This window comes from Mus caroli, unplaced genomic scaffold (genome assembly GCF_978045245.1).
Source record: "Mus caroli unplaced genomic scaffold, Mus_caroli_1 scaffold_4, whole genome shotgun sequence".
NCBI lineage: Eukaryota > Metazoa > Chordata > Mammalia > Rodentia > Muridae > Mus > Mus caroli.
Genome location: NW_028227259.1, coordinates 95,236,306 through 95,380,484, shown reverse-complemented (window position 1 = coordinate 95,380,484; position 144,179 = coordinate 95,236,306). Strand labels below are relative to the sequence as shown.

The following is a 144,179-nucleotide window of genomic DNA, read 5'->3' as shown; positions in this document are numbered from 1 at the left end:
TGAAATTAAATTATGTATAGGAGCAATTGGTAGTGTCCAGCATGTAGAAAGCATTCAAATTATGCTGGCTTAATCGAAGTCTTCCGACCTTCATTGAACAATCAAATACTATGTAATTTCTTCCTGAATAAAATAGTTCATTTATTACAGCCTAAATTCTTTTATGCACTATGGTGTTCTGTTTATTTGGGTTTGGTTATGTAATAAGGAATGATGGGGGCTGTAAAAATTTATGAACTCCTCTAATACTCTGTACCACATGCTTGGTAGTTATATGCCTGTATTTTTTTTTCATGAATTCAATAAATATTTATGTTAGTGCCTGTAACTTGTTAAATGCTGTGGACAGTATGATGAGCAAGGGACAGGTCAAAAGTAAAGAATGAGACATTCTAATTCAGTCCAAGGACGTGCCCATATTTTCATGTCATCATATCAGTGTATATTTTTATAACATGGCTTTGCTATCTGCCATAAGGCCTAAAGCTAAGACTCAGTCCCGAGTGTGGCCTTGACATTTGGCCAAACAGGAGGCTGAGTGACTGTGAATATTCTAACTAGCTGTGTCTTTTCTTCCCTAAACCAAATATTCCTCCTATAAACAAGTAAGGAGCAGTGCCTACTTTTGTTCCAGCTCATGCTGGCCTGCAGATAGATTTATTCAAAACATCTGGTCGTATCCACCTGTAGGAAACAGCCCACTCTCTCCACTAACCCTGATTCCCACAACCATTAGCCAGCCATTCACTCTGTCCTGAGTACCACCAACTCACCAGGGTCTCTGAGGTGTGCAGCATACTCCTTCCCTACCGGGTGGACATATGTCAGGTAAACTGCTGCAATCCTGCCTATCCAGGTTCAGGTGTTGTGCTGGGTCACCCCATAATCTTGGACAGGAATCCTTTAAATAATGCTATGCAGTAGGAGTTGATCAGACACCATGGGAGAAGTGTCTTAGGGTTTCATTGCTGTGAAGAGACACCATGACCATAAGGGAAATCATTTAATTGGGGCTGGCTTACAGTTTCAGAGGTTTAGTCCATTGCCATCATGGCAGGAAGCATCGTGTCATGTAGGCAGGCAGGGTGCTAGAGAAGCTGAGAGTTCTATATCATGATCAGCAGGCAGGAGGAGACTGTGTGTCACACTGGGCTTGAGTATAGGAGACATCAAAGCCCATCCTTACAGTGACACACTTCCTTCAACAAGGCCACAGTTACTCCAACAAGGTCACCTCTCCTAATAGTGGCATTCCCTACAGACAAGCATTCAAATTCAGGAGTCTGTGGGCCATATCTATTCAGACCACCTCAATATGAAACCAAACAGATGGAGTTCTCTGGATGGCTGCTTCACACACTTTAAAGTAGAAAGCAGTAGCCTGAGAGCTTGTTAAAATATTCAATCAGACTCATAAGTCTGGAAAGGAGGCCTGAGACTGCATTTTTTAAGATCCCCTGCTCCTCATTCCTCCCTCTAGGAACTGGGTCATTGGGTGTGCAGAGGAAGAAACAGATCAGGTGTATAAGATGATTCATTAGTACTGTAAGGAAGAAGATGCTTTGAAGAAAATGCCCAGTGAGATGATTCTGTAAGTAAAAGCACTTGCTATACAAACTTGAAGACCGGAATCTGACTCTCAGAACCCTTGGTGAAAGGAAAGAATTGACTCCTGAAAACTGTGCTGTGAAGTGTGGGTACCTGTACTCATATGTCTCCCTCCCTTTCTCTCCCTCCCCATCTCCCTCTTTCTCTTCTTCTCTCTCTGTCTTTGTCTCTTTCTCTCTCACACATGCATGCACACTAGTAGTAGATAAATAAAATAAAAAATAAACTCAATTTTTAGAGTTGAGGAGATGGCTCAGCCCTTAAAGGTGTATGCCATGCAACCCTGACGAGCCTAGTTCAGTCTCCAAGGAGGGAACCTCTACAGCATTGTCCTTTGGATGCTACACATGTGCTATGGCACATTTGCACTCCCTACCCATCTGTCTGTTTGTCTGTCTGTCTGAACCACATACACGACAAATAAATCCTAGAAAAAAGTACTTATAGATTAGACATAACTGGGGGGAAAAGATACTTAACTTCTACCACGCTCTATCTGCTCTGAGTCCAAAAAGATGTCATCTCCATAGGTGTCATCATGAACCTTCTTGGGATTGAAGAGCCCCACTTCCTTACGGAGTTATTTGTGGCCAGGTTCTTTGGGGAAATGAGTCAGGGTGAGGGGGTGAGAGATTTGTTTCAAAGTGCTATGAGCAGCCAGATACTCATCATTTAGAAGCTGGAAAGAAAAGGACCCTGGAGAAGGGCTGGCTAAAGTGAACCCTGTTTCCTCAGGAAGCCTGAACTCCCCCGAGGGAGACCCACTCCCTGGAGATGGTGCTTGTGGGCCTGGCCTTCTGCTTAGCAGACCAGGCTCCATGCTAATTTTTCTTGACCTTCTCATGTGTTTCTTGTCAGCGGAGCCCTTGGTTGTTAAGCTTGCTTTAATTATGTGCATAATGGCTCATTATTTTTTATAAAGGAAGCAGCAAAGGAAACAATTATGCAAATGAGCGAGTTTTTTTTTTTTCCACTGAGGAGTTGTGGGTAATTGGGCATTGGTACAGAAGCTGGCGTTTCCAAGCACAGTGATGCCAAAAGAAGCGCCCACCCCACCCCATCAGGCACACAGTAGCACAGCTAACATACCTGAGCGAATCAGCCTTGTCAGGCTTCTTCCTCAGCTGGACTGATGGCTTAAGTTGATCAAGGTCAGACTTCTTTTCCACGGACATCAGTGTCTTAGTTTGGCTTTGTTTATTTTTAAGAGGAAAAACTTTGCATATTGGAACTTGGTATTCTTTTCTTCTGAAGTTTCCTTTGGTGTGTATCATTCATTCATTCATTCATTCATTTGTGTGCCCTGCTTTAATTCCAGCTAATTAACATCTTTACCTACCAGCCTTCATGTGAATGGGCACCTTCCTGCCTTAGCCAAGGTCACCTCTACTGAGTTAGCACATGCACAGAGGTAGTCTCCTTTAGTCTTTAAAGAGTCCAATATTTGTGGCCCTTTTGCCTACAGTCCTACCTCACTAATTCTGAGTTACAGGACTAGAGCAGGAACAGATGCCATGCCTCTCCACATCACCCTGAATACTGATGCTCCAGAGGCACTTCCACTTGGCATTGGAATGCTCTTATAGAATAATGTAAACCAGCTTGGTTGTTTGTAGCTATATTTAACCCAGAACTCAAGAGTCAGCGGAGATGTTATACTGAAGGTGAACTTCAAACCTGTGCAACACATAGCATCAAACAAACAGAAACTGTCCCAAAACTTGTTAAGACACTAATTAAAGGGGGCTCAGTGAAGGCTCATACACACACAGGGCAGTTGGATTCAGCTAAATTTCTGAGCAGGATCAAGTTAGGATAGACAGCAAGATGAAATACTAAGGCTAGGGCATTAATCCAAGGGACATGAGGCTATTAGGCTTTCTGATTCCCCCGTTTATTTACACAAGGATGGGCATGACTATCCTTTTGGTTATTCTATGCAAATAGAAGATTATGTATTTGACCAAAGCAAAATCATCTATATCATCCATTACACTCATTAACAAACTTGTTATCCGTCTGATAAGAAGGTGTCGATGGGTGGAGGGTAAGGCCTGTGATTATTTTGATTAGCTTTAAAATGCTGCCTTGTAGAATATATTGTGTTTCTCTGATTATGGTAATTTGGATATTAACCTCATCTCTAGGGTATACATTAAGATGCCCACCCAAACATCATACATTATATACAGTAATTAAGATAAATTGTTGATAATATAGTAGTCATTAAAATGTCAGATTAATGTCTGTCTCACTTCGTGGAATATAAGCTGCATGAGGTTGAGAAAGAGACATTCATCATTTTTCCACAACCTGAATAGAACCAGCATGTGACCAGGAAACGGTTTTGTTTGCATGAAAGTTGTGTGGCATAGTCTCCAACTCTCTTCCTAACTCAGCCTTTGCTTCTTAATTTTGGTATCACTTTCCCTTCCCTCTTCCTATTGGTTCAGTTCTGTGGTTTGGATATTGAAGGTCTTGTAAAGGTTCATGGGCTAAAGATTTGATCCACCGACTTCCGCTACTGGGAGAGGATGGAAGTTCTGGGAGGTGGAGCTTTGTAGATGCTCCTTCGGTGTTTAGACACCAGCTCCAAACTCTTACTGTTTCTTCTTCTGTTTTCTGTCCACGAGGTGGTCAGTTTCATTCTATGTATCATGATGCCATCACAACAGACCTCCAAACGGTGTGCCACTCCATCATAGCTAAGCAGCTCTAAGACTGAACTGAACCTTCCATAACCCCTTCCATACTTGATTGCCTCAGGCCTACCTTATGGCAGCAATAGAAACCATGAGTCATAAGTTTATAGATTCTGATGGCAACGAGCTGGGATGCATCAAAATGGGCTTCGTCTTGATTTATTCACTCAAGGGCTTTGTGCTTTCTTTGCTTTCTAAACTATGACAAGAGGCTAGCACTGTGTTTACCTTGCAGAGAATTTGATTATTTGATTAATCATTATTTGATTTATTTCCTTATCCATTACATCATCTATTTCCTTTCCTTACTGATCTTGTAATTGTACCGAAGCAGCAGGCTCTTTGCTGGGTTTGTATATGTGCACCAAGTTGAGGCAGTTGTCCAAGAGAAACTATTTGGTTGACTTAGTACTCTTAGGCCAGCTGGGTCATTTCCTTTATATTGTTTCCTGTTTGCGAGCAGGGGTTATGATGCTGAACTTACACTGATATTATGAGGATAAAATTAGGATACTATATAGGAAAGACATTTGGTCCAAAATTCGAATAGGATGACCCCTTAATTTTTTCATATTTCAAAGATTTACATTTATTTTGATACACACACACACACACACACACACACACACACACACACACATATATATATATATATATATATATATATATATATATATATATATATATATGGATATGCATGCATGTATGTATGTTTGTGTAGGAGTATGTGCACATGAGTGTGGGAGCTCAAGGATTCCAGAAAAGGGTGTTAATTTTCTGGATGGGGCTGCAGCTAAAAGTGGTCATGTGGATTCTGGGAAGCAAACTTGAGTCCTTTGGAAGAGCAGTCTGTGTCCTTCATGTCTGAGCCAGAATGACCCTTTTCAATAACTTAGAGCTTCACAAGTGAACCAGGAAGCTGATCTCTCTGAGATATGGGTATGGGATTTGATATTAAAAAAATTAAGCTGTGTGCATCTCGAGAGGCTGGAGAAATGAAGGTCTGAAGGGCACATTAAGCACAGTTTATCTGAAAGCCAGGTCCATCCAGCCACCCTTGTGAGAATGACTGAGAGCTGAGAGGGTCAGTAGGAAACTGCTGCTTGCTTGGCTTCCCAGCCACGCATCCATCCACGGAACAGCAGAAGGAGCCATCAGGAAGGAGATCTTGAGCTTGGACAGCAGTGAGTGGCAATGTGCATCCCACTGGCCGGGTCCTTTTCACCCTAGCCAAGCACAGTGACAGTCACAGAATAATGGCTGCCGGGCCATCTCTAGCCTCCATGCACAATCTATTTGTTAAATATTTTATTTTAGTTTTTGAAATAAAATATAATTACATCATTTCTTCTCTCTTTTCACTTCAATCTCCCCCTCCCCTCACACTCATGGCCTAATTTTCTTTAATTTTTAATATATATTATATTGATAAATATATTAATGTAATCTGTTCAGCCCATATAATGTTACTTGAATGTATATGATTTCAGGGCTCACAACTTGGTTGGCTAATAAGTTGGTGGGCTTTCCCCTGGGTAAGACCATTTCTCCTGCCCTCAGCATTCTTTGGTTGCCTCTAGTTCTTTGTCTAGGGTCCCACAGTCCCTTTTTTATTCTCTTGGTTTCTGTGGTTACTCCAGGTTAGATATTCATATCTGAAGATTTGAAGTTAGTAGCCACAGATGAGAAAGAACAAGTGACATTTGTCTTTCTGGGTTTGGTTTATCTCACTCAACATTATCTTTTCTAGACTCATTCATCTATCTGCAAATTTTATGCTTTAATTTTTCTGTACACCCGAAATAGTATCCCATAAAATAAATGTACCACATTTCCATCATTCATTTGTCAGTTGAAGGACATTTAGGTTGTGTCCATTCCCTAACTATTGTGAGTAGAGCAGCCAAACCTAAGAACACATAGCTACAACCACATGATATTTTATAAAGACAAAGACGCCAAGAACATATGGTGGGGAAAGGAAAGCATCCTCAACAAATGATGCTAGAAAAACTGGGTACCCACACGCAGAAGAATAAAATTAGACCTGTATCTCCCCCTTGCATAAAGGTAACTTAAAATGGATCAAAGAACTAAACCTGAAACACTGAACTGGCTAGAAGAGAACACAAGCTGTATCTTACATCACAGATGTGTAGGAAAGAACTTCCTGACAAGGTCCTGAGCTGCTCATGAATTAAGACCAACAATCGATATGTGGGACCTCATTAAAACAGCAGCAACAACAATCAGAGTAAACTAACAGAATGGGAATCTTTGCTAGCAATACACTTGACAGAGGATTAATAGCAAATACACACACATGTACACACACACACACACACACACACACACACACATGAAAAAAAAACTCAAAGAATAAAAAATACCAAAACAAGCCGGGCGTGGTGGCGCACGCCTTTAATCCCAGCACTCGGGAGGCAGAGGCAGGCGGATTTCTGAGTTCGAGGCCAGCCTGGTCTACAAAGTGAGTGCCAGGACAGCCAGGACTACACAGAGAAACCCTGTCTCGAAAAACCAAACAAAAAAAAAAAAAAAAAAAGATCAGAGAAAAAAATACCAAAACAAACACCCCCCCCCCACCCAAGCAAACCCATTCAGAAAACAGGCTATAGAACTAACAGAGTTCTCAAAAGAAGGAATGAGAAGTATCTAGAAATAAAATAAAAGTTAAAAGTTTAGCATCCTCAGCTGTTAGGGAAATGCAAATCACAATGACTTTGAGATTTCATTTTACCTGAGTCAGAGTGGTAAATCAACTAAACTATAGACTACCAATGCTGGCAGGATATGGGGACGAGAACCCTTATTTTCAGTCAGTGGGATTCCACGTTGGCCCAGCACTCTGGAAATCAGTTTGAAGAACCCTTGGAAGCTAAAACTAAATCTGCCATCTAATTTAGCTATATAGCTCCTTAGCATTTAACCCAACTACCCCACATCCTACTCCAAAGACACTTCCTCAGCCATGTTCAATGCTGTGAGTCCATTTTATTAGTTTTTTATATGGAATATTTGGTCATGAGAATTCTAGGAAATATTTAAGTATTACCAGATTGATAGAACAGGCAACCATACCAAAAAAAATTCCATTTTATAGTTGACTCCTTTTGGCTTTAATTTAATCTATTCCCTACCCCTCAAGAAATGCCAAACATTAGTTTTCAATTATGATTTTAAAATGTCCAGAGTTATGTAAAGTATTCTAAAGGTGCCTCAGACTCAAAAGGAAAGGTCTTGTAATAGAGTCAAATGTTCTTTTTCTTTCAAATAGAAAGGGGAGCCTTTCTGTGGCATGATCTGTATTTAAATTCAAGCACACACTGGCGCTTATCATTCTTTATTCATTTGTTGGTTAGTTGCCCCTTCTCCTAGATTCTAAGTTTCTTGAAAATAGAGAGTGGTTTCTTTTGCCATCTCTTCCTGGAGCCCCTTAGGATACTGGTGACAGAATCTTTTCAAGTCTGGTGCCTTTCAAGCCTGAGGCATCCTGGAGTACTGTGGCTAAAGATTCAACTAATAAACACAGCTTCTAAATTATTTAGGAGAAGTTATATGTTAAGGTTTTTGGAGTTCTTAAGGCCAAGTCCTTAACCTTTTCTTTATGAATCTGGCTTACTTCCCTTTTGCAAGGCTTACAGCATGGCTGTGGCCGGGCTTATATCAGGATTGCAGAGGTTATCACATCTGCCATCTTTCTGATCAGTGGGAAAGGAGAGGGGCCTCTGTTCTCAAAGGATTTAAAGCATGATGAGTCTGGGTTGATGGATGACAGCACTGATCAATAATTTTGGATCCCAGGGAACACCATGGCTTATTCTTGGGGAGACGCAAAAAACCCAGGATGGCAAGGTGAAGATATTGTCACTTATGGGCCTGCTAGGATTTCATAAGGCCAGAGAATTGGGCAGGTGTTTGTTTTCAGCAGAGGAGATTCAAGGGACTCTGAACATTTCCTCAGTAGTCTAACAGTCCCAGCTCACAGAACAGAGATGCTTAACTCTCACTTTAAGAAGCTGAAATCTCCAACAAGATGAGGTGTTGGAGAATATAGATAGCAAAGGAAACAAAATGGTCTTTGTGATTACGTAAGGGTGAGATGTTCAGGGAGATGAAGGTTCTTAGCATCTCCATGTACCCCTGATAACCATTGTATTTAGTGACCCAGTGGGATCCATGCCCACTGACTTACATTAATGCCATGCCCCAGGACTCTCTTTTTCTTATTAAACCTTAGCTGGAGTCTTCTTCCACTCAGGCAATAGAGCGAAGGTCAGTAGACTGGTGGCTCATAAATAATTGAAATGTATTTTTCACAGTTCTGGCAACTTGTGAAGTCTAAGCTGTAGGTAAAAGCAAATTTAGCTCCTAGTGAGAGCCTTCCTCAAAGATAGTGGTCCTGTTCGTGCCAGAAACCTCTCTGGAATTCTTCTCTGGGATGCTTTCATAAGAGCACTAATCTAGTTCTTGGGGGTTCCATTCCCCATGACCTAGTCACTTCTCAAATATCTTAAAAATAGTTTGTAAATTATGTTTTTATTCTCTTGATGATTTCATACATGTATATAATACCGGAAAAAGAAACAACCATTTTGTAAATAGATTTCACATGTTTTCATTAGAAGATAAATTCTGTTTTGTTTGTAACAAACCAAATGCACTTGAGGTATTTGTGTGTTAAAGGATCACTTAGGTGAGGTGTTTGGCCCATCTCTACCACTCTGCTCCAATCAGCTTTGGGTCTCAGAAAGCCCAGTCATTGCTGCAGGCGGTAACAGATTTTACTCCTGGGCTACCTAAGGAATGAGATGGAATGACAGAGGCAAGATCCCTTTAAATGTCAGACATCCCCTCCTTCCCATAGTGCTCTGTATATCTTTATGTTGGGTAGGTAATGGGAGGCCCACACTCCAGGCTCAGCTCTTAATTCTTTAAGATAACTTTCCTCTTCTCCTCTATCTATATATGGTATTTTATTTCAACTGAACTTTTGCATTCAATTCTTGCAAAAATTTCGCAGTTACTTTCTGCTTATTTTACATATGTATATATGTATGTATGTATGTATGTATGTATGCATGTATGTTAATGTTATTTTGACCCCCAGTTTGTGGTGAACATTTTACAGTCATGCTTTGTCATAATCCTAAGTAGTTTACAGGTCAGCTTAGCTTAGCCTAGCCTCCATGCAGATGTGTCTTTGGATACTTAATTATTTTTCTTTGCAGTTCTGAGACTTACAGGCTCTCCACCTACATTACATTTCCATCTACTTGTACTGGAGGTGAGGTCATTATAGACAATTGTACATAGGAAGTCTTGGACTTTGAATATTTCTTCATAATTCATTGCTACCATTATATCTCTTTGGTGTCATGATTTATATTTGTGATTTCTTAATGATCCATCTTAGTTTTTGAAATGATGGTATCATCACACCATTCCCCCATCCCTTTTCATGCTTCGCATGCTCCCATATCTTCTACCTTGTTCTCTTTCCAAATTGATGGCCTCCGTTTTCATTACATACCTATATGTATGTTTATTTATTTATATTAATTCTAGTCATCACATGAGTTTCCAATTTCACTAAAATGATCCCAAGACTTAACAGTTTTAAAGTGAAAATGTAATAACAGTGATTAGATAAATTTTATAATTCAGAATGCATGAGCAAACTTCCACAATATAGACTGTCAGTACAATGAATATACACTGGGAAGTTACATGATTTGGGGCAAATAACTCTTTGAGTTTAATGAGACTGCACACATACCCAAAGATAGTATTAGAAAATATAACAATAAATAATAGAACTTTGAGTGTTACTGGACCAGCAACTTAAATTTCTTTACTGGCTTGTTGCCTGTTGTAAAATGCTACCTTAGGATTTTCTTGTTGTAAAACACATGACTATGGCAAATCTCTTAGAAAGAAAAACATTTATTTGGGGATGTCTTATAGTTTCAGAGATTTAGTCCCTTGTTGTGGTGGGAAACAGGGTTCTGTGCAGGCAGACATGGTGCTGGAGAGGAAGCTGCGAGTTCTACATCTGGATTGGCAGACAGCAGGAAGTTAATGTCATATTTGATGTCATAGCTGGAGCATTTTAGAGCTCAAAACCCACCTCCTAATGAAGTGCTTCCTCCAACAAGGCCACACATACTCTAACAAGGCTACATCTCCTAAAAGTGCCACTCCCTATGGGTCTATGGGGCCATCGTTATTCAAACCACCATAAATGGCATTAACTATGAGCACAAGACCATTGTTGCTTTTGCACATTTTCCTAAATATAATCTTTTACAAAGTTCTCAGTAACAAAAACTTCAGGTACACAGAAGAAACTACTCCTCAAATGACTGTAACTTGAGTAAATGATTCACTGTTCTTCTCAAGTCTGGGAGCAGGCAGTTTAGCAAGTGTTGACACAGGGCTACAAGATGCCATTAGGACAACAGATTTCTTTCTCATTGTGAAGCCATCTTCACTTTTGTCTTCACAGTTACTTCATAGCCAAGATGGCAGCTGGTACAGCAGCCATCACAGTCTTAATCCACTGTTGGAAGAGGGAAGGGTGAACGCATTATTCTCCTGACGAGACTTCCTAGTGGTTCTTCACAGACATATGATGAGTCTCATGTGACAGAAGTTAGTCTTTATCTGAGTATCACAATGTCGCTCTAAAACAGGAAGTTTGGAAGTAGAGGAGGAAGAGGGAATTGGAAATAGGCAAGTAGCAATTTGATCCATAAGTAACCTCTGTAGAGAAAAAAAATCCATCTGCCCAAAGTAAGTAAAATATCAGGCTTTCCATATAGTAAGAAACTTACTATATGTGGTGGATCAATTGAAGTATTGCGACCTATGACAAAAGGGTATAGAAACCATATTAATATCATAAATTTAACCATGGTGTTAATGATGACTATCATGTTTGGAGGTAAATGGTTAATTTCTTTTGAAATGGTTCTTTTGTGTATTACCCAATATCAAGGAAATATGATGTGGTGGGCAGTTACCACAAGTTTAGGTTCATAGAAAATACAGTGCTTTGCATGGGGCAGGACCACTGCAATTCAGTTTAAACTTGATTCTGACACTTTTCAGGCTAGATTATCTTAACATTGCTTGAAAACTTAAAAAAAAATAGTCCTGAAACCCCTTGTCCTAGGAAATCTTTGCTCACTTAGTGAATGGCTTTGTAAATCATTACATAGGTAGAAATATATATTAAATATCTCAAATGAATGGTGCTGAAGGCATGCATTTCAGGTAGTGGAAGGGACCAGTTGGTGGGCATATGGTTCACAGATTTTGATTTGAGAAGGCATAGTGAAGGCTGTAAGCACAGCTAGTGAGACTTAGCATTTCATGTTCAAGCGATACTTTAAAAACTCGACATCAATAAAATCTGATGCTCCACGAAACATAGCAAGGTCATGGTACATGGTGATGGCAGAACTGTGAAACATCCTTAAGATGTAAACTGGACAATGAACAGCTGACACTTTGTGACCCGGTGAGATTTTAAACAGAGAATCCAGATTAACCTCTTTGAACTTCTGATGGATAGAGCTGTGAAGTAATATGTGGGTATTGCTTTAAGCTAAATTTGTGGTAACTTTTAATATAACAACAGACTATTAAGATCATGTGCTCTAGAGGGTAGAGAGCAAACCCTCAGGAATTTCAAGGCCTACAGCACAATGACACTTTTAGCCAAATGGCCTGTGGGACACTGGAACATAATCTTCAAAGTATGGAGTTGGTACTGAGTGATACCTAAGATGGTAAATGTCTGTGGGCCTAAGGCAGAAAAGGGTCTGCAGAAAAGTCGGGCTGTGAGATTCCTTTGACACTAGGTTTGACACCTACCTCAAATGTAGAATGTTTTCTACCTTCAGGGTGATGTCAATATCACCAACCAAGAGTTAAGAGAGAATTTGATCGGTGGCATGGGGTTCTACCCAGAACTACAATGGAACAAAAGACTTGTAGCAAATCGGGTGCAGCGGTAGGCACATCATCATGGTGGCCACTGGTTCTTCATGCACTTTGGTATCCAGCAGGTAGTGGAAAAGTCCACCCAAATATATTCAGTTGAAGTTTTTGCTGAGGTGCTGTCTGTAAGTAGGTGTTCTGTGGGGATGGAACACTACACTCTAGAATTACTATTCAGCCCCAGTCAGTGAACATTGTATTGTAATATGTTTTTAAAATGTGCAATAATTTGATCCATGGTAATGAGTCAGAAAATGGTAATGAATTTGCTTGCTACCAACCCAGTAAACTTGTTAGGAAACTGATACTTTCCCGCAACTACAGGTCCCATTAAGTAACACAGTTAGGATTTACTAATGCAGGACTGCTGCTCAGTGGCTTCAAAAGCTGTACCCTGAAAGCAGGGGACAAAGAAAGCTGTCACTCCATGGGCAGGAGTAACAGACACCTATCCGGTGATCCACTCTGGTTGGGTGGTAAGTGTTTGCCCAGGTTCACAGCATATGGAAAGGGGTAGTAACCATGAGCTCAGAAGTCCATGTTTCCAGTGAATGGCACCTCAGTCTAGATACCAAGACAGCAGGTGAAAGGCTTTAGAACTGGTGGCTGAGGACAGGCAAGATGTATGTCTCCAGCAGTCTCAAGGATTGCTATCATGGCTAAGATGAAAGTTTATCTAACCTTCCTCTGATAAGCCTCCTTTAGAGTACTGGGGATTATCTCCCAGCTTTTATGTAAAGCAAGCAGAACCAAATGGTGCAGGGAGCTGAGAACAGTGAATATCATGGACACCAATGGGATTCCTGTCTTTAATTAATTAACCAATTTCTCGCATATATTACATCCTGACCACAGTTTCCCCTCCTTCTTCCCCTGGGCATGGGTATTTTAAAACCTGGATATATATATATATTTAAAAACCTAAACCAATGAGTTTATTACTTCTGGACCAATGGCTTTTTCTCTTCTAGACCAATGGCTACTTCTTTTACCACTTCCCTACTTACTTTGCACAAACCTTTTCAAGAACACTGCTTTAGGTTGCTATCAGTATTTCAGGCTCAGTTTCTGTCTTTCAATATCTCAAATTCCTAGAAGGGGCCAATTGATGAAAATGGGTATTAAGTTGGAAATGATCTAACTATAATTTTTCTTAATTAATGGGCTATCATCATCCCCATGACTCCTCTTTGCTTGCTTAAGAGTTGAAGCATTTCAAGTGTGTGGCGTCAGTCTTTCCAGGCTGCACTCTTTTCTTTGGATACTGGGTTGCATATTTCAGGACTGACTGTCCAAGCACAGGACTCAGCATCCTTGTAGCAAGACACTCTTGAAGTTGACAACATGTTCGGCTTTTAATTTTTTTTTTCTTAGAAAGCACAAAACAGACTTAAGGACATTTGGAAGCCTTTTCAAAAAGCCAGAAACACTTTCATATCACTCCAAATTGCTACTGACATGTTGAAACCTGATTATGCAAAGAACTTCATCTCTGTTACATGGATTTACCTCTGCCAAAAATAGCTCACCTGAGACTTGGGATCTTTTTCTAGCTCAGAGGGGGATTGCTGTCAGTATAATTAGTTAATAGGCAGGAATCCTCATTTCAGGCAAAGATATCATTCATGATTCACGGTGTATTTGGAAGCAGGCACTGCTCGAGCTAAGATGGCGGATGCTGAGACGTTCAGTCTTACAAAGGTTTCTCGAAAGCAGGACTTTATCTACAATGAAGCATCATTGCAGCTACCATTGCCCCACAGCTGAAACTGATGCTTTATTAGAAGTCAGTGTAAATTTTTCATAAGATATATGATGTGCTGGGCTGAGGGGTGTGAAATGTAATGGTAAGGATCCAAGCTTGGCCAAAGAGCATGATCCTAAAGGATGGATTTTGGTAACAGAGCTTTTGACTGTTCCAAATAAACTCTTCCAAATGTCTTACCTGGGAATTCCCATCAAATAAAGGGTCGGGGGTGGGGCGGGGGGGGGCGGGGGGGCGGGGATGGATCTAAGGGTAGGACTTTCACAGAAAAAACTGACAATCTGATTTCAGAGGAGGCTGAGAGGCTGTTGTGAAGTCATAGGACACTCCTTCTGGTAGCTGATGGCTTCCGTGTGAAAGGTGGAGTCTGCAGATGGGTGTTTACTGTTCCTGAACTGGGAGCAGGAGGCCCCCGTGAGGGGAGGCATCTCGGACGCCTTAGAGAGAGTTCTACGCATAAGCTCAGCGGGAGAAAACTTGCACTCCAGTGATGTGGAGTATGTCCAGACCTTCATCACAATGAAAACTGCCCCGTCTGGTTGCCAAGACCCCACGTGAGGTTCCCATTCTGATGCCAGGAAGGGAGCAGAGTCACAGGAAGCCGTGGATAGGGTGTGGTGTCAGTGGCAGTGGTGGTGTTGAAAAGAACGCCAGTCATCCAGGGTAGATAAGCCAGGCTTTATTCACTCTGGGCAAAGGTCACTAGGTGGACAGCTTGCCAACAAGCACCAAGGTCTACTTTGGGCCACATGGGTCACAGCCAGGTAGTCACAGTCACCCATGTAGGCTCACAGTAAGACAGACATGTTGGCAGAAGTGGGGTCAAGATTCAGGTAAAGGCCCTTGACCTCAAGGCTTTATTTATATCGAACCACACAGAAGTGACATTCTGTCAGAAAAACAAAACAATACCCTCTCCCCCAGTTATACAAGAGAATGCATCACTATTTGCTTTGGGGTTCTCTGGATATCCGGGGGCAGCCATGTTCTAGCTTGCTTGTACTGATATCCTTATCAGTGCCATTTTGTCAAAACATAAACTGGCCTTTAGAGCCAGCCTCCTGTTCCCAAGACTCCACCAGAAAAAAAAAAAAAAAAGGAAGCACCTTCAATCCACCAGACACACTTTCCTAACAATTAGCCAAAACCTACACTACCTAGGCCAAATATTTTTAAGTATAGATTTATGTGTTTGATTTTTACATGTGGAGTTTTTATGCTGTGAAAAAGCATGCCAAAGCATGGGGTGGGGTGTTTCTTATTGTCATTATTTGACACTTTAATTCTGTGAGCTGGGGTTTCAGGAGCAAACGCAGATTTTTAACCCTTTTCTTTTTCAGCTGTCACCAGCCCATTATCAGTGTTTGTATGTCTTGTTCAGTTTTCTCATCTCTTCTTACAACAGAAAAAAGAAAGAAGAGACAAAGACAAATGTTTGCCAGGCAGCATGTATAAAGATCTTAGTCTTTCTGTTGTTTGAGCTTTGGGAGAGAATTTCGTGATATTGCCCTGATGAACCCTGAACTCACACACTTACCCTTCTCCTACTTCAGCCTTCCTAGTGTCTGCTGAGATGACAGGCGTGACCACTGTCCCTGGCTTTATCTATGTTTTGTAATGGTAGTGCTAGGTAGCCACGGCCATCTATGTTTCTCTGTGTGTGTCTGTACTGGCTGGTTTTGTGTGTCAACTTGACACAAGCTTGAGTTGTCACAGAGAAAGGAGCCTCCTTGAGAAAATGCCTCCATGAGATTCAGCAGTAAGACATTTTCTCAGTTAGTGATCAGGAGGTGGGGAGGGCCCAGCCTGTTGTGGGTGGTGCCATCCCTGGGTTGGTAGTCCTGGCTGAGCAAGCCAGTAAGCAGCATCCTCCATGACCTCCGCATCAGCTCTTGTCTCCAAGTTCTTGCCCTGTGTGGATTCCTGACCTGACTTCCTTTGGTGATGAACAGCAATGTGGAAGTGTAAGCTGAATAAACCCTTTCCTCCCCAACTTGCTTCTTGGTCATGATGGTTTGTGCAGGAATAGAAACCTTGACTAAGGCACTGTCCTTTCTTCCTTTCTTCTCATGGGACCTTTGGTCTTCCTGAGGAATTCATAGTTTTCCAACAGCCACATATGGAGATGGGAAGCTGCCAGGTGGATATATGGCATGGGTAATGGTTCCTGACTTTGAGTGTAGGAAGTTACATGCTCAGAATGGTTTGAGCACATTCTCCATTTTCACCCTAAACTCTCTCTCTGTCTCTCTCTGTCTCTGTCTCTCTCTCTCTCCCCCTCTGTCCACCCCCCACCCTTTCTTTAGTGAGGAAGACGAGCTGTGCTGGAAGGAAGGGACAGGAGAGAAGGAAACCAGTTAAACTAGGGAAGAAGGTTTGGCACAATGGACACAGTTCTCCTTTTCCCATTCTTTCCTCAATTGTCTCCTTTTCTTTGATCATTTGTCTTTTGAAACTGTTTAAGTGGCAGAAACATTATTCAGGTCAGCAGTTCTCTTTATTTCTTTCAGGCCTCAGGTTTTATTCATGTGTTGACAGAAAGGGTAAGTCATCCTGCCTCAAAAAGTCATGGTCAGGTGAGATGTCGAGGGAAGACCCTGGGACATGTGCTCATGTCACCTTCCAGCCATGGCTATGGGAAGGTGAAAGGGAGAAATGATAACTCAGTCATGTGGTTGGGCAGAGAGGAAGTTTCAGCACGGATTTTCTTCTGGACTTTAATATGTACATGTGTTCATACACACCCTCAGATCTCTAATATGTACATATATATATATATATATATATATATATATATATATTTATTTATTTATATATACACCCTCAGGTCTCTGATATGTACAAGTGTATATATACACTCTCAGGTCTCTAATATGTACATGTATATATATATATATATATATATATATATACACCCTCAGCTCTCTAATATATACATGTGTACATACACACCCTCAGCTCTCTAATATGTACGTGTGTACATACACACTGCAGGTCTCTAATATGTACATGTGTACATACACACTGCAGGTCTCTAATATGTACATGTGTACATACACACTGCAGGTCTCTAATATGTACATGTGTACATACACACTGCAGGTCTCTAATATGTACATGTGTACATATAGAGCTCAGCTCTCTAATATGTGCATATGTACATATACACCCTCAGGTTTTTTTTTTTTTTATTCTTCTTCACCTTCCAGGCACTACGAAGTCAGTTAATTTGCTATACTTTGGGACCAGAGGAAGAATGCATGCTAACTCGGAATGGGATGTGTCTGCCTGTTGACACAGTGACCTCCAGTCCTGCCTTGCTCCTTGGGGAAGAAGCATGCCAGATCATGATTGCTTTGGGCTTAGAATAGTTACCTTTCCTACATACTCCTTCCCAACATATAGAAGCCTGCAAGGACGCCTCTTAGAATTCCTGTTTCCAATGCGGTTCTAGCTCACAGTTGTCAAGACCAGGTTTTCAGGCAAGAAATGAAAGACATGAAGAAGGTGACCCATTCTTCTGTACAACTCATGGCTCTCAGCTGCTGCTCCAGCGAGTTCCTGAGAGCCCTGCTTCCTGTTAGCCGTCTGAAACCTTAGAATCTGAGCAGTGACCCTTTGATGGCCTCCTCAACCATTCCCTTCTTCCTGATCTTTCTAAGTGTGTGTAAGACCCTAAGGTCTGCATGAAATTCTCAACTCTGCATTGGCATTTTAACCTAAACTCCTGGAATATGCAGAGCCGTGCTCTTGGCTTTGCGTTTCCTGACAATGCCTGTAGCAGGGCTGACTGTCCTGGCCCTGGGAACTGGCAGTGAACTTCTGTTTCTCACACTTCCCGGCAACGCCTGCCTTTATGACTGAATGAGCTTTTCAACACTCCACACAGCAGTGTTTGTGGAAATGAATCCTGACCATGTGTGTGCCAAGGGGGAAACTGTAGGGAGAGAAGATGAGTTCTGCATCCTGTGGATCTGAAGCCTGGAGACTCCCGATGTTGGGTTGATGGTGATTAAATGGGTGGCCACTTAGTTCAGCCTTCATATAATACCTATATTAGGTAGCTGTCCATCACTTTAATGAAATATCTGAGAAAATTAATCTATAAGGAATGTATGAAAGTCTCCTCCCACAGTTTGGAGGTACCAGCCAATGGCTCATTATCCTCTTTCCTTTGGGCCTGTGATATGACCATCATAGGGACAAAACTGCTCACCTCATGGCCAGGAACCAAATGAGAGCGAGGAGGTGCTGATGTCCCATACCCCCTTCAAAAGCATGTCCTAATGACCCAACGGCCTCTCTCTAGGCTCTGCTTCCTGAAAGCTCAACCATTTTTCTAAAGTGCAATTTTAGGGGTCAAGCTTTAACAGGCAAGCCTTTGCAGAGCATTTGAGATCCAAAGTATTATACCCCAACGGATTTGTCCTTCAGAACCCATGGTGAGATTTACTCCTCTTTATGACATTGTATAGTGATAGTATACACAGTCTGTCTATGTTTCTAGGTAGGGCCTAGGGGAGGTGATCAGGATTAGAGGAAGTCACTAGTATTGAGCCCTCATAACTGAATGTTGCTGCCTTTTGAAGAAGAGACTAGAACACACACACACACACACACACACACATTCCTTGTCTTTTGCCATATGATACCTTATGAGATGGGAGACCAATGTGGCGCCTTAACCATGTTATCTCAAGAAGTGTGAGTCAAAATGCTCCTCCCAGCATTCCTAGCCTGAGGTGTTGTGTTACTATATGTGTTTCCACTCTATGTAGAAATACATTGTGACCTTGAGCACAAGATTAGGATGTAGGCAGAGATAGCACAGAGACTGCCAAGTGATCAGCCCTGGGAATTGTGCTGCCTTCAAAAGACCCAAAGCATCACCAAGAGCAAGTATTACTGTGAGGGCCTCTGTAGAACCCTTTGCTATAGGGAGGACTTTGCTTTCATGCTGAGTACCCAGCTCTAGCTGCAGGCTATCCCACATAGGTAGACCTGTCTGATGGCTGGCAGAATACAGGTACCCAGATATCTGTCATGGGATGAAGATTCTGCCTAGAAGGACCACAGAGCATTGATTCTGAAGACCACAGGTCAACACTTCCTCTGCCTGACCACCCCGCCACCTATGTCCACAGGCTGTTTTTCTAAAATAACACGTTTGGTCCTTAGCTTCTTCATCCATGGGGGTTATTAATACTATTATACTATGTATAATACTAGTATAATATTATACTATGGGGGATATTAATAATATCTGCCTAACAGGGATGTTAAGCTCAAATCCAGTGCTCAAAAACAATATGTGGCTCATGGTAGGTGCTAAGTAAGGAAACAGTATCATTACTGTTCTAAGGGAGGACAAGCTGACACAATGGTGTACTCTTGGGTAATAGCAGGAGTGACTCTGCTGGGGACTCAGATATGATTCCTATGGGATATCAGGGAAACGAAAAAGTTTATACTGGATTTCAAGAGCCCACGGCCCTGTGCTGGTGTCCTCTCAGTACAGGAGGGCAAGCAGTTTCCCCTTAGAGAGGATAGCTTGGCAGGCAGCAGGAGTTAGCACAAAGGTGACAGTGCCAGACAGGGAACATGTGCTGGGGAGCTGACCAGGCTTGTTGTTGGCTACATGCCAGACCCCTTGAGATTGCTCAAAATAGTGTAGGGGGGCCGGTGCAAGGGGTGGAAAGTCCCGTGTTAGCAGGAGGTGGCAGGGTTAGGCTTAGTCTCTTGTGTGGAAAGAGCTCTGATGGCAGACAGTTGGTTTGAGTCCCAACCCTAACAGTAACTAAACTTAAACTATCGGGAAAGCTAGTTCATGTTATCCATTACTGAGCATGTGGACAGATTTAGTGTATTGATGAATAAGCTTCACATCTTAGAATTTGCATGAGGAATGGAGTATGACCTCTAAAGCTAACATAGACAACCCTCACCAGCATCTCAGCTACCCAATGCATTGTAACCACTCAGTTTATTGGTTCACAAAGAAACAGACTGCATTTGTTGATGCAAACTGATGCTGTTATTATGCAGTGCGATGTTCTGGTGAAGCGAATGTAGCTGGCTCTGCCCTGGCCAAAGATGAGATCCTTTAAGGGTGCAATGTCACCTCTTGCAGCTTTCCTTCCACAAGACCAGTGCCTTGGAACAGTGATTTTTTTTTTTTTGATTCAGTGCTCTCTCACAAAGCTCAAACGTTAACTATCCAATTGCAGATGTGTAAACTGTTTTAGATTGGATACTAAATACTTGAAAAGATCATGATTTAATGTTGACAAATTGTCACATAAGGAAAGATATTGATTTGGACATCAGAACTTAAGAGTGTGTTAATGTGAGTTTGAAGCCAGCCTGGTCTACAAAATGAGTTTCAGGACAGCCAGGGATATACAGGGAAACCTGCCTCGGAAAAAACAAAAAACAAAAACAAAAAAACCAAAAAACCCAAAAAAGAGTGTGTTAATGCTACACATTCTTTGTGTGTTAATGTCTAGTTTACGGGTGTACCTGTGTGTGCTCACGTGTGTTTAAATGCAGGAGGAAGTCAGAGGTTGTTGTCAGGTATCTTTCTCTATCACTCTTCGTCTTACTTTACTTTTGGAGACAAGATCTCTCTCTCTCTCTCTCTCTCTCTCTCTCTCTCTCTCTCTCTCTCTCTCTCTCTCTCCTCTCTTTCCTTTCCTCTTTCCCCCTCCTCCTGTCCCATCCTTCTCTCCCCCTCCTCTTTCCTCCTTCTCCCCCTTCTTTCCCCCTGTCCTCTGACTCTATGAACCATTTTTGCTAGACTGGCTATCCAGCATACCGTCAGGATCCCCCGTCCCTGACCTCCAGCTCCAGAGTTACAGACATCACCGCCATGCACGACTTTTACGTGGGTGCTGGGAACCAGGCTCAGGTTCTTATGCTTACACAGCAAATACTTTGCTGACTGAGTCAGCTCCCTAGCCCTAGCTATATATTCTCATTAAACGTTTGATTACTATTAAATTTAAAGCACTTTCTTACCATCTCCATTCAGGAAAGCCTTTAAAAATTTTAAATAGCTCAACAATTTATTTATTTTATTTATGTATTTGTTTTATCTTATGATCATTAATTTTATGAAATGGTTATCTTTTTTATTTTTCACTGTTTATAAATGGCTATATTTAAAAATTGTGTGTGTGTGTGTGTGTGTGTGTGTGTGTGTGTATGAGTACAGTTGGCCAAAGAAACCAGAAGGGAGTGTCAGGTGCCCTGGAGCCAGAGTTATAGATAGTTGTGTGCTACTTCTCAAGGGTGCTGGGAGCTGAACTTAAGGCCTCTAGAAAAGTATCTTTTCAGCCTGAGAAACATCAAATGGGAGTCTCCTGTTGCTTGTGTGCCCAAGGTAGGTCTTCAAGAGGTCATGACTCATGGGTCCGTTGCTTGTCAGAGTGAAACAGTTGATCAGGAAAAGAGCTTTGCCTTGGTTTATGTTTTCAGAGGTGTCAGCCCATGGTCCTGTCTCTCATGGGACAGTGATGGGAGTGGTAAGCAGAGGAAGATGCTCACCTCTTGCAGCTGGAAACCCCAAGACAGAGGAGGGTCCCCCAAATCAATGACCTAATTTCCTTCTACTGGACCCTCACTTCACAAATATCTCACAGTAACTTCCAGTAGTACCACAGACAGGAGACCAGGCCCTCAATACACAGCCTTCGAGGGATGCACGTTCAGATTACGTCACCCAGAACAATCAATAGAAGGGGCTTGTTCCATGTTTGGAAGCCATTCCTTAAGAACCCCTAGCAAGTCTTTGATGTTGTGTTACTGGTAGCCAGACAACTAAACGAACCAACCCAGTCTTAGTATACATTCATCATCTAGTCAGTAATGCCTAGGTGGTCTTTGTGGTGTTTGGCTATCATGCTAACACTTCTGAAGTGGTGAGAGAGGATCAGGAGCTCAAGGCCAGCTTGGGCTACATAGTAAGTTCAAAACCTACCAGGACGCTATTAGGCTCTGTCTCAAGGTTAAAAAAAGAAAAAGTGGAAATAAAACCCCAACCCCCAGTTTGCAGCTGGTCCCCTCCTCCCCATTGAACAGACTGCATTGGATCTGCCGTGGTTATTTTCTTCAAAATCAAAATAATATTTGGTTAGCTTCTCGGGGTTGAAATTATACTTTGGATGGTTGAAATTGCCTGCTAATTAGCTGTCAGATAAGGATGAATATGCTGAATTTAATTTTTTTGGAATGGAGTGGAGCAAACACCACATGTACTGCTAATGCCAATGTGTTTTAATGTGACTTGATTATGCTTACCGTCTCGCTCATTGAATCAAAATGTTTGCTCGCACCTCTGCTGGATGAGGCACACAGAATATTTGGGAATGAAATCACTGCTCAGAAGGTTCGTTCAACACCGGCAGCATCCCAGCCTGTTTCAAGATCAGAGCGACCTTCCCGCGCTACAGAAATTATTATTTATTGATGGGGTGGGGGAGAGATACAATTTCTTTAAGAACAAGTCAGAGCTACTTAATATGACCAATAAAAACAAACCCAGTGGCCTGGGTAATAGACCATCTCAAAATGTGAATCACCACAGCTAGACACAAGCTTTTAACCACTTTAATTGGCATAGTTATAATTGGTATGCAATATGTCTTACAACAAATGTAGATATGATGTCATCAAATATCAAAGAAGTTGCGCACCCTCCCATCTTTAAAAGATGTCAGCTAACTTTACTCCAAGAGAGCAACATGACAATGAGTCAATACAAACTAACGCTTCTGAGATCAAAGTTGAAATGGTACATCCATTTGCCCTCAAAAGAAGGTTAAAGGCAATGAAGGTGAATCAACGTGCAAATTAGCATCTGGACCAATCACAAAATTCATTTTCAAGATGCATAGGATCGAACCATGCACCCTTGCAAGCAAGACGAAGGGCAGATGACATCAGATCATAATCTACTCCTCCGAGACCTCGGAGTGTGAAAGTCAGAGGCCTTCTTCTGGAAGTGCTGAGGCATCCAGGTGTGTCATGCTAACCTAGATCCTGATGCAGGTCTGTGAGACCTGTGTGCTGGGCCACCTTTTCAGCTGGAGGGGAGACATCCTCTGTGGTCCCAAGAACAGCTAACTCAACATCAGTCAGGTGCGCGGGAGGGAAGTTCAGAGCTCTGATAGCCATCTGAGGTGGCCGTGACATTAACCATAGTTTTACAGAGTAAGTAAAAACAGCACAGCAGTATAACAGTGAGTAAGAAACTGAGATCACTTATATTTCTATATAATACTTGAAATGTCCGTAAATAGTTTTTCTCCAGAAACTGAAAACACTGTATACACAATTTCATTAATCCTCACAACACATCTGTGAGGTAGGAAGGGGTAAAGCCACTATGAAAGCATCACCCCCATTTTATAAATGAAGACACAGCTGTGCAGGGAAGATAGGGGCCCATCAGGGCCATGGGAAAAGAAAGCATAGTTGCCTACCATTCTTTGACCATTTGCAGTCCATGGAGAAGAGGCTCCAGTTCTCTTTTTGCTCCTGACTTTCTCTCCAAAGCATTCCGGCCAGTCCGATCCATGATGGGGCACAATTGTTTGGATCTACTTAGGGGGACCACCAATTTCCCTTGTGTAGACTTGAACTAACTCTCCCTGAGGTAAAGGACATCAATTATTGGCATATATTTCAGAGGTGTGTGTGTGTGTGTGTGTGTGTGTGTGTGTGTGTGTGTGTGTAGCAATGTTTGTAGAATAAATATGCTGAAACCTTTTGGCCAATTCAAAAGCAGAAAAATGTATTTGGCAGAGTCCATTCTCACACTCACACACTTTATAGTAACAAACACGCTAGGGAGCTTTGAGGGAACACTGCCGGTCACCTTGTTGTATATGACTGCTCTGTGTTTTGCTGAAAGCAATTAGAAGGCAATCAGAGCACTGACAACCACATGTTCATAGACAATGGCATCCTTTGGTGAAAAAAAAATTCTTGCTGTGTCTCTGGTTTCTAACAGGTAAGGGGTCTTGGGAGGAAGCTGGTTTTTCTGGCCTAGGATTTATTTTACCTCAGAAGCCATATCTGAAGTATACTTCCCCCAAGGTGTTTATTAGAAAGCTTTGTGTCATGTGTCAAAAATGATTTTTGGTGGACAGAGGACAATGACACGCAGAATCCTGGTGTGTACTGGTTTGTTTTTTGCCTAACCAGAGACCCGTGAAGGGGTCAGGGTAGGAAGGCCAAGTGTGATCAGAGGGCACACCCTTGCAAGGTCTGTCTGCCTGTCTGTCTGTCTGTCTGTCTGTTGCCTGTTGGGTGTTTCATATTCAGGGATATCTTAATGTCTGCAAACCCATTCCTTGTTACCCACTCTGCTTACAGGTTCCCTTTAAGGACTGATCTTTCCTTTTGGCACTTCTGAGGTTTAGGAAGGAGTTACTTCAAAGCCTGCGGTGGTAGGTTGTGGGAAGTACCCCTGCTTGTGGACTTTACACCAGAGGGGTTCAAGATAGCAATATGAGAGTGTTTTTCTTTAGCAGAGTAGTGGGGGAAGAGGTGGGAAGATCTGAGGAATGAAAATGGATAGTTTGTTGTTCCCTGTGTCATCATAGGAAAATTCAACCTAGTTTGAGATACATACTTTCTCCTCCATGAAATCAGGACTCAAGATGGCTAGGTGCCATCATCAGTGGTTACAAAAGAACAGCAGTGCAGCCCTGTAATCAAGCTCTCGAGAAACAGACATAAATGAGGTAACAACAGCACAAGCCAGAAGTCAACCTAGCAGGCAGCAAATTGAACACTTGGGGGAAAGAAATTGATGTCTCACTTTGTTAAAAATGAAAGTGTCTTCCTGATGCCAGAATGGGTTTTTGTTTGTTTGTTTGTTTGTCCCCCCTACCCCCATCACAAGGGCATTACAGTGAATGGTCTCAGTGTCAACCTTTGATATTTCCGACTAGGACGTTCTTTGGGTAGGAAGGTTGTCCTGAGCCAGGCAGGGTGTTTAGCAGGATCCATAGTCTCTACCCCTTACTGGTGCTCCCAACTAACAAAGTAACAATAAAAAAAAATGCTACTAGACATCCCAGGTAGGAGTAGGGGATGGGAGGGGTGAGAGTTACACAATCACCTCCTGGTGGGTCAGAAGTGAAGAAGCAGATATTGGCAAAGAAGAACGATCGCTTCTCAAAATTTGTTGTACAGGATTTGAGACTGCACACCTGGAGGTCAATATTCACTTATTGAAAGAAAGAATGAAGGAGAACACACAGATAGTTCTCGATGTCTCCGTCCTATGGAAGCCAGTGCTGCAGATAGCATCGTGCCTCTCTTAACTTTTTTTTGGAATAGCATACAGCCATCATCCAATACAAACAGCAAGGCAGTGAAGCAGTTGCTGCTTTATGGGTGTGGAGCGAGAGTTCTATGGGTACCTCCAAGCTTTAGATATCTCCCACTCCCATGGAGAGCTGGCTCCTGCTTGCTTCAGGAGGGTGGGTGGTGCATGTAAGCTTTTGTCTTCCCCTTCTCCCCCCATCCCTTAGACTCCACATGTCTCTCCCTGTCTGCTCTTCAAGCTCACCTCCCAGCTTTGCTTGTGGCGAAGAAACTTTCTTGAAAGCTATCGGGTTGGGAATCCCTGCTGCCTTTGAGTGGCCTAGGTGGGGAGAGCAGGTTGAAAGCCTGCTGATTGACAGCCTGCTGTGCCACCTTGCCCTTGCCCGCTGCTCTCCTCCTGGGCACGGCCTCTTTTATCTTTCATCAATTAGGCAGCTCAGAATGGTCTTTCTGCTTATAGGACTAAGTAGGCATCCTGTCAGATACAACCAGGCAAACAAGGATTGAAAAGGAATCCAGAAGCCCCTGCTCCTTCCACACAGAGTGGTAGTCTCCCGGGATGTGTTCCTTTCTCCTCACTGATATTTAATGTCATTTCCTGTAGAGAACGTTAAGAAATAATCCAAACCAAAAGATCCCCTAAAATTAAATCCCCCACCAAGCAACTCCCAGCCCCTTTCTTCAGTCCTTTCCAAAGTGGCTTCCATGATGGGAGACTCTGCAGCCCCCACCTCATGGTATCTGGCTTGGTCAGTGCAAAGATGGTCCGTGTCAGCTGCAAACCGGCCTCCACCACCGGCTTTTCCGAGATGGTTCTTTTGTATCAGAAGGGAGACATTCTGTAGTAGCAGCCAGAGAAGGGGAAGGGGAAAAAACAAAAACAACCATACCAACAAAAGAGGGCTCGCGATTGTCGTTCAGTGTACATCATGTACTTGTTATTATTCTACTGGATAAGCACTTATAAATAAAGGACCGTTACTTCTTGTCCTCGGCCACCTTCCTTTGTTAAGAGTCATCGTAGAGAGGGTTGTTGTAGTTTCCCCAGGACCCGTAGTCATGGTCGTCCAGCAGCCTTCCGTAGGAGGAGTGCCTGAGTGGGAAGAAGAGGGTGGGGTTACTTGAGCATATGCAAATCTGAGGGCACATTAACACCCTGCAGCCCGAACCTAGGAAGCTCACAGGTCCATGGGAGGGAAAGATAACATCATCCCAGCAAGATAACCCTGGACCACATAAGCCCTAGTTACCAACCAGCTTCTGCCTAGGGGCTTGTCTATCCCTTTCTCCTGAGATTCCTGTGTCTCTCTTTCCTCTGGAGTGCGGGAGTGGGGAGAAGGGTCCATTTCCACAGCTGCCCAGTAAGAAAGGGAATGGGAACTTGGGTCCCAGGGTCTTGATGTAGGTCCCGAGGCTAATTTTCTGTGAAGTAATATCCACACAGCCACAGCCACTATTGTGGTTAGCACAGATCGCCGCGGGGCTTTGCTGTCATTTGTAAAGTCTGTCTCTATTAGTTCTTTTAGTAGATCCTCAGAATCAAGGCTGAGAGAAAGAAGTGTTTCTCTGATGAGGGAAATGGTATTTGGGAAGTTTGATTGACGTGACCCAAACTATCCAGCTGAGCTGTGTGTTAGATTCCCCACCTCCATCTAAAACTAGAGTTTTCAGACCTTGGATTCCCCTGGGTCTGGTTAGCCCCTAGTTTAATAGCAAAATGGTCCCAACAGGCTCTAGGACACTTAAGTAACTAAAATCGGATTGCCCTCATCTCTTTCCTTAAGATCTCTGAATGGCTGTTCCTGTAAGCCAAAGTCCTTTCAATGGTTCGTGAAGTCATAAAGGCTCAGGAGCATCTAGTTTTCTGAGAAAAATTAATTGCTACCAAAGACCCTTGCTCCCTCAGCTCCAGGTGTACTGCTCTTTCTGTCTCCCATGAGCACCCTCACCCCAGGGCCTTTGCACGCACTCCTCCCTTGCTCATGCGTCTTCCAAAATATGCTTCATGATTTATATAATTGTTTTGTAATTACTTCAACCAGACTGTATGTCTCATGAGGGTAGAGATGATGTGCCTGTTATGTTTATTCATGGTTCTATTTCTAGCTTCTAGAAGATGCATGCAGTAAGTCATCCAGAATTGTCTGTGGAAGATACAGTAACCGAAAAAGACATGTCTTGAGTTCTCACCGAAGTCGATCTGTTCATAAAGGTGGGAGATTTCCTGGGAATGGCATGGTCATTTAAGGACTAAAGAGAATGACAGGATTGGAAGAATGCCATAAACAAGCATGCAGTGACCCTGAGGTCCATGCTAGTATACGAATTCTTACGTGTGTCATAGCCTCCCACAGCGCCAGTGTCCATCAGAGGCTGTTTAGACTGCACTCTTGCTGGGCTAAGGTGCCAATTAGACTCTGGAAACCTGAGGTATAAGAGCTGAATCTAGATCCAGGGGGCTGAGACCTGACTAGAAATCATGGATGCTAAATGCAGTCCTGGACATGCCCACTCCACGTAGTCTTCTCACAGCCAGGTATTAAGCAAGACAGAAACACAATCCAAGGGTCACAGAAAGCATCCACTCCACTTCGGTTGGTTGCTCAAACACTTGCTCTTGCCTTCCTGCAGCTTACCGACATCAGCCAGGGATTGGCAAAGAGATGAATGGCATTTAGCAAGAACCAGGTCCGTGCTGTACCCGTTTCTGAGTTCTGACGTAGCTCCTGCAAGCTAACTCAGTGGCTCCCGTCTATATCCTGGACGACTTGAAAATGTTCCACAAAATAATTGGTTTACACTACCAGCTCACAATATGTATGTATGTGTGTGTGCATATGTGTGTGTGCATATGTATGTGTGTATAGGTGTATGTATATGTGTGTATATGCATGTGTGTGAGTGTATGTATATGTGTATTGTGTGTATATGTGTGTATGTGTGTGTGTGTGTTTGTGTGTTTGTCTATGTGTTTGTGTGTGTGCATATGTGTGTATGTGTGTCTATGTGTATGTGCATATGTGTGTGTGTGTATGTGTGTGTGCATATGTGTGTGTGTGTTTATGTGTGTATGTATGTGTGTGGGTGGAGGGAAAGAGAGAGAGCATAAGGAGCAACCCAGACACACTATATTGCCTGTTTATATACAGGAAAAGCAGAGGTCATTTCGGTAGGTGAAGATTACGAGCTGCACACAGCCAACTCTCCAATTACTTGAAAGCCTCCAGTTCTAACCAGACCTGAATGGGATGGCTGAGAAGTGGGAGCTGCTGGGTGAGAAGATCACATGCCAGGCATCTCACACGGGGCTGCACCCTCTCTTCCAGCTCGCCTTTACTGCTGTAAGTTGGCAAGCAGTCCACAATAACCCCATGTCTTCATTCATGGGGAGCCTCTGCTTCACCTTTGAAGTTAATTTGATTTCTTGTGGCATTTTAATCTCTTTCTTATAATTTTATTCTCATAAGCTGCCAGTTTGGTCAATAGATGTACAACTTGAGTAGGTTTCTTGACCCCTTTGTTCCTTCATTTACAAAATGGTGAGTTAAAAAAAAATGCATTAAAGTTGTTGGAAGGTCTCAATGAGGTAATGCATTTTAAAGGCTTGGCACACAATAAATATTGGCCAACATTGCTTCGTAATTTTTTATTATAATGAAACTTATACAAGCCCATGCTAAATCTGCAAACAGTAAAATTGAACTACTGAAACTGTGCTTTAGGCATAGTAATAAATACAGTTTCTGATATTACTGTTATTTGAATCTTATAAAAGATCATTACAGGCAGAGTGAGGCCAAAGGGTTAAAACTCCTCTGGTCACCAAGCCTTACAGTCTGTGGTTATTTTAGGCACTTGGGACAAGGCTACACCTGAGTTTGCTGTACTGACAGTAGCATCTGCTGCAGAGACACGAAAAAAAAGCACTGGCCTTGGCTTCCGTTTTTCTTTGTCTTTACATTTGAACAGTGCATGCTGCTAAGTGAGGAAAGAGATGCAAGGGAGGTGGAGCAGCCAAAATGGGGGGAAATAAAGTGAGAAAAACAGGAAATGCTTTGAACCTGCAGGGTTGACTCTGAATAAATTCAGGGGCCGAAACATGAACTGGGTATGTTGGGGTTCGAGGTAGACGGGTAAATCTGATGTTGTTGTGGATGGAGGAAAGGACATAGCTGTGGGTATGGGACACAGGGAGGCTAGTTAGGGAGCATTTGACCCTTTCTGACGGGCTGGGCCAGTGCTTCTTAAACCATGGCATGAGGTGATTGGACACGAGGAAGTTTCCAGATGGGCCTGTGTAAGCAGAGTCTAAGACGGAAAAAGGGAAACTTCCCCCTACTCCAAACATTAGGAAAGCAGGCATAAAGGAACTTAGATGGTTTGTCAATGTATTTAATGGGAGATTCAATAATAAAAGTGCCTCTTGCCTCTGTCAGCACTGCTTTATCTCAACCTGAAGAGCAGTTGGTATGAGTGATGCCATCTTGCTCATGTGATTTATCAATACAGATGGGTACCTGCCTTACATCACAATGTTTTCCATTTGCTTCAAATTGTCTCCCCTTAAATGAACTTCTTAGGGTCAGACTACATCTTACTTTCTCTCTAAATATCTGCATGCTTAATGTGTTGCCTCTGATGCAGTGGTTATAGTGTAAATATTTGAAGGTGACTGTTTATGTCTAGTAGCATATAAATAGCGGATGTTAAGGTTGGTCAATATTAGAAAGGGTTCTTACGGCTTGAGGCAACACTGGCAAAATAATAATAATAATAATAATAATAATAATAATAATAATAATAATAAATCTCAGTAAAGAAAGCCAGAGGTCAAAGGCTCCTCTTGACTTAAAAAGAGGAAGGAGAAGAATGATGGCCGGACCCTGTGCCATGCTGTGGTTTTCCGGCACTTAGTTCAGTGCCCACAGTGTCCCGCTCAATGGCACCTATGCCTCCTGTACTGTACAGTGTCCTTAGCTAAACGCAGAACCTGAGAGGGAACTAAGGAGCAGTCTCTTATTTTATCCTCTCATCTTTTTATCAGTACCTAATTGTCCTTGTAGGTGAGTATAGCATCACGCTTTCTTTGTGTTTAAACAGACTTTAGAGAACACCTGATGTTTGTTCACGGGTACAGCCCAGCTCTTGGCAAACCTCCACCTAGGTTGATGAATTCACCCCCAGTCCTCTCCTCTACCAGAGGAGACCTCACTTTTCAATCATTAGTGCTTATCACAGCTGAGCAGGAAGGAAACACAGATATTAAGACCGGACTTAGTTCAGGGGAGATTGCTGCAGTCATTAGCTGTTAGTAATTAAGCATCAGACTCTTATCTTCCATTAGCAAAGATCTCCATGAGACTGTTCCTTTGTCCTCTTTCTGTTTCTACCAGTGGCTCCCTGTTGCTAATTGTTCCATCTTTGCCTAGCTCCCTTCACTGAAAAATTAGTCTAAGGGACCCTGTTTGGGAAACCAGGGGACACCGTGACCAACTGAATACACTCAGATGCCTGTTCTTAGGGACCTTACATTCTGGGATGTAGGCACAATAGCCACGTTACAAGGTAGGTGGTAGTAAGTGACATGGGGGGAATTAAAGAAAGGCATGAGGAATCCCCAGTGGGAGGTGAGGATTTCAGTTCTGAACAGTGCCCAGAGAAGGTCTCATGAAGGTATCACTTAGCAGACTCCTGAGAGATGAGGGATGAGTCCTGTGGATCGTCTGGAACACATTCTAAAGACAGAGGTGGCAATGAGGGCAAAGGTCTTAGAGCCAGGACATCTGTGTGGCATCTACCATGTCCCTAATAAAAATAAAATCAACTTTTCATGTTGAATGTTTCATCCATGGAAAGGTTGCAGGCAATACTGATGGTGGATTCCATCAGTCCAACACACAGCGTCATTTAAGGTCAGTGCTCGCATAACTGTCTGTCCAAGTTAGGGCATTAACACTGCATCATAATCTTAAAGCTGTGAAAATTGAGGCCACGGGGACCAGGATTACTCAACAGCAGTCATGGTAGCAAGTTGGTGGCTGATGATCACAGCTCAGGTTTTAGCAGTCCTGCCTCTTTCTATCAAAGTCCCAATGATGGGCACATTTCCAAGCAAACATTGCTTTCAGTATCTCTCACAGCCCATTTTTTTCCAAGCTAGTATTTTCAAACCTATCTTTCAACAATCAACCCCCTTCATTCACACTTTCACATTTGCTCTTTCTAGTTTTTAAAGTTAGTTATCTGTGAGAGGCCATCTGTCTGACCATTGCCACAGAAGAGGGCTGGAGGCCTCCATCTCTGTCAACAGATCCAGTGTGAACAGTGATCAGAGAGTGGCTCCCACTTCCTCACTCTTAGTTCTTCCTCATTTGAAATAAATATTGCTGTCACACCCCAACTTTCTCACCCAGATCATTGTTTCATCCAAGAAATGTCCCAATGGAATTATGGCATGTCAGCTTTGGCCAGAGTAGAGGCTTTATATGGCTCTGGTGGAAGAGGCTGGGACACATGGCTACTTTCTGGAAAGCACATGGAACAGAACAGGGAGGTGCATCCAGGAACTCGATATGGGGAGGGAGGGTTGGAGGAGGCTGCTTTGGAGTCATCACTTTGGAATTTAAAAAGGGATGAATCAAACACCTCCTGGTTTGTACAGAGTCACAGAAGCATGAAGAGACAGGGCTGTATGTCTGGGGGAACCTCCACAGCAAAGTATCTCTTACAAAGCAGAACAATTTAAAGTATGTTTCTTGGACCCTCAGCTCCAGTATCCTTGATGGGCTAGCTAAGAATGTAGATGTAAGGGCCCCATACAGACCTTCAGAATCAGACTCAGAATCAGGAGCTCTGGAAATTATCTATAATATGCTCCCCAAATAGCAATTTTATACAGCAAAACCCAGAGAGCCACAGAGGTGGGGATCAAGTAAACTAGCCATCCAAAATTTCCAAAAGCTAATCTGAAAATATTCAGCATATGGATAACAAATTCTAAAAGATCCTGACTGTCACAGCTGGCCAGGGCTAGTCATTAAACCCAACAAGCAGAAGCAATCTGCAGCCACTGTGAGATACAAAGCAAGACAGAGAACTTCTAACAAAGGCATCTGAAGAGCCAGGCCCTGCTGTGTTGAAAAATCAAGTTCACATTTATTTTTGTGAAGGGCTACCTAGTCACAGCTTCATCCACTTCTGCAGATATGGGCTCTTGTGTAGGGAGATTATCTCCTACCTGAGCAGATCTGAGCAATTTAAACAAAACAGAAGTGACTTTTGTACCGCACTTCAATCATCACTAATTAAAGACACCCTTTTGTAAGAGGTAGGGAGGGCTTGCTTCCCATTAAATTTGCAAATGAGCCTTGGAGCAGAGATTGCCTGAGACTGTTTCTGCTTATGAATGTCTAGCACGAATGCAATCTCATTTATAAGCAGCATCACATGAAAGCTGCCACACAACACAGGGTGACACTCCTGCTCCATCCTCTTTGTCCTTTCTCCTATGCATTTGTGTGTGTGTGTGTGTGTGTGTCCACCAAGTGGGGATGCCAAGGACATAGTTATTCTTCCAGCCTCATATTGGAGCTTACCATGTATCATATTACATGACATGCACAGTTCTGAAACCAGCGGATGCCACAGTAAGCAACTTCATTTAGTGGCGCCCCTCAGCCTCCCCACTGAACATGTGTGACTATCCTAATTTAGTCTTCACCACACTCTGGAGTTAAGTGTTTTGCTATAGTCCCATTTTAAAGAAGAAGACAGTGTAGACAGAGACACTTGCCCATTGGTCCTGTGCTTACCGCCATGCTGTGGTCTCCTTGGACATTCTATATTCATCACCTCAACCTTAAATGCATCTTGACAACGACAGCAAAAAGACTAGTGGGGTCTTGAACTTGAAGGAAGAGCTCCTATCTCCCCTTTTCATGAGAAACTGCTGCTGGTCAAGGTGGGCCCACAACTGGAGAGCTCAAAGATGCTCAGGGCAGTTCAGTTGTGTAAGCCACAACCCTTGATGGCTCAGCTTATTAAAAGATACAATTCTCCAGGCAGAAGACTCTGTGACAAAGCTCGAGGTCATAGGCCACTGGAGAGTGGAGTGTTTAAGCAGATGGCTAATGAGTTCATCAATGGCTTGGAGGGAAAGGGAAAGGCGCCGAGCCCTGTCAGCAGAGCTTGCAAGGGGCACCGTGTTTGGGAGGTGAGGGTGCATTTGGCAGTGGCTTTGCACTCATAGGGCTCTGCTAGGGCTCTAGTCTGAGGATCTAGGCCATAAGCTAACAGCTCCCTTATGGCCTGGGACTCAGTTAGTGGCCAACTGATAAGAGTCCATCTGATAAGAGGTCAGTTGTGTGGCGTTGTTCTCAGAAATATGAGATGAGAGAAGCAGAACATGCCCAGTGTTACACACGCAAGTGCAAGTTCACTTTGTGCATCCACACACACATACACATGTACATACACATACATGCACACTCACAAAGTGGGGGGGAGGCAGACATCAATGGAGCTGTCTATGTGTTTGATGGAGGATTAATGAGAAGCATTTCCCAAGAATCTGGCAAAGTGATATTTGAAGGGACTTAGCGTGGCCTAAAACTCATGAAAACAATTAATCTCCTTATATTGCCATTTCTCCCCCCAAAATGTAATGGAGAAGTAGAAAGGGGCTTTTTGTAGGGAGTTTCTAAGGCCTGTGTGTGACTACCTTATCCTTATGTTTATAGTGCCAAGTCTGGGTAGATTAATAGAAAGTAGCATCCTTCTGCTTGCACCACTGTGGACCATCTTTATTTGAAAAGGAGAGACGTGGGAGGGAGAAGCAGAAACTCATTTTACATCGGGTTTTAATTTAACATTTTGTACATTTTTCATAAGTGCACAGAGCAAACAGTGATGGCCTGCTAATTTCTAAGTGTGGTACATTCTGTGATGGCAGGATGCTGTTACCTCACTCACGTGTCTCCATCCATTGTTTAGAGAGATGCCTGCCACATAGGGCTGGTGCTCAGTAAGTGTGTGTGTGTGTGTGTGTGTGCATTGTGTATCTGTGACTGTGCTACCAAGATTCTTTCTAGCCTACCATTTTGCCAATGATGGCAGAGGGCCTGCTCTTGGGGGCTCTTGGGGCATTTTCATTTTTCCTTGAAAACTATCCTTTGTACCTGGTAGATGGAGGCGATGTGACAAGCCACTCATTCTTGATGCCATTATTAGACTGATTTGACTTCACATGCTAGCAAATGAGGTAATATAAGGAAAGGAAGAGGGGGACTGCTTAGATGGGGCTGGGCTGGGGTGGCCACAGGAGTTGAATGGGTTGCTGAGTGGATGTGTTCACTATAGAGAGCAAACTCAGGGGAGGCAGGAGAGGTAGATGCTCTTTGAGGAACACAGCTATGGTAAAAGAAAGTAAAAGAGAAGTGTGTGTGTGTGTGTGTGTGTGTGTGTGTGTGTGTTTGTGTCTGCTCTGTGTGTGACTGGTGTATATGTGTATGGTATTTGCGTATGATGTGTGTGTCTGAATGGTATAAGTGTGTCTGTGTCTGATATGTGTGTTTGTATGTGTATGGTGTGTGTATAGTGTGTGGTTATGATGTGTGTATTTGTTGTGTGTGTATGTATATGTATGATTTGGCGTATGGTGTGTATGTGTGCGTGCATGCACACAGTGCTATGCGACAGTGTAATCTTATCTTTTTCACTTACTATTTGAAGTACCACCTTTGTGTCTATTGAGCTTATACATGAGATCTAGTCCATGAAGCTCGAATATTTGTGAAGGAGGGAATAAACAAGTAAATAACTATATGAAACATATAATAAACATTGACAGCACTGGGGGTGAAGTAATGAAGGAACAGAAAGGATAAATGACAGGACCCCAAACTAAGGAAGGGAAATCTCTTAAGAAAGAGATGTGCGTTCACAGCCAGGGCACAAGAACAGTGGGCGTTGGGGGGGCATGGAAGACCAAGGGTCTGGGAGGGCGAGAGTGGTTTGCTCTGAGAACTGAAGGGGAGCTTAAGTCTGGACCTCAGTAGTGGAGGGTGACCAAGATGCACTGGGTACCATTGGGAGGGCAAAGGCCAGGTCTGAAGGACTTCCAGGCCAGCCGGCGGAGCTAAAATTTCATTCAAACACAGAGAGGAGCTCCAAGGGGGTTTTGAGGGGTGGGGTGATGGGGTTGAAGGAGTTCCCAAAGAGCTGGTACCAGCTGCTATAAGACGATGCACTGGAGGTCTAGGAGGCCATGCTCATCCCCAGAACAGGTCCTCCTGTCCTGTGCTACTGCACTCTGCTGGCTGGTGAGTGAGACTGCCACAGGCCATCTGCCATTTATAGCTGGAAGGCCACTCTGCGTGGGTAAAGTGGCGTTGAGGACTTCTGGATTTTAGAGTGAGAGGAAACAAGGATGGAGTTTGAGGAATACTGTAACTTTCTGTCTGGCTAAGGAGTGCAAACCCTCAGCCACTCTGTATGTTGACCACTTTACAGATGAAACATGTTTTGAAAACTAACAATATAGAAACGTAATTGGGGGCCAGAGCTCAGTTTTCTAGAAAGTGCTCTATTTCCCTTTTCTCTTGAGTATATTTGATTAGACGAATAAACACCCCTTGAATAGATGGATTGCCAATCAAATGATGAGTGTGCAGGACACCGGGACTTAGTAACCGCTGATCCTGCCCTCTACCCCAGCCCACAGGAAGCTCTGGTTCCCAGAGGAGGTGTGTGGCTTTCCCAGAGCAATGGAGTGATTTCAGGGCAGACGTCTGCACAGTCTCCAGACTCTAGGTAAACTTTATCCCATGATGTCATCATGCCATCTACTCAACATTTTCTTCTTCAAACCGTCTGCCCCTGACTGCTGTGCGGTTGGTTTACTGGCCACATTACTTCCCTGCCAGTATTTCTGAGGGATGGGATGCCCACCACAAAAGGAGCCCATGGCAAAACAGCCTTCAGCCTGGAGCCTCACAAATGGAATCCCGTTCTTTTCAAAGAGGAAAGCGTGACTCACCTGATCTTCAGGTATGCTGCACCTCCAAACACCAGCAACACCACGGCGATGACTGTCACAGTGATGGCGGCGATGCTGCCTGTGAAGGAGGAAAGGCCCAGAAAAGACAATGAGGGCTAGCTTAGGGGGTTTAGAGTACACAGTGCCTAACCATGTCTCCCTTGAAGGATGCAATGCACCTCATACTGTTCTAGTCAGAACGAGAACGAAACCTAGGGTTTCAATTCTGTTATTGAACTTCAAACAAAAACACAAAGTGAGGTTCAACAAATGGTCAGTATTTCTTTTAGCATTTATCGTGACTTGTTGGATGCTCTGGAATGCAAAGGGCAGTACACAGTAATACCTCACAGTCATTTGAAGAATGATGGAGGTCAGTTACCAGCACTTTGTCTGTAGGGGAAGATTTTAAATCTCCAAGGGTTTTCTTTTCATGTTTTGTTGAGTCCCAGGTGAAATATTGGGAGAAAGGCATCCTGCTCAAGTGCCACTAGGAGGTAAGGCATCCTAGTTTTCAATAAACTGGAACTACACAGCTGTATCAGTAGTATCCACTCCAAACAGGTCACTTCGGTAGGAGATGTGCAAATTTCAATGATCTCATCAGATTCTCATTGTTCCTCTTTGAGAAGTGTGAGCAGCTTCTACATTCAAATGGTCCATTTGGATGACAGAGAATTAAGTCAAGTTTTGTATGCAAAATAAGGTCAACTGTTCAGGGAGCACTGTTTTTGTTGTCCTTGTTGTAACAACACTGGTACAAAGCAGTGATGTCAACCTGTGGGTTGTGACTCCTTAGGAGTCTCGTATCGGATAATCTGCATATCAGATATTTACATTGTGGTTCATAACTGTTGCAAAATTAGTTATGAAGTAGCAACAAAATAATTTTATAGCTGGTGGGGGCGTGGGGTCACCACAGTGTGAGGAACTATATTAAAGGGTTGCAGCATTAGAAAGGTTGAAAACCACTGCTTCTGAAGTAACACATATGCTTTATGCCATAGCTTAAAATTTGGTCCCTAAAGTGATTATTAATGGAAGGTAAAGAGACAGGCAGAGAGATGAACCTTTTAAGCACATGTCCCTATAAAAATAACCATCCCACTCTAAATATATCTTTGAGGTCCAGCACTCTTTCTATGTGTGTTTTGGACTAATGGAGTATATATACTTTGCTTTTGTTATACCTTAGAAGTGTTAAGGATCAATTGGAATCTTGTCCCCAAATATTGCAAAAGACTTTTGGTGTAATTCACCTGCTTCCTATGTAGGTACACTACTTATTGCTTAAACAAATGAATGGGAGCTGTTCTCAAATGCCTGGAAAAGAGCTGAGTGATCTGGACTGAAATATATAGATCCATGTGTGTGTGTGTGCATGTTCCTGTGTGTGTGTGTGTGTGTGTGTGTGTGTGTGCATGCCTATGATTGGCTGTGCAACTATAAGCTATTCATTTATCTGGGTTCTGCCCATCTCACACGATTTTAATACAGGTAAATGAGATGCCACACGCACCAATCAGAAGAATTGTCCAAACACACGACCCTGCCATTTCCTATCTTCTGTACAGGAATCTTTCTCACATTCTTAAAGATTTCTCATTTATAAGTTATATGGCATCTCTTTTTGTTTCCACCCTGCTTCCATGTGTGGCTTGTGCTGTTTTCTCTCTCATCCCTTCTACCAAAAGAAAGCTCAGAGTCTAAAGACAAAGCTACTCCTTAACTCTTTAGTAATTCCCCTAAAATTCTAGATGAAAGGCAGCCCTAGGCATCCACATGACTACAGGAGAGGGTCAAGGGTCATTGCTAACATGAATACAATGAGAAGAGTTTGCTAATTTCCATGGAGACTGGCCATAGTCAACCATTTCAGAGCTTGCCTACTCCAGGACAGTGTGCGTATCTATTTCTTTACTTCTAGAAGGCTTTCGAGTCAGATGAGTGTATTTAACAGCATAGTTATCTTCCCCTTTTTATGGTATTAGGTAGATCGTGGTGCTGATTGCTGAAATGTCTAGATTTGGTCAAGCAGAGAAAGCCTGAGGTCAGACAGATCCTCTTATGAAAAACCTCCACTCCTATTTTGAAAGGTAGCTCTTAGCTTCTTGGCCTCCAAACTGTGCTAAATTAGAACAATTCAAAGTTCACTGAAGCTCCTTAAGAGCTAGGAGCTTTGAAAGGGAGGGTTATAACCACAAGGTAAGCTGAGGGGGCAATTTGAAGATTCAAAAAAAAAAAACAAAAAAACAAAAAAACCACCACAGTCATTGCAGCTAGGAGCAGTTAAATACTAGCCTCTTCATTTAATTCCCCTCCTCTAACACAAGGAAAGGAAACTAGGTGGCTCCCTTAAAGACTCTCCCCATACCTCCTGACCCTAAGGATGACTTAATATAGGAAGTTGTAGGCCTGACCTTCTTCAGAGTTTCTTGCCTAATTCTAAGGAGCTGGGTGTCCTCCAACTCTGCCATTTCCCCAGTTTATTTATATACCACCTCTTTTAAAAGTAAAGCAGGCAGTTCCTCCAACTCAAGAGCTGTGTTTTTCCATGAGACAGCAAGCAACAGAGTGGCCTGCTCCTTCTTTATGTCACAGTGGCTCATGGTGGCTGTCCAACTCCAGGAGCTGTTCCAGTCTCCTCGTGGGCGTCTTCAAGGCTACCTATTCCAGACCACAAGTGACCTCATCCTTATTACCAGAGATGGAGATTAAATGTGACATTTTACCTGGTAGTCTACTGTAGGAAGCTGGATAAATGGCTCTTTAGAGGGTTGGTTCTACCAGTATGAGGCAAAGGGTATGAGGTAACATAGTTTGTGCTGAAATTTGGGACCTTCTCATGAACTCTTCTGTCACCAGCCGGCTGTTCAAAGGGAGTGCAATACTCTTCCCAGCTCCACTTTTCACCCCAGGAGCTGGAGTCTTCTGGAAGTAGATCTTTATCAGCTGGAGCCCAGAAGATCCTGTTTTCTGAGCCTTCCCTTAGCAGCTGTGGCCTCAGGGTCCAGTCAGGTCTGGCCTGAGAAGCCCCACCTACTGCTGGGATTTGTGTGCTCATGCACGTGTGTGTGTGCCTGTGTATCAGCCTCTAAGCCCCAGAAAGCAAGCACTGTGTTCTGTGGCAACTGAAAGCCTTTGTTTTTCTAGCTTCTGAAAACAGATGCTGTGCCCCCTGACTTTTGTTTAAACTAACCTGGAATTCCCCTTCTCGTCTTGTTCTCACTTTTTTTTTTTTCCAAGATGGGACATGCAGAAGAAAAAGGTAGAAGGTGTGGTTTCAGGGACAGCTTTGCCTACAGGGAAGGCAGAGGACCTCCTGGGCTGTCCTGAGAAGGGCTGTAGGGAAGTTTGCTGGCATTTTAGTTCTTCCGCCTCAGGACCCATTATTCTCAGACCAGGTGTGACTCATGCCATAAAGCTCTGGGATGGGCAGACCTTAAAAGAGAACTGGAAGAAACTTATCTGAATATTGTGTAAGCCAAGATTCAAGATATCCTCCTGTGCCAGCACATTGCACTGTGCCAACATGTTCTGCCTAACCAAGGGTCTCTTGAAGAGCCAAACACCAAAGCTTCCTTAAATTTCTTGCTACCCCCAAAGTCTGGGATTTCTCAGAGTCCCCTGTTTGTGGCTTTCATAATGGCCCAGAATGAGAATAAACGGGCTCACAGCTCCTATCCTTTGCAGGCAGTTACTTTGGGCCAGCTCTTGACCATGAAGGTTATACCTCTCATTTGACTCTCTTTACAAGCTGAATGGACTTACACACACACACACACACACACACACACATTTTATAGATGAGGAAGTCGAGGCCGAGAACAGTTGAGGTCTTGGTTAAAGTTTTACAGTTGGTAAATCATGGAGCTAACATCTGAACCGAGGCTTATTTCACTTGCCCTGTGCGTTTTAATCATTACTGTGCTAGTTATTTCCTATAGCCTGTTCCACGGACTCGTCTTCTTGGCATGTTCCTTTGCCACCCTCTTTTTTATTTTCTTTATAACTACATACCAATGCTTCTTGAGAAGTTTTCCCAGATGATTTGAATACCTGACTTTGTGTCTGGATGTTCTTGCATCTCCGTGTCTCCTTTTTTTTTTTTTTTTTTCTAACACTGGATTGTGTTTTTAAGCTATTCTAGGCAAATTCTAATCACATCCGTCTTGAATCTCCTCCCATCCTTTGTAATCCTTGAGCACCAGGTGCAATCTCTAGCCCACAGTGGGTTCTTAACACTGTCCTTCAGTATAGAACCGCTAATTGCATTATTGACAAGAATCATGATAACCAGAAGTTTTGACCCCAGTCACTGTACTAAGAAAGTTCTTGAACACAAGCTTCACACCTATTCATCCTGGAGTCCTATCTCTAGGACACCGTCTCTGCTCCACCCTAGACTTTCACCCTCCACACTATTTAATGGCAACACTCTATGAATGACCTACTAGGTTGACTGGAAGGAAGGGAGTTAATTTAGTAATAACTGGTTAGACTAGGAATTGAGCTGTGTAGCAAACTCCTAGAAGGACCTGCCCCAGGTCAGAGCTGGCCAGCCATTACTCTGTTTGTCAATGCTCAGAGGCAGTCCTGGAATTGACATTTCAAGGGTGCCCACTCCCCATGATTGCCTTTAAACTACAGATGTGTGAACTGTTGTCTCAAACTTAAGGGCTCTACATATGTCCTTGCTGCCTCCTGTATCAGTTGGCCCAGAATTGCCCACTTTTAGAATCTTCTTAGTAGAGAACTCCCCACCTCAATTAAATACAAAAGGAGCCTTTCATTTGAGCTTTTTGCTGGAAATATTTGCCAAATGCACCCAGAGTGAAAATGCTGGGGCAGATAGGGTGGATCTAAGCATCCTGTGAATAAACTCGACTAGTGATTTCACAAGCATTGTTCGAGAACATGGCAGGTAGAGCAGGCAATGGAGGAGTGTAGGAGGATGAGGAAAAGATAAGTGCTTGGCTACTGTTTGTTTGACACGTGAGCCACACAGAGTGTTTAGTTAATATGTGTGAGCGCTTGACCAAGGTTCTGCGTATATGTACACACTTCTGCCGTATTTAAGAAATGTTGCTAACAACTCTCTCAATGGCTCTTCAGTCTTATCATGATTCCTTTCCTTCTTCCTGGTTCAGAAAGTCAGGAAGAAATAGAAAGGAACAGGTGGCCACTCCAGAGTGTGCAGCAGCTCCTTCAGTCAAGGTCATCAGGAAGAGAGGGACAATTTGCCCTGAGTTCTTTCTCTTTCAGAGTGTCTGTCTGGGAATGTGTTGGGGGGAAGGGTTTAGTGCCAGAACAGCATGTGTCTGAATTTCCATTCATTACGGTAGGCTTCATCATTACAGAAGTGACATCCTTCCTCTTAATAACAATGATAATAACATTAAGAAACAACAATAGTACAAATTAGTACAATTAGTACAACTAATGCTTTTCTGCCTTAAGCCCATAAGCTTCAGCATTTTAGTATATTTACCCCTCGTAAGAACTCTGTAAACTAAATACTTTTGCTATCTCCATTTTACAGATGGAGAAACTGAGGACAGAGGTGTAGGACCCCACAATATGTTGATCACCAGAAGGGCCGGCTACAGGACATGCTGGCTTGGCATCTACACTGCTTGCTACTGTTCCTGCCACCCTGGCTGTAGAGCTGTGCCAAGTCACAGCCTTTGCTCTGGACATCTTGTCTGCTCTCTGTTGGCTCTCAAGGATCACAGTGCAATTCAGGACTGTGCAGTAGTCTGGGTCTGCCTATAGGCACTATGAAGATGAGTCAAAGCTCAGTAATATCTCGATAGTAAATAAGCCTGCATGTATGGTAACTGGCATTTCTTTGGTGGTGATGTGTATGTTTTAGGAAGAGGATTATGGGACGCAGCCACAAGTCACAGGATAGCAAGTTAAAAGTAAGAGGGTTCTTGGCACTGGTTTTTACAAGCTTGGAAGGCTGTATTGAATGAACTCCCTGGTCTCACAGGGCCATTTTGGATTGACTCTTGATTTCCTCTTGATCTAGGAATGTGGAATACAGAGAAATCAAGCCAGTGGCTTGCAGAGACAAGCATAAGTGTCTGGGAGTCACACAGGAGAGTCCAGGTTTGGATTGGCAGATAGGGAGGTAGGCAATGTCAAACTTTGTATTTCTATCTCTAACAGACAAGTGGGTCTAGAAAAATTGGAACAAGTTTTGAGAAGAGAATGAATCATTTCTCTGGATGAGCAGGATTTGGAGAGACAGCAATGAAGGTGTGTGGTAGAAGCTAGCTAGGGAAGAACAGACAGCTAACATTTCTGGGTCAGCAACAGGCTGGAGACAGAAGCATCCTGACCCAATGTCTTATCTAAAAAGGATTAAATCCTTGCCTTCTGCCTCTAGAGCCACTGAGAAGAATACACAGAACTGTTTTGTGAACTAGCACAAAGGGAGAGGGGTTAAACTGATATCTGCATAGCTAGTCTCTTTACTTCATGAACTAGGAGGTGGTGTGACTTTACCAAGGTCACATGATTCACAGAAATGGATCTGTCTTAGTTTTTGTTTCCTTTGCTGCGAGAAGACACCATGACCAAGGCAGTTCTTATAAAAAACAACACTTAATTGGGGCTGGCTTACAGGTTCAGAGGTTCAGTCCACTATCATCATGGCAGGAAGCATGGCAGTGTCCAGGGAGATATGGTGATGGAGAAGGAACTGAGAGTTCTACATCTTGACCCAAAGGTAGCCAGGAGAAGACTGGAGCTTGAGCATTAACAGCCCTCAGAGCTCACCTACACAGTGACTTACCTCTTCCAACAAGACTGCATCTATTCTAACAAGGCCATACCTCCTAATAGTGCCACTCCCCATGGGCCAAGCATATTCATACCACCACAGAACCCATAAGAAGGCACAATGGAAATTAAAAGAGGCTGTGAAAAGTTCTATATGCCCAGGAAAAGGTCTCAGAGATTTCTGAAGCTCAGGGGTGGTATTTGATCTTAATGGTGCTAGACAGGTGTGGGAACCCCAGGAGCATTCTGGGAAGAGGCACACAGTTTTTGTTGTTGTTGTTGTTTGTTTGTTTTGTTTGTTTATCAAGAAACTTTTTAAATACAATCCCCACCAGAATTCATCTCAAAGGATGGAACTACCTTGAACCCTGTTTTCTAGATATTTTCTTTTACTTTGGTGTAGTTGATATGATATCTTTAGCTGTGGGTACTTATACATGTTTGCATATTTATATCTAAGATATCACCATGAGATGTACTGTTATGCTGATGATTCAAGTGCACAGGACTTGCCTGCTCTTGATTGGAAGTCCCTGAAAGCCAGAGATACCAAGCCAGGTTCATTTATTTGTCTAGGCCTAAAGTAAGTAATTCATAAAATAAATTCTGATTTATTCTGAAACATAGCTAATTTATTATTAATTAATTAAAAACTAATTTCAGAGCATGTGTGGGGACATGTGCATGTTCATATGTATATGTATGTGTGCATCTGCTCATGTATGCATGTGGAAGTCAGGGGACAACTTTGGGTATGGCTCCTCAGGAGGTGTCCACCTTGCTTTGTGAGATAGTCTCTTCTCACTTGGATCTGAGGTGCAATAATTAGATGAGGCTAGCTGGCCAGTGAGCCCTAGGGACTGCTTGTCTCTTCCTTTCTAGCACTGAGATTACAAACATGTACTTCAGTGCCCTTTGTTTTAGGTGAGTGCTTGGGTTTGAACTCAGATCCTCATGCTTGTACACCAGTGCTGTACCAACTGATTCTTCTCCCCAGCTTCAGAGCTGGTTTTAATCACACTTTGTTAGTACTTATGGTATAAGGAAGAAAGCTCCTTATCATCATATGATTTGCATGAAAATCAATAGAAGTGTTTTAATGAATACAACCTAAGTTTGTCTCTACACATTCTTCCTTTTCTCCACCAAACTCTTTCCAAACCTTTAAATCATTGGTTTACTATGTCATCTGCTCAAACACAGGGTAAGAAGCCAACTGATCCAAACTAGGCAACTGTTATCTATCTGGAGTGTTTTCCCTCCTTTCCACTCTTTTCCAACAGCTGGCGAACTGGGCAAGAGGGCAGATTGGCTTCAGCCTCGAGGCCGGGGTCACAACTGTACTTTCACACTTCACATCATTTGAGGATCTGGTTCAGAGACTAGTTTTCCTAAAAGTTCTGTTCCGGGCAGGGAGACTGCTCAGTCAGTTAAGGCCTGGCCTCACAAGGAAGACTTGAGTTTGGATTCCCAGCATCCACATTAAACAGCTGGGCACACCTGTAATCTCAGTGCCAGGGAAGCAGAAGATGGGTGTATCCCTGGTTCACTGGTAACCACTGAAGCCAAGTAGGTAGTCGTCAGCTTTAGTGAAAGACCATGTCTTGAAAAGACATGGAGAGTGACTGAGAAAGAGAACTGACTCTGACCTCTAGTTTCCTCATTCACATACACATACAAATACACACATACTCACACATGCACTCACACACACACATATACACATTCACACACACACACACTCACACATGCACTCTCACACACACATCCACATTCATACACACATACACAATACACACACATACTCACACATACATATGCATATACACAAACATACATATACACACACATATACCATCCCGATAAATAATAAATAAACACTGTTCTACATAAAGCATACAGCTAAAAACGAGTAGCAGAAATGTTAATCTTGGATAGGATGACGAAAAGCATGAACTCCAGATTCATGCTCTTTCCTTTCAGCCTCATTCTTTCATGGGAACACAGCCCTGCACTCACTGGAGCTCAGGCTTGCAATTAATGAAACCATTCTGGGCGGCTCTCTGTTACTATGGTTTTAAAGTTTCTTCACTTCACTTACAATTACAGTCTTTTCCAACATAAATGAGACCTCCTTCTTGCTTGGAATTCATTTTAACTACCTGTTTCGATCGCTCAGTCTCAGCTCACTTTTGACATTTGTAACTCGAGCTACCTGGGGCTTCCGAGAATAGCAATGGTCTTGCTTATCCACTGTTCTCATAGCTTAGCGCTGTCTAAGCTGATTGCCACAGAGCAACTCCAGGGCTGTCGGGAGCACAGCTCACGTTGTTCAGTTGACCAGAGGGTAAGCTCCACACCCAGTCTGCAGGGAATGAGGATTATTAGGGACCAGCTTGGGTGTCTCAAACTCCCAAGTCATCTCTTTGAATATTGCCTGCAGGGGTTGGGGGTGGGCAGAGTTCTCCCCTTTTGCTAAGTAATGCACTTGTTTATTGTTTTTAATTATTACTGTTTCAGGTCATTTGTCTCAGGTCACTTGTCCCAACAGCTTTGAGGCCAATGACATCAACATAATTACAGTAATCCCAAGGAATCAGCAATCTCCTAAGAACCATTAGTTAAATTCATTCTTGTTCCCCATGTAATTAATCAGCCGGGTCCCATAGGCCTGCTTTCAGACACTGTATTTACCAAGTTTAAAGTTTCCCAGACTCAGGTCTCTGGAAAGAAAACTAATTTCTCAACTGGGACGCAAGTCAGGGGAGGGTACAGCTCCTTCCTGTTCTGCCTCCTCGGGCCCCAGGACCAGGGTTTTCTCTTGTAGCTCACTGCTTGCTTCCCTTCGGCCCCAGAGACTGCTCTCCTCAGCTGCATTTCAGCCCCATTCCTTTCAGTTTCCCAAGTGAAAGTGTCACTGTTTCCAAGGGGAGCAGTGATTCTCTATCGCACCATTTGGATTATCATTCTCTATATTGTCCGGAAGGCAGGTACTTCCACGGGCTTTTATTACCCGGCACTCACTGTAAGTGTCCCTTTGGGAGTCTTTAAGTGGTTTATAAACAGTCTTCAAGCTAAGAAAACTAGTCTACAAGCATCTGAGCTAGCCCCTTCCCCCCAAATTAAGGGTCCAACCATAATAATATAAGCTGACATAATTTACTGCTAACTTACTAGAAGAACAATGGTTCAGCGATCATATTTCATGCTAATAAGTATCTTACTGAATAGGTACAATTCTGTGTGTGCCTTCATCTTGAAGATGGTGTTCAGGGATGTTCAGACTCTTACCCCAGAGTCCCTCATATAGCAACAGGCACTGGAGAGAGCTGAACCAGACAGTCTGATGGTGGGGTTTGCACCATCATCTGTATCCCTGCAGCCTGCCTTCAGAGTTGTTCCATACTGTCTCTGTATGGAAATGTGCTACACAGTGTATGATAGGTCACTTCTACGGACTTTGTGAGATGTTTTCATTTTAGCATAAAATTCGCCATCGTCTTTAGGCCAATGGTCTACTCTTTGAAGGTCCTCCATCTAACCATGAATGAAAGACACTGTAAAAACGCCATCTGTTATAGACAATACTGTTTTTCCTAGGATTGAGCAAGCAGGCATATCATCAACTCAGCGTCACTTACATATGTTCCCAGCACAATAGTCGAGACTCAACTCCCTGTGATGAGATTTTAGAATCTTTCCTGACAAAGCTGATGGGTTGATTGATGATGGGCTACCCTCCATTTTCCAACTAGTTATTCTACAGCTAGAAAGATGCTCTCCCAGCTAGAAGCTTCTGATGGTTTAGGGTAGAGAGGAGATTGGGTTTATCCTTACCCACATCTCCCAGTGAGCCACCTAATGGCATTGTCTGTGTTTATACACTCACTCTCATTTTCTCAGTGGAACATTTTCAAAACCACTGTTCAGCTATCACCCATGAAAGTCAAATCTAAAAGAGAAAAGAAAAAGTGTTCTACAGAGGCAGAAATTCTCCAAACATAATCAAAGACAGCACTGGGGCAATTAAAATGCACAATGGTTGTCTTGCTACTGGATGGCAGTATAAATGGGAAATAGCTGATTTTATTACCTTGACATATATTTTTCAAAGGGTATCTTAGAAATACATCAAAATTAGATTAAGGTTTAAGCATGGAAGGCAAGTCAATACGAGATTGTGTTTTAGCTGAAACAGAGTCTAATAGAGTTCCCGTGGGAACTAGCAAGATTTGAAGGTTAGCATGAGTTCAAAGAACTTGGCCTGTAAGAAAAAAGTGTGACAACAGTTCCTAAGAACAGTCATAGCAGCCACAATGTTCATGGTAAGGCGTTAAGTGGGCATCAGGATGTGGGCAAAAAACAGGTGTGTTGCAGGTGAGAGTGGATGGAAACTCATCACGACAGCAGAAATCACTTCAAATGGACTGTGGTCTTGAGGGAGCGTCAGAGGTTTCTTTACATACACAGGTGGGGGTGTTCAATAATCGGTTTTGTTTTTTTTTCATTTTCAATTCAAAGCTCAGAACTTACAGTTTCTATATAAAACTACAAAGGTTCATTTGTTGAGTATTCATTGAACACCTACACTGAGCTAGGCACAATTAGGTGCTAGGAATATAGTTCTGAGTCAGAAGAGCTTCCTCCTATTCCCTTGTGTCCTGAGAAACAGTGATGGTCACAAACAAAGAGCCATGCAGCTTAGTTTATCATCCTACTGTGGAGAACGGATTCATGTGAGCTGCGATAAATTGGAACTGAACGCTAGGGACTGGATTGGGAGTCGCATAGGAAACTTCCAGAACAGGCAATGTTTGAGCTAAGATTCCAGACCTGGTTTGGAATAAACCAATGAGGTACTAAAGAAGGTTCCGGCAAGAAACATTCTGTGGAAGATGGCCCTAAGTCAAGAGGAAGACTGAAGAACCCGGGAGTCAGCAGTAGAGGAGGTGCTGAGAATGAGAGGAAGGGGTTTGGATGCCACAGGGGTGACAGGTGGAGGTCACCTAAAGTGAAGGCTTAGGGGCTTCATGCTGAAGGCAGAGACATTGATGGAGGCTGGTGATGTGCATTTGTTTTCACGGCTCTGGCTGCTCTGTCGATAACGAGCAAGATGGAGGAAAGGCACGGTGGAGAGGCTTCTGCTGTGGGATTTTGAGAGCTCTGACTGAAGAGTGAGAGGAGATACATGGATGAGTTTAGGAGCTACCTATAGTGCAATCTCTGTAATACTTGGTGGACCTGGAGAGATGGCTCAGTGGTTAAGAGCTCTGGTTGTTCTTCCAGAGGACCCAGGTTCTGTTCCCAGCACCCACTGTGAATCACACAACTCCAGTCCCAGAAGATCCAGGCCATTGCACACAAATGGTATACAGGCATATGTGAAGGCAAAACACTCATGGACATAAAAATAAATAAATAAATAAATAAATAAATAAATAAATACTTGATAAAGGAGAAGATAGGATATAGGAGTCTGTTGGAATATTGCATTCTGATACATTCTAAGCATTCTGAAAATATGTTAAGGAAGGGCTTAATATTCCTTTTACACTGTCTTATTATATATGTGTTTTTATAGTAAGTCAATGTTAAGTCCTTTCACCAATTTTTAATATGCTTTTGAAAAATGGTCATTAATTTATTACAATACCTATTCTTTTACTCATAAAACTTTCCTAGGTACATCTTAAATGGATCTTTCATCTTTCCTATCAGATAATTCTTTTTTTTCCCAAGTCTACATTTATCTCAAAGGTATGGATATCTTCTACAAAGATAATTCCTGGGGTTCGAAACAGAGAGATCCAGATGTCTCTGTACCAGTGTCCTTTAAGAGTGTTTTAGCACAGTTCCCATGGAAGAAAAGCTAGAGTTCAAACCAATAAAGTTCAAAGGATGGCACCAGTGTTCACAGGCATGTCCTCATTGTAATGGAAACTGCAAAGCAGTGCAGGCCCAGGGAACATGTGGAGTCCACACAGCACCAAGCAGCCTGAATGCAACCCTGGAGAGTATGTGTAAACGTGGAGTGTGTGTGTGCATGTGGCCCAGGGAACATGTGGAGTCTACATAGCACCAAGCAGTCTGAATGCAACTGTGGAGAGAGAGAGAGAGAGAGAGAGAGAGAGAGAGAGAGAGAGAGAGAGAGAGAGAGAGAGAGAGAGAGAGGCCTGGAGATGGTGGGAGTGTAACTCAGTTTCATCTCAGCCCCTCCTTCCCACACTTGCCTCAGCTCAGATGTGCATTGCACTGAGTTTGCTCAGAGCATGAAAAGCATGTCATAGTGTGCACACACGATAAGCTCTGGGCTATTAACACAGAATGGCCCCAGTTTAACACATGTTGCCTTTTCTTCTTTGGCTAGCTACACAAAAGCTGCGAATCAGAACATTTGTCTTTTGTGCAGCTGACTTGCGATGGCTGCCAACGCCACCTGCTCCTTCTCCCGCTGGTGACCCAGGTGGTGGGATCAGACATTACCTCCTGTAACCCATTCAAATGTGCTGGCTAGCTCTCCTGACTCTGTGTCTCCATTCCATCAGACTGGATGGGTTCAGTGGCAGGAAACTTTAGTTTGGTCTCAGGAACGGAGTTTGAACCATGGCCCTGTCACACATGTGAGGACTTGAGGAAGTCAGACTCTGTGTATATAATTTTCACCTTTAGATCCTGCCTCACTGGTGTATTCTGAGGACTGAGGGGAGCCTGTGACTGTGACGGTGATGCCCGATCTCCAACAAGCATCTCACGAACAAGGATCTCATTTCTTAGGCATTGGATCAGTGCAGTAAACAATTGTCACAGTATGACAAGTGTCAAAATGTGCAGATAGCCACTTCTGTGTTCATTTACTAGTGAAGAACCCTAATAGGAGACTAGTTAAATAACATGACCTATCTATCACTGAAGATGAGCAACCAGAAACCAGGTATGAGCTGGTATAGTTTTTTGATCCTCAACTGCTTATAATTTACCATGTACATTTCTCTTGCTGTTGAATAATACTATTTAAATATAACCCTTAGACTATTTGTCCCATCAGTGACTACCAGGAGACTACTAGGTACAGTCAACAACCTTATCTCATGACCTAGGTCTTCAGGCATCCACCCCGAGGTTCCTCCCTCTGTCATTTGGGATGTACCCATGCAGACAGCTTGGGACTCTATTACTTCCTAGGCCATACACATGCTGCACTGTAAATTTCCTGAAATAAATGAATATCATTCACAGCTACATGTATCCCTAGTATAGAGCCAGATACCTAACTTAATAAATGCTTGTTGAAGACTGGGGGCATCCTTCATTATGGCAAATATGATAACAAAGATGATGAGTTACAACATCAAAAAGGTAATAATAGCAATAATGATACTAATAAATAGTAGTAACATACCGATCAAAGCCATTGTTTGGGACACTGTTCAATAGCCAAGTGAATTGTGTTACCTAAAACTTATAATAGTCCCATCCTACAGATGACCCCCTTACTCCAGCCTATTGATAAAACAGGTCTCAGATGAATGCAGCAACATCCCTGGTGCTGGCTGATCATTTTTATTTATTCAACCAATGATGCTGAGAGTCTGTCACATCAGAGGGCTGGAAATGCAACCTCTTCATTCTCTGCAATCAAGTTTCTTCCTTTAGCCTAGCAAAAAAAGCAGGCAGTCTCCCAATAAAGAAGATGTGGTCAGAAAATGGCAGGCAATAACAAGACAAGCGAAGCGTGGGAAAGAGATCCACATTAATGGCCGTTATCATTCCACTTAGCAGAGCAGAGGTCTGCTGATGGAATGACAGAATCCAGACAAGGAACAGGACTGATCTTTAAAAAGAGGGAGGGTGGCTGTTTCAGGCAGGGGGAACAGTGAGTGCAAAGGCCCTGAGGCAGGAGGATTCTCTGAGTTCTCTGAGTTCAACTAATAAGAAAGTTGCCACAGAGCTCGAGGGTATAAAAAAATGAGAGCAGAGAGCCTGTGCAAGTTCAGGACATGCTGAACTTTGTGGACATGACAGGAACCCTGGCTTCTTTGTTCTGATTCAGAGGGGAAGCAATTAGTCCGTTAGAGTCACAACGCCATGCTTGGAGCTGCGGTGGCTTCATTTTTCTGTTAAGTAATCATTTTAAATTAACTGGATAAATCCAAAACATTACCACCCCAGCCTGCAAACAATATAAAATTATTTGGTTTCCTGTTCTCTTTTGCACTGGATGTTTGAATCACAGCAAATGCTTTTCCAGCTACAGGTTCTGCTAGGAGCAGCCACAGTTCTAGGGCTTAGTAGCCCATTTGGATACTGGCTATTGTATTAGAAGTATAAGGACCAGTCTAACAAGATTGTCTTTTCATTTATGATATCATCAGCATTAAAGGTGAAGGCTAACAGAAGCCTCACCTTATATCCCTGCACAGAAAAGGGCAAGTCTAATAAGTGTTTGATTCTGAGGTCCTCATTTGACTAGATAAATGTCAGTCATCAGGAATGAGCCAATGGGGACAACACAACCCAAAAGATCCAACACTCCAATGCTAAAAGAGGCTCTCTGACAGGATATGATGGGTGGTCAGGTCACTTTTTAGGAATACTGTAGCAACCTGAGAGGGAGAGGGAGGGGCAAGAAGGGACCAGTCCTGTTGGATGGATTGCCTGGATGTGGAGCACAGCACGGGAGAAAGAAGCCCCAGAATTCTGGCCTGAGAACTCAGAAGAAGAGAGGGCATGTCTGAGGGAGGAGCAGATTGCAGGCTGAGGAAATTAGCAATCTCTCTCAAACATCTGCAGTGCAAGAAGCTCACGGGTTGCCCTCGGGGAGATCTCCAATTGGCTGACAGCAGGGTTAGATTTATGTTCAGTTCCATAAAACAGAACAGGGGCGGTGTGTCTCAGCATTATCAGGATGTGAGAAGGGGGCAAGGAGAGGGATTGGAACAGCAGGAGAAGAAAGGGCCAGCTGGCTCTGGAGTGCTGGTGGTCCATGAGAGGTGAGGGAGGGAGGGAGGCACTGACAGAACAAGTAAGAGAGAGAGAGAGAGAGAGAGAGCTGAAGCAAAGACAGTGCCTTAGAGATGAGGGCACTGACCACAGCCACCAAGGTGCACAGCTGGGCAGTGGTTAGGTCATCCCAGGCCTGAGAATTAGCCAAGGGAGCTGGTGGCAAGGAAGGCACTGGTGTCCTCACTGAGATCATGTGGATTCTCAACCTCTCCTGTAGTACTTCGGGATCCTCACCCTGGCACACCCCTCCCAGACCCATTTACTCAGACCCCCTTTATTCCCTGCAGCTCCCAGTTCCCTTTACCAGGGAGTATCCAACAGTCTCTGAACTCAAAAAACATTTACTTTAAGAATTAATCCATGGCCTAGGGCTAGGTGTTTGTTGAACAGAAGGATTCATAGACATATGCTGTGTAATAGCATATTTCAGAACAGGACTGACTGTCATACAAAGTGTGGTCCATCCCTGGCACATCTAAAGGCAGCATATAATCTCTCAACAAGAGCAACCCTGTAGCTGGAAGCAGAAATGCAGGAGACCCTAGGGCTGATGGTGTGCTACAGCAATGCTGGGATGGCAAAAAGCCAGATCATTCTGGGCCCAGCTCAGCTCTGCTCCTGAGAGAGATGCATGACCTTCAGCAAGGTGCATCCCTCCTCCAGACTCTTCATGTATGCAGTGAACAGACCGAATCTCACTGCCCCTGTGCTCATCCCAGCCATCTTGGTTTGTTCTTAGGTTAGATGCTGGAAGCAGAATTAAGAGTCACTTGTGTTCTTCCTCTCTGCTTTAGTCTCAGACAGTGTGTCCTGGTGGATGCACAGTATGTTGTATGAGAGAGATCTTAGGGGACAAATCCTCTGAGTTCTATGCACAGAGCTACCTTGGCCTGGACTTGATCATCTCGCTCTCCTGCCACTCCTTCTTCTCCTCCATCTTTCAAGCTTCCCTTCATTCAATAGTTCCTGTGTGTGCACATTCCCTTGAATCACAAAGGACCATGACCCAACTGTGCCACTAATCTTGATCCTTTGGCCCTGCTGGGTTAAAGAGAAGATACGTGATCTAAAGATCAAGCCAAAATACCAGAACATTCCTGAAAGTTCCAGTAAAAATTAGGGAATCTTAGAAAGAAGTGGATATATCAGATCATGTAGGTAGTTTTCCCCGAGTACAGGCTTTGTATTCTGGCGTGTTAACCTGTCACATCTGTGGAACTCTGGAGGGATAAAGGGAAGCAGAACATGCAGGCAACAGTGTTAAGGACCCAAATCAGGAAGGGAAAGGTGGACAGGACCATGCCCACAGGCATGAATGTAGATGATCCCTCTATGAGAGATGGATTTCACGAAACCCACTCTGCTTTAGCTGACCTAGAGTCATGAACAGAGTGCCAGGGAGATACAGATTCCCCACCCCTCTGCAGGCCTGCCCTCCACCCATCTCCACCTGACTCTTCACTGCATGGCAGGCTTCACTTGTCCTGGTTTCTGGCCACAGGTAGGATGGGAGGCTGTTTAGTAGAGGAGAGTGTTGCACTCAAGGGAGAGGCTCTTCTGTCATGGAGGTGGTCTTTTCACAGGGCTTAGTAAGTTCTGGTTTAAACTCTTTTCTGTCTCAGGCCTGACCCCCAGTATGCCTCCTGTACCCCAGTCAGGGCTCTGTAGTAGGCTCCTTCATTCCAACTGGAATGTTTCTTTCATTCTTGCTCCCCTCACTGATATGCCCCAGCCTTTTGAAATAAGATTACATGCATAGATATAACATATTATATATAATATATATACATATATTACACATATAATATATACATATATTAATATATACAATATGTTATTTTATATGCATATTATATACATATACAATGTATTTTATTACATCAATAGTAAATATAATAAATATGTTATATTTATTATATAATATATACATGTTTATATGTTTATATATGTATAAATATATATGTATAAACACATATACATATTTATATAATTTATATGTTATATAATATTAGTCTATAATATCTGTATTATAATATATAATGTTTTATATTATATATAAATATTATAATATACTCATATTTAGAACATAAACAATATAGATTTGATAGACATAATTTATTTATTGCTAGTAGACTGTGTCTACCAATCACAGTTCTCAGGAATTACTTGCCTGACTGGCCTACAGGCTCTTCCATAGAGGTCACTGCTTGGCTAATTTTAGCTTTCTCTTTCCTCCCTCTCTCTGGTACTATTTCTATTCAGAGCACTTGCTTGTTTTCATTAAAAGATGTTTATCTCTCGCCGTAAAAGGAGGAAAAGGGGAATCTTCCCCTATTAAAGGAAAAGTGACCACTCCTCCTCTTCTTCAGACTCTTTTTATTTTAAATCTCTGTATGCATGGCATTCCCACCTGAAACAAGGTAGTTGATTTTTGAGCCTAGACTCCTGCTTTGTTCTCTGCCATGAACAGACATGAACCCTCAATGCTCATTTGGTTTCTGTTTGGCTTTGTGATACCCAAGGGGGGAAGATCCTGCTTTGGGGAGGTCTTCACCATTTTGAGAGGGGGCTGGGAAGTTGTTAGAAGCAAAACCTGGGAAAGCAGACCTCGGCCCAATTTTTTTACTCACTCCATGATCTCTCTTCAGTATCACCCCTGTGACCTTTTGTAAAGACACATCAAGACAGTGGACAACGACTACGAAGAATGTCAACTATGAGTGACTGAGAACTTGTATTCTTGTTACAGCTACTGAGCCTTATCATCACTCTTACCTACTGCACATTCCACCAGCTTCCCACGGACAGGATCTCCATCTCCCCATAACCAAGGTCACTAATTCACCTGGAGAGGGACTCACCTGAACTTAAGGCATTCTCCACTTCTTGCATGATCAGGAAGGGGGTGGTGGTCTCAGACTCACAGATCACTTTGCCAGGTTCAGTGTCTTGGGGTGATTTCTCCTTGGGCACTGGCTCTGCTGTGACATGGGAAGTGGGTGTGTGACTAGAGCTGTGCTCTTCTGTTGGTGACGCAGGTGCCATTGGAGCTTCTGTGGGCTGGATGTTGGCCACCGTAGAGTTGTGGCTAGAGGTAACAGAAGCAGAGAGAGACTCCGATGGGGAAGTTGCGGGGGATGTGGTTGCTGAGGTTGGAGCCTGAGAAGACAGGAGCATGGGTGACTGTGACCCAGTAGCTGGCACAGTTGCTTCAGGACTTCCAAGACTGTGTTCCTCAGGTGTGGGTGCCAAGTGGCCATCACTGCTTGTTGAGGGGAACCCGGCAGGTGAGGAGTCTGTGCTGTTGACATCCCTCTTCAAAGGTGGGCTGGTGACAGCTTCTTCTCTGTGGTCAGTGGGGAGCTGAGATGTCAGGGATGCGGCAGTGGTGTGGAGAACTGAGGCGTTGTGAGTGGCACTGGCTACAGGGGTGGTGACCCTAGCAGTGTGTGGAGCAGAGGTAGTCCAGGTGGCCACAAGTGCTGAACTTTTTGTTGTGAGAGAGACAGGCAATGGGGCTGTTGGTGAACCCTGTACCCTCAGTCCTATGAGAAAAAACAGTCAACAAATGCAGTTAATTGCATGTAAACCACATTATATATACAAGATATATTATATATTGTATACAGTTATGTTATATATACATATATAAGTCATATACATAAATATATAAGCATACACATATATTACATATATACTTATGTTATATATACACATATATTATATACACAAATGTTCTATATATACATACATTATGTATATTATATATGTGTGTGTGTATAATTGCACAGCAGTTTTGCAGTGTGGTTCCAGGTATTGCTCATTTTTCTCCACTGTGCAGGTGACACTGAATGGTGAAAGTGACTTTTAAAGTCTGTTTTTTGTTTTTGTTTCTGTTTTGTTTTCTACTAATTGTCCCCCTTGCTTTGTGACTCCCAGTAGGAACCAGCCTGAGAGTCCATAAGAGCAATGACTGGATCAGTCAACTCAAGACCAGCAACATGCAGAAGAAAACGAGCTTGTGTTCCTGCTGGTTTAACTGCTGTCCTTGGAGGGGGAGGCCGCCTGCAGAAACTCTTGGCCTTTGCTTGCACGACTGAGTACCATTTCATCCCAGCTGCACAGTGGGGATGCAAGGATGTGGACGCTTGGTTGGTGCCTGCTGATTGGAAGGAGTGGGATAGTCTCAGGGGAGCCTCAGTGTCCTGCTCCTGCTTCAAAACCCAAGGGGCTGTGGAGAACCTGTCCCCTCCCTCCCCTCTTCTGCCTTTGTGCACAAGGCAGACTCAGTGACTTTCTAAGCACATTTCCTGTGGAAGGAGGAAGAGTTTTATGAGAAAGCCTCACCTGTGGTTTGGGAGCATCACTGAAACTCGAGCCCGGTGTTTTTACAATCATGATTTTGCTGAGTCATATTTGCCTTTATATTTTGTAAAGTTTAGGACTAATTCTCCCCTTATCTCCTGTCCCTTGTTCCTAGCCTCTGTTCACTTTTATTGTTCATAAATTGTTTAACCAATGATATCATTGAATCGGTGGCCCAGCAAACACTGGGCTCATCCTCCCTCTCGCTGTGTAACCTGTGTCTTGACTCCGCCCCTCTGTACCATTCCTCATCCTCCAGCCAGCTTTGCCTCTGACCATTTCTATCTCAGTATGTGGGGCTTCCTGCTTACCAAGTTCTCAGCTAAGAGTAGAGATGCCATCCTTTGTCCTCCACACCCCAAATCAACTCCTTTAGTTACTCCCTAAACCACAGCCCAATCTGCCCCTCTTCTCAGAACCATCTTCTCTACATTCCCCTAGTTAACTAGTCACGTGACAGCAGAAGCCTCTTAAGTGACATTCTGACTTCTGGGTTTCTCCCAGAAGAACCCTCTGTGTGATTTTTTTTTTTCACACACAACAAAGAAAATATTTTAAGTGACAAATCTTAAAATTGTTTACAGTGTTTGCTGTTATTTTTCTTTTCTTTACTTTTTGTTTGAGACACTCATGTAGCGTTGGCTGGCCTGGAACTCAAGAGATCTACCCACCTCTGCCGGGCCCCCTCCTTGGGTAGTGGGATTAAAGGCGTGTGCCATCAAGTCTGGCTTCATTTTTCGATCGATCAAAACACTTCAAAAGCATTCTGTTGTATTTAGAGTAAAATCAGAGACTCCTCTGTCATCTTACGTTTCTCTCACTGTGATTAGCTTCTCCTCAGAAGCCCTTCTCAGACAATTCTAATTAAGATCATCCCACTCCAGACCCTTGTCCATGTTTCCAGAGAGAAAATGAGACCGCTGTAGCTAACTCACAGCTGATGTTTACCCTCTCAACAGTCGCCACATGCATTTTAGTGGCATTAAGTTTATTAACATTGTCTCAGAGGTGTCACCATCCATCTCTACCACCTTTTCATTCTCTCAGGCTCACACTCTCATTAAGCAGCGCCTCTTCCCTCACTCTGTGCACAAAGGGCCACCCTGTGCTCTCTAGGAAACTGACTCCCTAGGGGCCCCATGGAAGGTGAGTCACGGAAGCTTGATCCTTTATAATGTGTTTATTTCACTCGGCCTAAACTCTTCAAATCTCACATGTGCGATAATAGCATTGGTTAGAATGACCCACATATTGTTCATTATCTGTCTGTCTAACATACTATCTATCTATCTAATCTATCAACTATCAATCTATCATCTGATATATTATCTATCTATCTATCTATCTATCTATCCACTTATCAATCATCTATCTGTCTAATATATTACATATCTATATCTATCATCTATCATCTCTCTGTCTACCTAATCTATCTATATCTATGTATCTATGTATCTATATATCTATGTATCTATGTATCTATGTATCTATGTATCTATGTATGTATCTATCTATCTATCTATCTATCTATCTATCTATCTATCTATCTATCATCTCTTTGTCTACCTAATCTATCATCTATCTTTCTATCTATCTATCTATCTATCTATCTATCTATCTATCTATCTATCTATCTATCTATCCATCTTTCTTTCTATCTATCTAACTATCTATCTATCTATCTATCTATCTATCTATCTATCTATCTATCTATCTATCTATCTATCTATCTATGCCACCTTGTGTTTATCTGCTCATCACAATGGACATCTGAGCTGCTTCTGTCTTTGATCTACTGGGAAGACTACTACCATGGACATGGGTGCATACATATCTGCCGTCTCCCTGCTTTGTTCCCTTGGGTATCTGCCCAAGAGTGACATTGCTGGGTCACAGGGTAACCTGCTTAACTTTCTGAGGAACTGACCTAGTTTTCACCTATTTTTTTTTGTTGTTTTGCATACTTGTCTCTCTGTTTGAAATAACAAATTTTCATGTGTGCCAAAATGCAAGCTTATTGACAGTACAGAGATATGGTATTTTTCATTGTTGTTTTTCCCAAGGACAGTGTCCGAGTCACAGCAAATAGCAAACACGTACTTGTAGAAGGCAGGCAGCAAAGAAGGAAGGAAAAGTCAAATGACTGACACCTTCCTCCCTGAGGAGCTGGAACTATGGCTCAGCAGTTAAGAGCACCGACTGCTCTTTTAGAGGACACAGGTGGCAGCTCACAACTATCTGCCTGTAAGTTTAATTTCCAGGGGATCTGATCCTGTCTTCTGAGCTCCACAGGCACCCCACACATGTGGTGCATAGACATACATGCAGACAAAACAGCCATACCCATTTAAAAAAGAAACACACATAAAGACCTGACTATCCCGACATCTGTCTCATCTATTCTACATGCCATTTGCCTATAGCTGTGTCCCCTACAGCTTCCTCAGGACAGTTTCCAGTATTGTGTGAGGTCCACATCTTTGCTTCCCTCTGTCTCTCCACCATAATGTATACGTATGATTCATGTCTTGTTAGGACTTCAACTACTTAACCTTCCATTCCTGGGCAGTCTCTCTCAAGGATGCAGAAAGGTAAAGGCCAGGCCTTAAGCGGTGTTCAGAAAGAAGAGAACATGGGCAAATACTCTCAGAGAAAGGGAAGGAAAGACTCAAGGGGAGTCATTCCAGGCATTAGGATAGAATTTGCCACTTTGGTACCAAGTGACAGATTCAGGGGCTAATGGAACATGTGCTACACAATCTACTCTAAGCTTAGAATTTGGATTTGTATATTTTTAAAGATTTATTCATTTATTATATGTAAGTACACTGTAGTTGTCTTCAGACACACCAGAAAAAGGCATCAGATTTCATTACAGATGATAGTGAGCCACCATGTGGTTGCTGGGATTTGAACCCAGGTCCTCCAGGAGAGCAATCAGTGCTCTTAATGGCTGTGCCATCGTTCTAGTGGATTTGTATTTTAAAAGCATTGATGAGAGGCTAGGCTGAATGTTAGATGTACTTGTCTCAAATGCATGGAGCCTCATGTTCTGTGACTGGCAAGTAAATATTTTGTTTTAAGGAGTTGGTTCTGAATGTGGACCATGAGATAGTTAGTTCCATAGGAAACAAGAGGACAGACCTTCAAACTTAGGCTACACCGTAGTTCAGGCTTTTTATGGTGTTATGGTGTCTTTTAGAGGCTAAGAAATCTTTGAAATATGTTAAAACAACAGTAGGGTAGATATTAGTAAATCATAGAATCTTTGTATGTTTCTCTGAGGCTCACTGCCTCCTATCCTATGGCTCCCATGGCTGACTAAAGACTCTGAGGGTGAAAACTTGGCAGTGCTCCACACTGTCTCATTCACTTATTCATTCAAATCATTCATTCATCATCCACCCACTCATTTGTTTCAAAATTTGTTGGGTAGTTTCTCTGTCCACAGTTTCGCCTTCAGAGTTCACTCTTTAGCAGAACAAAAACCATACCCAACCTCCTGTAACACGATGAGGTGAGTGCCTTATAAAAGTACTTTGAACAAGTACATTCCAGAGCTTCACACATGAGCAGAAGGAGACAGCTAGCTTAAGTCTGGAAGTGGGGTCAACAAATCTTGAGAGTCTGAGATAAATGTGGACTCACTAAAGAGCACAGATTCATTCGTCATTCATTCATTAGATAATTCATCATTTGTTCTTCCACTCATTGACTCATTCCTTTGAATCGTTAGCTAATTCATTCCTCATTCACTCATTCATTCACATCATTCACTCATTCATATCATTTACCTCATTCATTCATTCATCATTCACTTACTCATTCATTCACATCATTCATTCATCATTCCCTCACTCATTTGTTCCAACACTTGTTGAATACTTGCTCTGTCCAGTTTCGCCTTCAGAATTCACTCTTTGGCAGAACAGAAACCAGACCCAACTTCCTGTAACACGACGAGGTGAGTGCCTTATAAAAGTGAAACCAAATTTCACTTGAAGCCTCAAAGGAAGAGTAATAAAGTCTGTACTAAAGGATCTAAAAATAAAAAAATGTCATCTTCAATTGATATTTAGAAAAATCATGGAAGAGATGACATTTAAGCTGTTTCTAAAAGGATAAGGGTGTACAAGATACCACCTAAGATATGTGTTGTTCAGGATGACACTTGCATTGTTATATCACGCAGAGCCAAGTGCTGTTCTATTATACTGTTATAGGTCTAAAAATGACTGCTCCAGGAGCTGATTTATTGCTGGAGACTTCCACTTTCTTCTGCCATTCTTACTAATTTACTTTTCTTCTCCCGTCCTGCCTTCTTCTAAAGAGGACTGGAGGTGGCCATTTAGTTCCTATAGTACCTATTGTGTACTAATTTACAGCACTTTACAGTCCAGGTCAGACAATTTCTATTTCTAACCAAGCAACAATGCATGAAATTGTCTGACAATGCTGGTTACCATCACTTAGATAAGGTATTAAGAACCCCAGCTTCACTATATTTGATTGCCTGCACCTCAAGACCCTTTTCTAGCATAAAGACAGCCTTCACAGACTTACTATGACTATCTTACAGAATGCCCCTACATATGTTTTCTGGGGTATAGGGTGGGGTGGTGGATGTACCTCAGTTATAGAAGGTGGGAAGCCCAGCATCACTGTTCTAGGCAATTCAGGTTCTGGTAAGGATTCTTCCTGACTCACAGATGGCTATCAATTCTCCGTGCTCTTATGTGTCCTTTCTCTAGGAATTTGGGTGGGGAGCAGAGTAGGCCTAGCTAGCATTCCATTCTCCCTTCTCCTTTTTCCTTATCTTTTATTTTCTTTTTGAGATTTAGTCTCACTTTGTAGCCCAGGCCAATCTTGAACTTGTGGACCACATGCTTCATCTTCCTGAGTGCTCCAATGTCTTTTGAAAGAACACGAATCCCACCAGTAGGACCCCACTCTCTCATAACTACCTATAACTGTAATTAGCTCCTGAATCCCTGTCTCTAAGGATTATCACAGTTGGGGCCAAAGCTTCACTATTCAGAACCTCTATGACTTATGTTTTCTGTTTTTGTCATATGGATAATGACTTGTATCATGGGCACAGCAAACTGACAGAGTGTAACAGCTAGGAGTTCATGCTTTCAGAGCATTTAAAGAAAAGAATCAGGGCTAGAGAGTGAGCATAACCTCTCATCTGCGAACAAAGAAACAGTTATAGACAGGGGAAGTCACATGATCCACCTTTGAAATCTATGAGCAAGAACAGGCCGTGTCTCCGAAGACTGTAAATGTCTCTTTTACTCATCATCTATAATTGTCATCTTGGAGACTTACTCCTGAATAACTCACCCCTTCTAGCTTTTTCTTAACTGTCTGTCTGGGTCAACTCTGCTGTTCTGGGCCAAACATCTCTTTAACCTGACTGATTCAAACTGGCTTCTCTTGGCTTCTGACTGAATTGCTATGCTTGGCTTCAAGTTAACTCTGGCAATCTGTCCTGATCTTCTAGCTATTTCTCATTTTTCGGCTCACCATGTCTTTACCTGCAACCTATCTCTGTAAAATCATCATGGTAAAACTGCCTCTGTCTCTGTCTCTGTCTCTGTCTCTGTCTCTGTCTCTGTCTCTGTCTCTCTCTCTCTCTCTCTCTCTCTCTCTCTCTTCCTCTCTCTCTCTTCCTCTCTCTCTCTCTCTCTCTCTCTCTCTCTCTCTCTCTCTCTCTCCCTCCCTCCCTCCCTCCCTCCCTTTGTATGTCTGTCTGTCTGTCCCTGTCTCTGTGTCTTTGTCTTTCTCTCTCTGTCTATCTCTCTCTCTCTCCCTCTCCTTCTGTACTGCTCTCTTAAGTAGCCCCTCTTTCCTGTTCTGTTCTCATGAGAGTTGGGCATATCCTGTTGCTGACTCATTCTATCAAAATCTTTCTCTGATTTTTCACTTTGCCATCCCCAAATTAGGTGCTACTTCCAAATATGGCTGCTTCCTTCTACAAACTAATTTTTACCTTCATTGATTAGAATTAAAGGTGTTTACTAAGGGCATATCTGTATTCCAGCCAGAGTGATTATAGGTGTGTCATTTCAGCCAGATTACACTGACTTAGAAAGTTTTGGATGTGATCGCTTGTCAGAGCAGCCAGGTTGCTGAATTAAAATTCCTCTGCAGAAGATAGAGTCTGAAACTGAGCCCTTGATGTTTAACTTTTCCAGGCACACTGTGCCATAACCTCAACATGGCTGGAAGACCTAACTCTACCAGTTGCCATTACAGAGTAAGAAAGCAAGAGCCCTTGGGAGATAGCAGAGACAGTTTGAAAAGCATAATACTCCACCCAACCTCCTTCTACAGCAGAGGCATTTTTACTCTGGAAAACCAAAGCAGTGTCAATATTTTCCTTGAGAAAAATGGAAGCCACTAGAATGAAGACATTAAACTCAGTTACCTCTCACTTAGAAATGAACCAGCATTACTTTAAGACACGATGATATTAGCAGACATGATGTGCTCTGTCTGGACAATGTCAGTCACTGTATGGTAAAAGGACACAAAGCCAACTTAATCTTAAGTTACTGTGTTAGTATTTGCAAGTGGCAGCTGGTCCTGGCTTGGCCAGACTCAAGTTTCCATATTGCAATAAGATCTGACAGATTGCTGTCATGGAAAAATGCAGATTCTTCATTGAGGAGAAAATTACTTGTTCCCATGTGTGTTGTTCTAAATGAGACGTTGGAGTCGATGTTTATATATCTTTGATATTTGAAAAGACAGGGCATTTGGCTTGATCCCTGGTTTCCTACCTTGTGAGGAAGAGAGATTTGGGGCTGATGCATAGGGCATTCAGGCATATTCTCCAACTGATTGGGAGGCACTGTGGGCTAGAGAGTCTGTTCTAAGCCTCCCGACACATGCATGCTTCACTGTCCTAATCTCTGTCCCCTGTCCCTAAAGTTTGCAAGCAGCCACTTGGGCTGGTGCCAGAGTCTCTGGCAGCTTGGTTTCCTGATTGCTCATTCCTTGTTTCCTCCTTGTCCTTCCTTGACCTCAGTTTGTTAAGTATCCAAGAAAAGATAAGACAAAGCTTTGACAAATTTGGTGAAACTTAGTAAAAGTACAGTTGGCCTTTCTCTCTGCTGCCAAGTTAGGTTGCTGGCTCTGGTTCCCTGGCAGAGGCCTGGGCTGTAGAAGGCCTGCATATTAAATGTTTATGATCATGCTACATGGCATTAGCTCAGCTTCAGAGGGGCCAGTGACATGCACATTCTCCTCCACATACATGTACACACACACACACACACACATGCAAGCACACAATACACATTCAAGCATACATACATGCACACACATGCATGCACACACATATACACACGAACATGCAAACATACACATTCACATGCAAGCACACACATACACATTCAAGAGTACACACATTCACACACATGCATGCACACACACATGTGCACACAGACACACGAATGCATGTATGCAAGAATGCAGGCATGCACACGTGACTGGAGGTAATGTGTGAGTGCTGTGCACAGGGCTTAGGCTGAGCACCTTCTACACATCATATCCATTGACTTTAGTGAAAATTTCACAAGGTTGGCACCTTCTACCTCAAGTTTCACAAATGACCAGAGGCCAGACTCAGAAAAGTAAAGTAAGTTTTCTAAGCCCAAACTTGAAACTATATCATCTTGCTCAAATCTCACCTTTTCACTGTTCCATGATTGGAAAATACAGGAGTATTTGTAAATTTTGGAACCAATGCTTGAAAGAAAAAATTTCCTCCTCCTTCCCCAGATATGCTGTCTAGTGTGGGTCATTAGGATGATCTTAAAAATGGCTTTCTTAACTTTAGTGCACAGTCTTCACTGTGTATAGACTGAACTCTTAGGCACAGTGTGCCACACCTCTTGTCTCTTCATGGACCATGAGAGCCGTGTCAATCATTCTGAATCACCCTGAGTCCCTGAAATGTCCCAAGGCGTCCCTTCTTTGGCTCCTTGTCTTTCTATTCTGGCTCCATCCTGACCTCCTCTGTGAAGTGTACTCGAGCTATAAAAAGCCTTTGTTCAGGCTTCATATAGGCATGGACTGTAGTGCACACTCTACTGCACAATCATTCCTTCTATGCTTTCTCCCACAGAGCTGATGGGACAGAACCTCGTCCTTGATGTGTTAGTGCCTGATACGGGGACCATGCCCAGTAACGATGGAGAGAAACAGGGATTGTCTATCCTTTAAAGACAGAGTGCTTTCTGATTTAAATGTTGGGTCCTAATAGAAGTAAACCTCCCTATCTCCCTCTGGTTTGCCTGTAAGTTCCATAAAAATAGATAACAAGAAATTTCAGGGATCAGCGCCAGGGTAGCGGGAGCGCAGGGTTGCCTGACACCCGCCAGCTACCCACGACCCCCGCCGCAGGATTTTGGGACTGCTGGTGAGTGGAACACAGCTTCTGCTCCAATCCAATTGCGCGGGACCTGAGACTGCATTAGTTAGGGAAGCAGAAACCGGCCTGAGTAGGGCCACAGGCCTCACCCGGCCGGATCAGCGCCAGGGTAGCGGGAGCGCAGGGTTGCCTGACACCCTCCAGCTACCCACGACCCCCGCCGCAGGATTTTGGGACTGCTGGTGAGTGGAACACAGCTTCTGCTCCAGTCCAATCACGCGGGACCTGAGACTGCACTGGTTGGGGAGAGAGAAATCCGGCCTACATAGGGCCACAACCCTCTTCCGGTCAGAAAAGCACCTGGGCAGCTGGGGCGCAGGGTCTGCTGACACTCGCCAACTGCCCACAACACCCGCCACAGGATCTTAAGACTTCTGGTGAGTGGAGCACAGCTTCTGCTCCAATCCAATTGCGCGGGACCTGAGACTGCATTAGTTAGGGAAGCAGAAACCGGCCTGAGTAGGACCACAGGCCTCATCCGGCTGGATCAGCGCCTGGGTAGCGGGAGCGCAGGGTTGCCTGACACCCGCCAGCTACCCACGACCCCCGCCACAGGATTTTGGGACTGCTGGTGAGTGGAACACAGCTTCTGCTCCAATCCAATTGCGCGGGACCTGAGACTGCATTAGTTAGGGAAGCAGAAACCGGCCTGAGTAGGGCCACAGGCCTCACCCGGCCGGATCAGCGCCAGGGTAGCGGGAGCGCAGGGTTGCCTGACACCCGTCAGCTACCCAAGACCCCCGCCGCAGGATTTTGGGACTGCTGGTGAGTGGAACACAGCTTCTGCTCCAGTCCAATCACGCGGGACCTGAGACTGCTCTGGTTGGGGAGAGAGAAATCCGGCCTACATAGGGCCACAACCCTCTTCCGGTCAGAAAAGCACCTGGGCAGCTGGGGCGCAGGGTCAGCTGACACTCACCAGCTACCCACAACACCCACCACAGGATCTTAAGACTTCTGGAGAGTGGAACACAGCTTCTGCTCCAATCCAATTGCACGCGGGACCAGAGACTACATTAGTTAGGGAAGCAGAAAAACGGCCTGAGTAGGACCACAGGCCTCTTCCGGCTGGACCAGCACCGGGGTACCATCAGCTACCCACGATCCCCGCCACAGGATTTAGAGACTGCTGGTGAGTGGAACACAGCTTCTGCTCCAATCTTTAAATAGTGACAACGATAACAACTAACCCCAGAGATTACCAGATGGCGAAAGGTAAACGTAATAATCTTACTAACAGGAACCAAGACCACTCACCATCATCAGAACCCAGCACCCCCACTTCGCCCAGTCCAGGGCACCCCAACACACCGGAAAAGCTAGACACGGATTTAAAAGCATATCTCCTGATGATGATAGAGGACTTCAAGAAGGACTTTAATAACACACTTAAAGAAATGCAGGAGAACACTGATAAAAAGGCAGAAGACAATAAAGAGGAAGCACAAAAATCCCTTAAAGAATTGCAGGAGAACACTGCTAAAGAGTTACAAATCCTTAAAGAAAAACATGATAACATAATCAAACAGGTAGAAGTCCTTACAGAAAAACAGGAAAACACATCCAAACAGATGATGGAAATGAACAAAACCATACTAGACCTAAAAAGGGAAGTAGACACAATAAAGAAAACCCAAAATGAGGCAACACTGGAGATAGAAACCCTAGGAAAGAAATCTGGAACCATAGATACGAGCATCAGCAACAGAATACAAGAGATGGAAGAGAGAATCTCAGGTGCAGAAGATTCCATAGAGAACATCGGCACAACAATCAAGGAAAATGTAAAATGCAAAAAGATCCTAACTCAAAACATCCAAGAAATACAGGACATAATGAGAAGACCAAACCTACGGATAATAGGAGTGGATGAGAATGAAGATTTTCAACTCAAAGGACCAGCAAACATCTTCAACAAAATTATAGAAGAAAACTTCCCAAATCTAAAGAAAGAGATGCCCATGAACATACAAGAAGCCTACAGAACTCCAAATAGACTGGACCAGAAAAGAAATACCTCCCGACACATAATAATCAGAGCAACAAATGCTCTAAATAAAGATAGAATACTAAAAGCAGTAAGAGAAAAAGGCCAAGTAACATATAAAGGCAAGCCTATCAGAATTACACCAGACTTTTCACCAGAGACTATGAAAGCCAGAAGATCCTGGACGGATGTTATACAGACACTAAAAGAACACAAATTCCAGCCCAGGCTACTATACCCAGCCAAACTCTCAATTAACATAGATGGAGAAACCAAAGTATTCCACGACAAAACCAAATTCACACATTATCTCTCCACGAATCCAGCCCTTCAAAGGATAATAACAGAAAAAAACCAATACAAGGACAGGAACCACGCCCTAGAAACAACAAGAAGGTAATCCCTCAACAAACCTAAAAGAAGACAGCCACAAGAAGAAAATGCCAACTTTAACATCAAAAATAACAGGAAACAACAATTACTTTTCCTTAATATCTCTTAATATCAATGGACTCAACTCCCCGATAAAAAGACATAGACTAACAAACTGGCTACACAAACAAGACCCAACATTTTGCTGCTTACAGGAAACTCATCTCAGAGAAAAGGATAGACACTACCTCAGAATGAAAGGCTGGAAAACAATTTTCCAAGCAAATGGCATGAAGAAACAAGCTGGAGTAGCCATTCTAATATCTGATAAGATTGACTTCCAACCCAAAGTCATTAAAAAAGACAGGGAGGGACACTTCATACTCATCAAAGGTAAAATCCTCCAAGAGGAACTATCAATCCTGAATATCTATGCTCCAAATACAAAGGCAGCCACATTCATTAAAGAAACTTTAGTAAAGCTCAAAGCACACATTGCACCTCATACAATAATAGTGGGAGACTTCAACACACCACTTTCACCAATGGACAGATCATGGAAACAGAAACTAAACAGGGACACAGTGAAACTAACAGAAATTATGAATCAAATGGATCTGGCAGATATCTACAGAACATTCTATCCTAAAACAAAAGGATATACCTTCTTCTCAGCACCTCATGGTACCTTCTCCAAAATTGACCACATAATTGGTCACAAAACAGGCCTCAACAGATACAAAAATATTGAAATTGTCCCATGCATCCTATCAGATCACCATGGACTAAGGCTGATCTTCAATAACAAAATAAATAATAGAAAGCCAACCTTCACGTGGAAACTGAACAACACTCTTCTCAATGATACCTTGGTCAAGGAAGGAATAAAGAAAGAAATTAAGGACTTTTTAGAGTTCAATGAAAATGAAGCCACAACATACCCAAACTTATGGGACGCAATGAAAGCATTTTTAAGAGGAAAACTCATAGCTCTGAGTGCCTCCAAAAGGAAACTAGAGAGAGCACACATTAGCAGCTTGACAACACACCTAAAAGCACTAGAACAAAAGGAAGCAAATTCACCCAAGAGGAGTAGACGGCAGGAAATAATCAAACTCAGGGGTGAAATCAACCAAGTGGAAACAAGAAAAACTATTCAAAGAATCAACCAATCAAGGAGCTGGTTCTTTGAGAAAATCAACAAGATAGATAAACCCTTAGCCAGACTCACTAGAGGGCACAGGGAAAGCATCCTAATTAACAAAATCAGAAATGAAAAAGGAGACATAACAACAGATCCTGAAGACATCCAAAACACCATCAGATCCTTCTACCAAAGGCTATACTCAACAAAACTGGAGAACCTGGATGAAATGGACAAGTTCCTAGACAGATACCAGGTACCAAAGCTGAATCAAGAACAGGTTAATGATCTAAACAGCCCTATATCCCCCAAAGAAATAGAAGCAGTCATTAATAGTCTACCAACTAAAAAAAGCCCAGGACCAGATGGGTTTAGTGCAGAGTTCTATCAGACCTTCAAAGAAGATCTAATCCCAGTTCTTCACAAACTATTCCACAAAATAGAAACAGAAGGTACTCTACCCAACTCATTCTATGAAGCCACAATTACTCTGATACCTAAACCACAAAAAGACCCAACAAAGATAGAAAACTTCAGACCAATATCCCTTATGAATATTGATGCAAAAATCCTCAATAAAGTTCTTGCTAACCGAATCCAAGAACACATCAAAACAATCATCCATCCTGACCAAGTAGGTTTCATCCCAGGGATGCAGGGATGGTTCAATATACGGAAATCCATCAACGTAATCCAGTATATAAACAAACTCAAAGACAAAAACCACATGGTCATCTCCTTAGATGCGGAAAAAGCATTTGACAAGATCCAACACCCATTCATGATAAAAGTCTTGGAAAGATCAGGAATTCAAGGCCCATACCTAAACATGATAAAAGCAATCTACAGCAAACCAGTAGCCAACATCAAAGTAAATGGTGAGAAGCTTGAAGCAATCCCTCTAAAATCAGGGACTAGACAAGGCTGTCCACTTTCTCCATACCTATTCAACATTGTACTTGAAGTCCTAGCCAGAGCAATTCGACAACAAAAGGAGATCAAAGGGATACAAATTGGAAAAGATGAAGTCAAAATATCACTCTTTGCAGATGATATGATAGTATATATAAGTGACCCTAAAAATTCCACCAGAGAACTCCTAAGCCTGATAAACAGCTTCGGTGAAGTAGCTGGATATAAAATTAACTCAAACAAATCAATGGCCTTTCTCTACACAAAGAATAAACAGGCTGAGAAAGAAATTAGGGAAACAACACCCTTCTCAATAGTCACAAATAATATAAAATATCTTGGCGTGACTCTAACTAAGGAAGTGAAAGATCTGTATAATAAAAACTTCAAGTCTCTGAAGAAAGAAATTATAGAAGATCTCAGAAGATGGAAAGATCTCCCATGCTCATGGATTGGCAGGATCAACATTGTAAAAATGGCTATCTTGCCAAAAGCAATCTACAGATTCAATGCAATCCCCATCAAAATTCCAAATCAATTCTTCAACGAATTAGAAAGTGCAATCTGCAAATTCATCTGGAATAACAAAAAACCTAGGATAGCAAAAACTCTCCTCAAGGATAAAAGAACCTCTGGTGGAATCACCATGCCGGACCTAAAGCTCTACTACAGAGCAATTGTGATAAAAACTGCATGGTACTGGTATAGTGACAGACAAATAGACCAATGGAATAGAATTGAAGACCCAGAAATGAATCCACACACCTATGGTCACTTGATCTTCGACAAGGGAGCTAAAAACATCCAGTGGAAGAAAGACAGCATTTTCAACAAATGGTGCTGGCACAACTGGTTGTTAACATGTAGAAGAATGCAAATCGATCCATTCCTATCTCCTTGTACTAAGGTCAAGTCTAAGTGGATCAAGGAACTTCACATAAAACCAGAGACACTGAAACTTATAGAGGAGAAAGTGGGGAAAAGCCTTGAAGATATGGGCACAGGGGAAAAATTCCTGAATAGAACAGTGATAGCTTGTGCTGTAAGATCGAGAATTGACAAGTGGGACCTCATGAAACTACAAAGCTTCTGCAAGGCTAAAGACACCATCAATAAGACAAAAAAACCACCAACAGATTGGGAAAGGATCTTCACCTATCCTAAATCAGATAAGGGACTAATATCCAATATATATAAAGAACTCAAGAAGGTGGACTCCAGAAAGTCAAATAACCCCATTAAAAAATGGGGCTCAGAACTGAACAAAGAATTCTCACCTGAGGAATACCGAATGGCAGAGAAGCACCTGAAAAAATGTTCAACATCCTTAATCATCAGGGAAATGCAAATCAAAACAACCCTGAGATTCCACCTCACACCAGTCAGAATGGCTAAGATCAAAAATTCAGGTGACAGCAGATGCTGGCGAGGATGTGGAGAAAGTGGAACACTCCTCCATTGTTGGTGGGATTGCAAGCTTGTACAACCACTCTGGAAATCAGTCTGGCGGTTCCTCAGAAAATTGGACATAGTACTACCGGAGGATCCAGCAATACCTCTCCTGGGCATATATCCAGAAGATGTCCCAACCGGTAAAAAGGACACATGCTCCACTATGTTCATAGCAGCCCTATTTATAATAGCCAGAAGCTGGAAAGAACCCAGATGTCCCTCAACAGAGGAATGGATACAGAAATTATGGTACATTTACACAATGGAGTACTACTCAGCTATTAAAAAGAATGAATTTATGAAATTCCTAGCCAAATGGATGGACCTGGAGGGCATCATCTTGAGTGAAGTAACACAATCACAAAAGATCTCACACAATATGTATTCATTGATAAGTGGATATTAGCCCAAAACTTAGGATACCCAAGATATAAGATACAATTTGATAAACGCATGAAACTCAAGAAGAATGAAGACCAAAGTGTGGACATTGTGCACCTTCTTAGAATTGGGAACAAAACACCCAGGGAAGGAGTTACAGAGACAAAGTTCGTAGCTGTGATGAAAGGATGGACCATCTAGAGACTGCTGTATCCAGGGATCCGTCCCATAATCAGCTTCTAAACGCTGGCACCATTGCATACACTAGTAAGATCTTGCTGAAAGGACCCAAATATAGCTGTCTCTTGTGAGATGATGCCGGGGCCTAGCAAACACAGGAGTGGATGTTCACAGTCAGCTATTGGATGTATCACAGGGCTCCCAATGGAGAAGCTAGAGAAAGTACCCAAGGAGCTAAAGGGATCTGCAACCCTATTGTTGTAACAACATGATGTACTAACCAGAACCCTGGAGCTCTTGTCTCTAGCTGCATATGTATCGAAAGATGGCCTAGTCGGCCATCACTGGAAAGAGAGGCCCATTGGACTTGCAAACTTTATATGCCCCAATATAGGGGAATGCCAGGGCCAAAAGAATGGGAATGGGTGGGTAGGGAAGTGGGGGGCGCTATGGGGGACTTTTGGGATAGTATTGGAAATGTAATTGAGGAAAATATGTAATAAAAATATTTAAAAAAAAAAAAAAAGAAATTTCAGATGGGTTTTAAACAGACATTCATTATTTTTACTGACTTATTTTTAGAGATTGAAGGTTTTAAAATTATTAATTTGTTTATTTATTTACACACACACACATGCACACACACATGCACACACGTGCATGCATGCACGTGCGTGTATAACCTATAGCTGAGGATGACCTTGAACATCTGATCCTCCTGCCTCTAATTCCTGAGTTTCAGACGAGAGCCACCACACCCAGTTACATGGTTTTGTGTTGTTCTAGGGACTGAACCCAGGTCCTTGTACACGTTAGGCTAACACTCTAACAACCCAGCTACATCTCCAGTCCAGGATTTCTTTTATGTAGTAATAATATAGGTTAGAGTCATCAGCTCTTGAAATACTGTGGTAAGCAGACCTCATCACCGCCACATTAAATAAGCTGAGAATTAGGACTAGGGGATAGAGGGAGACTGAGTGTTCCTTCAGCATCAGAGCTGGGTCTTTATATTCTTTAGGGCATGTGACACTAACCTACACATGTCACTCATGCTATCCTGGGTTGGGACTGCTCAGGTTATCCAGGGCTCTAGAAGTTTCGTGTAGCATCTGGAAACCCATTGGTAATTGGGGCGTGGTCCAATTTTAAATTTTACTTAACATTTAAAACTTTATTTAAAATCTTTATTTTTAAATTTTTATTTAAATTTTTAAAATTTAATGTTGTCATGTGTTTAGACAAAATGTTTGTGCCCCCAAGCCATCAAACTGCTTTAGAAGACACTTGTTTTTAGTAGAAAACCACATTATCTTGAATGCATTGCTTATGGAAATGAGACACCATTAGGTCCAAAAGGTAGGCAGATAAGTGTCTGCTACATCAATACTACATAGGAATCTACAGACACACTGTGTGACTTGACTTTTCCACACAGTCAGCATGACTGACCCTATCCCTGCTATGTATGCTATTACACCAAAGAGAAAATAACATTTATAAAGCATGTTGTACCTCTTGGGGGAAAACATCCTATTTTCATTTTTTAGCATCTGACTTTGCCAGTCAAGCCCCTACCAAAACTCATTTCCTCTGGGTTGAGAAGGCCTGAAATGCTCAGTCCCAGGAAGCACCACTGAGAAAGAATAACTGTAGTAGTGGTTATTAATTAATAAACCCTGACGTGGCCTATGGTTTGTGTTCCTGAATGAAACACACACACACAGCCTTTATATTTTAATATGCCTCAAACAGCACAGTAGCTGGGCCGGCCACTGGCTAACATGCACACTGTTAACCTGGAGCTATGACTTACAAACCCTGTTCCATCTTGGCTGCTCCTGGCCCAGTTGAGCAGTCCTCTGGGCTGCACTCTCCCGGCCCCTTTACGTGGTGGCCATGCCTCTCTGTCCTGCACTCTTCTCAGGCATAGCATCTCTCCTCTTCCTTTCTCCACACTCTCCAAAATCATGGCAAATCTCTCTCTCCTCTCCTCCTCTTGGTCCCAAGCCCAGGAATCCTAAAATGCTGCCTGGTCTACCCCCATCCCTACATTGACTGTTGCCATCTTTATTTACTAATCAACTGGGGCAGACTCCCAGAAGCTACATGCAGACCCACTAGTGTAAACAGGTTGGGGGGGGGGAACATAATTTGTTTTTTTCTTTTTCCTTTTCTCTTTTCTTTTCTTTTCCTTTCCTTTCCTTTCCTTTCCTTTCCTTTCCTTTCCTTTCCTTTTCTTTCCTTTCCTTTTCTTTTTTTACCTTTTTAAATATAAATTCTTTTTATATTAACTATTTTCTTTATTTACATTTCAAATGTTGTTCCCTTTCCTCATTTCCCCTCCCAAAACCCCCTATCCCATTCCTCCCTCCCCCTGCTTACCAACCCATCCACTCCCACTTCCCTGTCCTCGCATTCCCCTACACTGGGGCATGGAGCCTTCAAAGGACCAAGGGTCTCTCCTCCCATTGATGTACCACAAGGCCATCCTCTGCTACATATGCGGCTGGAGCCATGGGACCCTCCATGTGTACTCTTTGGTTGGTGGCTACAGTGCCATCAGATAATTGACAAGTGCTTCAAGCTAAAGGCACTGCAGTGATGCTTTTTGGAGGATGGTAGGAAGAAGGAACATGGACACAGAGAGGTAGGGTACCTTCTGTTGGATCACTTTGGGTTGAATGTGGCCCTCAAGCACTCCACAGCAGGTAGCGTCAAAGGAGAACAGGGACTCTAAGGTCTCTTGGTTATCAGGGGCAGCATCATGCTCTGGTGTTTTCCTTCCATATGCTCAATCCTAACATTTATGGGGCTCTGGACACGTCTGTCACATTTCCACACATAAAGTGCTAACTTCAAACATTCCATTGTTTAAAATGAAGATGTCTCTGTGGTTAGTCTGTGTTTCCTCCAGGGCTTTACTGACCCCTTAAGTCATTGGGAATTAGATGGTCTGAGGTAGTGCCTGTGACAGAACCTGGCTTGAATGGAGTGCCCAGGCAACCTTGGTAGGCAGAGTCTCTTTTGGCACACCTCACTTTCCTGGCACTTCCCAGACATTCCTAAGTAGAGGGAGAGGAGAACATGCAGACATCACCTCAGGTGCTTTATCAGAGATGGATTTTCTAGAACGGTGGTGGGCATTTTCCCTATGTACCTTCATCCTGGGCTGGTGGGGCACACTTGTAGGCTTAAGCTAAGCCCAGCTCTCTGTCCCTCTCCTGTTAAGAGATGGAAAAGGAGACTTTTTGTCTGGGTGTTTATAAAAAGCAAAGGTCTCTGGCCTGAAGGGGTGGTGCAGTGTTTCATTCACACCTCCAATTGGAGCAGCACACCTTGAGTTCAGACTCAAGAAAACTTTCCTCATGCCTCTTGCTCTTCTAATAACCATGCTGCACAGCTGCGTGCAATAGTTCAAACTATAAGACAAACTACTGCTTTGCTGGGTGACTTTGTAGAACTGCCTTATCCACTACATGACAAACTAGGGATGATCCAAGTTCTTACATTCAAGGGGTTTATAGTTAGGATTAAATTGATACTTCATGGAAGGTAAACACTATTGCTTGACTAATCCAACAGCTAGTCTTAATGGTGTTACTGCCTGTCTTCCCGAGGAGGAAAAGAGGTGCCCCTTGCATTCCTAGTCTCCTGACCTGCTAATGGCAATCAATGTATGCCTGTGCTAGTCTGTGAAATAGATGGAACAGAGGCTAAGGGATTGCTAGAAAATTCTCTGCCTCCTTATAAAAGGAACAAGCAAGAGGGGAAATACTCTTAGCTACTATTAGTTTTCTTTATTCTTGTCTTTAATGAAGATACAGTTTCTGACTCGGTAGTAGACATCTTGTGAAAGTCGAGGATTAAAGTCAACCCACTAAGAGTTATATAAGGGTAGATAAGAGGTTTTTCTCCTTAATGATATCACTGAGCTGGCAAGCTAAGCCTGAGATGACCGTCTCTAGGCTTCCTGTTAATTAAAAATACATAGCTTAGACTTCCTGTTAAAGAAAGAAATACAGGTTGAGAATGAAGGCATTGTTGGTCAGTTTCCATTATGTCTGCTAAACCCAGTCGATCATTTAAATAATACGTTCCGCAGTACCTGGCAGCAGGTAAGAGCTCAATAAACATTAAGCTTTTGTGCTGACATCAGTGACTAGAACTTGGGTCCAAATGTACTCAAGTCCTTTAATCTGATGATGGTTTTCAAGAATTGCCCTGTATGGACTCTTCCCTTTGGCCTCAGCTGTGAGCTGAGGGGATGTGTTTCCCATGCCCTTCAACAAAGCAATGAGTGGCTGTACATCCATGCAGGCTAGAGGTGCTCTCTGGTAAAATATAAGCTGTCCCCATATATCCAAAACACACATCAGAAACAGAGACAGAAAGAAGGAAGGGCATAGTCAAGAAAAGGAAACGTTAAATGTGACCTGCTCTCTTTTTTACCTTATCAAACATATTTAAAAACTTTAAAGGCGTTCTTTAAAGAGCCTTGATACTTATATCAGGCTAGGAAATAGCACTCAGCAATAGTCTGGAGCCCACACCTTGTTATTTTTAGGCCTCATGGCCTGGCTTTATCAATACAAGGAGGGGCAAGCTAGAACACACTCACTAGAATGGCATTTCTGTTCTTTTGTTGTTGCCTCAGTGACCAAGTGCCTGATAAGATGCAACATCAGAGAGGAGCTGTTTGATTTGGCTCAGGGTGAGGGGACATAGCCTGTCCCTGTAGGCAAGGCACAGAGGTAACTGGAACTCTGGTGGCTGGAGCAAGGGATGGTTCTTGCTCACATCTCAGCCAATCAGGATGCAGAGAGATGCACACTGGTACTTAGTTCAGTTTTCCCTGTTTCTTCTTTAATTCAGTCTGGGACTCCAGTCATTAGGATGATGCTGTCTACATTCACAGTGGGTCTTCTGCCATCAATTAGTCCTCTCTAGAAATGCTGCCTCATTCCCTGCAACAGTGTACCTCACAAATGTCTTTGTCAGTTGTTAAGTCAGTCAAGTTGATAGTCACAAGTCACTATCGCAGCATCAACTGGAAATTGTAAACATCATTTGGCAGACTACCTTTGGCTTGTCTACTTCAACAGTGGTGCTTGTGGTGCCTGCTATTAACAGGGCACCCAGGTATCAAAACAATATGGGGAAGGAAAGAGAGAGGGAGGAGGAGGGAGGGAGGGGGAGAAAGAGAGGGAGGGAGGGAGGGAGGGAGGGAGGGAGGGAAGGAGGGAGAGGGAGAGGGAGAGGGAGAGGGAGAGGGAGAGGGAGAGAGAGAGAGAGAGAGAGAGAGAGAGAGAGAGAGAGAGAGAGAGAGAGAGAGAGAGATTGCTTCACATCCAAGAAGTCTTTCCTAAAATTCAGCTCTTTTCCTTCCTGAATGTAGATCTTTAATATCTCCCCTTGGCCTTGCTGTGTGCAAAGCCCTCTGCTCTTAGGACATCAGGCTTCGCTTCATATACATTGTCCATTTGTCAAAAGTGCTATAGACTGGGGCAGCCAAGAAAGTCAAATGGACAAGTGAAATACTGAGACAAGGTACTCATTTTATTTATTATTATTATTGCCATATTATTATTATTATTATTATTTAGACAGGATCTCAGTAAGTAGCCTTGGCTTAGCCTGAAACAATGTAGACCAGGCCAGCCTTGAACTCAGAGAGATTTGTCTGCCTCTACCTCCCGGGAGCATTAGGATGTCATCCTTTAGTTTTCTTCCTTCCTCTCAAACGGCCTCTTAAGCTTCAGGTTTTAAGAGAGAGCCACGCTTCTATGCTTAGAACCTGACGAGCTCCACCTTCTAAGGACAACTGAGAACTAGGCTTGTCACTGGCTCGCATGCTCCAGGCTAGAAGTACAGAAGCAACGTTTGTAGCTTAGGGGGTGTGGACCTCAAGGCCAGATCTTCTGAGTCACGTGATTCCCCTTGTTGAAGCTCAGTTCCCCTAATTATTAACCTTCTTTCTGACAAGGGTTATTTCTCTGGGAATATCCAGCTTTTTCTGAGATGGAACTGAGGGGAAGGTGGAAGTTGTGGATTGAACCTGTGTTCAGCACAACCTGCCTTGTTAGCAGGGATACAGGAAAGGCCTTGTGTTGTAGCTTTTTTGTGTCCTCAACACTGTCACGGATATGCAGGCCACCCAAAGGAAGTGGGAACCATGATACCATCGTGTCCCTGGGTAAAGAATGGAAACCCAGTCATCGCCAGGCTACCAACACATGTGCACACTTACAGCTTGCACAAAGTTGTGACTCGCAGAAGACTGGAGTGAGACTAATCTTATTTCCAGCCGTGCTGTGCCTTTGCTGTGCTTCCTGAAGTCTGAGTGCTAGAAAACGAATCCTTGGTGTAGCCGTGTTGGGAGGTGGGACCTTTGATGCTGGCATTGTGGGTTAGTGATGGTGTGGGTGGGTTTCCAGTGAATTCATACATTTGGCTGCAGTCCTCTCAAGATCCCTTCTAGCGTGTACCTGCACGCATATGCAGACGTGTGAATATGTGCATGTGTGCATGTGCACATGCTCTGTCACCTGATCGCCCTCCACCATGGGGAAGACCCTCCCTCTGTCACCCGTTCCCCCTCCACCATGGGGAGGACCCTCCCTCAGATGCCAGCCCCTCCACTGTGGCCTCTCCAGCCTCCTGAACTGAAGCAAAGCACTGGCTCTTTATAAATGACCCAGGCTGTGGCACTCTGTTGTAGCAGCACAAAGCAGATGTAGATAAGGTATTGTCAAGGTAGCCTATTAATATTGCAGGGGTGAATCCCATTTGAGAAAAATTGCCCATAATGAAGTAAATCAGCTGCGATCAATAGGCAAGATCATGCTTTATTTAAGAGGTGCCGTGGGTAATGAATTTTCATCAAACACTTCAAGTGACAAGGGAAATGGCCTGTTTGAAGAAACTGTGACAAATCCTCATTTAATGTAGTTAATCACCTCCCAATTTGTTACCTGTGCCAGAAGCATTCAGACTTTTAATTTCCCCTAAAATCCCTGCCTCTCTTCTGCCTTTGTTACCTAACAACCCTCACGATTCCAGAAAGATAACAGCTACTTTCTCAGAGTTTGAATTTGTGCCTAAAATGATTTTAGTTATTACTCAAGCACACACAACCACACAAACATCTTGTGTGCCCCATGTATTCACAGGTGTACGTGTGTGGGGTACATGGTAGAAGTCGACCTAAGGTATCCCTTGGAAGATCCCCTTGAAGATCAATTAGTGTACTTTCTTGAGACACGGTCACTTACTGGATCTGTAGCTTGCCCATTAGCCAAGAGTAGATGACAAGCAAGCCCCAAATATCCACTGGTCTGTAACTCCTCAGCTCTGGAGTTACAAGAGCACACCACTGTAGCCAGCCATTTTATGTAGGTTCTGGGTATTGAACTGAGGTCTCTGTGATTCTCATAGACTTGCACTTTAACCCAGTGAGCTTCTGCCTCAGCCTCCCATGCTCCACTTGTTAACCAGCCCCCAACTGTTGTCACCATAAGTGTCTCTCAAGCACCTGGAGCCCAGGCTCCTCTGCTAATGACACCTTAGCACTGCCAGCTGGAAGGAGTTGTCGGAGCTGCTGCTGGAACACAACATACTCTGATAGAGTCTTTGGGACCCATCACAACGTGATTCTGTATCCGTGGAGGACACAAGCTATTAGACACATCAGTCTGGAAGGACAGATTCTGGCAATGTGAGCTAAACTAGAGAAATTTTGGAAGCTATATAAAAACTGGCTCCGTTCATAGCTCAACCCAAAGAATAACTTTGCTTTGGGTATACTTAGAATTTCTAAGTACTGTGGCTTAGTTAAAAAAGGGAAGAAAGAAAAAAACTGCCTATATTCAGTCTTCTGTACTGCTTTGCTTCTTGTATTCTCATGTTCCCTCTGGCACTAGTGGGATTATGGGGTGACACCCTAACCCCTGTGTAATCTAAGGCAGGGTTTCACAGAAATCTGAGGTATCTTTATGTGAAAAGTGCTTCCAGGTCTGAGTACACAGCCTCTGTTCCCTGCTGCCTTTCAGGGGTTTGTGTTGATACCCAAACCAAATCCCCTGAGCACCCTTTACTTCAGCCATAATCCTTTCCCCCTTTTCAAGTTCTAATCCAAAGTTTGCAAGAGGCAAAACTGTGGTTTGTGTCCAGAGGTATATATGACTTCCAGGGGTGTTTCAGGTCTTTAGTGAAGATCATTGTTTTTCCCCCCTATAGACAGGGAATTATAGACAAGAAGAGTTCTTACAAGAACTCCTTTGCAGCAGGGTGAAATAAATCAGTATCTCCCCCCCCCCCAACTCCCTTCTCTCCTTTCCCCTCTCCCTAAACAATTCAGAAAGGAAGGAATATTTGGGCCCAGCTCAGCCGCACAAATTCCTCAAATCATCACTCATCGAGGGCAATGAGTGGCTCGTTCTTTTAGGTTGTGGGATAGACACTCACAGATCCTCTGGTAGGGACTCTGATAGCCAGACTATCAACATGTTCAGAGGCTGTTTCAGGAGGACAGATACTCATGCTGAAAGATCCTTCCCTAGTTAGGCCTCAGCAGGCTGGGCAGGAGTTCTGTGGCTGGGTACAGTTGAGCCTGTAATTGCATTCACAGCTCTTCGTTCCAGAAAATCTACCTTTTTCTGAGTCCTTATCAAATAATGATGTATAGAAAGGCCAAAATTATTCTTTCCAAGATCAGAAATGGCATTTCTATTTGCTGTGTAATTGAATCAAGAGCACTTCACTTTGGTCTCCTATCTCATAAGCCTGTTCTTTGCCTCTATCCAAGCGAGAAATAGCAAACTACATAAGACACGAACAAACTTTCATAAAGATGCAGAGATCAGTTCTGCCTTGACGCGTGGAATGTGCCTGGTGTTAATTTGGTTCCCATTTCACAGCAATAAAGTGAAGCTCAGTTTGGGTGAAGATGACTGAATGAGGCAACGAGAGGAGAAATCTCTAAAATGATAATAGGCAAGGCTGACCCTCCCGTCTCATCACCATGTGAGCCCATGTCTTGCTATGCCAGCCACAGACAGGACATTTCTTCTTGGATTGCATTTTATCAACAAATTCAACACATCAACTGAATATCTCCCGCTAACCACCTCCAAAACTAAGTTTCCCAATTGCTCCCCAATTCTCCCAAGAACACTAGCCAGGTTTAAAGCATTCAGAGAAAGCTGGATTTCTTTTCTATATTCTGTCATATTCATGTATATTTCAATTGAATGAATTCAGCCAGGCTCCTTGCATTGTATTGTGTTGAGTGTTGGGAACAAAATAACCAGGAGTCATTGCATCACAGAGCTTCAGAGTCAGTGGCATGGCTACTCATTAAGAATGACTTTAGAATGCAGTGTGACTGGTGGTTGCACGGTGGAGGGGATTCGTCCTGTCCAAGCACATTGGAGGGAGCTTGGGGCAAATGTTGGCAGATTATAGCATATTTCCTTAAATAGGTATCCTTGTAGAAGTGAGTTTGGGGACAGGCTGGACAGAGGGGGAAAAAGCATTCCCAAAAGAAAGAGCCTCAAAGCCCTAGAAATGAGAGAGGAGGAAGCCTTCTCTCTAGAACTTAAAATGCAAATGAGAACCAAGACAAGGTTGGAGAGGCCAGACTGACCGTGGAGAAGCTTTGGATGAAGAGTTATGTGATTGTGCTTCTGAAAAATCTGGTGAGAGTAGAGATGTGATTGGAATGCAGAGTGACTGCAGAGTAGCACCCCCGGAAAGGGAGAGAGCAACCGGGGCCACTGCAGAGAGGACTCTCCTGGGCTATGGCAGTGACGGTGAAGAGAAGGGGACACACTTAGAATCATCCTTAGAGTTGGCTCCTTGGGTGATGTTCCCAGAAGCCATGATATGATCTGCCAAGTATCTGTTGGAGGGTAGCAGAGAGCTATGAATCCGTGTAGCCAAACCTCACCTCAGCTTGTCAGTAGCTCTTGAGACCACAGTGATATTGAATCTCTTTGTTCCTTTGTTTCCTCAGAGGTGAAACATAGATAGTAATAGAACGGGTCCCATAGTAAGTAAAATATCCATAATACCAGGCACATGAGAAGCACCCACTGCATATTACTTATTTGTATTAGATGTATTGGGAATTGTATTGTCATTAGTTCATATCATGTCCTATCTTCCCCAGATGGTCCAAATACGTTTCCTATGCCATTCATCCTCAGCCAAGTTCTACTGTATGCACAAATTCAAGACATCCCTCACAAGATCACTCTACTTTTCTAGATCTTGTAAGTGTCTGCTGAAATTCGAACCCCAAAGCCATCATTCAAACTCCTCCCTTAACGGCTCACATACTTTTCCCTTAGCTTACCTCTCATTATGCCTTTTTGGTCTGCAAAAACATTAGGTTTTCACCCACTGTTTGCATTGGCTTGGTGTGTATCTAATCCGGATCTACAGAAGAGCTGTCTTGGATTGTGTGTACTCCTCTAGGAGCTACATTGGACAGATTGTCTATAAGAGGTTCTTCACACTTCTTCACACGCTGCATGCCCAGCCTGTCCTTGGGAAACCACTAATCTATCATCAGGAAACAGCTAGACTTGTGACGTCATCTTCCCAGTGGTGCTGTATCCCTAGTATTCCTGCCTTGCAAGTGACAGTCTGTGCCTTATCTGCATCATTTGTTATTGGTTTATTTACTGTTGGTGATTGGCTAAAATGGTTTAAGTTCATGGCACTCGACCTTCATAAACAAACTAAACTAAGATATTCAGTATTGCTGCAGAATAATTAATGCAAGAAATTGCCTTGGGAGGGACACATTATGATGACTAGTGTCCTCTACACACTACAATGACTAGATGACTAGTGTCCTCCACTGGCATGATAATGTCCAAAAAACGGTTCGGTGTTCTTCTAGCATCAGTGGCTTCACTCTGGCACCTCTTGAAGTGAGCTGTGATTATGTTTTTAAACTTACAGGACTTTGCTTCATTGGGGTTTCTAGAAGAAATCACTCTGGAAAAATAGAGGAAGACTTTTTCTCCGCTTTTTTTTCTTCTCTTCCACACAGCAGACAAATTCCCGCTTCTTTGCTTCCTGGTTCTCTGTCTCCTGCCTAAATACCTCTCTCCCTGTGTTTCCCTCTTCAGCAAGGCTTGGCTCTAGGTCCTTCTGACTTCTGGGACATCTTCTGCAGTGGCTCTGTGATGTGGGGTTCACAACAATGTTTTATTAATTTATTTTTTTACTAATAACCCAACATCCCATGTATTAGAAGGTTTCCTCCCATGCCTCATGGCACATGGGTTAGTTTCAGTCTTATATCAATGTCAGGAGTTTGTTTGTTACCTCATTTCTAATGATTCTGTCTTCAACTTCAAGAACTCTGCACATAAATAAATGCTTGTTAGAACTTATCTTACATTGAAAATGGACGCTCTGAAGAATGCTCTGCCCCAAGGAGTGTTTGCCCCCCTAAACTCCTCAATACTGAGTATTTAACTCAGAGATAATGTTCAGCCTTGCCTACAGTCCTGTGTAAGTGTGTGTGTGTGTGTGTGTGTGTGTGTGTGTGTGTGAGAGAGAGAGAGAGAGAGAGAGAGAGAGAGAGAGAGAGAGAGATTAGAGGGAGAGAGAGAGAGAGAGAGTAGGAAGGTATGGCCTTTAGTGTGCACATGTACATATATAATCTCTGTGTCTGTCTGTCTGTGTATGTGTGATTCAGGTGTGTGTATAAAGTGGAATCCTGACATATTAGCTTTAATGACCTAAATAGTCCAGTAAATGTTTCATATAGCCCTTATGCCCATGAAAAAGGCCTCTGGACATACATATATATATTATATAAACTTACTGTTTACATTGTATTTCAGAAAAGTTGGCTCTGAAGCCTGTTCCTATGGTTTCTAAAATAATGCATTTATCTTATTGGCCCCTGTTATGTCTGTAGCTCCTGGAACAAATACACAACCCAGGGTTCCTGCTGAACTGTCCTCTGATCAGACAGTCTCAGCTATTATCTTTGTCAAGTATTGGTGGCAACATGACAATACCAGAGGGCCTTGAACTGTCATTAATACACCAAGTATTTAAAAAGTGAGTTGAGGTGAGAATTCATGCCATCGGGTTAAATTATTCTAATTAGTTAATTACAGTGCTAAGCTTGATTGGCAGTCATTGTTGTGTCTTTCTATCCACCTTCCGATCTCAGTCTTCCACCCTCTGCTAGGATTATCCGTGCCTCTAACTTGGCCACTGCTGATGTCCAACGTCTCAAGACTTTGCCTAGAGCATCTTAAGTTCATGTCTCTTGGATCATAGACAGAGGCTAGAGTCTTTTCTACTGTCTCTGATATTGCCCCAACACATCTGAGTTTCATGTCTGGCCAGATCTGGTCTGTACTGAAGCCAAAAGCATTCTGAAGAAACTCACTAATCCTTGTTTATACCTTGGCTGTACTTGGCTGCAAAGCTCTCCCTTTCTAACTAGAAAAACTGGTCCTGTAGAGGAAGATAGGTTTTTTTTTTGTTTTTTTTTTTTGGTTTTTTTTTTTTTTTTAATATTACACCAGTGACAGACTCTGCTATCAGGACACTTTGCAGCTGCTCCCAGGTGTTGATTGCTTAATTGGAAAGTTCTAGCAGGTGGGCATCTGCCCATTTCTGCTCTGTGGCACTTCGAGGCCAGCATATCCAAAATGTGGTTTTGTTTGATCTTTCTCCTGTGATTGATTTTCATTTGTGACATTTCCCATTTAGTTAGTACCTCCAGTTTCCTAATTGGTAAAATTGGAATTCAGAAGTCATCTTTGACATCTTGATCTTTTATTATTTCCATTTAGCGTTTTTTCTAACAGGCTCCCTCATCCCTATTGTTATTGATATAACACCTTCATATGCTTGCAGTTTCCTGTTTGCTATGAATTTTCATTCTTCAGTGTTGTTTCTTCTCATCTTCTTTCTTAGTGTTCCCATTATCACTTCCTTGATAGCATGGCCCTTGTCCTGTATGCCATTGTTTCTAGCTTCACTGACCATCCATTACCAGGTGACATTAAAAAACACACAATTGGCCTTTTCTGATGAAAAGTGACTGAAACTTTGGTAATCTCCAAAGTAATGTGACCATCTTTCTAATGGTAGTAAGATGATTGCTAGCTGGAAACTCAAAATAGCAGGAGGGTGGGCATAGTCCACCAGAAAGTTATTAGAGAGGTGGGACTTCTGTTTGCAGTCTCTGACCTCTAACCTGAACCAGCTGAGCTGATTACCAATGGTCAGTGATTTCACTGATCATGTTCACATAATGATGCCCTCTCTGAAGGGGCAGGGTTTGGGGAACTTACTGATAAATGAACACGTGAAGATTGTTGAAGGTTGGAGGTATGCCCAGAGGGCACTGGGGAGCTCTGTGCTCCTTCCTCTGTGCTTTGTTCCACACATGTTCCATTGTCTGTATCTTTTGTATTAACCTTTATCTCAAACTAGTAAATGTATTTCCCAGTTTTGTGAGATATGATAACATAAGTTAACCAAATCCCAGGAGGTGGCTGTGAAGATCCCAACTTACAGCAATTAGTCAGAAGTGTGACAACCCAGGTTTATAACTGGCATATGAGGTAGAAGGTAGTCTTGGGTGACAGAGCTCTTGAGACTTGTGGAACCTGAAGTTTCTCCAAGTACATGGTGTCAGAATTGAACTGAATTGAATTGAGTGATGATAGTCAGCTGGTACCCATTAGCTCCCAAGGAAGACGTGTTCCTGGTGGAGTGGGGTGAAGACACACCCACACATTCTTGTGATCCTTATGCTGAGTAGTAAGGGAGAGAAAGAAAACACTTTCTTCTCCACTCTAGACTAAAACCTTCCAAAAGGCAGCCTGCTAATAGGACATCAAACATTTTAACACCCCATCCCTGTCTCCAACACCTCATGTCGTGGTTTGAAGGGGAATGGCCCCCATAGGCTTGTATATTAGAATGTACACTTCCATGTTGATGAAAATGCTTGGGAAGGATTGGGGGCGTGGCTTTGTTGGAGAAGGTGCATCACTGGTCATGGGCTTTGAAGTTTCAAAAGCTTACACCAGGCCTAGTCCCCCCCCCCCTTTAGCCTGCAGACCAGGATGTAAGTTCTTAGCTGTTATTCCAGTGTCATGCTTGCCTGCCTGCTGCCTTGCTACCTGCCATGATAGTCATGAGCTAACCCCCTGAAAGTGTAAACAAGCCCTTAATTAAATGCCTTCCTTTATACATTGCCTTGGTCATGGTTTTTCATCACAACAATAGAACAGCAACTAAGACACCAAGCTCAAACCTATCCTCCAGCATGACAACCTTTTCCTCAGTGCCTTTAGATTGGTCTACAGTTGCAAGCCTTCCTGTCATTCTTCTTTGCCATACTAAACTCAACTTTTAGCTTTTCTTGAAGCTTTTCTTTCAAACTTCTGTTAGCCTGCTGACAACCAGAAGTCTCAACTTTGGGAGGCAATACATAAGGACCATCTTCATTGTGTTATATTCTTTCAAATCATATGTAGTAACCACATAGTTTCGTTTAAAGCAGACTGTGGTAAACAGTAGGCCTGCAGGAAGTATTTAATTAGTGACCAAGTGACTTTTGTTCTTCTCTATTTTGTAGGATTTTGTATTTGTCAGATAGTGTTTGGTGGCACTTTTGCTATTCTGCTTAGATGCACCAGTTAATTCATCCCTTCAACAAGAAGTCAGCGGACATCCACAGCATGCGAGATTCTATGCCATTGAGTTATTTAATAAACTCCTTCACATCTCACATACAAAGCCATTGATCCTACCACTGTGTATATGTGTCAATGAATAACTGGACAGCTGCCCATAGTTGTTTTACATTGTATATGTGCAAACCTCTTCCACAGTCATGCAAATATGTCCATTGTCTACTTGTATATATCTTCCATAGGTATGTTAATATCTTCACAATGAACAGTTTTGCTTAAATATCAACATGACCATCTTTTGCATAGTCATCTCTGTGTATACACGTGTCACATACATGTGTACATGGCCAGCACACACATAGTTGAATGTGCCCTGTATATTGTATATGTAAACATTTCTCCCCCAGCATAGATGCTATCTATGCTCTTGGCCATTTGTTCCCCCATTGGGTAAATGTGTCTGATGCATACCCTGCCATCTCTCCTATAATGAAGTCTTTCAAGTAACCAACCACATCCCATCCACCTGGTTTCACTCCCAGGATTTATCCCATAGCCTCAGATGACATACAGTAAATGGTGGGCTGAACAGAAACGATTCTCCTCTGAATTACAGATACAGCACACTCAAGCAAAATGTTTGAAGGGCATTCCAAACACCTGCTTATGTTTTGAATAATTGAAAGAAAGACTAAGATTCACTTATTATCTCCAGAAGAGGCTGGCTCATTTCTTTGGACTTTAATCCTTTACAAAACAGAAAATAATTCTGCCTTTAGTGAGCGACCATCAGAAAGCACCACAGAATCTCTCAACATGAATTTCTTCAAGAACTAATCAAAGACACTAAGTAGCGAACTTTACAGCTTCTCAATTTTACCCCTTGACAACACAAATTGTATTAGCTAATATTTCAAATATTTCTATTTTTAAGAAAATATTCAGCGTATCTGCTATTGCAAATTTAAAAGGAGTCTTTCAAATGATTTTACTTTATATACTTACTGAATTCCACTTACAACAGAGTTTGGCTTACACTCTTTTCCCTTAGAGTAAATACCATTTATAGCAAGGACGACTAAAGCACTCAACATAACTTATTTACAATTACTGATGTTTATAATTACTTCAAAAGTTACGAGAGTACTAAACTGAACCTCTTTCCTAAAAATTCACAACCCCAACCTACAAACAAGTGGGCCCTGTGATCATCCCCAGATGCTGATGCTGAGCCCCTGTGATCATCCTCAGATGCTGATGCTGAGCTCCTATTCTCTGACCACAGCTGGAAAACAGGCTAGACTTTGCCCAAGATAGGCCAATTAGATTTCTTCTTTCAAGTGATTGTACTGGGGATTGAAACTCTGAAGAGTCTGTCAGAATTAATATTTAAAGTTTGAGGCAAGAACAAAGGAAACTTAACTTGTATGTGGGAAAGAATGAAACAGGTGAACAAAAGGAAGCATAACTGGGCAGGTAGTGAGCATCTGGCTTTTTCTCAGGAGAGTCTTAAAGGACTCAACCTCCCCAAGCATCTGGAGTGAGGGAGACGGATATGGAAGTGATGAGAGTGGCATGGAAATAGCACAATAGTGACTATCTGACACCACAGCCCACTGTTTCCATGTGTAGGTAAATGGCAGAGATCCACAGCCCACTGTTTCCATGTGTAGGTAAATGGCAGAGATCCATGACCCCACTGTTTTTTGTATGTAGGTTTCTGGCAGAGATCAAGTGTTTTCACCAAGTTTGTCTCCATTTGCTTAGTACTTTTAGAGGTTTCAGTTATCCACGGTCTCAAGTCACCTACAACTGCTCTGACTCTTTCACTCCAGGCTGTGCATGTCTGTATGTGCACATGCACATGCACACACATGCACACACATGCATGTGAGTGCATACCACACACACAAGCACAAATATACACACATGTACACGATACATATGCACACACATGGACAGACATGCACACATGTTGTGCACATACACATCACACATGTGTACATGCACACATATGTACATACATGCATACACACATGCACACACATACATGCATGCATGAATAGCTATTGCTATTTGCTTACATTCTCCTTTTAGTGTCTTCTCTGCTGTTTATATCATTTTCCCCCACATGTGTAAGCACATGTGTAACACATCTTGCACCTGCAGGCTTCATGCAAATGGGCTACTTGTTTGTGAAAATGCAGAGCTAATAAGAGTTTGGGGGAAGATGTTTAGGGCTTTATTTGGTTGGTAAGCCTGGTTAAATCATGAGGAAATGTTTTATCATGCACCACTATTCATAATGTCTACAATTAATGCTTTTAGTGTAATTAGGCAGTTAGAACATTATCTAGAAAAAGAGAATTAAATCTGTATTTTGTCTTCCAAACTGCAAAAGAAACTTTTCAAAACCACTGGGAAAGGTGAAAGCTAGCCAAATCCATTTATTTATTTTAACCAGGAAAGTATTTTTGGCAGGCTTTGCTGGCATCCAAACACACATAAATCTTAAAGTGGGTTATTATGTATCTCAGGTCCTGTGCATTATAAAATTGCCAACTTTCAAGCATTATTGTTATTTAAAAAGAGGCAAAAAGAAAACCACACCAAAAGATGATTTTCTCAGGTCTATTTTTTTTGTAGTGCTTGGCTTCTGGTAAATTATATGAGGTGACCTGTTGTGTTGCATTGGGTGAAATTTACGTACTGGTTCTGAGCCTCAGGAATATTACAAAGCTTTCTTCTTCCACAGCCTCAGTCTTGTCAGTTTTAAGGTGGGATTACAATAGTTCCTTCCTCCCATGATTGTGCTGAGGATGGAAAACTCAACTCATTGTTGGCAATGGCAGTCTATCGTGGGCCAAGCATCTGTGTGCATCTTTGCTGAGTGTGCCCCACTGTCTTCTGAAGCTGAGCCATTTATGTAGCTACTCACATAGCCAATGAAACATGTCACGATGATACAAGCAGTCTCCTAGAGTACTAATAACTCTGCAGGGGAAGGAAGCTGGATTGTTCATAGCTTGCTAATGAAGAATCATTCTGCTTCCATCTTAGTCTTAAAAGTCATCCTTTAGTAAAGACAAACTAGGTTCAATTCTGTTTATTATTAAGCCTCTGTTTCTCAATTGGGCCATGCCCTCCCTGTAACCTTAACTACAAATGATTCTGTACTGCATGTTCCAAGAATAGCTATCACGACTTTGCTTTAAAAATTCTTTATAACCATCTTGAAACCCTACCTTTGATTCAAAGAGTTATATGACTACCTTGTTATGCCCACCTTGCAACCATGGCTGTTTCAGGAGAGACTAACGTGTGATGCTTATGTTTTGCTCCCATAACCCTGGTTATTTTGCCTTCCAAAACCTCCATTTGGAAATCTCCTACCCCTGAGCTCTATAAGTGCCTGTCTTCCTCATATCCAATGATGACCTCTTGAACCCTGCCTTAGGGGAGACAGCTCATATACCTGAATTAATTGCTTTAATTAATTGCTTGCTTTTATTTGGCCATGATGATTTGGGTTGGTTGTCTTCCTCCTCCCATCTTTGGGATTAACATTTGGAGGCCCCAGCGAAATCAAGACCCCAACCCGAATTCATAGATTCAGCACTGGATCCTTCCCTCTGGCCCTCTGGGACTGAGGAGCCTAGGTGGTGCACACCTTGGAAACATTCCAAGGCCCTGAGGCACACCTTCAGTTCATCAGACTGCATGAGTGAAAGGGAAACTATTAAACTAGATGCCCAGAATCTGCATCTTGTAGACAGCCTGCATTTCCTATCCTTGTAATTTCATGGCTATCTTGAATTCTATACTTCCAGCAGATGATAAGGGAAGAAGTAGTTTGTCCAAATCCTAGGGAACAGGACTTCCTACTTAGCTTGGACTCTTTTTGAAGGCAAGGATAAAGATGAGGAGCTTGACTCTCTATCAGAATCCAGAGTATAGTGTCTTCAACTTTACCCTTCAACTATACTTTATTAGCCTCTCTCTCTCTCTCTCTCTCTCTCTCTCTCTCTCTCTCTCTCTCTCTCTCTCTCTCTCTCTCCTCTCTCTCTCCCTCTTCATCTCTCTCCCTTTCCCTTTCTCTCTGTCTCTCTTTTTGTCTGTCTCTTTCCTGTCTCTCTGTCTCTATCTCTCTCTCTCTTTCTGCTGCTATCTCTGTCTCTCTATTGGTTCCCTCTCTCTTGTTCTTGGTGGTTTTCAAGGTACCAGGCCCTCTGTGGAGGAAACAGAAATACCTGGAAAGCCTATTTTTATTTAATAGGGGAAATGTGACTTTCTTCAACATATTCTTCTGTGTTGCCTAGATGGCTGGTGTGGTAGTTTGAAAGAAAATGTTTCCCATAAGCTTTTAGGGAGTGGCACTATTATGAGGTATGGCCTTGGAGTAAGTGTGGTTTTGTTGAAGGAGGTACATGAGGGGGTGGCCTTTGAGGTCTCAGAAGCTCAAGCCAGTTCACTTCCTGCTACTGCTGATCCTGATGTAAAACTCTTCCTTCTCCATTACCATGTCTGCCTGCACGCTGTCATGTTTCTCACCATGACAATAATGAACTAAAACTCTGAAACTGTAAGCCAGCCTCCAATTAAATGTTTCTTTATAAGAGTTCTGTGGTCATGGTGTCTCTTCACAGCAATAAAACCCTAAGGCAGAAAGTTTGATTTCTTTTTAAAATTTCAAGTTTATGATCCATGTAATATGGGTTTAAAAACAAATTGATAAATAAACAAATGTAGAATTAACAACAACAAAAAACCATTGAAATTAGCCCCCCAAACCCAAGAAGTATTAAGCAAAGCTCCTAAAAGCAACATTAAAGTGGGAAGTAATAATTTTAAGTATCTAAAATGTGATGTAATTATAGAGAATACATTCTTACATGGTTTTGCTTAATCTTTAGAATAACACTGTGCAGTACTGTTGTATAGAAACTGTCTCTAAATCACAACACTCCCTCTTAGAGGGAGGAGAGGGTCGCTTCTCATCTCAGAAAATGTAGAAAACTTACAAGGCTCAGGAACCATCTCAAATCTCAGGAAGCTGCTGACATATAACAGCATCCCCAAGACTCCTCTCCAAGTTTAGGTAAGCAGAAACAACTTCTGGCAAGAAGCCCTGTGACCTTTCCAGATGCCTGCAAATCATGTCGGGAGTGGTCCAGGGTGGCAGCTCTCATGAACTGTCACCCAGACCAGGGTGTGCTTTTCAGTGATACAGCTGACTTTGAGTCATCACTGCTTCTGTAAATACTCTGCAAGTAAGCCCATACTTCTATAAGCAAACACAATAAACCAATTGGTTCAGCAAGTTGGACTTAGTTACTTGGAGTGTTGTTAGGACTCTATCTGGGATGAGTTATCATTTGTTTGAGTCTCCTCGGGTACAGTCACATAGCAGGTATGATGGTCTTATTATCTGTAAATAACAAAAATGAACTAAACGTCATATGGCGGATGATATGCAGCAGAGTCAATAATTTCAACTGTCATTCTGTTGAAGCTCATGCTTGTAGCCCCTGCACAACCACCATGAGTTGTCTGTGAGTCCTTGTCCCCAAGTTGTTGGTTTTCATTTTGTCTCCCTGTCTGCATCCAGGAAATCATCTAGGTTACAGTGTCAAGGACTTATTAACATTTTAAATAAAAGAAACCAGGGGATGTAGTTATTTTTGCTGCTTTCTTGGGGTCTCTGCAGATCAAGGGAAGAGGTGGTGGAGTACTATGCTATGTCATAACTGGAAAGCTTTTTACAAGGATGTTATATAAATGACAAGTCTTTGAAAGCTCGGGATGTTCTAGATCCCGAGAAGCTCTTCACAGAATGCCAGGGATTACAGTGCTATTGGAGAGTGACTCTCAGTGGCTGATTTTCTAAGAACCATCCAGGTTCATCTGTGAGTATTTAAAAGGTAAAGTGTTTGGAAACGTTTAAAACTTAGATTTGTGTTTCTTTCTGAAGTTACCTCCATCTCAGGGCTTAATTTGAAAATTATGGAGGCAACACAAAGAAGTTTCTAAATTAAATATAGTTGAATGGGAAACTTTTCTCACTTATAGTTTTTTTTTTTTTTTTACATTGTTAAACACAAAATTAAACCATTCCAATGCTTAATCCGAAAAGCAGGGATTCCCCAACTGCAGAACCAGGCTTTACAGATACTTGAGTGAAGGCTCTCTCTGCCTCTGGTTGTCCACAGAGCGCAGCCAGCCTTGATCCACTCAGGGAGTCCTATGTTTTCATCTCTGTCCTGCTCAGAGATAGGACATTCATTCCATATTCTTTCTCATCCTTGCACAACCCCCGGAGACACCATCGCTATCAGGACTGTGACCTCAAGGAACTCTATGGGCACAGAAAAATACCAGTGACATAAAATCATTGTGCCGTGGCTGGACAAGGTGTCCTGTGACTCTGGGAGGGGTGGACACCATCCAGAAAATGTGTTGTAATAGCTCATACTCCAGAAACCTTGAGGATTTTTTTTTTTCTGAAAGAAGAATCTAGACTAGGCTGAAGAAGATTAGGATCAGACGAGCAAGTGTGCTTGAAGGTCAAAGCCAGTTCCTTGTTTACCCCACCACGGAAGAAGGCATGGAATAGACACTCCCACAAAGCAGAACTCAGAAACTCTGAGGAGACCTAGAAACTGGCCTAGCTGGCCTCAGAGGTTTCCCAGCAAGCATTTTCATTTTCAGAACCAAAATCTAGGACGTATGAATCTCAGATGTACCTCCACTCCATCTGTTATTGAGAGGAGAGACAAACATCAAGGAAATATCTGTGACAGATGGGGACTGTCACAGAAAACCATAACCTGTCTACATGCAGAGTTCTGACACCCAGTCCTAGTGGATACATCCACAACACAGAGTAGGCTATAGAAAGATTGTAGGAGTCAGAAGAACTGGAGGCTTGCTGTAAGACTGTGTCTTTTACAACTGTCTGAGAAGCTAAACCAATGAAGTCTCACCAGTAAAACCAATAAGCACAACAAAACCAACAGACATCCTAATATGAAATGGGAAATGCTTAGGGGGTGTCAACCTTATACAAAGAACAGGCAACTAAAGGATGTTCATAATGGAAGAAATAGCCTTCTCCACGGAAGAGCAGACCATCACTTATGTGATACTAAATGAAAATATACATGCAATATATTGAACAAGTTGTATTTATATGTTTAAGATACATGTTATAACAATGAAAGAAAAAGAGGCCATGAATTTTGTACTGGTTAGTTCTGTGTCAACTTGACACAGCTGGAGTTATCACAGAGAAAGGAGCTTCAGTTGAGGAAATGCCTCCATGAGACACAACTGTAAGGCATTTTCTCAATTAGTGATCAAGGGGGAAAGGCCCCTTGTGGGTGGGACCATCTCTGGGCTGGTAGCCTTGGTTTAATAAGAGAGCAGGCTGAGCAAGCCAGGGGAAGCAAGCCAGTAAAGAACATCCCTCCATGGCCTCTGCATCAGCTCCTGCTTCCTGACCTGTTTGAGTTCCAGTTCTGACTTTCTTGGTGATAAACAGCAGTATGGAATTGTAAGCCGAATAAACCCTTTCCTCCCCAACTTGCTTCTTGGTCATGATATTTGTGCAGGAATAGAAAACCTGACTAAGACAAATTTGAAAGGGGAATACATCAGAGAGTTTGGAGGGAAGAAAATGAAGTGGGGGGGGGGAGGAAAAGGAAGGGATGGAAGGATATAATCTCAAAAATTAAAAAAATAGTAAAAAGGAGAGACAAAGTGCTGAAGATAACTTATGACGTGTTAGCTGAGACACAGCCTTCATAGGTCGTAAAGGTATGTAAAGGTAAAAACAAAGGCTAAAGACTTATTTGAAAGATGACTTTAGAATTGATAAGCATAAGCAACTTGTCCCCAATGTCCACGACTCAATTCTGAGATTTCTGTATCCTATTATGCACTACAGATGTGAAGCCTCAAATCCAGAGGTTGAATGACTTCCTCCAGCTACTGTGCTAAGGACGGGAAGCAAAGGGAGGGCTCAGAACAGACCCTCGATTCCTGAGTGCTGCCTCCTAAGACTCAGAGTGGCCTCTCACTCCAAAGGTTTATTTTTGGCTGTGGAAAGTAGAAGCAAATTATGAGGCAGAGCATTTGGCCCCTGACCAGGTTTTACTTTCGATAACACAGAAATTCAATTGCTGCACTAATACATGCAGGCAGATTGGAAACAGCACAGCTAGACGTCTGCCAATGGGGGACTGTGTGTCTCTAGACCAAGCGTGCACTGTAAATCTCCATAGCAGGGCATCCACCTGCCAGGTGACTAAATAGCTCCGTCACAGTTGGACTGGATGCCTACTGGATCTAAACCTATTGGAGTCAGGGACAGGAGTGGGAGTTATTTTCTTTTCCTTTCACTACTCAGTGAGAACCCTGGGTTCCCTTTATACCAGCTGTCTCCTGCTTAGAAGGCAGGGTCTTCTGTGATCGAATCTTACTGGGTTGGTGATTGACATGTGAAGGCACTGTCCCCTAGCACTCAGAAGCTCCAAGAACTTGAGAAAGACAGGGCCACAGTTTAATGGCTCCCGAGTAGTGTATCCAGGCACGAGTAAGGTTTGGAATAGAAGGATCTGGAGTGTCTAATATGGTTGAAGACTCTGTTACCTCCTGTTCAGAGATTGTCACTGTGGGGACTTAAGAGGTTTGGCTCCCATAGACTCTTGTGTTGGAAGGCTTGGCCCATAAGCAAGGGCACCATTAAGAAGTTTGGCCTTGCTGGACTAGGTGTGGCCTTTGTGGGAGAAAGTGTGTTACCTTGAGGGGTGGGCTTTGAGGTCTCCTATGCTCAATCTACCCCTTTCTGCTGCCTGCAGATCAAGATGTAGAACTCTCAGCTCCTCCAGCACCGTGTTTGCCTGTACACTGCTATGTTTCCCATCATGATGATAATGGACTAAACCTCTGAAACTATAAGTCAGGGCCAAATAAATGTTTTTCCTTTATAAGAGTTGCCATGGTCACATGGTCATGGTATCTCTTCACAGCAATGAGACCCAAACTAAGACAGTCACTTCTAAGTTTACCTACAGAAAGTGTGGTCTCTTCATATGGAGAGAAGTTTCCTTTGACTTGAGCATTAGAACTAGAACAATGGCTGAAATACATTTGAGTGAGACTGTTGCAATAATCATCTATGCACCCGGGTTAGGCATCTGGCTGTGAACTGCCTTGATTTTTGGAGTGAGCCAAAGACTTTGACAATAACCAAAGGTGCAGCCAGGCTCCCCTGACTCCTGGGGGGGGGGTGGGGGCCCAGAGCTCATCTGACAAATCTCAAGATGAAAGCATAGCAAACTATCAATTTCTACCATGGGTGGAAAACAAAGCTCTGGCTGTAGGCTAAGCATTACACTTCATTGTTGCCCAGAGGACATAGCAAGATAGAGGAGCAGCTGAGAGGGAAGGTGTCAGGTGCCCTGCCTTCCCAGGAGGGATTCAGTTCTATCACACCAAGGTGGATCTGCTGACCTTGCCTTTCTTTGCTTTTACTGCCGGAGGAAAGAAGGAACAGTCACAGAGCTGTGCCTTCTAATAGAGAGCTTTCAACACACCCTAACCCTCTGGAGACAGGGTTGTTTTTATAGCCAGAGGGACACTAACTGTTCTGATGAAATGTGAGGCCCTGTATGCCCTTACTGCTTTTCTGTGGCTGCTCGGGGTCGCTGTGTGGATCTGGGAGGAAAGATACACACATCATGTTGGATAAAACGGTGGTGGCAATCACACTCAGCTTGAGCAATATGACCTTGTGGGTGTGGCTCCACACTCCCTGGCACTAGAGCCCAGTGTGGATGCTAACATTTGTGCTTTTTCTCTCAAGGTCTGGAAAAGCTTCTGAAACTAAAGTTTAGGTTGTCTGTGATGGCTAAGATGAGCTGTCAAGTTGATTATGTGGAGAAGTTAAAAAAAAACATTAACCCTTGGTATGTCTGTGATGAGTCTCTCAGCAGCTTGATTCCCAGGGCTCTGGTCTAATGAATGTATTCCCCACCCTCCATTAGCTTATAACACTACCATAATTTACAGGGAAACTCTGAAAGGTAGGAGGTGGGTCTACTTGGAGGAGGTGGGCCACCAAAGGAGTCTGGTGTCTGTATTCATTTTCTCTAGGTTCTACTTCCTATCTACTGTGAACTGAGCAGCTAGCATCTGCTCCATGTTCCTGCTGTACTGCTCAAGTCACAAGCCACCCATAACCAAGGTAAAAACATCTTCCTTTTAAGTTGTTTCTGTCAAATACTTGGTCATAGCAACAACAAAAGCAACACCTGTACTACCTAATGCAGCTAGGAAGAGCTTTTAGATGCCTCCATTAGAGTAACAGATGAAATAATAAATGAGGCCAGGATTGGTGTTTGATTTTCCCCAATAGAACTGTGTGGTAGTTTGAATGAGAATCTTCTATGTATGAATGCTTGGTTCCCAGTTGGTGGAACTGTTTAGGAAGGATTAGAAGGTGTGGTCTTGCTGGAAAGAGTGTCATTGGGGATGGTCTTCGAGGTTTCAAAATCCCAAGCCATCCCCAGTTAATATTCTCTCCCTCTCCCTCTCCCTCTCCCTTCTCCTCTCTTTCCCTCTCCCTCTCTCCCTCTCCCTTTTCCCTTCCCCCTCCCCCTCCCTTTCTCTCTCTGTCTCCAATTTGTGATCAGATGTAATCTGTCATCCCCAGCTCCAGTGTCATGCCTGGCTGCCTGCTACCATGTTCCCTGCCATCAAGGTCTCTGACTCACCCTCTAAGCCTGTAAGCCAGCCCCAATTAAATGCTTGCTTTATAAGTTGCCTTGGTCATGCTGTCTCTTCACAGCAAGCAGCAACAGAAAAGTAACTAAGACAAATTGTCAAGGTCCTGTGACCCAGGAAATTTCTGGGATTGAGAGGGAACAGCAAGAGAACCTCAGTGGCTCTTCCCTACCCTCTCCTCAACGTTAGGAGAAGCCCAAGCGCAAGATGTGTGCCATGGTCACCTACCCAATAGCCACTAGCAAAGCATGACAGGGAGCCCAAACCTGGCTTCCTGAGTGTTTCTCTTCAGTCCAGTTTGGTGGGTTCTTATGCCAGGAAAATATTTGTAATTTTGATCAGGAATAGAGGCCCACAATTTACTTTTGTCTCTCAAAGCATATCTTCATTATGGGAAAGAACCACTACTCTCAAAATGACTAGAAACCAAAGAGCCTTCAGAGTTTATGAACTATTTCTAAAGACATTATATCATATATTTTGTTACTTTTTGGGCAAAAAGGGAAACAGAAGCAAATGATCAAAAAGTTTCTTGTAATGGATGGGTGGATAGAAAGATGATTAATGATAAAAGAATACACAGTATTCAGTGGAGCTCAAATTGTCTCTCCTCTACAGTTAGCAGGACCATGTCAAGGGATCTTGATCTCACTGTATGCTTAGTTTTGTTTCAATTAATGAAAGTTCCAGTTTTAGCCACCCCCCCCACCTTCCTTCTCCTTCACTTTATACACAGTAACAAATAATCAGGATGAGAAATGTAAAAATTTTCTCATTTTACTTGAAGATGACATAGTATAAGGTCTCGAAACTTAATAGGGCTCAAAACCAAATAAATCAACTTCTCTATTTCCTGACCTGCACAAATATTGTTATCTTGACCTGATGTTTTTGTAATCTGATTTTCAGATGACACAATGTTCTTTTCTCTTAATTTTGTCTTGAGACAAATGCTTTAATTTTACGTGCAGCCGTTGGGGAGGAAATAAAGTTCACTGTCTAATTTCTTTGATATATTTACAGTTCTTCCCCTCTGCTTTCCAGGAGAGGAAATAGAGGAGCAGAAACAGGATCAAACTCTATAAATAAATCATGTTTGGCCTGCTCTTAAATATCATAAACTGCTGAAAAGAAATGAAGTCATGGCATACATTAATTTTATTGTGAATGTTGGCTAGGGAATAGTGTTAAAATTAAAGGGCTTTGTAAGGATCAGAGACGGAAGGAGGGAGAAAACTTTCAATATTTCAGAAATAATGAACCATAGATTGTGTTTTCTGGGAAGCCAACAGAGTTCTGTGCTAACAGCCTCATCGAGGAAGCCATCTAAGCACTGGGCTGTTGGCTGGCAGTCTGTCTGTACTTCTGCTTGTGAAAAGCAGCCCATTCTGCCCAAAACTCTGCCTCCTCAATATATCAAACTATTCCCCAGGGAAAAGTCACAAGTTAAGTGACTGCAGAACAAGAAGACCTTGCAAGTAGACATTAATTTAGTTAGGTTTTAAAACCCTTTTCATGTCTCTTCAGACTATTTATACAATTGGGAGAGTCAGGATATGTTAGCCTATGAAATTTGTTTTTTGAACTTAAGCCATTAAAAAAAAATACCCAGGAAACTTTGAACCTGAGTTTTCAACAGCTCAGCCTTCATGCCAATGTCAACTTCTGCTGGCCTCCCCCCAATGAGCTCTCTGCATGGACATTCCCCATGATGCAATCTGCCTCCCTTCAGACAGAATTCTAAGGTGTCTCCATGGCCAAAACCTGGAGAAATGGGTCTATTGTGCAGATCACTTTAAGTCAGAATTTGACCCAAACCCAGAACTTGTTCTACCTAATGTCTCCTCATTACATGAGATGTCCCTGCATGGAAGATATCACTCCAGAAATAACCCAAATGTCAAACAAATGTGACAATCTGCACTAAGAGGAGAGACTAAGCCTGCTGTCTTTGTGACGTATTCTGCCCCCGTTGTATTTATGCCATCCTAGAACGTACAAGGATATGAAATCTTATTATTGTTAATCTTCTTGACCTACATTGGCAGGCTCATGGAATTCATGTTTATAAAGTTCTTCCATCTATGTAATCATTTCTTTGGCAAGAAAGATGATTTCCAGGCCTCTGGCTGAGAAAGAGCTGCCTGGTGGCTTCTAGGTACCCAGGTTATTTGCAAAATCACATGCAAAACGGGCAAAGCTTGCTGTCTTCAGACCCACCTGCCAATCAATTTGAGAGGAAATTGACCAGTGCTAGTAATGCCAAGGCCACGATCCAGATGCTGGACGTGAAATCACAGGTGGACCTGTGCCCAGGCTACTCCCTGCCAACAGATATGACTGAATCACTCAGAGAGGAGCCACGCTACTGAACAAATGCTGGCACCGCGGGAGCCACTCAGATTGGAATCAAATGATATTACAGTGACTGGTGATGGCACACATTCTCTTTTCCATCAAATGTCCACGAGTATCCTCGGAGCCATAGTCTCAAACAGGCCTTCCCTTTGGCCCTTGTGCTGTCTTTGGCCTGCTTGGCCCAGTCTTAATGAGAATCCTCCCATATCATGTTTGATGTCTCTCCTCAGTGATTTCCTTCCTACTGACTCCCTCCCTCCCTCTGCACATTGGTTATAAATCCTCACTCTTTCATGCTGCCAGACCTGGGGTTGAGTCTGTGCTCTTGGCTCTATTCTTCCATAGCTAACTTTGGTTGTCAGCTTGATTAGATTAAGAAATAGCTTGGGCACGGAGGAGACACACCTTTGGGTGTGTCTGTGAAGGTGCTTCCAGAGAGACTTACTGAGTGAGGAAGACCCACTCTAAATGTGGGTGTCTCTAGCCCCTGGGTGGGGTACTGGATTGGATAAAAGGGGAAAGAAAGAGAAGGTCAGGTGAGCACTGGCATTTCCCAACCCTTGCATTCTAGTCCGTTTGAACGATTTAAATCCTTTCTCTATTTATTTGCTTCCTTTCACTTAATAAGAAGCCAAACCAAGCTGTGAGGCTACTCTTAAGTTTTCTATTTGTTTTGTAGTAATTTTAGATTTGCAGAAACTTTGTTGCATTAATACAAAATTGCCATCTGCTGAAGCCATTGTCCCCTGTTGTTGATCTTACTGACAACCTTGTGATTAGCATCAGTACATTGCTATTAATTGCATTCCAGATTGTATTTGGATTTCATCTGTTTTCCCATTAACGTCCTCCCTCTGATCTAGGATTTGATCTAGGTAGCACATGGCTTTCGGGTGCTGTTTATTATCAGTCTTCTCTGGTTTGTGTTAGTTTTGTGGCCTTTCTTGTTTGTGTTGCTTCAATAGTCTGGAGAATACTAGGCAGCTCTGCAGAACGTCACCAGGGTGTCTTTGTCTGATGCTTTGCTAATAATAATGTCTCTCCTCCATGATTTCCGTTCTACTGACTCCCTCCCTCTGCAAGTAGAGCAGCCCCACTGGAAAGTGATTGCACAGGAGTGAGCGGACTGGCACGCCCCATGATGGCCTTTTCTGCATCGTTCGGATTGTTCTACTCATTTCTAATGTGTCTGCTTTGCTCACGAGCATCACAGCTAGCCCTGATAAACCTCATCCATCCCTTCAAACTCTGTCACCATCCAAAGAACACCAGACTCCTCGAAAGAGGAATTTAATCAAAGATCTCAAGGTGGAAGGTGGGGGGTGGGAAGGGGGAAGTTACATTGTTTGTAATAGAGCACGGGTTAATAAAATCTCATTTTATATTTACCTCCCTTTTCATAAAGCATAAAATGGTTTTCATAAATTGTTCCTCACCCTTTCTGATGCTGCGATCCTTTCATACAGTTCTTCATGTTGTGGTGACCCCACCACCACCATAAAATTACTTACTTGCTACTTCATAGCTGAAATTTTGCTACTGTTATGAATATTAATGCAACTATACGTGTTTTCTAATGGTTTAGACAACCCCTATAAAAGGATCTTTTGACCCCTAAAGGGGTCGTGGCCCACAGGTTGAGGACTCTTGTCATTAGGCACCATCTATCCATAATTTTCACATACCCAGGCATTTTCCAGAAGCCTCTAGCTCCCATCCATCTCCACTCAGAACTGCCTTCACCATCCTCCTCTTACATATCTATATGTCTGTCATCTGATTCAGCAATGGCTTTTCTTTTTTTGAGATCACCTGCCCAAAAGTCATATGGGGTCAGTGAATAAGAAATATATTTTTGATCACAAATAATTCATTTTCTTTCACACCAAGTTGATTCAGACACTACTCACAAACAGGGTCCACTCATCCAAAATGAGCAGAGGCAATTTGTCAGGCTCCTGGCTTCCACAGCACTGGATGGTAAGGTTTACTTCACGTGACTTTCCTTACAGTTACATTCATTGGGAATCACCTATGCCCCAATAATTGTGATATTTGCCCCTTCCTCTGCATTTCTGTGTCTTAAGTTGTCTTTAGTGAAAACTGTGACCAAGTCTAGCAAGCGCTCCTGAAGAATAGGAATTAGCTTAGAGTTCCCTGTGGTAATTTATTGATCTACTCACTCAACAGCATGTATGTGTTCAGTTGCTAGTCCTTTCCTGTTAATATATTCTTTTATCTATGTTTTAATTCAGTAAGTATTTACAGAGGTCTCCCTAAGCGTGTAGACTGGAATGAACTGGACTAGTCTCCAGTGATACAATAGTAAATTAAATAGTATCAATCTCTACTTACAAAGGAAATCAATATTCTAATGAAAATATAGCTATAATGTGGGATGTGTGGGGAAGGAGGAGAGATGGCTTGCTTCTTAAGTGACATGTCAGGGAAAACTGCTCCAGGGAGCAATGTTTGCAAAGGACCTGAAGAATAAGAGTTAGCTAATGGTGCCACTAGGCAATGCAGACCTGACTTGAAAGCGGGGCTTGCAGGAATATGCTGTGAGATGCAGAAGATAGTGGTTAGTTAGGGAGTGGAGTGACTGGTGTGACCATGACTGGGTTAAGATCAAGTTTATGACTGTGGGTGCGGTCCTCCATGTAGGGTAACATGGGGTAGTGCTCAGGAGACTGGCGGTAAGGACTCCTTTGATGTCACAGAACTGGTTCTACCAAGAATACAGTGCCGACCAACTACCTCTCTCCTTCGCTATGGATTCTTGCTCCTTCTCTCTTCACATCAGTGTCTTGGGAAGGAAGAGAGTGAGGTGGAAACACAATGGCCTCTCCAACTTTCCAACATCACCTGCCACTTTCTGACTGTATTTTGCTTAAATGAGAGGCTGGCATTTCTCCTTGTAGAAGGATATAACTCTGTATGGATCAGATGTACTAACCCTGCCATGACACATTGCCTCTTAGTTCAAGGATAATCAACTAAGTTGGATGCTGTACACTGACCCCCATATCTCTTCCTTGTATCCTTTCTTCCTTCCCCTTCATTCCATCCCCTTTCCTCCCCCACTCTCCAACTTTCATGAACAGATATCTAATATTTGGAGTGGAATAAATACACACAACATAAAAATTTCCACTTACCATTTTGAGTCTATATAATTTAGTGGCATTAATTACATTCATAGTACTGTTAAACTATTCCCTCTATTTTGAAAGTGTTTCTGTCACTCCAAACAGAAATTCTGAACCCAGTGAGCAATGCTTCTCATGATATGCCCTACCAGAGTGATTCATTTTGTCTATGTGGGTTCAGCTACTCTGGATTTAGTTTATAAAACAGAACTATGCAATATATGACTTTTCACCTTAGATTTCCTTCACTCTGCACACAATTTTTAAAAGTTCATTCACGTTGTAGCACATATTAGAACTTCATTCCATTTATGACTAGATATTTTCCCATTGCATGGATAAACCACATTGGTTCATCCTCCTGTTAATGGACACTTGGGTGGTTCCTATCTTCTGACTGCTGGCCTAAAAATTTATATAAACACACACACACACACACACACACACACACACACACACACAGTTATTTCAGAGATAATGAACATTTTAAAAGGAAACATTTTTAAAAGCATGGGTGTGCATAAAACATAAAATCTACTGCCTTAATTGTTTTGAATTGAACCATTTCAGTGGTTAGATATAATCATGCTGTTCAAACCATCAGCACCATTCATTTCCAGAGCTATGCCACCTTGCAAAACCTGAAGTCTTTACTCATCAGTATATAACAGTTTCCTTTCTAACGTTCAGGGACCATCAGTATTTCTCCTCTATGAATCTGACTCATCCATATTCTTCATATATGTAGATAATTCAGCATTTTCTGGTGACTATTTCCATTCTTCTTTATCTTTACACTTTCAACCTATTTGCATCTCTTATAGATGGAACATTATTGAATCTGTTCCCCCAAGCTCTGTATTTTGGTTGAAAGGCTTAATGCTTTTATATTAAACATAAGTAGTGGTAATGAGGGACATATCATATCATTTTGTTTTTTCTTTCTTCTGTGCCTTATATACTGTTGTCTTTTATTTCCTACTTCGAGGTCTTCTTTGTACCTACTTGAAATATTTCACAGGATAATGCTCTAAGTCCTTGTAAGGATTTATGGACTCTAGAAGTATTTTCTTTATGGTTATAATGGGAATTACACTTAATATTTCAATGTTATGACATCTAATTTGAAATGCATTCATATAAGCAAAAAACCCTGGAATGTTATAAAAACTATATTCCTACAGAATTTCATCCCCACCTGTTTTAATTACTGATATTATAAAATTGTATGCACAAAGGGTTAAAGACAGCTTAAACATCAATCTCTGCATAATGTTACACAAAATCTAGAGCTGCAAACCAAAAGTACAATAATACTAGCTCCTGTATAGTGTTTTGGCAGCCTTGTCTTAGTTATGGTTTTATTCTTGTCTAGGGACACCATGACCAAGGGAACTGTTATAAAGGAAAACATTTAATTGGGGCTGGCTTGTATTTCAGAGGTTTAGTCCATTATCATCATGGTGGGAAACATGGCAGCATCCAGGCAGATACGTTGCTGGAGAAGAAGCCGAGAGTTCTGCATCTTGATCTGCAGCCAGGAAGAGACTGAGTTCTACACTGGGAAGATCTTGAGCATAGGAGACCCCAAAGCCTGCTCCAACAGTGACACACTTCCTCCAATAAGGCCACACCTCCTCCAACAAGGCCACACCTCCTAATAGTGCCACTCCCTATGAGCTTCCCATTCAAACACATGAATGACAAACAGCATTCTATGGGGGTTGAACCTTTTCAGCCCACCTCAGTCTTCCAAAGGACCATGTGTTAGGAGGCTGCTCCGGGAAGCACTGCAGTTACTGTCTTCAAAGGGCAAGGCCTATGAGAGGTCCTTAGGGTACTAGAGTTTTGTTCTGCAATGGCTAATCTGAGTTGTCAGGTTGACTGGATCTGTAATCAAATATAATGGGAATCAGTGGACACTTTTATGAGAGACTTTCTTGACTAGATTATTTGAAGCAGGAAGACCCACACTACATGAAAGACAGGACTGGTGGCAGTCCCGTGAAAGGACATGAAAAGGGAGACACTGCGTTTTGACTGCTTTAGTTCACTCTTGCTGGTAAGCCCATGCATTCTGTGTCTGGAGTATTCCTTAGCTGTTATTAGAACAGGCTGCTTTAGGTCTATAATGTGGACTGAGGACCAGCAGCTCCCTAGGAATCTTGCAGGCCTTCAGGACCAGATTGGGATTGTTGAGACATCTGCCCTTGTGGACCAAGCAGTTACTGGATTCTTGACCTCTCCAGTGTGAGACAGCCATTGTGGAACTAATGAGACTGCATCCTGTAAGTGTTCTAATAAATCCTCTTTAATATATACAGTCACTCAATCAGCTCTCCTTCTTTAGAACACCTGACTAATACAGCCTTCAAGAGGTTGTAGGACCCCTCATGTTCCTCTCTTTCCTTACAGCTTGGTTTGTGAAGTAAGTGGTTTGTATTTGGCCCCAAACAAACATGTACTGCATTTTGGATGGCAACCTTTAAAACCATGATCCAAATTAAGTCTTATCTTCTTATAAGTTAAGGGTCTCTACTATGTCATTATTTCAATGGGAAGCTGACTGACACATTTTCCCTTAAATCAGGGAGAACGCAGAGCCAAATAATAAATCAAATTAAAATGATTTATAATTGCTCATTGTGATGGTTATTCTTGGTTGTCAACTTGACTACATCTGTAATTTACTAAAATCCAAGCTGCTGGGTACACTTACGACTTTTTTGTTTGTTTGTTTGTTTGTTTGTTTTTTAATTAAACCATTTGAAGTGGGGAGACCCACCTTTAATCTGAAACTTTTGAGGTACAAAGATTCACCTTTAATCAGGGCCATAGTTTCTGGTTGTAGCCTATATAAAGGACAGGGAAGAAGTTCTTTGTTTCTCCTGCTTGCCCTCATTGAAGGTCTGCCCATAAAGGGGTCCTAGGACCTCACAGTGAAGATCAAGCTATAGTGAACTTCCTTACATATGTCTGTCTGGGAACGTCTTTCTCCTGTATATCTGCCAGATAGCTTTTCTCAATACAGAATTCAGTATGTCTTTGTAGCACATTGTATGTAAAACACTGCCTACTGACATCCAGGATTTCAATTCCTTGTGTAATGAGTCACTTCTCTCTTGCTGCTTTCAAGATTCTTTTTATCTCCATCTTCCAGAAGTTTGATTATAAATGTGTTTTGGCATGGGTGTTTTATTTTTCTTCTTTAATTTATCCTTTTTAGAGTTCAATATTTGGACTCAAACCCTATAGCAATTTTGGGTAGTTTGGAAGCATTTCTTCTTTGAATAATGCCCCTTCTCTTCTTCTGGGATTTCCATAATGTATTTGCAGGTTTAGTAGCTAATTTTTCACACAAAATTAGACTCTGATTAAGTTTCTTTGGTAACTTTTTCTTTTTTTCAGATAAAATCATTTCTATTGGCCTACTTCAGGATCCCACTGCTCAGTTCTGGTCAGCCTACCTGTCTTTAAGTCAGTCTACGGAACTTCTCATTTCTATTATTGGACCTTTCAGCTCTGGAGGGTTCCTTTCTTCCTGGCTTTCAATCTCTCTTTTGTCAGTTCTACTTGTTTATAATTTGTTTCCCCATCCTTCTCCATATTTCCCTTGAGCTCCTGGAATATATTTAAGACGACTGCTTTGACATGTTTGTTAAGTAGTGCCTCAGCCAGGTCATTTTCAGGGACGGGTTTTATTGCCTTACCTCTTCCTTTTCATGGCCATATTTTTCATTTATTTATAGATGTGTAACTTTTCTTTAGGTAAGAATCAGATGTTTGAATCTCTTCATGCAGTAACTCTGAGAAGTGCATCCTTCCCTTCTTCTCGGTTTACTACGCTGTTCTGATGTATGAGCAGGGCAGGCTTTTGCTGTGCTGGTTGTTAGCCTGTGTTATAAGCACTGACATCTTTGTATTATGTCTTTTCTTGGTCATATTTTCAATGTTTATTGCTCCCCAAAACGGAAAAGGACAAAAATGAAGAGGGGGGATGAAGAGTGTGTTTGTCCTTTTGACTCCCTGGAAGTTGCTTTAGCAGTGTGAACAGGACTTACAGTACTAAAGAGAAACGGTGCCCTTGAAGGTCAGAAGGGTGAAGAAGCAATCAGATAATGAATTCCTAATTATTTGAGGATAGAATCTTTTTTTTTTTTTTGTTCCCTGCAGCTTCTCCTACTGCCTGCCAGTTGCTCTGGAGAACTACTCCTTAGTGCCTAGGTGCTGGCATCAGCTGGAATTCACCATAGTTTACCATCCAATCATACTCCTGGAAGTTAAAATCCTTCTCATAGTCTCCAGAGTTCAGAGATGGTTACCCCAGACATATTTTGCCATCATAATGGCCATCTGTGCCAGGAGACTGACATCTGACATTCCCCTCTATCACCCTAAATTCCCCCCCATGATGACTCCTTCTCAACCACTGATCTGATTAAAGAGATTGACAACCTCAGCTTTCCAAGGATGAAGTATCCAATCTCCTATTTTACAGATACCTAAGATACTGTTGGCACGAGCTTAGCACTCAGGAAAGGTAACAGTGGAAAGGATGATCTGTGAGAGCAGTGATGCTGAGCACTCGGACACAGACCAGCCACTAGGATATGTCATGGTACAGTGAACTACTGTCAAAATAAAAGAGTAAATACATGTTAGTGAGTTGTGAATGACTGAAGACCTCCTGGAAACAGCATGCGTATCATACCAGGCACCACACAGACACTAAAGCACTAAAGGAGGAGGAAGGGAGGAAGATGAGAAGGACCCTCGAGCTCATGATGCTTGGGCAGCAGGCATGCTCCCAGGTGGAAAGGATAAGCCAACTTGATGTCAGAATGCTGGGAATTCCCCCCAGGAACCAGAAATGCTGGGTTCTAGTACCAGGTCAGTCTGTTAGTCCTTTCTTTACTATGTGACCCTGGCCAAGTCCATTTCCACTGTATTTCTCAGCTATATCCATAAAATGGTCACACCCAGGTAAAATGAAGGCTTAAGCTAAGCTCTCTCTCTCTCTCTCTCTCTCTCTCTCTCTCTCTCTCTCTCTCTCTCTCTCTCTCTCTCTCTCTCCCTCTCTCCCTCTCTCTCCCTCCCTCCCTCCCTCCCTCTCTCTCTCTCTCCCTCTCTCCCTCTCTCCCTCTCTCCCTCTCTCCCTCTCTCTCTCTCCTACACACACACACACACACACACACACACACACACACACACACACACGACTCTCATGAAAACACTAAACTGGAGGCCACAATATGTATGTAAAGAGCCCACTGCAGCACACTTGTACTAGCTAGAGCCTCTCTGTCTTTCTGTATGACTCTCTGTCTCTGTGTGTGTGTGTCTCCTGTCTCTGTCTCTCTGCCTATATATTTTGAGACAGGGCTTCTCTGTGTAGCCTTGGCTGTCCTGGAACTCTATCTATAGACCATGGTGATCTAAAAGTTACAGAGATATACCTGCCTCTGCCTCCCAAGTTCTGGATTAAAAGTGTGCTCCACCATTACCCCAGCTATAGTCTCTTATAAGTGAAACATTGTATGAATTCATGATGCTAGACCTCCACTGTCTGATATAGAGATAACTTGTCACATGTGTAGCTATTAAAATTAGATAAAAGGAGAACTTAGTTTTTTCATTTTCAGTATCTGCATTTCAAATGCTCCATCGTCAGGTGCAGCCCACAGCTTACCAAGTAGGACAACACAGGGAAGATTTCCAACATCACAGACAGTTTTATTGGCCAGCCCTGCTGTAGACCTTTTCTTTCAAAGAAACTCTTGGGAGGTTTCATGTGAGTATTACTTATGTATGTGCTGCTCTTGATTTTATTGCAAAGGTAGCTCTTGCTGTCATGAATGCTGCCATGAAATGACACTTACAGAATGTGACTGCATGTTAGAATGAACTAGAGGCTACTTTAACTCAAGCCGCACAACCATTTGAGGTTGAGACCATTTCTCATTTTTATGAAACATTTTCCCACCAGTGTAGCTTATCAGTATGCTTGCTATTCTCATACCATGCAGTTTGGAAGGTGCTCATTATTGTAAGCTACGGAGGAAAGTAAAACAAAGAAAACCAAACATTTCTCTGAAAAGTCATCTCTATGCTTTTTTTTGAAAGTAGTTTGTCACTTAAACCAATGAAATACTGCCACCCCCTATCAGTTGACATTCTATCTGTATTATCTACCATGTCCTAGGCTTGGACAGTATATGGGCTTCCTGCTTACAATGACAGAGGCCTTTGGAAGTACTACGGGTCTATTTGGGTGGAGCTTGACTGTTGTCTTACCTCCACTTCACCCAAAGCAATAGATTACAGCTGCTTAGAGAAGAGACATTAAAGTTGTCCACCACACTTTGGAACACAGTTCAAAAGACACCTGGCAGTCATACTCAGTTTCCCAGGGAGAGATCAACACCACTCCATTCCCTGGGCCACAGTTTATAGAAACAAAGTGTCATTCTGGCTATCCTTGTTCTCATATTCATACAGGAATCTCTACATCATCTTTTTGGATATGTTTTTTAGAACAAAGCTGAGTAGACCCAAATACTAAAAAGGAAAAAAAAAGCCATTTAATCCATCAACCTAGCAAGCAAATTAAATAGCAAAATCATGCCATCACCAACACAAAATAGAGAAAGAAGGGACAGGATTTATTTATGGAAGTGTCACTGCATATCAGGATGGTTCTGGGTAGACTAATCTCCCATCATCTAACAGTCCATGTGGAGATTTTAACGTTTGTCTCTCAAAACACAAAGACAAAACACAGAACAATAGGAAACACACAGGCTTGATGATGGAGAGACATCAGTTTCAAGGTGGTAGACCCTAGCTCTGTGGCTGTGTAAGCTTTTATGGGCAGGTTCCTATGTATGTGTATGGGAGTTGGAACCGGGTATCTTTCATAATTCATCTTGTTGCATATAAGGATCTCTAGAGACAAGCACAAGAACCTATCTTAAGTCACTGATATGCACATGTGCATGATCTAGAGTAAAGTATGGTCATTATAGCTTTATATTAATGCTAAGTTCTCTGCCCAGAGGTGATCCTGTCCATTGTTTTTACAGAGGCATGTCCTTAGACTGGGCATGCTCAGAAATGTTTTCATCTTTACTAGTCATGATGAACCTTTTCCATATGAATGAGCACACGTTACCTCCTTGAAGAACCCCTGTGTGTGCTCTCTCTTACTCTCTCTCTTTTTCTCTCTCCCTCCTCTCTTGTAGACCCCTCTCCCTTTCCTTTTATCTTTGCTCTTGCCTCTTGTGGCAATCTCACTTTCTAGCCCAGGCTAGGCTAGAACCTACTAGTGTTGATGCAAAAACACTGGCCTTGCACTTTAAACAGAATGAGAGTTAGTTTATTTTAGTGCTAAATATGACTGATAACAGCCTTGGAGCATACATCCAGGTACCTAAAATACCATTATCCAGCATGGTAGTAGTTTTATGAAATTTCTTTAATTGTAAAACAAAAGAAAGTTGCAATTTAACACAATTTTCAAAAACATTGTTAGAAACATTAAGCCTGCAGCAAAATAGAGTATGTTTAAATATTGTTGACAAAAATCTTAGCTTGAGGGTTGGTGGACACTAGTGGTCTATTAACACCAAAAAAGTTTCATATAATTGCCACATTGATGTCAAGTTAGACACAACGATAGGCAATGAGTGGCCCATATTAAGGGGCTAAAGACAGCATGGTAATTTGGTTATGAATCCGTGCCATTCTAAGTTACCACAACTCACAGAACTTATAGTTACTTACTTAGCCTTACAGAATCTTTAAAGTAGGTATCCCTCACCCCACCCTGAGAACTTCAGTTCACACCAGGGAAATGAGGGCAACCCTCCTGTCTCTCAGTCTCTCCAGAACTGGGTTTGCAGGCACACACCATGATGTGAGCCCTTTGCTTGTTTGTTTGGTTGGTTGAGAAGAACTTCTTTAGAAGTTATTCCTTATCAGTATTACTTATAAAGTGTCTCATTCCTTTTCATTGCTTATTTTTGCTTACTGGGTTTGCACTAACCAAAGGCTGTGTTTAGTTGGATTTGTGGGCAGATTATTGTGCCTTAAGTAGTCCATTTTCTCATTCAGAAAGGACCAGTGGTACCAAGCTTGAATATGAATATGTTTACCCAACACAATGGGTGGTAGGTTGTTAGCTTTAATATGCATTGGGTTTCCTCTTTTCTTGTCTGTGGCACAGAAAAGCTGCAATTCAAAGCCATGACTCTCAAGTCCACATCCCTTATACACCTGTAATAGGGTCTTTTCTGAGAAGCTCCTCCATCACCAGAGCTCCCTGTCACACTGACAACATGAATAATTCTTTTGTGTCGGCAGACAGTTCTCCATTATTTTATGTTCCACTTCACAGATGTAAATCTCTTAGGAGTCAAAACTGAGACACATAAACTAGGCATGTCCCAGTGAATTTTAATATGTGACTCTTCAGCAAAGCCTGATTGCAAAACTATCTCTTCTACAAGCAAACTTCTAAAGGAAGGAAGCAACCAACAGTTAGCTAGCTTTCCAATACTTCCCTCCCTCTGAGCTGGTCTTAAGTCTAACCAGAGAGCAGTTGGTTGCTGCCAAAGCATGATTACCACTACTGCAATGAACTTCATTTACTGAGGAACATATCCTTTTTTTTTTTTTCTTTTGCCCTCTTGGTACTCTTGGTGCAGTTTAGTTAACCAACTAATATGCCTATGTTTCACAGCAACGACTAGCATGGCAAGACAACTCTAAAGGTGGAATAGTGGTAGTCATACCTTGGTGGTAACCAACAGCTTTCTCACTGCCCTTAAGATCAACTCAGTGAGAGAGAAATCATAGCCAGTACCGGAAATCTTGTTAAGTACCCAGGACAAGTACAGACACTGGTCTTGGAGGAAAACGTACGATGACAACTTTACTAAACCAGCATAAGTCCCAACTATTTCTAAATACATGTTCTTATACTCACAAATAAATGTAGTCCTCACCCCTCATCAAAGAGACTTCTCTTTGCAACAGATGGAGACTATTTCAGAAAACCACAACCAATCAAAATGCAGAGCTGTAGTGACAATCCCAAGGGATATATTTATATTGTAATTCCCTTATCTAAGACTCAGGGATCATTACAAAAGAGGGGGAAGAAAGATTGTTAAAGCAAAAGGACCGAAGAGTTTGCTGTGAGAGTATCTCCCACTAATATCAGAAGATACACCCATAATGTCTCACGAACATGAATGCCTAAACAGGAGCTCAATAAGTACAATCATAAGAGACACTTTAAAGGGCATGGGGTAAGACTGCAAGTCCTTAACTATAGACAAAGAGCTACAGACAACTAAGGACTAAGGAGAGCAGAAAAGATGCTCTTCCCAATTGGTTATCCAACACCAACAGTTAACAGTGGGAACGTGTGTGTGTGTGTGTGTGTGTGTGTGTGACATTATATAGACTGAGAAGGTTATATTAAGGAATATATATGTATATAAAAGAATCATGTAACAAAGATTAATGAAAAAAGAGGATATGAATTTGAAATATGAGATCGTTTGGAGGGAGGGAAAGAAAAGGGGTAAAGAACATAATTTATATTATAATCTCAAAATATAAATATCAAAATCTGAAAAATAATACAAATGATTTTTAAACAGCAATTAAATATTAGAGTGTGCACATGTATTAACATGTCATAGTAAAACCATTTTTACAGGTAATTAATAGTCATTAATAAAAACCATGTGGGAACTGAACAGTTGTTTTAAAAATAAGAACTAAAATTAAATAAGTGATCAGAAAAACCATTAAAAAAATCTTACCGGGAATGGTGGCATACACCTTTAGTCCCAGTGCACAGGAGGCAGAGGCAGGCAGATCATGGATTATTGTGAATTAGAGAACACCTGATCTACATAGAGGACTCTGGGGCAGCCAGGACTATGTAGAGAGACCCTGCCTCAAAAATAAATAAGTAAATAAATAAACAAACAAATACGTCTTAAAAATATGTTTCACTTATGTCAAAGTCCCATCTAAGAAAAAGGCTTAATATCAGAAATAATAATATAAATACTGTGCTACAGTTACTATGGGATTTTGCAAAAAGCCAAGGCAGTCATGGGGATACTTTTTCCATGGTGTATGTGTCTTGCTGTCTTTTTTTTTTTTTTTTTTTTTTTTGGTTGAGTTTTCTTCTGGAAGGAAAAACCTGCAAACACACCAAAACAAAGTGTGTCACAATGTCATCGTCTGCACTTCCAGGGACGAAGAAGTCATACTTGGGACTTTTCTTGCTTGTCACAGGTCTGGCTAGCCTCTGTTTGCTTGGTGAGAAGAAATACTCTGTGTATTCTTAGAAAATTCCTTCCAATTTAGACACTCGGGAATGGCCTGTTTACCTTAGCTTGGAATTTCTTTTGTAAACAGCTCTCTCTGAAACAGACTTGTATAAAAATGGTCCCATAGGATGAAGGCCACCAATGTACTCAACCTTATCTCTGTCTGATGCCCTCAGAACACCATTACTGTCATGCAATGGGCAGGCACAAGCTAGGGTCATAAGATTGTCATGGACCTGGCTCTGCTCTGTAGCCTTTACACATGTCACTTTGATTCCATGTCATGGCTTCTCTCATGTCTGTAATGGGAGCTCTCATTGATAGTCAGAATCTTGTGAAGACTGGCCTATTGTATCGGAACTCTCTGATGAAGCTCCAAGGTGTTCAATAATTTCTTTCTCTTATTTAGAATTTAGAGAGCATGAAGCTGACGAACTCTGTCGGCTGAGATGTACTTCCCAATTATAAACAAAATCTCATGCTTTCCACTAGTCTGGTTCCTTTTGTTTTGAGGCAGGATGAAAAGGTAAGAGAGAGTCAGAGGCATTTGGAAGGGAAAGGACCAGAGTTGAAGATCTTTTTAGTTGAAGATATTTTGCTAGTCAGGAGTCAAGAGTTCCAGTAGGGCTAACAAGATCTGCTGTGACAATACCCTGAGACAATATTCCTTCTAAAATAATATATTTCAAATATGAATATTAAAATAGCAATGGCACATGCTCAAGGCTTAGAAGACCTTTGAGTATGATCTTACTCCTTCCTCAGGTATGAACCTGAAATTTCCTAGGCATCTCATAATGACAATAAAAACTTTGTTTACAGCAGCAAGGTGTTATTTCTCCCTTGTGCAAACCTTGTGACGTGCACTTTTTCCTTATTAGCTGCCATCACACTCAGTGTACCTTAAGAATCACCTGTGATCTCTTCCGGGTTCCTAAGTAACCCTGTGAACTGTAACTCCAGAAGCCACCAAAATGGTATATATAGCTATAGTAAAGACAATTAATCACGCCTCACTCTTGACACACCTACACTCAGGCTCTTGGGAGTGTACTCTTTTTTTCCTAAGCATCTGTTTCTTGGTTAGCTTTGCTTGTTTGCTTGTCACATTGCCACAAGAGTGAGTCATCTGAGAAAAGGGGACCTCAGTTGAGAAAATACCCACTTCCAAACTTCACTGCAGGCAGTGCTGCCCTTGGGCAGTTAGTTGTTCTGTATATAAGAAAGCAAACCTTCCTACCGGTTGGGACATCTTCTGGATATATGCCCAGGAGAGGTATTGCTGGATCCTCCGGTAGTACTATGTCCAATTTTCTGAGGAACCACCAGACTGATTTCCAGAGTGGTTGTACAAGCTTGCAATCCCACCAATGGAGGAGCGTTCCTCTTTCTCCGCATCCTTGCCAGCATCTGCTGTCACCTGGATTTTTCATCTTAGTTATTCTGACTGGTGTGAGGTGGAATCTCAGGGTTGTTTTGATTTGCATTTCCCTGATGATTAAGGATGTTGAACATTTTTTCAGGTGCTTCTCTGCCATTCGGTATTCCTCAGGTGAGAATTCTTTGTTCAGTTCTGAGCCCCATTTTTTAATGGGGTTATTTGATTTTCTGGAGTCCACCTTCTTGAGTTCTTTATATATATTGGATATTAGTCCCCTATCCGATTTGGGATAGGTAAAGATCCTTTCCCAATCTGTTGGTGGTCTTTTTGTCTTATTGACGGTGTCTTTTGCTTTGCAGAAGCTTTGCAATTTTATGAGGTCCCATTTATCAATTCTCGATCTTACAGCACAAGCCACTACCGGAGGTTCCAGCAATACCTCTCCTGGGCATATATCCAGAAGATGTCCCAACCCGTAAGAAGGACACATGCTCCACTATGTTCATAGCAGTCTTATTTATAATAGCCAGAAGCTGGAAAGAACCCAGATGCCCGTCAACAGAGGAATGGATACAGAAAATGTGGTACATTTACACAATGGAGTACTACTCAGCTATTAAAAAGAATGAATTTATGAAATTCCTAGGCAAATGGATGGACCTGGAGGGCATCATCCTGAGTGAGGTAACCCAATCACAAAGGAACTCTCACAATATGTACTCACTGATAAGTGGATATTAGCCCAGAAACTTATGATACCCAAGATATAAGATACAATTTGCTAAACACATTAAACTCAAGAGAACGAAGACCAAAGTGTGGACACTTTGCTCCTTCTTAGAATAGGGAACAAAACACCCATGGAAGGAGTTACAGAGACAAAATTTGGAAGTGTGACAAAAGGATGGACCATCTAGTGATTGCCATATCCAGAGATCCATCCCATGATCAGCTTCCAAACGCTGACACCATTGCATACACTAGCAAGATTTTGCTGAAAAGACCCAGATATAGCTGTCTCTTGTGAGACAATGCCAGGGCCTAGCAAACACAGAAGTGGATGCTCACAGTCAGCTATGGAATGGATCACAGGGCCCCCAATGGAGGAGCTAGAGAAAGTACCCAAGGAACTAAAGGGAACTGCAACCCTATAGGTGGAACAACAATATGAACTAACCAGTACCCCGGAGCTCTTGTCTCTAGCTGCATATGTATCAAAAGATGGCCTAATAGGCCATCACTGCAAAGAGAGGCCCATTGGACTTGCAAACTTTATATGCCCCAGTACAGGGGAATGCCAGGGCCAAAACGGGGGAGTGGGTGGGTAGCGGAGTGGGGGGGGGTATGGGGGACTTTTGGTATAGCATTGGAAATGTAAATGAGCTAAATACCTAATAAAGAAATGGAAAAAATAGAAATTAAAAAGAAAAGAAAGAAAGCAAACCGAGCAAGCCAGGAGGAGAAAGCCAGTAAGCAGTATTCCTCCATGGTTTCGGCCTGAGTCCTTGTCCTGACTTTCTCTCTCTTTCTTTCTTTCTTTCTTTCTTTCTTTCTTTCTTTCTTTCTTTCTTTCTTTCTTTCTTTCTTTCTTTCTTCCTTCCTTCCTTCCTTCCTTCCTCCCTTCCTTTCTTTCTTTCTCTCTCTCTTTCTCTTTTCTCTCTTTCTTTCTTTCTCTCTCTCTCTTTCTTTTTTATCTCTTTCTTTCTTTCTTTCTTCCTTCCTTCCTTCCTTCCTTCCTTCCTTCCTTCCTTCCTTCCTTCCTTCCTTCCCTCCTTTCTCTCTCTCTCTCTCTCTCTCTCTCTCTCTCTCTCTTTCTTTCTTTTGAGAAAAATGTGTTTTTATTGAAATTGCTATGTGGCAGTTATTACACTAGAATATACAATGTCAAATCGCTCAAATTATTTTTTTAATTAGTCATCACTGATTTTTACTTCATATGATTTATGAACATAGGGAATTAAAATGATAAAATTAGTTCAACATTGAACTACAATTATTCTTACTAAAAATTGTCTACATTTTATAGATATATTTTAGTGATTCTTTATCTTTTCATGTATATTAAAGCATGAAGGGGAATGATTATACTGGAAATTTAATAGATACTACATTTCAATGTATTATTTTTTAAAATAACTTTTTATTAGATATTTATTTACATTTCAAATGTTACTCCTTTTCCTGCCCCCCCAACTTCTTATCCAATCCCCCTTCACTCCCCTCCCCAGCTTCTATGAGGGTGTTTCCCCACCCACCCACTCCTACCTCCCTGCCCTGGCATTCCCCTACCCTGAGGTATCAAGCCTTCACAGTACCAAGGGCCTCTCCTCCCATTGATGCCTGACAAGGCCATCCTCTGCTACATATGTGACTGGAGTCATGGGTCCCTCCATGCGTACTCTTTTGTTCATGGTTTAGTTCCTGGGAGATCTGGGGGCTGGTGGGGGGGGTCTGGTTGGTTGATATTGTTGTTCTTCCTATGGGGTTGCAAACCTTCAGTCCTTTCTCTAACTCCTTCATTGGGAACCCTGTGCTCAGTTCAATGGTTAGCTGCAAGCATCTTCCTCTGTGTTTGTCAGGCTCTGGCAGATTCTCTCAGGAGACAGCTATATCAGGCTCCTGTCAGCAAGCACTTCTTGTCCTGACTTTCTTGATGATGGACTCTAATCTATAAGCCAAATAAATCCTTTTCTCCCCAAGTTGATTTTGGACAGTGTTTTATCATTGTGATAAAAATCCAGACAGCCCATCTTTTAACTCTCTGCTTAAATCTATGTCAAAGAATCTTTTCAATAAACTCCAACTTTACTTCTTGTTCTGAAATTCTGTTCTGCAGTGAAATCAAGATCTTGACTTCACCTGAGCAGAAAATGAACTCTGAAAAGAGGTCTCAGACTGTTGTCAGAGGCAGTGTAGAGCTGTCTCTGGCTTATCTCTCCCTGCTTCTATTATTCGAAGTGGCTTCTAAACTATTGAGCTTTGTGTATTAAGGAGGAGGGTGTTGTTGTTGTAGTTGTTTATTTTTGAGTTGAGGATTGATCTCAAGGCTTCACTATGGTAAATAAACACTCTATCACACTGTCTACCCTTAAATTGGGTCTTTTGTGATACTCTTATATTGGACTCTGGTGAACGACACAAAGACCAAGAAGTCAAAGCAACCATGGCTGACTTCTGTGCCCATTGACATGACTCAGCCATTTTGCCTCCTCCATTTCCTGATCCACAACTTGTAAGGTCAGCTTCTGCCTATGGGGCAGAATGAGGACAAAATGAATGGGAGTGATGGAAGCTACAGCCCAAGTGAGCTTGAATAATTGATTACTAAAACATTCTGAGGAGACCTGCAAGGTTCTTGTTGTTTTAAAGAAGTCTAAATCGTTTAATGGTCAGTATCACAAAAAGAATGTCAGAGTTTGACGTCATTGGAAGTACAGAACCAAGGTATTGGGTAACATCTGCAGGTCTTCTCTCAAACAAAGCAGTGACCATCAGAACACACCCAACATTTGATACAATTCAGGCAGTTCATGGACTTCCAGGCGTTCATGTGGGAGTCAGCAGAGTTTGGGAAACCCTCAGGTGAAGAAGCCATTTTCAATCACAAGCAACAGATGCCCAAATGACCACTTACTCCATCTACTTAGTGGATGGCTGTGGGGGTGATGCTCTTCTCAGTGACCTTATTCCAACTGTGCAATACATTTTTAAATTAGGTTCCTGAAAACATTGTAAGTTCATTCATTAGACTTTATTTCAGTCACCAGGACATGGCATTTATAATCTATATTAAATTAAGCCTATGCAGATCTTAATCATTTCCATAGAAGAAGCTGAATTTCTATTTCAAAATGGTGTCATACAAGGAGAAAGCACTGACCCAGCTAACCTAGTATCCCTTTGAAAGCCATGGCCTGAATCTTTTAGCTAACATTACATGACTTCAGCCTCAATTTTTATGATGGATTTTGATCTGTTAATCAGGTTGCCAAAATTTACACAGCTTCCAGGTAATTTCCTGTGTTATACAGAATTTCTTACCACAAAGAATAAAACCAAACCAAACCAAACCAAACCAAACCAAAACAAAACAAAAAAAAGCAAAAACAAACAAACAAACAAACAGCAACAAAAACAAATAACCTCCCCTCCCCAACCCCCCCAAGTATTACTTAGGTGTAATGTTTTTTTAAAAATTCATTTTTATAAAATCAAGAAAATAAATAAACAGTATAAACTGCACATTCAGCACAATGAGGGATAATATGACTACTGCTAATGGGACCCACTACCTCTCCTTTATAGTCAGCCAAAGGAAATTACTCTCTTGCAGGTGCAGAGTGGGTGGGTGGGTTGGTGGGGTCTTCTGAATATTCTAGGGTAGGCCATCTGCATCAGATGTGTTAAGAAAACAGGCACTCAGGACTATTTAGTGCATAACAAGGACGAAGCTCTGCATTGTTCTTGTAGTCCAAGGCAGGAGCTGCATTTGAGAGGGGAAGCCATGTAGTCAAACACAGGTTAGGTTAGGGTGCTTACAACTCTTGAGGTTGGTGTGGGGATGCAGCTCAGTTGGTGGGGGTATGAGTAGAATGCACAAAATCCCATGGCTGGACTCCAGCACCATCTAAACTTGACCTGGTGACATGACACACACCTGTCATCCCAACACTCAGAAGGTGGAGGCAGGAGGATCAGAAGTTCAAGGTTATCCTTGGCTACATAGCAAGTTTGAGGCCAGTCTGGATATAGGAGACCCTCTCTTAACAGTCAAACAAACAAAGAAACAAGAAGAGGAGGAAGAGGAGGAGGAATAAGAAGAAAACAACTGTCAATGATTATATAGCAAAGAATATAGGCACACACCTCAATCCACGCTGCTACTGTTGGCAAAGCTGGACCAGAATAAATAACAGATCAAAACAAGCAAACAAACAAACACACACACAAACAAACCATTAAATACCAACACTCTTCCTATTAGTAAATAGCATGTGCCAGTGAATCTTGACTCTCTGGTTCAAATTTTCCACAACTTCCCAGAAACCTCAAACCCAAGCCTGATTGTCAAGGACTCCTTAGTCATTTATTTTATTGATAATCATGTCAGAAGGCTCTTGGTTCTTCTTGGGTAGTTCTTGTTTGAACAGTGGCTGTGTCCTCTCAGTAATTTCCAGAGACATTTCCTGTGGCTGTTTGGGGTCTATTCAGGACTTAATTCTAGTTTTCCCTGATCTTTCAAGTCAGATCTCAAGTTGTAAGGAATGCTACCTCTGAAAAGGTAGCCAGTCCAAAAACGGAGGAACTTGTAAACTTCTAAGTTAGTTTGGCTTGACAAAGTAGATAGCAGCTTCCGTCACCAGCTGTGACCCAATTCCAGCTTCATCAGTCCCTCCAGGGTTGGAGGGGCCCCAGTTTGCTTGCTTCCCCAGATCATATGTCTCTGGAGAGCCCAGTATGTTCTCAGATGTCAGTAGTAGAAAAGCTCACTTTCAAACTTACACGTTTCTTGTCATTTCTTTTATTCTTTGAGAGTTATCACCCAGTCCGATCTCCCATGGAAAAGTTTGGTCAACCAAAACATGTGCCCCAAAGCAGACATATGAGCTGCCTGACCTGCTTACCTCTTATATAACCAAGATCTCTAGATTAACTCTTTCATCTTAGATGTTTCAGAATAAAGTAAAATAAAATAAAATAAAATAAACCCGGCAAACACTGAAAGCTACTAAACCTCTTTGCTCCTGGTTGCTCAGGCACCAGTGTTGGTTACTAGGGTCTTTCTGTGTTGTTTTGGTGACTCCATGACTCCCTTTGAGATTTTTGAAATATAACGACACAATTCTCCCACGTTGCAACTTCTTATCTCCTCGTGAACCTGGTTCTCATCAAAGAGATTTGTGTATAGACTCAGGACTTGATCCCTCTCTTCTCTTAGCTACATAAGCCAATAGCGTAAGTCATTAAATCTTCTAGGGATAAAATTATATTTTTCCAGAGAAAGGACTTTCAAGTGCTAATTTTCATTCTGAATAGCTGTAATTAAAAAAGGTCCTCAAGTACGCAGGTTCAGAACCAAATAAATATTTCTGTTTGTGGTTATTACTCAGAAAAGAGACATATGATTATGGGTCTTATAGTATAAACTATTTTACTTGTCTGTGGGAGGGAAAGTAAATTTTAGATTCTCTAGAAATATGTGGATCATTTGAATATTAATTTTCTCTAATGAGACATCTTATGTTACTCGAGAGCCTTTAGAAAATTCTAATTATTTTAGTAAGGAGGAAAACAGAAGAAATGTATTACATCATACATATCATACGCCCCCCTCCCCCCACGCAGGGCCACATACCTACACATTCACATACAGACACACACAGGCACATACATGGGCACAGTGCACACATATATACTTTCACAGGCATACACACTCACACACACACACACACACACACACACACACACACACACACACCAAACCTTCACAATGACAAACAGACTCATAATCTCCTCAATTGTAACAACTTGTGCATTTCCCAGAGAGGCTTCTCACCAGCTCTTATAGTCCCACACCTCGCGCTACTCTGCGCAGAGCTGAAAAAGGGATGCTTTCACAAATAGATCCCGTCCCACACAGAGGGCAGGCTCCCTGTCTCCGCAGGGCAGTGAGCATCACTGAGAACAAGTAGGGGCTAATTTCATCCCCTGCGGCCCCTTTCTCAGCTATACAGTATTAAAAGCGCAGGGAAGAGGTAAAAGGGTGCTGAGAATTTCCCATGGGCACCCAAAATAGCACACACACTATTGCTATTGCCTCGTCCAAATCAGAAAGTTCTAGGACCACTTTATAGCCTCTCACATGTGGCAGGCTGGCCTGCCAATCAAAGCTGCTATTGGTTTAGTACAATCTGTTCTCTCTGGAGTTGTAGTGGGAGGCATTGAGAACCTGATTAATTTAGAATGCTTGTTTCCAGTGATCCTCATGTTTTAGAAATGTGTATTTCCTTCCTTGTCTTTTTTCCTATTTTTTCTCTTGTCCATCACAATGCATAGTGTGCTACTGTTAATGGTCAGGAACTAGGTAGGATATCTCCTTGTAATAAAAAAAATACTGTTTTTTAATCCCCACTGAATTGAGATGGAGAAATATCTGATCTACACGGCCTCAGTCTTTTGCCATCAAGAGGAATAAATAAATAAGCAAGCATAGGCCAAGTAAGACCCCGAGCTATTAGAAGCTGGAAGGGGGAAGAAAGGTTCCAAGAGAGCAGAAGCCTTGATTCCAGCTTCCAGTTTTCAGACCTGTGAGGGAATAAATGGCTGTTTAAAGCCATACAATTTTTTTGTGGTAATTTATTACATAGCCTAAGGAAATGAAGACAATAAGCTAGTTTATATTTATACCAAGCTTGGCAGGTTGGCATGGACAGGGGGACAAGAAGCTCCCAAGAGTTTGCAGGGAGTAATGTTTAGGGACCAGACTGATTTTTGCAACCTCTGTTGCTGGACAATGAAGACAATAGACGACAGTGCCCCAGGAGGGCCTACTTCCTTCTGAATGACTCTAGTCTTAGTTGGTGACACCAGAACAAATCTCTGGTGTCCCAAGTTCAAAGGAGGAAAGTGTCTTTTTTAGTGACATTAAAAACCCAGAAAGGAAAGCTCCTTTGATATATCCCTTACACCACAAATGCTGGTGAGGCTGAGGAGAGAGGGGCCACCTATGACAATCACTAGGTTTGGCACCTTCTTCCATCTCCATAAGGAAATTTGCTATCAAAAGCTGTCATTTGCTGGCCTGCTACATTCTGGAGGGTTTGTTTGATTTTTAGCTTTGGAGGAATCATTTATACTTATCTTGGAGAAATGTACATGACTGTGTATTTTTAAAACAATATCATCAACTGATTTTTGTCTGTTTGCTGTTTTATTCTGTTTTGAGACTGGTCCCCAACTCACTATGTGTGCAGCTAAGGAGCCTTAATATTTGCCCCTCCTGACTCACCCGCATGCCGGAATTCCAGGCTGGTTTATAGGCTGTTTTTATGATACATTTCAAAGGTTAAGCTGTGGTTTGCAAGAGCAATCTTGTGTTTAAACAAGAATACACACCTATAAAGAAACAAAACTTAAGCATTTTTTTCCCTTTCCCCAAACAAATCCTTTCAGAGGATTGTCTGGACTGCCTTTTTTCTCGAAAAATTCCCATAAAGGTTAGCACTAGCTCTACTCGTTGAGTCTTCAGGAGACAGTCCTTGCTGTGTTCACGTGAAATAGACAGAGTGAAATTTTCTTCCCTAAGAATGTGCTGGTGGTGTGACTGTGCAAACATAGCAAGCATCTTTGGAAAGCAATTATAATTCCTTTCTAAATCTTGCTTGCTCCTGTGTCATCAGGCCACTGGGCTCTGCCAAGCTTCCTCTCTGTCTTCTGTGTTTCTTCTAGGTCCATAGGGTACCCATCTTTGAGCAACTCTAAATTTACACACGTGACATTGTATGTTTGATGCTTGTGATAGTGTATGTATGTATCTATATAGGTATTACTTTTCCTGAAAGTCAGTCCTGTGATGCTCTGTGATCATTTATATCCCTGTGAGTGGCAGTGGACAATGTATTTCTGTTGATCTGTGTTAATATATCATTTTAATAACTGACTATAAGCCTTTGAGACTTCACTCTGAAGGAGAAAGGGCAAGGTTGGAAGGGCTTCCCTCCCGCCCTCGAAGCCAGGGAATTTAATGTTTACATGAAAACATGAGTCTACATTTTGCCAACAGCCAGCTGTGAGACCTTGGACTCCACATCTCTGAGCTGCAGTTTCTTTAGTTCAACTTGACAAGCATTGAACATTTGCCCCATGGGTTCTCGGAATGGAGGGGCATGACGCTATGACATGCATCTGTTCTGTAGAGACTGAGACACCCAAGCAACTCAAAGAAATCCTAGAGCTTTCAAGTTGGCAAATTCTGGTCAGTAGAAAACAGTGGAGAGAGATGTGCAGCATGAGGCAGTAGCACTAGCAAAGAGTCCTGGAGGGACTCAGCAGGTCTTCCCTTCTAGAGATTGATTCACCAAGGATGATGTATGTGCTTCTTAGCCTTTTATGACATGATTACCCATACTGCCTTGTCCTCTAGAAGAATCCCAAGTCACTTGTTAAAAGGGTGGATCTTATCTCTGTATCCAACAGGGAGGCCTGGCAAACCTCCTTTCTATGAGCTCTTTTAAAAATAATTTTAATTTTTTATTGGAAATAGTCTTTTTTTTCCACATAAGACATTCTGGCTATTTTCTCCCCACACCACCATTTCCTCTAAGAAATTCCCCATCTTCCCATGCACTCAAATATGTACCCTTCCTATCTATCTCTCTTATTAGAAAACAAACAAGCAACTAAAAAAAAAAAACAAAAACAAAAAACAAACAAAACAACAACAACAAAAGAACCAAACACATACGGACACAGAGATACACACACAGAAATCCCATAAAAACATAAAAGCCATAGCATATAAGAAAAGACCTATAATGTTAAAAAAAAAAAAGCTCCAAAGAAAGCACTATGAGACAAAATATATCTCCAAAGGTACTATTGAGTTCATTTTATCTTGGCCAACTCCTGCTGGGCATGGGGCCTGTTAGTGTGGATTATATACCCAGTGAGATGCCTTATTTTATTTTATTTTACTTTGCAAGTGATTGTCAGTTGGCGATAGGCTTTGGGTTAGGATGGAGACCCTGTCTAAAACCTTTTTCTAACAAGAATTTAATCATCTACCAAATGGAATTCTGTAATGAATTCTGTAATGAATCCCTCCATAACCTTTACAGAATTTCAACAATCACTAATTGGCCACCATTTCTTCATATAATTATCACAACCTATTTTTCTACTCCCATATTATTTTGAAGCAAATCTTAAGAACAACAGCATTTCTTCTGTAACTATGATAAGGTTGTTGGAAAACATTGTGTTTTCCAACATTTATTATCATGGTTAAACTAAACAAAACCTTAGCCTCGTTAAACAGCAAGTAAGTGTTCTCTTTCACAATAGTGTCCTAATCTTCATGATTTAATTTTAGAGATTTGATTGCTTCCGAATCTGAGTAAGTCACACAGGTGGAATTGGCTGCCCTGTTCATACCTCTCTGTTTAATCTTACAGACTTCTCTTCTCCCTGCACATCTTCCTCTCAACCTCTTTCTTTTATTCTCAATAATCTATTTATTGGAGAAACCAGGCTGTTGATTCTGCCGACACTCCTGTTGTCTGCTGCTTTCTGATTTCATTCCCATGATATTCACTATCACTTTCCCCAGTTGATTGAAGAAGCTCCATGGGATGTAGGTCTTTTTAAATGTGACAGGGCTATATCAAAATGGATGGTGTGGAACAGACAGTATCTAGTTAAATCCACATGTGATGGTTTGTATATACTTGGCCCAGGGAGTGGCACTATTAGAAGGTATGGCCCTATTGAAGTGGGCGTGGCCCTGTTGGAGTCAGTATCACTGTGGGTGTGGGCTTTAAGGCCCTCATCCTAGCTGCCTGCAAGCCAGTATTCTGCTAGAAGCCTGCAGATGAAGATGCAGAACTCTCAGCTCCTCCTGCACCATGCCTGCCTGGACACTGCCATGCTCCTGCCTTGATGATAATGGACTGAAACTTAAATGTTGTCCTTTATAAGACTTGCATTGGTCATGGTGTCTGTTCACAGCAGTAAAACCCTAACTAAGACACCACACTTCAAGATGTAGGCAGCCTCTGATGATCAAAAGCCACTGACTCACAAGGCTGTGCATGAAGGTGACAGTTTCAATTGTGCCTTCTGGACTTCCTAGCTTCAATACTTCTACAGAGACAGCTGGCATCTCACCACCAAATGTTCATTCACACACTGGTGCACTCACAAAATAGAGACACGGTGAGATCCAGAAACCAATCAGTGAACAATATTTGATTCTCTGTAGTTATGTGTTATTTTAAAAAATAATTTGTTGGCTTATTAGCATCCTCTAGTGAAGATCAATAACACCTGTATTATCTCATTGTTCTAGTTTCAAGATCATTTTGTACTCACAAGCAAACACATTTAGGAAGTTTCAGTCTATTACAATTATTATTCTTATCGATGATCAAATTGCACCATCTTTGGTCCGTAAGTTTCATTAAACATCTTTGAGTCCTTTCGGTAAGTCATGAGAAGGTCTTTACTTCCTGATCTAGCAAAATACTGCAGTCATCTAACCAGGCATGCTGGTGTTGGCTACCTCCATGAGGAGCTATCATTCTGTTAGGGAAAATGGCACTTAGACTCCACCATATAAATATCTAGGAGAGTCCTATGCAAATTTGAGTCTGTTCCCCTTTCTTAGTAGGGGAATAGTCAATCCGACCTGGCTTGAATGGGTCTCCAAAAACTAATGATCTTGTGTGAGGACAGTGACCTTAAGAAGAGATGATGCAAGGCAGGTTTACAACCAAGGCTGTAACTGCGAGGATCAAAGTTGGAACACAAAATGACTTAGCAGCTATATTGGCAGTTCAAGATGGTAAGGGTAGAGATGCATAAAGGTGAACACTGTAGGTTCAAATCCTAGCTCTGTTTCTTATCAACTGTATGTGACTAGCTTAATACTTAAGTTTTGACGCTCCGTGCCCTCAACTAAAAAATGGGTACAAGTATTGCATCCTTCATAAGGCTATTGGAGGATCAGATGATGCTGTAGAGGAGAGAGTGATACGTGGTACCCACTAAAGCTAAAAATGTAACAAGCTGGTCCCAATCGATGTGTACAGTTTTGTGGAAACTGAAGGAGTTGGCTGGAATCAGGCCTCTGCTGCTTCTTGTCCTATCTGCCTATCCAGCAGTGTCTCCAGCACACCTGCATTATTCTCTAAAAATGCTGCAGAGGATTAATAATGGCTCCTCTAGCATCTTCCTAAACCACATTTTATTGATTGCTTTATTGAAAAGATGATATCATATATTGAATGTTGCCAAAGGAAATAAATAAATAATATATTCTTCTGAGGCGTATTTTTCTTATTTGATATCTAAGTCGACAACTTTCACTTTGAGAAACTTAGGGGTTTTTTTTTTTTAAAGTAGATCCCATATGCTGAAGAGATTTTAGTTTTTAGAGGAAGAGAACTCTAACATGCCTTAAGTGCTGATCTGATAGCTCTCAGAGCACCTTAATGATCCAAGATGGTGGTCCTCAGGAATGCCTTTATAGCACGTGAGCTTTAGAAAACGTAGCATTATTATGTTGTCATTCTTTTCCGGAACCTTCTCTGCCCATTACGTCAGTGATGCCCTGCAAGCCTTTCTGAGGTGACTTGCCTCTCTATGGTTTTATTTTTAAAGGCTCCATCAAAAAGACTTTTAAGTCACTGTGTTGAGAATTCCAACAGCTATCTTGCGGTTATTGTAGCCGCATGAACTGTTGCAAAAGATGGACTTGAAATATTTATAATGTTATTGAAAAATTCAGAGAAGGTGGGGGAATGGAGAGAGAGAGAGAGAGAGAGAGAGAGAGAGAGAGAGAGAGAGAGAGAGAGAGAGAGAGAGACTCACTGTATCCTTATCCTTCCAACTCCTTTTAATGCAGGCACACATGTATTCTAAAGCTTTCTTTTTCCATATATTTCCATATATTGGCAACTATAAACTGTAGCCATGTCTACACAGTAGCCTAGCCCCGCCGCTCTTTAAAGCAGTCCCTAATGCTGCTCTGGATGAATGTTGACTGTAGACTGGCGTCTCTGAGATGCTCTGCTCTCAGCTTTACTCCCTCTGTAGCCGCAGTTGATTTTGAGATATGGGGTCCCACAACTATCTTTTCATATGGTGTGCTCTTTTTCCATCCAGGAAGATATTTGGCCCTGCTTGTCATCTTGGTCATTTCATGTGCTTCTCATATCATTGTTCTTGGAGCAGAGGGGGTGGGGGATGGTTGGGCAGCAGATCACCTGTATTGCGATGGCAGAGTCTTAACACTACTACTGCAATGTGAACCCAGGTCCACTTGAGCTTGATACCTCTCTGTACATAGTCAAGGCTGCTGAACTTAGATGGCAGTGAGTTTTCCCTTCTCAAGAATGGACAGATGGAACTCATGAAGTAAACAAGCCATATGTTTTAAATAAAGCATCGTTTTTCCCTCACAAGTTACTTCTCCAAGTTGATATCATCAAGATCAGTAAGCTCCTACATTTCTAAAGATCTCTTTCTGGTAGCTCCTACATAAGCAGTCATTCCAGTTTTGAATAAGCAAGAAAACACAGATAATTTTGGTATGCTAAAATGAGGCGTGTGACATGTGACATATGTAACATGATGGGTAACTCTAACATCAAACATGTCAAGAGCTGTTATCTACCTGCAGGATAAAGGGTACCTGCAGTACCCTTCCATCCATCCTCTCTATTCTAGGACACAGGTTTGATTGTAGCTGGAACTTCAGCATCAATTCTTTCTATTGCTTGGAATAAAACTTTAAGTTCATATTTCAGCCTCATTAAGAATGATGTAATTCAGAGTCTCTAAGGCCAAGAAAGTCCCCATTATATCCTTGAGCATATTAGTGACCGACTTAACACTTTCAACACTCAGGGTCGGAATTTACTTAACTTTTTCAGGCTTTCCTGGGATACTGCCAGTTGTATTTCCTTTAGACTCAAATCACTTTCCTCACCAAGCTAATTTTAGTTATTGAGAAAATTCTCAAAATGGTTCAGATAAGTGGCACTCTATCGTACCCTTAGCCTCATCCTTTCTAGCTGAACTCAAAGGTGACATTTTTATTTTTAAACTGGCCAGAGAGTTAAGAAGTTTCAACTAGTCTGAACTGATGTCCACAGTGTGGGGAAAGGCTTCAATTTAGAAAGAAGAATTTCAGAATTCCTTATGTGTACAATAGCAGATTTAAAAGCTTAGGTAGATTTTGTTTATCCTTCTTCTCTGTAGAGTGGGGACCAAACACCTAACTACTGTCTTTATAAAACACTATGTGCAAGCACTACTTGGCATAAATACCCTATAGTCAGCAAATTTTCCATGTCTCATTTTTAGATGAGCTATGAAAAATTTTGGATTAAGTGTTTTGCCTATCTTGCAAGTATCTTTTGAGCACCTACTATGTTCCATGACATATTCTTTCTCTGAGGACAAACATTCCTGTCTGCTTAAAGTTGTGTTGTAGTTCGAGGTAGCAGTGAGGGATGGAGAGAGACAGGAAGTGAAGGAGGCACAGACCAGAGTTAGATAAGTGCATCAGGAACACAAACTTGGCAGGGAGATTCTATTGTAATTTCAACACATCAGTCAGGTTAAGGGTCTATTGGGAAGGTGTCATTTGGGTTCTGCAATGTCTCTCAATGCTTCACTTATTAAAGGTTTGATTCCCAGTTCCTTGTTGGTGAGTGTTGGTGGAACCTGTAAGAAATAGCTTAGTGAAAGCTCTTAGCCCACTGGAGGGGTGCCCTCCAAGGGCATTATGGGAAAATGTTCCCTTCCTTTTGTTCTCCTATGCTCAGTCAGAGGGTAAGCAGATTTCTGTCACCCTATGCTTCTACCATGAAGTATTGTTTCAACACAGTCAGCTATTGTTTGGGAACTGAAACCTGCCAAGCCAAGTCAAAAGGAATCAATCCCCCTCTCTTCTGGTTATGCTGAGTATTTGGTGTAGTTACAGAAGCGTGAACAACAATGACACTCTAGAGGAAGTTAGGGAATTCTCCGTGAACACCAGAAGAAAGTCCGTTCCAGATAGAGGAGTCAACCATTGCATGCTATAAGGAAGACGGCAGGGGAGGAGTCGGGGTGGGGTGGGGGTGTGTTGCTAGGGCAAAGTAAGCAAGTGGACACCAGCGAAGAAGACAACCAGGTTCAAAAGCAAACAGATTAGATGTTGATTGTCTCTTTGTGGATTTGACTTTCTGTCAAGTGTAGCAGGAGGCCTTTATAGGACCTAACCTGGAGCAGTGACACCCAATGCCCAGGCATTTCTGACAGACCCAACATGTCCCTATGCAAAGCAGATCTCAGGAAGAAAAGTCTGAGAAGTGATGGATCTAGGAAGCCATTGCAGTACTCCAGGAAAAAAGATGGTGGTGGCTCTGCTCAAGACCAGAGCAATGGAAGTGCTTGACTGAATTGTCTTAAAGTACTGAATGGAGGATGCTGAGAGGAAGAGGGCCTACTAGCTCTAAATTTACATTATCTATTTTCACTCAAACATCTGATAATCTTCTTGCTTCCCTTTAACTCTGGGCCCTTGTTATGCCCAAGTCATCTAGGGAAAGTTTGGCTAGCTCAAGCCATGTTCTTAACCTGTTTCCATGTATAATTATAACATCACACTTCCCTCCTAAGCATTTCCTAGAATATAAATGATGAAAGATCATTTGTTCTTGAAGGTTGACCTTCTGTCCCTGTTAGATATAATTGATCAGTGCTTCAAAGAAGGAGAATTTTTGGGCTTTCCTGTAATGATGTCACCTCCATCAACATTGCAATTTTTAAGGCAAAATGCCCAGGACTCCTTGTCACACAGCCATGCTTTGTTGCTCCCTTTTTATGTGCATGTTGACAGACATGCAGCCAATCCACCCAAACCTTGCCTTCCTACCAGGCCAAGAAAGAGGTCCTCAGTTTCCCAGACTTTGTAAAGATTCTTGCACAAGCAAGTGACAGAATGGTTCCCTTTTACTCCCTATTGTATTCCCTCTCTCTATTAGAGACCTGTGTCTCTGCACCTGGGTACCAAGAATTTGAACACTTGCATAGCAAAGACTTTACCTACAGATTCATCTCCTCAGTCCTCTAGTACTCACAATGGTGAAGTCACCATCATGGACTTATAAGAGTGGCAGGGAGCTACCTGAGTCCTCTACCATGCAGGTACACAAGAGAAGGCACCATGTACTAATGAGAAACTACATTCTTATGACCCAGAACCAATGGCATCTTGATCATGAACTCAACAAACTCTGGAATTGCTGAAAAATAATTGTTGTTCATAAGTTACCAAATTTGTGGACCAGGGTGTTATAATAGAATGAGTGGATTAAGATCTCAGAAGTTCCGAACTTTGTCTCTGTAACTCCTTCCATGGGTATTTTGTTCCCCATTCTAAGAAGGAATAGAGCATCCACATTTTGGTCTTCCTTTTTCTTGAGTTTCATGTGTTTTGCAAATTGTATCTTGGGTAGTCTAAGTTTCTGGGCTAATATTCACTTGTCACTGAGTGCATATCATGTGTGTTCTTTTGTGATTGGGTTACCTCACTCAGGATGATATCCTCCATATGTATCCATTTGCCTAAGAATTTCATAAATTCATTGTTTTTAATTGCTGAGTAGTACTCCATTGTGTAAATGTACCACATTTTCTGGAGCTGAGGCAAAAGAAAGGACCATCCAGAGACTTCCCCACCCAGGGATCCATCCCATATACAACCACCAAACCCAGACACTATTGCATATGCCAGAAAGATTTTGCTGACAGGACCCTGATATAGCTATCTCTTGTGAGGCTATGCCAGTGCCTAGCAAATACAGAACTGGATGCTCACCATCATCTATTGGATGGAACACAGGGCCCCTAAAGACGGAGCTAGAGGAAGTACCCAAGGAGCTAAAGGGGTCAGCAACCCTATAGGAGGATCAACAATATGAACTAGCCAGTACTCCACAGAATTGTGTCTCTAGTTGCATATGTAGCAGAGGATGGCCTAGTTGGCCATCAATGGGAGGAGAGGCCCTTGGTCTTGGGAAGATCATATGCCCCAGTACAGGAGAATGCCAGGGCCAGGAAACAGGAGTGGGTGGGTTGGGGAGCAGGGTGGGGGGAAGGTATAGGGGACTTTCGGGATAGCATTTGAAATGTAAATGAGGAAAATATCTAATAAAAAATGAAAAAAATTTCAGAAGTTTTTCTAATCATCTCCTAAGAGGCTAATGCCATCAGTAGCTTTCCATCATGGATGTAATGATGGGTAAATAAACTCAGTGATAGCTTATACTTTGGAACTATACAAAGCAGGGAAGAATATCACAAATGTAAAACATAACATTTTATTAATTATATGTCAGCAAATACAATGTGAGCTAACCAATGATAGTCCCAAATTTAGAACCATGAGCAGAAAAAACATTCCCTCTCTACCTAATTCCTTTCACGTTCAACACCCATATTGAACATTATGCCTTCATGTTCTTGCTTATGGAAAAGAAAATCAGAATTTGGAATGTAAGTAGAAGCTGTATTCCATCACTTACCATTCATATAAAATAGACATGTTTTCTAAATATCACACCCGATAATTTTCCACAATTTTCTTTACTTAACAGTTAGCTATTCATAGATATTTTTTCCTGAGAATAAAGAGTGCAAATGTCTTCCAAAATTAAACAGCTGAAAAGATTTTTTTTTTAAATGTCTACCTTAAAATCTGCCTAATGTGTTGCCTCAGGGCCTATATAGCCACAGCTTTTTAAGTGATACCAATAAATCCATCCAGCAGGAATTATGTAAAACTTATATAATTAATATTTGTAAGATGTCTTAAGATCTTGGCAAGAGAGTAGATGCTGAAATCCAAAGCTATTCTATAATTTTCTCTTTAAATCAGCTGCCAGCTATATTCCAGACAGCTTCTAAATCCAGCTATAAGCAAAAATATTGCTACTATTAGACATATACTATTTCTTTTAAAAATGAAAGGGTCAGAAAGGTCCATTATGAAGGCTGAAAGAAGCCACAGAAATGCCAGCAGTTGGTCAGAAGCATATACGCAGTTAATGGGCACCGACTCAGAATCAAAACATCTCACTAGAGTGCACACTACCCCGTATCCTAATGGATGCAGTTCTTAACCAAGAGAACTGCTGTTAAATCTCCATGCTTCCCCCACAAACAGACTTTTACTGACACGGTACTAGCCGGCTAAGGCCCCATGAAACAAGGGTCAAACTGAAGGTCATCTTACAGCAGGTCCATCCCATAGGTGGTCTGAAGATGAAAGGCCTAAGTAGAGTTGCCAAAAACGTACAGTACTCCCTGGTGAGCTCGAACATTACACAGGCTATATTTAGAGTCACTATTTATTTGAAATTCAAATATAACTGGACAGACTCAGTTTTTATTTACTAAATGTGGCAACACAGGGCCAAGGAAAAACCAAGCTGGAGCACCTCCCGCCTCTTCATGAAAGCATCTATGGACAGAATCCTATGCTTCTCTACTCCAGCTAATGGGTCCTACTACTTAGAAAAATGACAAAGCTTTCAAGGTCTGTAAACAACATTAAAAACATAGAAATGAAAGAAATGGGCTGTGCTGGAGTAAAAGATTATTATGATATTTAAAGGTACATACGCCAGGAAAGTGCTACATCAGTTCCCATCTATTCCCAAATGTAATAAACGGCATTCGCATGAGTCTGGCTTTGTAGTCACACTGCGTGTACATTAACCGGCTGATAACCTCTTAACCCCACATCTCCAGAGAGAAGGCAAGTACAGGCTGCAGCAGACCTGAGGCCTCTGCTCCTTAGAGCTGGCATGCCTTCTGCAGGAAACATTAACTTTTTCACTTGGTGTCTCATGAGCTAGGCAAATAGTTGTTGGCTCCTAGCCTCTGATTTAGAGACAGCTCCTTTAAAGAGAAGGTACACAGTTCTGATGGCTCTCATAGGAATCTTTCATTTGCCACTGGTTTCACTGAGAGAATTACGTGTTTTTAAAAACGCCACTCTACATTTTTGTAGGTGCCGGGCTCCCCTACCGCACCCCGGAGTGAAAATGACTGTTTTAGAAAGTTGTTTTAGACTGTATGAATACTTGACCAGTATTTTCTTCATAAAAACACAAACAGAATTAGACCAGGTCCAGGTCCGAGGTTCAATTAGAGATCTAGAGAAAGTCACCCACAGTCATCAGATAAAATGACCCATTTAATAGGAATTCTCCCCAATGTGTTGCTCTGGGGAATCTGACCTTTCAGATTTAGCTGACTTGGGCTTTCTAAATACACCATTTGCAAAAGTCCTTGTTGAGAACATTATTTTACTTTAATTGTAACTGAACCTCCCCCCCCCCACCCTCCCCACCTCATCACGGTGCTGTGTCTGAACTAAGGCATTCTTAACCTTTTAAATTAGGCATTTAAGTGGCTCAGTTGACTGTCTTCCCAGTTTGCATACTGAGTTTGCTGGAACAGTCAGCCTTAGCACGTTAGTGGCAGTCTGTGATCTGCATAGTTCAAGTGCAAACACATCAGCTCTGCCTTCGGAGGGGGTGAGCTGTATGTTCAGTGCTGAATATTGTTATCGTTATTAAGGTTAATAGGAGCGAGGGCTAACATTACCGAGCATTTTCATGTCCCCAGTGCTGGATGCTTGTAGGTAGGCTCAGACAGTTAACATTTGCCCCCACCTTACGAGGGGATCCCCTCCCCTAATTTTAAATATAAGGAGGTAACAGGTGGTTAAGGACTTGCCCTGAACTAAGGTAGGTTCTGTAAATAGTCAGGCTGCAGAGTCTACCTGCTTCCCACAAAATCTTTGTGCCACAGGACAACATAAAGAGCTTGTGATTTTCAGGTCTCTTCATAAACAGGAAGATGCCCCGTCTTTCACTGTGACCAGATTTCAGGTGAAAGGGATGCAAGCAACTCTCTCTTGTATCTCTCACAAACCTTTCTGGAAAGGAGGCTCCGTTTTCAATATCTTTGTAATACAGCTGCCAAACTGACCCACATGAGGACTTGTGTGGGCAAAGAGCAGTATCTGACATTAGTCATCCAGAGAAGAGGGCTGATGGATCCAGAACACACACACACGCACACGCACATGCACACACAGAGACAGAGACAAAGACAGAGAGAGACAGAGACAAAGACAGAGAGAGACAAAGAGAGAGACAGAGGCAGAGACCAACAGAGAGACAGAGATACAGAGATAAAGAGACAGAGAGAGGCAGAGAGAAAGAGACAGAGACACAGAGAGAGAGACAGAGAGAAAGACACAGAGAGATGGCAGAGAGACAGAGAGACAGAGGCAGAGAAAGACAGAGAGAGACAGAATCGGAGACAGAGAGACACAGAAAGACAGAGAGAAAGACAGAGAGAGACAGAGAGAGTCAGAGACAGAGAGACAGAGGCAGAGAGACAGAGAGACAGAGAGACACAGAAAGACAGAGAGACAGAGAGAAAGACACGGAGAAAGAGAGAGAGAAACAGAGAGAGACAGAGAGAGAAACAGAGAAAGAGACAGAGAGAGAGAGAGAGAGAGAGAGAGAGAGAGATCACAGACTATACCTCTAGCTCTCTTGGTCTTGTTTACCAGAGGACCAATGAGTGTTTCAGGGTGTCTGGGAATGGGGGTGCAGTTACCTTTCTGATCCAGGGCTAGGGTAAGCAGTGCAGACCCAGAGCAGGAGAAGTCAGACCACTGGCTTCTCATACATAGGGGACTGTTTGTTCTTACATAATGAAAGTTTTTTGTTTTCTTAAGTGTGTAAAAAAAAAAACATTTGAATGTATCTATCTATATACCTCATATATTTGAGCCTTTTTTTTTTTTTTTGGAATGGGGCCACCCAGCTCCAAGGGGCAGCCATGACAGTGGAGTGAGCTAAAGCAAACGCAGAGAGGAGCCTTTTGGGACAGAATACTAGTCATGTGGCAGTTTCTGGCCTTCCTCCCTGTATAGATAGTTCTTTGGCCAAACTGTGGAGACTCAGGACTGGACTTTAATTCACATGTGTTACTCCTGTATATCCCAGGTAAGGTAAATCAGGGGACAAATGTCGAGCTGCCTCCTGTCAAGGCTGCAGATAAGGCACGCATATCTTTAAATGCCCATTGTATGCACTGGACAACGACACTATGCATACAAACAAGGATTTGTTAAGCTAAACATTAAAGCCTGGCTATATCACTGTCTCTGGCCCAATCAACGGTCAGTTTCAGGGGTTTGCTCAACTTTTTCTGAATCTTCTAACGCCGGCGGTGGGAGGAGGGGGGAGGGGGGCATCCTCTGGTGAATAGCTTGCCATGAGAGCCCCCACTACAAGCTGCCAGAACGTGCCTGCTGTTATCCAGAGCCTTCTAGAAAAAAAATATGTCAGCCTGAAAATCCTTTACTTTGGAATGCAGAGACTCTCATGAGGTATTTATGATATTTTTTACATGATTTCCCAGCCTATTTATGGTAAGCAGCTTTATTAACAAACTGTCCACGGAAATAGTCATTCAAATTCACAAACTTCAGAGAAAGCTGCTCTCAGTCTCTTGTCTCCCTGTCTGGGACGGCAAGGTGTATAAGTAATGAAAAAGAGGCAATACGTCTTCCTCAGCCACAGCAGCCTATGACCCTGATGGCTCTGCTCCCACTTAGAAGCCTGGAGGGCACAGAGCTGGGGCTGCTCAACCAGTCTCTGAAACAGCAGCCACCTGGCTCTGGGGGAGGGGATTGAGCAATGCTTGTCTCTCAGCAGAAAACAGCTGAACAGTAAGACTAGAGAATCAGCCAATCAAGCACGCACCAACCAGTCAGTCAATCAATCAATCAATCAGTCAGTCAGTCAGTAAATCATCTTATTCGAGCTTCTTGTTAGGATCAATCCGTTTTTGCTTTTGATTTGCCAGCTTTTGATTTTGAACAGAGATGTTCAAAAATATTAAGGAAATAAATAAATAAATAAATAAATGGATAAAGGGGCAAAATCAATTCAGCAAACAAAAATCTATCCATTAGCCAAGTGCAGGTTTTCTAGGCTTCCTGAATGGGTTCCCTTCCGCATCCGTTTGTAAACATCTGTCCTTTGAGGACCAGGGAACTACCGTTGGCGACAATCCAGCTGGGAAGGCTATTACACTTTCATATCTAAGGGCTCCTCTCTCAAGAGGGCTGCACCACGGAAGCCGAATGTTCCAGAAAGATCCGCAGGCAGGTCTCCAGACCTTGCAGATCCAGGAGCAGAAAGGTTCTCTCAGACATTAGCATGTAGGGAAAACACCACCAGGCTATTGGCTCAGCTGGGAAACTTTCCCATAAACTGTCTTATCCTCTGAGAGCCCCAGGGAAGCTTCTAGCTTCTTTTCAAGGAGTTGTGACTTTCCTTGAGTGGGGGTGGGGAGGCACATTTACAGGAACCCAGGCAATTCAAGAGGGGAAACACACGGACTAAAGCTCGAATCTCCAATCAGCTTGTACTAGGAGGCTTCGGGGCATTCTTGGATAAACAGACCAGACTACTCTCTTGGGTTACTCTCCCCCTGCCCACCCTCAGACCCCGAGTCTAGTCCGGTATCCATAGTCCTTATTGGGCTACGTTCTTCCTGGACAAAAACCTAGGTACCGAACTCCAGAAGGTGGTGTCTGGTTTCATCTCTGCAGTCCGCGGGTCGGCTTGGGTTGAATGTCCAAGGTCGTGGCTGCTAGTAGTCCCTAGACCCGGGTGAGATAGATAGACCGGGATGGGGCAAAAGGGGGTGTGTATCCTACTTTTACCTAAGTTACTAGTTTCATACAGAGGGCCACAGTTTTGGAAGGCTCTTGGCCACAGTAGACCTGCAATCTTCAAACAGTGATCATAAGCTTGACCCTAACATGGGCCGCTGCCCCTGTGACTGTTTGTGCCGCATCATCCCTAAGCCTAAGTAAAAGGGACGCCCGGAGTTCCAGAGACCTCTAAGTCCTGGAGCGCTAACCAGTCAGGTTGAGCGCACTCCATGCTGAAGCCCTCCTAGCAGCAGCTTTGTCGGACCCCTGCCTGGCCTCTGTATCCCACGTCCGGACAAACCACTGGCAAGAAGTGAGGTCTGGGGCCGTGGCAGGTGCGCCCCAGACCTCAGCAAAGGAGAAACCACAGAGACCTTTCGTCTCCGTGCGGGGTTCTGTGTTCTAAGGCGCCAGATAGCCAGCCACCTGTTTCACAGAGAACGAATTTGTGGGGGGCCCAGGATGCCACAGCAAAGACCCAGTCGTCCCTCCCTTCCACGACCGCCAAAACCGCACACCTCAAATCTAAGTGCGCACACCCCTGCAGACCTACCACCCTCCAGTGGTGGCTTATTTCCTGGTGTCGTCCCTCTTCCCATCAGCCGGACCCTGTGCTGCCTCCCCCAAGCCCCGCTCTTCCTAGGACCGCGCCAAGTACCTGCGGTGAAGATGCAGAGGGCGATGAGCACCTTGCAGACCATGTTACTCCGGTGCTCGGTACCGAGCTGGATGCGACTAGAGAAGAGTTTCCTGGGTCTGACCAAGTGCTTCGGGGCACCGGCAGCTCCTCTTCCGACCGGGTGGGCTACGGGAGGAGCGGGGACGCCAGGCGCGATGAGTCCAGGCAGCTTCGGTGTCTGGCGGCGCAAGGCGAAGTGGTGGTGGCGCGGAGAGTCAGCTGTGTGCCCTGCGGCGCCAGGCGCACTTCTGCTCCATCCCAGCTGCCTGAGCCCAGGACCCGCCTGCGCCGTCGCCAAACCCCTCCCACCCGGCCCTCCTGCGAGGACAGGGCCACCCCCTGGCCTTCTCTCTCCTGGCGCACAGGTCCCAGGAGTCCCGGCCCAGAGCGGCCTCTGCTGGACAGCGGGAGCTAGACTTGAGCTTTTAGTGGATTCAGCCACAGCTCAGGGAGCTTTGCACTGTTCTGGAAGCTAAGGCAAAACAAAGTGTGAGTGGGTCCCTGCCCTCAGGAATCCAACTCTGTTTCGCTTATGAAAACTCCTTACCCTTAGAGAGGCGACCTAGAGGTCATCTCAGAGAATCAACACATTTCTTTCCAAGTATGGGATGAAGACCTTTTCCCTTCATTTCTGCAAACAGCCGTCTGTGTACATTAAACTCTCACCGCACTTCCTGGTGCCTATTCAACTTCCCAGCCAGAGGAAATACCACTATCAGGTGATGTAGATGATCCCCAGATAACTAAACCAGCCGTCGGATTAGTTACTATGCTAAAGTTCCCTCTACTAACCCAGAGACATAAACCTTACTATTAACCAGGTAAGAAATCAAAGGCATTAGAAATTAAGGAATGTGTCATGTGCATATAGTTTGTAAGAATTGTTTGTACATCACGCCTATAAAAACAATGTAAAATAATAATAATAAATAAGTTTTTATGTAATAATAATTAGTGCTAATAAACAATAATAACAGATAACAATAATTTCTGAGAAATGGCAATAGGCTATGTGTTGGACAATGTACATTCACATACTACCCAAGTCATTTACTTCCCATAACAACCATAACAGGCAAGTACACTGCATCCTCATTTTCTGGGTAGGAAGTAAGTTTAAGCGCTTGCCCAGGCCTTGTAGTTAGGGAAGGGTAATCAGATGTTTTCGCCGGGCTCCTTCTCCATATTGAATGCCTCCCCAAAGATCAGGGCTTCTCCAAAGTGGAGTCAGACCTGGCCTTTCATTTCATTCTTTTTGCACCCCCTGCACCTCAAACATTCGTAGTCCTCATACAGGCTGCATGCCACATCCTTCAGCTTGGTGCAGTCTGAACCTGGTGGCCCCTGGTCACGAACTAGAGCTGACAGTTGTAAGAGAAAAGGGACCCTTCCTAAGGCATTGGAACATTTGGTGCCCTCAGCAGCTCTGCAGAACTGTTTTCCTATCGTTTGCTGTGTCGTCTTCCATCTCTCTCTCAGCCTGGGTTTATCACTTTAGCTGCCGCCAGGCCAATTCTCAGCCTCACCTCACCGGCACCACTCCTAGATCTTGGCAGTACTTTCACAATAGACTACACTGGACTCATAATTGTCCTTCTTCTCTATACATGTACTGATCCCTGTCGGGATAGGAAGCAAACGATACTGCAAGCAAAATCTGAACTGCCTCTCCTGCTTCCCTCGCTAGAAGAACTGACAGACGCAGGGTCTTAAACACATTCCCGGAAGCCTTCTGGCCTCATGTCTTTCCCTTGTCTAGCCAACCTGTGTGAGTAGGAAGCTTGTGGACATCTGGGCTTTGCTTGTCACGGAGTCAGCAACCACACATGGATAGAGCTTAGTAGTGACACTCTTTAAAGGCACTGACTGGTGCCCTTCTTTTTAATTTTAAAAAAAAAAGTTTATTTTTTTTATTCCCCTCCCAGCCCACCCTCTGACTGTTCCCCATCCCATACCTCCTCCCCATCCCCCTGTCTCCAGGAGGATGTCACCACCTCCCCTCCCCTCCACCAGATCTCTAAACTCCCTGGGGACTCCAGTCTCTTGAGAGTTAGGTGCATACAGTCCTCTGCTGTATACTTGTTGGGTCCCTCATATCAGCTGGTGTGTGCTGTCTGGTTGGTGGTCCAGTGTCTGAGAGATCTCAGGGCTCCAGGTTAGTTGAGACTGCTGGTCTTCCTAAAGGGTCGCCCTCCTTCTCAACTTCTTCCAGGCTTTCTCTAATTCAACCATAGGGGTCAGCAGCCCTTGGTTGGATGCAAATATCTGCATCTGACTCTTTTAGCTGCTTGGTGCGCCTTTCAGAGGGCAGTCATAATAGGTCCCTTTTTGTGAGCACTCCGTAGCCTCAGTAATAGGGTCAGGCCTTGGGACCTCCCCCTGAGCTGGATCTCATTTTAGGCCTGTCAATGGACCTTTTCCTCAGGCTCCTCTCCATTTCCATCCCGGTAATTCTTTCAGACAGGAACAATTATGGGTAAGAGTTTTGACTGTGGCATAGCAATTCCATTCTTTACTTGATGGCCAGTCTTTCTGTTGGAGGTGGTCCCTACAAGTTCTCTCTCCCCACTGTCAAGCATTTCATCTAAGGTCACTGTTCTCTTTATACAAACTGATTTAAGTTAGTGACTCTGGCAGATCTAAAGGTTTTTGAAGATGACATTACAGAAAAATTTACCCATTTGAAATACAACAAAACTTCTCTCTAGTGTGCAAAGCCTGTGCCCTCTAACCTTGCTGTGGTGATGCTTGGCTGGTTCCCACATGCTAACCGGTTATGATTGCCAAGGCTTTTCATTGTATTGGAATTGAGCTGAAATAATTTCTTTTATTAAAATTGTTCATTTTAGTGGCTGATTAAAACTTAAATTGATCAATTTAGTCAAAGCATGTTTGCTGTTCACTAGACCTTAAGGTTGGCTGTGGAAATAGACTTTTTGTAATATCCGGGGTAGACTAAGTTCTACTGCTGAAACAAGTAAACAATAGGACCAACCCTTAGGCAGTAACAGGTAATTTATCATCTAAGTTTCCTGCAGGTCCAGGTTACTAAGCCAGGTTAGTGACAGGATTGTCAGGGACCCTGTGTTATACCAGTATATGAACATCGGCTCACATACTTAGTAAGATGGGGAGGAGAGAAGGGTAAAGATCAGGTGCACCATTTAAACCTTACGCTAAGAAGTGACACTATATTACTTTGTCTATAGCAGTGCTCAAAACTCTTTTTTTTTCTTCCAGGGAAAGTTTTATGTGACCCCAGATATATAACATAAATCAAACATTTACTAATCATAATCCATGAATATATTTATTAAAAACAATTCTCTGGTTAAATATAGTTTTGCTGTTTGTTATAGATGAAAGCAAGGTAGCATAAAAATGGCACAGGTGTGTAGGCTTAGATTTTTCAAAACCTACTTTAATTATGGTTCTCTAACACTTCAACCACCTCCCTTCCAGCCCACCACCCACCAGGGATAGAGAAAAAGAAAGGTTAATAGGAAACAGGGGTTGTGGACCTGTTTAGAAATAGTTCTTTGAGGTTATTTCAATCTTTATTGTCAGTAGTCCAGTCTACCAGCAAAACACCAAACACGAATCAGCAGTAGCAACTCCGATTCAGAGGAAACTGTGAGCCTTCACCAACCAGCACCAGTCCACAGCAGTGACAAAATGCAGCGGAATACCACTAGAAGTTCTTTGCTGTATTTCTCACTACAAAGTCATGACAAGTTATACTCTTTCCAAACATCACATGCTTTTTCATCAGGCAGCATCCAGAAAAACACCACGTGCCTGTTCTAAGTGAAACATCTTTTCATATGTCTGCTTCAGCAAAATATCCTCTCATAAGACAGTCTCCAGAAAAATGTCACATGACACAACTGAGTCACCAACAAAACCAGAAATTCCCACTTCAAGTGTGTTTGTTTAGATGGTTCTATAAAAAACCATCACTGAACATTGGTTCTGCTGGTTACAGAGCACCCCTAGCATTTCTGAGAGGACCGGTATCTTGTAGTTCACTTATTGCTCTTTCTCTGACAGTCTCATGCATTCACACAGTGGATTTTAGTCCTTGTCACCTCCTATTTTCCTGACTCGCCCTTCTTTCAAAGGTGAAAACATCCTTCACATAAACACACAACACAAGATGGCAGCAGCATGTGTTGGGGCATTTGAAACATTGTTGGCGATTCGGTCCAAATCCCAAGCCAAAATTCATTTAATGATATTTTTAAAAGAAACTCTCCAGCAACTCAAAATGCAATTTAAAAAAAATCAAACATTTGAATGCAATACAAACCAAAGAGATACAATTTTCTCCGTGTGAATTGAGGAGCTAACAGTAGGGAAGTATTGAAAGTCGTTTTCTGTAATTAAACCATTATGTTTCTGTAAGAGAAGGCTATGTGTATAGTAAGAAAACTAAAATTCTTGACGTACAATCGTCTTGAGGATGAGCTGAGGTGTTCCAGGCAGTGTGGGCTGGCATTAGGTGGTGTGATGGTATGCCCAATGCTAAATGCACATGCGATGTGTTCATTACCAAGGTTTCAGTGATGTCTCTAGATGCAGCACGGTCAAGGTCTACCAGAAACACCTTGGATCCATTTTTTTTGGCTTTGAATTAATTACCTCTCCAAATATTTTTACAGCCCCATATCCAGTTACATGTCTCTATGCAGTTTCTCTCAGCTGTGGGCCAAAGCAAGTCAATGGCCAAGTGCAACCTCAAGAAAGCAAGGAAACGTAATCTACTCATGGAACAAGACAGAGATGAGAAAGTCTGATGGGGAAGAGTTGTGATATGTGTCACAGTTGCTTTTTGTCTCTGCTACAAGCCGGCTTCTACTTGTATGATGATGAATCAAGACATGTAATAATAAAAATTGTATGTTAAGTGTTACAGAAACTATCTAGCATTTATTGACCACTGCTGTGTGTTAGGAGAATTTCTATGGTGTGTGTGTGTGTGTGTGTGTGCGCACACACACATTTGTTTGCACTTTATGAAGTAGGTACTAGTGGAGACCAGGATATGCCACCCTCAAAATATACCTCTTTGGCATAATAATTATTTTGAGAAATAGGGAGAAGTAAGAGAAGCTCTGAGAATAAGACAGAAGTTACTCTCCTGCAGAGGGAATTTATAAAGGAAACATCCATTTGTAAGGATGTCTCTGTCTCGGTACTAGGAGAGGTAAGGATGACAAAGGTACTTGACACGTTGATCATGGGGAGAGCAGTGGGTTAAGTCTGTGTCACAAACTTTACATGGCTTTCCAAAGCTTTTGCTGGTTACTTCCCCAACACCCATTAACATTATTAACTGTTCCTGTTGTTATTATTAATTATTATTATTATTAGTAGTAGTAGTATTAATTATCTTCACTGACTCAGTTAAAGATGGTTGTTAAGACTGAATTCAAGCCTCCTGTGTGAAAGCTACTCATTCCCGAGCATCTCCGATGTCTATGTTGTCTGTGCATGGTCTTAAATTTTTTCTCCTGTTAATCTGCCTTTCATATGAGGGGTTCCAAGCTAAGCTTATACGACAAAGTCAAAATTGCTTTTCCTCTCATATGATACTGCCATCCTAAATTTGAAAATAAGTTAAGATACTTGGAGTTAAAAGAAGTTGAAGGATGCTAAGATATACAATACCAGGGAACGTGTCCTCCTCGGTGGGGTCAGGGATGAAACATGCCTGTATCCGTTTGTTTATGCCTTTATATCAAGAGCTGATTTCTTCAGAGACTTCTCTTGGTCCTTTTATAGTGTTCCTGAGGGATAAAATCTGAGAAAACCTGCCTTTTACTGACTTCATTTCTTTTTGATCATTGTTAAAATGAATTTTTAGTGTTATGGACTTTCAACATTTTACAAAAACATTGCCCTTGACTGACTTAGTTTTTGACATCTGAATGTGTTGTACTTCATGGACACTGTTAGGTGAGATATGCCAGACCCCACAGAAATATTATTTCTGGAACTATATTCTCATGGTTGAGGAAAGAGAAATCTGGGCTATAGAGCTGTGTGAGGTGGTGTAACAGTGACTAGGGGTGAGGTCCTGGTCTGTCTACCTGGCTAAACAAGGACCTCACTCCCTTGGCACCTGTAAGATTTTGTATTAATGTTCTAAGGTTGCTATAATAATACTCTTCTCTCCCTCTTTCTTTTTTCTTTCTTTCCTTTGTCTGTCTGTCTGTCTCTCCTTTCCTCCCTCCCTCCCTCCCTCCCTCCCTCCCTCCCTCCCTCCCTCTCTCCCTCCCTCCCTCTCTCCCTCCCTCCCTCCCTCTCTCCCTCCCTCCCTCCCTCCCTCCCTCCCTCCCTCCCTCCCTCCCTCCCTCCCTCTCTCCCTCCCTCTCTCCATCAATCCCTCCCTCTGTCTTTACCTCCCTCCCTTCCTCTTTCTCTCTCTCTCTCTCTCCCCCTTCCTTCCTTCCTTTCTTCCTTCCTTCCTTCCTTCCTTTCTTTCTTTCTTTCTTTCTTTCTTTCTTTCTTTCTTTCTTTCTTTCTTTCTTTCTTTCTTTCTTTCTTTCTTTCTTTCTCTCCTTCTTCCCCAGTGTTGTAAGGTAATTCCACCATAGAGCACACAGACACTCTAAAAGCCAACTAGAAAGTCTATATATTTCTGGTTTCATGGAGAACTTGGCTAAATCATTCATCCTGGACCCTGACCATTCTTTTCCTTACATGTACAAACCCACATCCTGGTTGACACATTTTGTTCAGCAAGAACAGTTAGGGAAAA

General features: G+C 42.6%; 1 protein-coding gene across 1 annotated transcript; it reads right to left on the bottom strand.

Moving 5' to 3' along the window:
- Positions 1-22,691: 22,691 nt before the first annotated feature.
- Positions 22,692-137,691, bottom strand: Parm1 (prostate androgen-regulated mucin-like protein 1). Its single transcript, XM_021163493.2, has 4 exons — positions 137,396-137,691; positions 55,126-55,809; positions 36,473-36,551; positions 22,692-26,530 (listed from the first exon to the last, which is right to left on the bottom strand). Exons 1-4 carry the CDS (start codon positions 137,436-137,438, stop codon positions 26,446-26,448), a joined length of 891 nt encoding a protein of 296 aa, XP_021019152.1. The 5' UTR covers positions 137,439-137,691; the 3' UTR covers positions 22,692-26,445.
- Between the last annotated feature and the right edge of the window lie 6,488 nt (positions 137,692-144,179).

Bases quoted from the DNA above. Each gene is read 5' to 3' on its own strand.
- Parm1 (XM_021163493.2), bottom strand. From the start codon at position 137,438: ATGGTCTGCAAGGTGCTCATCGCCCTCTGCATCTTCACCGCAG. The intron at 55,810-137,395 runs GTACTTGGCGCG...TTTTTCTCATAG, and splicing joins CCTCTGCATCTTCACCGCAG to GACTGAGGGTACAGGGTTCA. The intron at 36,552-55,125 runs GTGAGTCCCTCT...CCTCCTTCACAG, and splicing joins GGAGAATGCCTTAAGTTCAG to GCAGCATCGCCGCCATCACT.